The sequence below is a fragment of the Mesoplodon mirus genome, assembly GCF_964341445.2.
Source record: "Mesoplodon mirus genome assembly, chromosome: 2".
Classification (NCBI taxonomy): Eukaryota; Metazoa; Chordata; class Mammalia; order Artiodactyla; family Ziphiidae; genus Mesoplodon; species Mesoplodon mirus.
This window is the reverse complement of record NC_138977.1, coordinates 66,894,204-67,006,838: the sequence shown is the minus strand read 5'-3', so window position 1 is coordinate 67,006,838 and position 112,635 is coordinate 66,894,204. Positions and strand designations below refer to the sequence as shown.

Genomic DNA, 112,635 nt, shown 5'->3' with positions numbered 1-112,635 from the left:
GCACAACAACGTGAATATACTTAACACCACTGAACTGTATACTTGAAAATGGTTAAGATGGTAAATTTTAGGTTATGCATTTTTTTAACCACAAAACAACAACAAAGCAAAGTTTCTTCAGGATCACCTGGTTTGTCCTACTGTTTTACAAATGGCACAAAGATTTGCCCAAGGTCATCATCCACATTCAAGGTGACCTGACTCATGGCTGGATGCTTTCCATGCTCCAACAGCCTGCCTCTCCAGCAGCTCTAGCGAGTTTCCCCTCCTCCTTCATTAAGGAAGGGAGGAGCCCAAGGCCCCCCATGGTGGTCCCAAGCGAGCCAGGGCAGTGGGGGAGGCCCTGCGAGACACTAAATTCTCATCAGTTCCACTCTCTTCTCCTCATCAGCCTCCTGGGTAGCTCATTTTTACTGGGCCCAAATATGTATAACCATGGAAACAAGTCACGTGGTCCTTTGGGTCTAAAGATGACAGAAGCCCAGACTGTTGTCCAAGAGTGTCAGAGTGAGCACACCCAGCACCTGGGGAGACTTCTCCTGTGCCCTGGATCTGGAGTCACACTCCCAGCAGACACCACCTTATCTCAAATCAGAGTTTTTCTGCTCCCCAGGTTTGGTTGTGTGTTGGCTCGGGTCTGCATGTACCTTTCTGCTCAGGCTTAAGGAGATTCCACCACAACCTTGGATATTTCCAAAATGTTCTCACTCCAGAGTTTGAGCTTCCCTGAATGCAATATTCTTTGCTAGGTATTCAAGGCCCTCTCTGACCCAACCCTAAGGTACTTTTCCAATCATATTGGAAGGTAAGATTGCACAGTGACTTAAGCTTAGTCTTAGGATCAGGGCTGAATTCCAGTTTAACAGGCTTTATCTCTGTAGCCTTAGATAGTCACTTATCTCACTCAGGATTTTGTAAAGAAAAACAGAGATAACAGTATGTAGTGTGTGAGGACTTGATGAGATAAGGCATGCCGGACCTGAGCCTAGAACCCGGTACAATGTAAGCACTCTCTGAAGCACTTAGAAACTGGACTTATTGTCAACAGTACAGGTGTCCTCTGGTCCAGCAGAGTAGGATAATTTACCAGATGTACACTGTATGCATGGTCTGTGCATTCCAGCCTCTGCCTCTGTCTTACTTCTCTCTTCTCTCTTTCTAGAGCATCTTCCCCAAATCCCCCCAAGGCCCAGGTCAAACTCACCTCATTCTTGAAGACTTCATTGACCCTCCCAGCAGGAAAGTATCTGTGCTAGAGGTCCATTTGTGTAGCTCTGGGCTATAAAGACACTGTGTCACAGAGGGGGTTTGCTGAATGTGTCCTCAGGTGGTCATGAATGCAGGAGGCTCTAGGACCTGAGACAGGGGCTTAGTCTTTCTCTGGCACTTTGGAAATTTCTGTGAGCAGACCCACAGTTCCTCTCTTCACAAGGTGTCTGTGAGACCTTAAGGGGGCACCTATATGACCCAATTTGTCAGCTACAACAAGCCTTGGAGAAGAAGGAAGCTTTCCTGAGGATATTACATGGGCACTCCTAGTAGGCTGCCGCCTGCGTTCTGTTTTTCCCAGTAAAAGCATCCCTGGGTGGTGGAGTTAGCTCCCTCTGCACCATCTTGGGTCCATGCATCTGACCTTTGCCCCCTCCATCCCCTACTTGTGTTTAGATCAAAGGTCTAGGCTAATTCTCCTTTCCTACTTTCACAGCAACTCTCCTGCCTTGGATTCTCTTACAACTTGTGGTTCCTCTCTTGGCACATGATTCCAGTCAGTCTGTATGATCATTATTTGGTGTATAATTTGCTCCTCTATTGAATTAGAAGCTCTTTCAGTGCAAGGATTATGTTGGATTGATTTCTCTGCTCTGTGCAGAGCCAAGCACGGTACCTGGCTCATGCTTGGTACCTAGTGGTTTTGGGTTAACTTAATTGTTATAATAGTGAAGCTAATAACTACCAATTACCATGTGTTCATGATCTGTCTGGCCCAGTGCTAAGTGGTCTATATCCGTTATCTCAGGTAATCCTCACCTCAGTTCTGTAAAGAAAGCCTTGCTATCCTCCACTTAAAGATGAGCACTGAAGGCCTAGAGAGGATAAGTGACTTGGCCAAGGTCATGGAGCAAGGAAAAGGTAGAGCTGGGGTTTTAATTCATCTCCACATGACTGGCTAGATGCACACATGACCAAAGGAAACACACATACAGACACATCATCGCATTTGCAAAATTTTCACCTCACATCTGAAACAAGTCACGCAAGCCTGAGGATATCTGGCTCCCCCTAGACAACGTGACCCAGCATCATGACTTGGGCTGCCTGTTTGGGGGCTGCTATCGGTCCAGACCCAGGTTGGGGCTGGCCAAATTTGTAAGATCCTGAACTATACAAGGTATCTGCACCGTGGCTTCTGTCCTTCCTCTAGCTTCGTCTTCATCATTGGCTCAGCTTACTCTGTAAGCTCCAGGAGGGCAGGGACTTTGTCTCTCCTAGGACAGTGCCTGCATCTGGCAGGTGTTCAATAAATTACCATTATTATTTTCAAGTTGCTCCTGGTGTGCTTCTATCTTCTCAGCATAATTAACAAGAAATATGGAGGCTAAAGCAGGGGTACTTTACACAAAATTCAGTGCTAAATACATCTCCATGAACACAAACATAAAAAGGAAATGTTTCTGCAATCCACGGAAAGATCTGTCTGATGAGGCTTGGCTCTTTGTATACGCAGAGGCATGATCCTGATGCTGCTGAAATGAAAAACCAGCCACTTCAGATGAACGTTTGTGAAGTGCTGGTGACACCACATGGCTGTGAGAGGAAACACAGGCTGGAACTTTGGTAAAGGGAGAAAGAAAAATCGTGGAAGTGGCGGGGAGCTGGGGGAAAGCCCCCGCAGTAACACAACTGCAGGTTTAGAATTACGTGGTTCTAGCCCACCAACAACAGTAGTGATGACAGCCGCATCCGCGGCTGATGTTACTGAGGATTTTCTATGTTCCAGGCACACCACGCTAGGAGCTTTATGTGAATTAACTCATTTAAGTGTCACAGGGGGCACTGGGAATTGGAGGTGGATGTTCATGGGTGGAATAACCAGAGGCTGACTTTTCAAAAAATTTATTTTATTGAAGTATAGTTGACTTACAATGTTGTGTTAGTTTCTGGTGTACAGCAAAGTAATTCAGTTATATATATATATACATATATATATTCTTTTCCACATTCTTTTCCAGTATGGTTTATCACAGGATATGGAATATAGTTCCCTGTGCTCTACAGTAGGACCTTGTTGTTTTTCCATCCTATATATACTAGGGTGCATCTGCTAACCCCAAATCCCAATACATCCCTCCCCCACTGCTCCTCCCTCTTGCAACCACAAGTCTGTTCTCTGTCTGTGAGTCTGTTTCTGTTTCATAGGTAAGTTCGTTTGTGGCATATTTTAGGTTCCACATATAAGTGATATCCTATGGTATTTGTCTTTCTCTGTCTGACTTACTTCACTTAGTTTGATAATCTTTAGGTCTATCCACGTTTCTGCAAATGGCATTATTTCATTTTTTATGGCTGAGTAGTATTCCATTGTATTTATGTACCACATCTTCTTTATCCATTCATCTGTGGATGGACATTTAGGTTGCTTCCATGTCTTGGCTATTGTAGATAGTGCTGCTATGAACATTGGGGTGGGTGTATCTTTTCCAATTAGAGTTTTCTCTGGATATATGCCCAGGAGTAGGATTTCTGGATCATATGGCAACTCTATATTTAGTTTTCTGGGGAACCTCCATACTGTTTTCCATAGCGACTGCAGCAATTTACATTCCCACTAACAGTGTAGGAGGGTTCCTTTTTCTCCACACCCTCTGCAGCATTTGTTATTTGTAGACATATTAATGAAGGCAATTTTGACCAGTGTGAGGTGATACCTCATTATAGTTTTGATTTGCATTTCTCTAATAATTAGTAATGTTGAGCATCTTTTCATGTGCCTATTGGCCATCTATATGTCTTCTTTGGAGAAATGTCTAGTTAGCAGAGACTGACTTCTTGAGCATGAGACCCCTGAAGGACTATGCCTGGTAGGAAGGAGTTAGAAGCATTTAGCTAATGATGGTTGTATTAGTGATCATTATACTAGTCATGAGCAATGGATAGTGGCAACTTCAAAGGCCATTATAATAATAATAATCTGAAGGGCGGTGTTATGACAAGAGAGCAGTTTCAATGGGTTCTCCTTGCATTTCAGTGGAACGATAGTTTATTTAAGGTTGTGTTCAGAGAGATAGGTAAGCTGCTAAATGAAGAATGTGGTAGTGTCTCCCATCTCCCACCACAAGCCTGACTTTCCCACCAAATTGTAGGTGGAGAAGCTGAAACCAAGTGCGTGAAGACCTGCTGAGACTCTGACAAGTACTGACAGGTTCAAGGGACCAGGGAGAAAAAGAAATCCCAAACAGTGTGACATTTAATACATTCCCTCTGCCCAGCAGAGAAACGTGACCCCAAGACTAGCAGGCACCAAACGATCTCAACAACCAGAGAGGTCAATTTTCCTCCTAGAGGGAGGATTTGTGGAGCAAGTAACCAGAAGAGTTCACTCCATTACTGTCCCATCTGGAGGTTGGTCTAGAAGAATTCTGTGGAAACACAAAGACTGGGAATTAAGCATCCATTTAGCAGTCACAGTGAAAGCTCAAGTTTAAATGTACATTTTACACTTAAAAAAAATTTGGGCTTCTCAGGTTCATATTGATAAATTTTACTTTTAAAAAATAAACTTTGTTTCCCCAATGGAGAAAATAGTTTTATTACTTTTTTTCTTTTTAATTTTTTTTTTTTTTCTTTTGCGGTACGCGGGCCTTTCACTGCTGTGGCCTCTCCCGTTGCGGAGCACAGTCTTGGGATGCGCAGGCTCAGCGGCCATGGCTCACGGGCCCGGCCGCTCCGCGGCATGTGGGATCCTCCCGGACTGGGGCACGAACCCGTGTCCCCTGCATCGGCAGGCGGACTCTCAACCACTGTGCCACCAGGGAAGCCCTCTTTTTAATTTTATAAAAGATTTATGATCATTATAAAGAAGTTTGTGATGCAGAAAAGTATAACAAAATATAAATTCAGCAGTATTCCTATCACTTAAATGACCATCATTCTATATATTTCTCTATGCATAGACACACATGCACACTCTAAGATAATACAATTGCTATGCCAACACATATCTTTCTACATTATTGCTTTTAATGGCTGCATAATAGTCATAGTGGAATGGTTCCATGATGAATTCCAGTAATGCCTTTTGTGCTGACTATCTATCTTTTATCTATCTATCTATCTATCTCTGAAATATACAATAAATTAAATACCAAATCAAAGTACTCTTTTTGTAATCAGCTCTCAAAATTGTTGTCAGTCTACGTTTGTGTGTTTTTGTTCTTGTTCTGTGAAGTTGTTTGGGAAATGTTCAAATATTTAAGAAAAGTTTAGATGCTAAGCAGATTGGAACCAGGGATAGAATAACACAAGATTCTGGAGTTCATTTGGCCACTTATGTAAAACGAAACCCTTAGATGGAAAGGTGGGCAGGCAGGGCCTGAAAAAGTTCAGAAACGTGGAGCTCCTCGCAGGCCCCCTGCCCTTGTCTCTCTGATGCTGCCCCCTGGTGGTGGGTTATCAAGGTTGGGCCCTGGAACCTCCAGTCACGTCTGTCTTTTAACCTCTTCCCCTTTCCTTGGGTTCTTGAAGGGCACTACTTAGGCAGGAGGAAGAAATACTAAAAAGGAGAGAAGCTTTCTTTTTAGTCATGTAGATTCTGAGTCTAATAACATAGTTTTCGAATAAGGAGAAGAAATCCACCCTTTTTTACAGCATCCTTTCAAACCCCTCTTATTTCTCCCACCTGTCTCTCTCTCTCTCTCTCTCTCTCTCTCACACACACACACACACACACACACATTCGCACATACATACCAAAATCATATGATCATTTAGCTGTACCACATTCTCCCTATTGGTGGACATTCTGATTGCTCCGGGTTTTTCATTTTTATAAACTTATTTTAATGAACAACTCTGTACATACATCCTTAACAGCTTGATAAATTAAAAAGCTCTTTCTCATGTCTTACTTACTTTGTGAGAGCAAAGGGGCTGCCATCAGAAGCTGCAAGAGCTATTTCCAAAGAGAATTCTTCCAGCCGGGGGGCAGCAATGACCAGGTGAAAACGGGTGGCACCAAGAGGCAAGAGACCCACTTCTGCCAGAAGGCCCCACAGCCCAGGGCTCTGCCTCTGGGGACCCGGTGCTGTGTTAGCCCTTGGAGGGTGAGCAGTGTGGCAGCAGCCGTCATGAGGTGGAAGGGCGCAGCAACTGCTTGGTGGCAGAAACCTTCAAACCACTCCTCAGAGAGTAGAGGCCTGGGGAGCAAGCTCACTTTGTGGGAGAGGCATTACATGGCATCGTGCGTGAGCTCACCTGGCATATCATTAGGGATGACAAAAATAAGCTAGAGAAGAGTCTGAACTAATAGGTGGAATAAGACACTCAAATAAAATATGTATAATCACTTTTTTTTTTTTTTGCGGTATGCGAGCCTCTCACTGTCGTGGTCTCTCAGGTTGCGGAGCACAGGCTCTGGACGCACAGGCTCAGCGGCCATGGCTCACGGGCCCAGCTGCTCCGCGGCATGTGGGATCTTCCCGGACCGGGGCACGAACCCGCGTCCCCTGCATCGGCAGGCGGACTCTCAACCACTGCGCCACCAGGGAAGCCCTGCATAATCACTTTTAATGCAATGGTTTTCAGAGGCCAGTTTAAGCTGCAGAAACATGGCCAATACCTATTGTGTATTGTATATATTGCCTCATGGAAACCCCAAGACAATTTTACGTGGTGAAGCTTATTAGAATTCTAATTTTAGGAAGGGCAGGCATATGGGGCACAGAGTGCTTAAGTAACTTGTTCATGGCCATACAGCTAGTAAGTGTCAGGGCGTGGATTTGCACCCAGGTCTTGTGGAGGCCAAAATTCTTGCTCTTGATCTTTAGGCTATGCTGCTTGCTTTCCAAATAAATAACAATTTACTTGAGATGAAAATCAAGTAGAAATTGGCCAATCTTATCATCAGTTCTTTATTTTTGTCTTGTCTCCATTATTCACTGAGAGAAGGAGCTACACTCCTCCCATTTATCTGTTAGGTACTTCATCCTGACTGACCTCATTCTCTGATGCTGCGACTTTCATTTCTGTTTGCTGTTATCTATCAGCTTTGTTAACCTTAGTCTGGAGTTACCTCTCGTGAAAACTTCTGAAAAGATTTTTTTTGAATCACTAAAGGCAAGTAAATTAAACTTGAAGTGGAGAAAATCTTTATGCCTTCATGGCTTTCCAGAAATGGGTCATAGAATACAAAAGGAAGACCTAAAGCTTTAGCTTGGGTGACACTGACTACAGGGTTTGCGCTACAGGATGGCATCAGTGGAACTACTTGGCCTGGATTTACTTTACCTTGGCTATCTGTTTTTCCTGAAAAGAAATGAATTGAGATAACGGAGTTTACCTCAGGAGGGTCATTTCTGCCGCAGAGTATGTGCGGAGCACTTCTTTCTGATGGGCTACAAACATATGGCATCATGAGCTCGTGTCAGCTCAGCCTTGCTCCAAACTATTCCCAATTCCTAAGACGTTTTGTCTTGGTTACCTTTTTCTAAAGATTTTCTTCCTTTGAATAGTGTTTGCCAGGGAACTTCACTGAGCTGGATCCTCTCCATAGATTTTCTGACAGCATTTGCTGGGGAGAATTTCCTGGCTCAAAGTATGCATTACTTGTTCCTCTCCTAAAGAATTGCCTGCAAGATTTTTATCCTGACTAATCATATGCTTTTTTTATCTCCAGATGGCATTATTTGACTAGACTTACCTACTATTATTTGTGATGACATTTGCTGAGAAATTTGTTCTTTATTTAAGGTTCTTTATTTGGTTTGGTAGCTTTACCCATGACAATGATAATTCTTTTGATATTTTGTGTTGAAGGGATCTAGTGATGAATACTAATGTACCCCAAGGCATGTTCTCAGGAATATCACCCTGCAGAGCCCCTTCAGTAAACCTGACTACCGACTGTTCTGAGGAATAACCCTAACAATCTCTGCCCTGGGGCTTGCCCTTAAACAATTGTTAAATTTCTCCAGATTTCAAGGTTTTCTTTCTCTCTCTCTCTTTTTTTTTAAATTAATTAATTTAGTTTTGGCTGCGTTGGGTCTTTGTTGCTGCGCAGGCTTTCTCTAGTTGCGGCGAGCAGGGGCTACTCTTCGTTGCAGTGCATGGGTTTCTTATTGTGGTGGCTTCTCTTGTTCCAGAGCATGGGCTCTAGGAGTGCGGGCTTCAGTAGTTGTGGAGTGTCACCTCAGTAGTTTTGGCTCGCGGGCTTAGTTGCTCTGCAGCACGTGGGATCTTCCCGGACCAGGCTCAAACCCATGTCCCCTACATTGGCAGGCAAATTCTTAACCACTGCGCCACCAGGTAAGTCCCTCAAAATTAGTTTTATCATTTCTCATTGAGTCAACAAACCATTCTTCAGATCCTGCCTCTTTTGAGGGTTTTATTCTAAACATCTTGACCTTTGGGCATTATTTTTCTATATGACTTTTCTGAACATCTATTCTGGCCAATCCTCTTGATGGAAACTTCTCTTTCTAAGGCCAGCAAATGATTTTTTTTTTTTTTTTTTTTTTTTTTTTTGCGGTATGCGGGCCTCTCACTGTTGTGGCCTCTCCCTTTGCGGAGCACAGGCTCCGGATGCGCAGGCCCAGCGGCCATGGCTCACAGGCCCAGCTGCTCCGCGGCATGTGGGATCCTCCCGGACCGGGGCACGAACTCGTGTCCCCTGCATCGGCAGGCAGACTCTCAACCACTGCGCCACCAGGGAAGCCCTAGCAACTGATTTTTGAGGCATCTCATAAAACACTGGTTTTACACACTGATTGTGACAGTGATGAATATTGAGGAATTTTTCCCCTGGCTAACTTTTCTCATGAAATTGCTTTCTATTGGCCATTATTCATGAGGATTTTCCTTAGCCAGGCTCATCTGCAGAATTTATCTCCCCTAGTGATAATTCTTGCAAAGTCTCTCCTCAGCTAGTTGTGTCCATGTAGTTCGTTTTTCAGACAAATGATCTAGAGGTAATTCATTCTGGCCTATTATGGTCTTGGAATATGTCCCTAGTAGTGACTTTTTTTGGGCTCTAGGGAATTATTGCAGTCTGGCTTAAAATAGACTTGTGTTTCATCATTAGGGGCAATGATTTCTGACCAGTTTCTCCCTTCTTGGCATTATGTATGTGGACTTTCCTTTTCTGGTGCCTCTCATAGAGCAATTTTTGCCCCAATAACCGGTATCTGTGAACTGTATTTCTCCTGAAATTTTTGATAATTCCATTTCACTTTAGTTAAACTTATCTACGAGTGTAATATTTTTAGACAATATCTTTGGATGCTATCTTTTTAGTCCTGGAGGTCATCCTTTTTGACAATGGCAACCAACTTTTTTTTTCTTTTCTAATAATTTCTTTGAGGTGGGATGACCCAAGAAATCCCTGACACTAGGGTGTCAGGATGACTTTTTTTTTTTTTGGTGGTACGCGGGCCTCTCACTGTTGTGGCCTCTCCCGTTGCAGAGCACAGGCTCCAGACGCGCAAGCTCAGCGGCCATGGCTCACGGGCCCAGCCACTCCGCGGCATGTGGGATCTTCCCGGACCGGAGCACAAACCCATGTCCCCTGCATCGGCAGGCGGACTCTCAACCACTGCGCCACCAGGGAAGCCCCAGGATGACTTCTGACCATGGCTTCCAAAAGTCTGCTTTCTGGGAACACTTAATGGGACTTTCTGCCATCTGTGACGTTTGGACTTGCCTTTTGTTGAAAGGCATCAGAAGAAGTTTCTTCTTGACAAATAGAACTCAAACATGAACACAGAAAGACCCAGAGAACTTTCCCTTTAGTAATATGAGACATGCAACAGGGTTCAGAGCTGTTCCTTGAGAAACTGTTGGCGTAAGCATTGAACTCTCTTCATACACATCATAAGTTTTAATCCTGTCCAGAAAATCACTCACCAGTTTTTCTTTGCTGACAAGCATCTTCTTAGAACCACATTTTTAGTTGATTTAAGCCATTTCATTCTCAAATTCTGAAAATATCTGGTTGTGACATCACAGGTTTTGCATTCGTTCCCCCAAAGTCATTCTTCGTGTTCTCTTTCCAAAGATAAAAAAGTGAGATTTATTCCACCCCACAGGATATTATTCAACCTTTTGAAAAATATTTACAATCTACATAAAAATATAACAATGATATTACTAGCTACTAGTTATTCAAAAGAATATTTTCACTGGATGGTATTACTCTGTCACTGGGAAGAGCTTTAGTGATGGACTTCATCACTTATATGGTTATCACAGTGTCCCTAAAGGGTCTAACATGAATTTTTGATGTATCCTGTTTGGGATTTTAAATGCTTAGAGTGTTGGTTAATTCTGGCTGATAATCAAGACAATAAAATATGAATGAGTGAGCTTAAACGCTTCTGGATGACAATGATCATTTGAAAGCTCTTTGAAGTTTTGATTTCATCTGAGAGGTAAGAAAAAGACTGTAATTGGGCTTCCCTGGTGGCGCAGTGGTTGAGAGTCGCCTGCTGATGCAGGGGATACAGGTTCGTGCCCCGGTCCGGGAAGATCCCACATGCCGCGGAGCGGCTGGGCCCGTGAGCCATGGCCGCTGAGCCTGCGCGTCCGGAGCCTGTGCTCCGCAATGGGAGAAGCCGCAACAGTGAGAGGCCCGCGTACCGCAAAAAAAAAAGGCTGTCATTGACTTGAAGCAAAATATCCACGGACAGAGGAATTAAAATTCCTTCATTAGAAAGCATGAGGCAGCACCGCCTGGCAGTCAGGTGTGTGGGCTCCTGACAGACAGACCCGAGTGCCACTGCCTTGCTGTCTGACCTTGGGCCAGCCATCAGCTTCTGAACTTAAATTGTTTCCTCATCCATAACATGGAGATTATTCAAGTATCCAACTTGTGGAGTATTGTGAGATGTAAATGAGGTAATGTAATTAAGCACTTAGCATAGTGCCTGGCTCATATTCAACATCCAACATAAGTCATATATTATTACTGACAATGAAGATCATGCTTTTAAACTATGTCCCTTTCTTTCTTTAAACATGTGTGGAGGAATGAACTTGAGTGAAGAGTGGGAATTTCCATATTCCCTTTTGAAGGGTATGGAAAGTCTGATGAGCACATACCCTTTGGGGGAAGATGTGCTCCATCCTAGACCCTAGCTCTTTGGAAGACGTCCTGATTTTAAAGTCCCTTCAAAAGCAGACATTATTTTGGGGTGAATTTACTCAGCCCCTTAATTTCCCCCTAAACAAATAAAAGCTGGAAGCCGTTTTGGACTTCTCTCCCACTCACTGTAGATTCCTCTCAGATCCAGCCCGTTCTCTGCACCCTGAGCCTCTCTGGCAGTTCCTCACACACACCCTGCTTATGCTTCTGAGAGTCTTCACTCCTGTCTTCGTGCCTTTGCACGTGCCCTTCTCCTGCTCTGAAATGCTCTTTGTGGTGTCCTTCACCTGCCTTTGTTTATGCCGTCATCTCTCCCTGCACTGGCCCGTTATTGTGGTCATTGAACGTTGCCCATGCACTCAACACTGAATCCCTTACTGCTTCTGTCCATCACAGCTGCTCTTGATCGATAGATAGGATAAGTGAAGAAAGCTGCCAACCACAAGAACTAGAGGGTGAGGAAAATAAGAGTGTCTTTCTTCAGTTGCTTGTCAGTTGCTCAGCAAGAGCAAAGCAAGCCTGGTCAGAGGTGAGACACATAATATAAGCTTAGAGGGAGAGGCGAGAAAGACTATAACCTGAGTGAAGGCATTCAGCTCCCTTTAGAAAGAATGTGTGCATCAGAAGGGGGCAGCACAAGCACTGGCAGTGACCTCCAAGCACTGCCCTGCGTCGGAGGGGAGAGGGCTTGGTCATTTCACTTTGCCATTTTCAACCCCTGGGCCAGGCTAGCCCCGGGAAAGCCTGTGAGAGTCTGATAACCAGTCATGACTTGGTCTGTCCTGGACTGCAGGGTAGAGCCATCTCAGCTGGGAGAGGATGAGGCTTCTGAGCCAAGTGCCCTTAACCCTTTGTTTCTGAGCCTGCTCTTCTGAGGACGGTGCTGGTGAGTGAGTTCAAGCCCTCCCTTTGGAACCAAAATGTTGGGATTTGAACACTGGCTCTCCCCCTCCTAGCCACACCGGCTCAGACAGGCTAATGTCTTTGTGCCTCGGTTTCTTCACTGGTAAAATGGGGATAATAACAGTATGTATTTGCAAAACATATATTTGATAAGGGTTTAGTATTCAGAATATACATAAAGAACTTTACTATTTTTCATGTATGATTGGCAGAAAATAAAAGTAAAATAACTAGCTCAGCCTGAAGCCACAACTAAGGAGCCCGCCTGCCGCAACTAAGGAGCCCACCTGCTGTAACTAAGACCCAGCACAACCAAAAAAAAAAAAAAAAAACTAGCTCAGTGTAGCAAGAGTATAAAGAAATGGCCATTTCCTGGGCTTCCCTGGTGGCGCAGTGGTTGAGAATCTGCCTGCCAATGCAGGGGACACGGGTTCGAGCCCTGGTTTGGGAAGATCCCACATGCCGCGGAGCAACTGGGCCCGTGAGCCACAACTACTGAGCCTGCGTGTCTGGAGCCTGTGCTCCGCAACAAGAGAGGCCGCAACAGTGAGAGGCCCACGCACCGCGATGAAGAGTGGCCCCCGCTTGCCACAACTAGAGAAAGCCCTTGCACAGAAACGAAGACCCAACACAGCCAAAAATAAATAAATAAATTTATTTAAAAAAAAAAAAAAAAAAAAAAAAGAAATGGCCATTTCCATGTAGGAGTGTAAATTAGTCTAGACTTTCTGGATGACAACTTGGTGAAATTGATTGCAATTAAAAATAAAAGTTTATTTTTAAAATAAATAATAAATAAATAAAAGTTAAAATACACTATGGGGATAATTGAGGATGTTTGAAAATGGACTGTACATAAGGTAAGAATTTTACAACTTTTAAAATTTTAAACTTTTAATTTTGAGATAATTATAGATTTACATGCAGTTGTATGAAATAATATAGAGAGATCTCATGTACAAATGGTAACATCTTGCAAAATTACAGAACTACTATGATACTGACATTGGTACAATTTAGCAGTCTGGTTCAGATTTCCCCTGTTTACTTGTACTTATTTGTATATGTGTGTGTTTAATTCTGAGCATTTTTTTTCAGATATGTAGCTTTGTGTATCCATCACCACAATCAAAATATGAAACAGTTTTATCATCACAAGAATTCCTCTTGTTGCTCTTTTATAACCACATCCATCTCCCTCCTTCCCCAACCCCTGTCCCTAAGCCTTGGCAATCACTAATCTAGTCTGCATCTCTGTAATTTTGTCATTTCAAGAGTGTTATATAAGTGGATTCCTATAGCATGTAAAAACACTTAGCATAATTTCCTTCAGATTCATCCAAGTTGTTCATGTATCACTATTTCGTTCCTTTTTACTGCTGAGTAATATTCCATGATATGAATGTACCACAGTTGGTTTAACTATACACCCACTGAAGAATACTTGGGTTATTTCCAGTTTTTGCCTATTATGAATAAAGCTTTTATAAACACTCACATAAGGTTTATATCTAAACATAAGTTTTAATTTTTCTGGGATATGTGCCTAAGAGTACAACTGCTGGGTTGTATGGCAATTAATTATATGCTTAGTTTCATAAGAAACTGCTAAACTATTTTCCAGAGTAACTGTATCACTTTACATTCCCACCAGCAAAGTATGAGTGATCTGGTTTCTCCTCATCCTTGCCGTTGACATTTTGTATTGTCATTATCTTTTAACTTTAGCCATTATGACATATGTGTAGTCATATCATTGTGATTTTAATTTGCATTTCCCTAATGGCTACTGATGTTGAACATATGTTCATGTGCTTATTTGTCATGTGTCCATCCTCTTTGATGAAATGTCTATTCATTCCTGTCTTTTGCCCCCCAAATGCAAATTTTATTTTTTTTTTATTTTTTGTGGTCGGACCCGCAGGCCCAGCAGCCATGGCTCACGGGCCCAGCCACTCCGCGACATGTGGGATCCTCCCGGACCAGGGCATGAACCCGTGTCCCCTGCATCGGCAGGCGGACTCTCAACCGCTGCGCCACCGGGGAAGCCCTGCAAATTTTTTTGATTTAGCAATCCATAGATATATCAGTGGAGATTTACTCAGATACGTGTACAAGAAAGTTCACTGTAACAAGTTTTTAGTAATAAAACAACAACAAAAAAGTCAATGTAAAGAACATTGGTAGTGATTGATTCAATTATCACCACCCAGTGATATAATCCAAAATTGGGGCCAAATAATGTAACAAAGGCAAAAAAGCATGGAATCCTTTAAAGCAGGCAAAGGTTACACTTCCCTCACACAGATTGTGATGTTCAGGAGACAGCAGCTCCCAGATGGAGGACAAGCTACCTGGACTTCACCTTCCCACTGAGGTGCTGCAGATCCATCAAGGAGTCCACTGGGTCTTCTACAAAGCTGTTTGCTCTGTGTGGGGTTTTGGGATCCCTTGACCTTTTTCAGCTACTCTGGAAAGTCTAGCTGCATGCCTTCCCACCAGGTGCAAAGTAGATGCAATGACCTCAGCACATGCCTGGAGTGCTTTACTAAAGATGGAGCGGGTCAAGGTCACTCAAAGTTTCCCAGGGTTGCCCTCTGTAGTGGAGTCTGGCTCCATTTTTTTTTTTTTTTTTTTTAGTAAATTTATTTATTTATTTATTTATTTATTGCCTGCATTGGGTCTTCGTTGCTGCTCGTGGGCTTTCTCTGGTCGCAGCGAGCAGGGGGATACTCTTCGTTGAGGTGTGCCGGCTTCTCACTGCGGTGCCTTCTCTTGTTGTGGAGCACAGGCTCTAGGCTCGTGGGCTTTAGTAGTTGTGGCTCGCGGGCTCTAGAGCGCAGGCTCAGTAGTTGTGGCGCGTGGGTTTAGTTGCTCCGCGCCATGTGGGATCTTCCCGGACCAGGGCTCGAACCCGTGTTCCCTGCATTGGCAGGCGGATTCTTGACCACTGTGCCACCAGGGAAACCCCTGGCTCCATTTTCTGATGTTTGACTTCTGACAGCTTTTGGCTTCAACTCTTTCTCTTCCCCTTGTGCCTGGCATCATCTGGGCCTGCTGATAAGCTCAGGTGCTCCCAGCTTTGGCACAGCAGGAGTTTCAAACCATACAAGCCCCTCCCCATGTATGGTAGCTCCTACCTGGGCCCCTCCCCTAAACACAATACAAACCCCAAGCCAGTCTCCTTTCCTAGCTGTCTTAAGCCATTTTCAAACCTGTTTTGGGAAGCCCGGAAGCCTCATTATGTGAGTAATAAACCTCTTCATACCTTCTTGCTGTGTGGCCACAACATCCTGAGGGTGTTAAGTCCATGTCTGAGGCCCTTTTCCTATAACCCATAACGGAGATCTAGTCCTATAACCCATCCCTGACCTAGGATTTAATACTTTTTCACTAGGAACCAGTAGGTCTAATCATTTTTACATTTATTTATTTACTTTTATTATTTTTTTTAGAAGGAGGCAATTCTTTTTTTAAAAAAATAAATTTATTTATTTATTTTTGGCTGCCTTGGGTCTTAGCTGCTGCATGCGGGCTTTCTCTAGTTGCGGTAAGTGGGGGCTACTCTTCATTGTGGTGCATGGGCTTCTCATTGCAGTGGCTTCTCTTGTTGCAGAACACGGCTCTAGGCGCATGGGCTTCAGTAGTTGTGGCACACGGGCTCAGTAGTTGTGGTGCACAGGCTTAGTTGTTCTGTGGCATGTGGGATCTTCCCGGACCAGGGCTCGAACCCATGTCCCCTGCATTGGCAGGTGGATTCTTAACCGCTGTGCCACCAGGGAAGCTCCTGGGTCATATTTGAGATTCCATATATATATAAGTGATATCATCTGATATTTGTCTTTCTCTATCTGACTTAACTTCACTTAATCTCTAGGTCCATCCGTGTTGCTGCAAATGGCATTATTTCATTCTATTTTATGGCTAATATTCCATTGTGTGTGTGTGTGTGTGTGTGTATATATATATATATATATATATATACAGTCCTGTCCCAACTCCAACTTTGGCTGAGGTTTAATTCCACAAGAGAATCTGTAGAAATCCAGGGGTGTGGGGAGATGGGAGCTTTCCAAGTGGAGAGAAGAGAAAGCAAAAGTTCTGAGATTGAACCATGCCTGGCATGTTTGAAGAACAGGAAGTTGGCATAGCTGGCATGGAGAGAACAATACGGAGAGTAAAGAGGTGATGGGGAATCACTCTTATAGTCTGGTAGGTCTTGGTAGGGGCCTTAAATGTTTCTGTGACTGAGATGGGAAGCTGCTCATTAGACATGATCTGACTTAATCTTTTACCAAGATCATTCTGACTTTAATGTTGAGGATAGACTAGAAAGGTCAAGGGCAGAAGAAGGGAGTTCAGTTAACAGGTTATTGTAATAATTTAGGCAAAAGATGATTGTGGCTTATGCATTCAAGTGGTTGAATTCTGTCTTTATTTTAAATGGAAAGCCAACAGACCAGATTTAGGGCTAGCAAAAAGTGAGTAGAGCCAAGGACGGCACCACGAGTTTTGACTGAGCAAATTTTAAAAAATGGTAGAAACCGATTCAGGGAGGATATAAGGGATTCCATTTGGATTGCAGTTGATCCTTGAACATGGGTTCAAGCTGCACAGGTCCACCTATATGCAGATATTTTTCAATAGTAAATACTCCAGTACTATATAGTCAGTGGTTGGTTGAATCTGAGGATATGGAGGAACCTCAGGTATGGATGACCAACTATAAGTTATATGTGGATTAAGCCCTGTGTTGTTCAAGTGTCAACTGTAGTTAGGTTTGAGATGTCCATTGGTTATCCAAGGAGAAATGTCAAACAGGCAGTCAAGTTCAAGGAAATTTTGATTAAAGATATAAATCTCAAGTCATCAGCATATAGATGATATTTGAATGAATACAGATAGAAAATAATTGAAAAAAAAGTCAAACTTCTAACTTTTACTGTCACTGGAGCTGTTTCAAAAATAAGGACATGTGTAAACACTCCAAGAAGCCTGACTGCAAAATTCAGCTAAAGTTAAAATATGAACACATGAGATGGATATGTCTTCACTGTCTAGTCTCCAAATAAAATGATAAAGCAAAAGGAAAAAGTCTCATCAGTTTGGTTACATTTTTTTTTTATAAATGTATTTTATTTATTTATTTAGGCTGTGTTGGGTCTTCATTGCTGCGCGCGGGCTTTCTCTAGTTGTGGCGAATGGGAGCTACTCTTCGTTGTGGTGCGTGCGCTTCTCACTGTCGTGGCTTCTCTTGTTGCAGAGCACGGGCTCTTGGCACACGGGCTTCAGTAGCTGTGGCACGTGGGCTCAGTAGTTGTGGCACACGGGCCCTAGAGCACAGGCTCAGTAGTTGTGACGCACAGGCTTAGTTGCTCCATGGCATGTGGGATCTTCCTGGACCAGGGCTCGAACCCGTGTCCCCCACATTGGCAGGTGGATTCTTAACCACTGCGCCACCAGGGAGGCCCTGGTTACTTATTTTAAATCCTTGTTATGAGTTATTTTATCCTATAAGTAGTTCAAATCTTCACATGATTAAGGGGTTTTCATGGCTGTCAGGACAGGACTTGGGCTGGAGAGTCCCTGCAGACACCTCCTTCCACAGCCTCTCATATCTTGGTTTAATCCACATAGTTAATCATCTTCAAGTAAGAGCTCTTCTAGCTGGCCATTTTCTCAGCTTGCAGCTTTGAGAGAAGCATCACTAGAATCATCCACCTTCTATAACCTAGGGAGGAGATTTGGAGCCAGGATGCATTTCAGGAGCAATTTCATGCTGAAAAGCCTGGTAATTTATGTCTTGTGGAGTTTCAATGTTCCAGTCAAGCTGGACAGATGGCTCTGAAGAAGGAATCTGTTGAGGCATTCCTGGAATCATACTGGAAGTTCCTGGCAGGGATTCCTGCTTCAAGGCTTCCTTCTCAAGGGGTTTTGTGTTCTCCTGCATGAACATGGTCTTCTTTGTGGAACTCGCTACAGATATCAGCGGCTAAGTAGAAAACAGAAGAGAAAAAAGTCATTAGCAGAGACTAAACATACTGGGTATGGCAAGAATACAATATTGCCATTTTCATGCCCAAGACTGAACAAAACTGAAAAAGACCTAATCCAGCAAAGCATGAAACAAATCTAATTGGATCAAGAGAATTCACCAATAATTTAACTGCCTGACAGAACAAAATTCAACACCTTTTAAAGGAAAACTACACAATCTAGATGCCCTATAAAGTATCATCTACAATGTTTAACATACAGGTAGTAATTACTAGACATGTGAAGAAGTAGGAAAATGTGAACCATAATCTAGAGAAAAAGTATTTAATAGAAAGAGACCTCAAAATGACAAAGATGATGAGACTGGCAGACAAGAACTTAAAACAGTGATTATAAATATTTTTTAAAATTGAAAGGAGAAAAATGGCCATGATGAGTGAAAAGATAGGGTATATCAGCAGAGAAAATGGAAATCATAGAAAGGAACCAGATAGAAGTTCTAGAATTGAGAAAATATCTGAAATGAAAAAAATTCATTGAATTCCTAAATAGGATTGGACACTGCAGGAGAATGGATCAGTTAACTTGAAGACAGATCAATGGAAATTATCCAAACTGAAGCACAGAAGAAAAAAGATGGAAAAAATGAATGCAGTCTCAGTGACCTATGAGATGATATCAAGCATCCATGTAATTGCAGTCCCTGGTGAGGTAGGAAGCTTGGAGCTTGAGCTCTACTGGCCATCTCTACCCCCATCTTTGTCCATTGTCCACTCAACAGTGGACCCTATGGGGCACTGCAGCGAGGTCTGTGGAGTACTTGCCCACATGATCTCTAAGACCTTCTAACTCCAAAGTGCTATGAATCTATGCAGCAAATCTATGTATTGTTTCCATAAAAACTTATTTCTAAAACATCTGTATGGCTCAGATCTTTATATCAAAGGGACTGCTTTCAGACTTAGAAACAGAATAATGGTTTACTTACTCAAAGCTGCCTCTGCTTAATGAAGAGAAATCAATACAAGGGCAACTTTTGCCAGCTTTCTTCTAGGTCTGACTTAAATGTTATCTCCTCTGTGAGTCCCTTCTTGATTCCCATAATTAGGTATGATCTCTACCACACATAGTGCTGTTTCTACTCCCCTTTTGACCCATCCACCAGACCAGCAGTATTCAATCTGGGGTACTAAAAGCAATGATGGTTTTAAGATATTAAGGAAAATCTTGCAAAGCTTTTAGTATAGGCGTAAAAGCCCATCAGCTAAATCAGCAGGCCTGCTGAAATCCTATGCAACCTATCCTGGGGCTATTTCAGATAAGTTTTAAAGCTCTGGTGATGAAATCTAAAGATGACAGTAGCAAGGAATAATTTGCTAGTCACCTTGAGCGACAAGAAACCAGAACTTAGAATCTCATCTTATTTGATGTACCTCCACCCCTCTGCCCTTTATCTAGCTCTTTCAATTTATACTAGGAGAGCAACTTGCTCTTGGATGATGTGGCTCTCCCTTGCCACGTAAGCAATAAGCTTTGTTTTACATCACTGTCGGGTTCTCTTTATTTCCTTCTAACAAAGGGAATCGATTTCCATAACCACAATTTGCACATGAACTCTTTCCTAAAGCTGAGAACTTGCACATAGAGCAGGCATCAGGCTGGCTCTCATTTCTCATCTTCCCTTACAATTGCTGATTGTCTCACACTTGGCAAAAGAACAGCAAACCTTTTACTCATCTGAATCTTGCTAAGAAATACTGCTTCAGGGTGCAAAACCTCCTGAGGGTAACACCAAGGGACAATTCAAAACGCTGATGTGAGCGAACTGTTCTTTAATAAAGGCATCATAAAACCAGGGTAGAGTTTTGGGAGTCTTTCCCTGCCTTATATATTTATATTTCTATTAACAGCGAAGCATGGTGTTAGAAAAGGATTAGAGTGGGTAGCAAGGTGACAATGACAACTTTTGCTTAATGATCTCAATTCTATCATCTCCCAACAGCTGTTCCAAGAATGAACTGTTCCTGAGGGAGAGTTCATTCAACTACTATTTTCAGACTGTAGTAGGAAACTATCTTTCTTTTAACTTAAAAATATAAATCTATTAATTATGAGGAAATCTGAGAATATTGATATAAATGTACATAAGCTTAATATTTTCATGTCTTCATCAAAGTTGGCTTTGAAACTAGCAAAAGCTAGTAAATTGTATAGGACTACATTAAAGATTTTCATGCACAGGACAGAGTGATAGTTAAAAAGATGCCAGATATCAAGTTCAATAAGTGAATTCACTCTCCAGGTGTCATGCACTTTGCAGAAAGCACAAAATGACACAAGGTGTTTTTCAGAAGACTGTGGCAAAAATTGTGCGGGATAAAAGATATGCTTGTCAGACAAATGAATACACAGTTGTTTCCAACGATTCTAAGTTAATAATTCATGACCGCTATTACAGCAACACAGAGGAGACATCTGTGGCTTGATACATAAATAAATAGCATATATTAAATTAAATACTTAAGTAAATAGTATATAATAAATTAAATAATATACCTGAAGTATATACTAGAAACCATATTTGGTCTCTGAAAAATAGAGTAATTTTTGAAAAGGATTCAAAGGATCTTGTATGGAAATACATGTTCCAAGTGACACATTAGATTTTTCTTAAAATCTGATTTTTTAAACCAGTAACGTGTCATTTATTCCCTGACATCGAAAGTGGAATTGCCTTTAAGCATTTTCTTTGTTCATTACAAGGATTTTATTGACAAGGATTGTCAATAAGATTGATTTACATACAAACATATGAATATGGAGGGAAAAGTAGGCTTTGGGAGCCTCAGTGCACTTTGCACTGTGGTTGAGCTGTCTTGCAGATTTCCTGGTACCCACCACGGGATGACACTTTTCACACTTCTGTTGAATCTCACACTCTTCTTGCATCAGCATTTCTGTCACTCTGGTTTCTTTGAGGCTATTTTCATATTCTTCTTGCAGCTGGATCTTCTCTTGCCTATCCTGGGGCGATATGACAGAGTAGAATAAGGTCGGAAGCAGGGACCCTCCCAGGACAGGTCCCGGGCCCTTCAAGCCTCCTGACTTTGCTCCTGTAACTAACTAGCTTCAACCTGCTAGTATCTCCAAACCCACCAACCCCACAACTCCTCTGAGTTGGATTCTCTCTTCAGCCCCCAGACTCCCTATACTTCAGGGATATCTGGGCCTAAGCCATCCTCAAAAGTGGAATAAACCATGACACTTTCCAGGCCAACTCCAGAGTGGTGCCTTGGATTTCAAATTCCTCTGGGAAAGCTGAAAGCCCTCCCCAAGTCGACCCTGTGCGCACACACACCTTTTCTTTTGCCATCGCTGTTTTCTTGTAATGATAAAGCCAGTGAGCCAGGTACTCTATGGGGTCACTGGGCTGAACCTTTGCCACCTCTGCTAGCGCCTGGGCCAGGCAATTTCCAAAGCACCTCTTCAGGTATTCGGTTTCCATCCTGGTGGGTTTGGAAAACGTCAAACAGGGTCACACTATTTCACAAATCTAATTGGACATAAAAAATAGACATTCCAACCAATGCAGATTCATTTCAGGACAAATATGAGATGTTTCTGGAGCCCATCTTTCCCCAAAGAACCAATAAATACATAGGTACTTGCCAATAGCTCTTACATTCAAATGGACTTTTTTCTAAAGCTCTCCAGCTCTCCTAGGTCAGTCAATAGGTCCTGGGGCTCATCAGGCCTGAGAGGAGCTTGGTGGATTGGTGCTTAAAAGTGGCTAAGGCCTCCACTACACGACTCTCTACCCTTGAGTAGGGAGGAAATAACTGAGCAGGCAAGAGGGCCCAGGAGGGGCTGTGAGCACCCAGCAAGCTGCACTATTGTGAGGTTGGGAGCTATAGTCATCTGTGACATAGATAAGACAGGCTTATCTATTTCACAACAGACCACTGAGAAGCCCTGAGGAGGAGAGGGAGGGAGAATGCAAAGCACTGTAGCTAGAAAATATTCCATTTTCTATTGCTTAAGCAAGAAACTACTTTAGGTTGAGTTGAACCCCTGGATTTACTCTTAATCAGATGTCAAGAATTGGAGGGAATGAAGCCTGAGTTAAACCATAAGTTAGGAGTGGAGGTGTAGTGTAGCAGTAGGAATGTAGAATTTGAGATCAGACAGACCAAGTTCCAGTCCTGGCTCTGCTTTTTATTAGCTGTGTGATCTTCAGCAACTTACTAAGGCTCTCTGAGCCTCAGTTTCCTGATCTGTGGAACAGAATAACAAAAACATGTATCTCATAACTGTGAGGATTAAAAGAGATAATAAATACATGTGAATCACATAGCCTGGCATGTAGTACATGTTTAATAAATATTAGCTGTTACAGTGGAACACTGCGACATGAAATGGCCTAGCACCCAGCCTATTCCTGAACATCTCTATGTTCCTGAAGCTGACATATTTTAACTACCAAAGAGCTAATAATAAAGTGAATAATAAAGGCTTAGATCAATTCCTAACATTTTCTGGAGGCATTTTTCAGTTTAAGAAGGGAAAGATAAGTAGATAGATAGATAGATATGAATACAGAAAAAGAAATTCCCAGCTCTTTCCACTGAAAACGCCTAGAAGCAAAAACACCTCAGTAGCAATGAACACACAGAATTTGCTTTCTTAAAAAAATTGAGGCATAGTTGATTTACAATGTTGTGTTAATTTCTGATGTATGGAAAAGTGATTCAGATATACATATATATGTATTCTTCTTTATGTTCTTTTCCATTATGGTTTATCACAGGATACTGAATATAGTTCCCTGTGCTATACAGTAGAACCTTGTTGTTTATCCATTCTATATATAACAGTTTGCATCTGCTAACCCCAAACTCCCAATCCATCCCTTCCCCACAGAATTTCCTTTTATTTATTTATTTATTTATTTATAACATCTTTATTGGAGTATAATTGCTTTACAATGGTGTGTTAGTTTCTGCTTTATAACAAAGTGAATCAGCTATACATATACATATATCCCCATATCTCTTCCCTCTTGCGTCTCCCTCCCACCCTCCCTATCCCCCCTTCCAGGTGCTCATAAAGCACCGAGCTGATCTCCCTGTGCTATGCAGCTGCTTCCCACTAGCTATCTATTTTACATTTGGTAGTGTATATATGTCCATGCCACTCTCTCACTTCGTCCCAGCTTACCCTTCCCCCTCCCCATGTCCTCAAGTCCATTCTCTATGTCTGTATCTTTATTCCTGTCCTGCCCCTAGGTTCTTCAGAACCTTTTTTTTTTTAGATTCCATATATGTGTGTTAGCATACGGTATTTGTTTTTCTCTTTCTGACTTACTTCACTCTGTATGACAGTCTCTAGGTCCATCCACCTCACTGCAAATAACTCAATTTCGCTCTTTTTATGGCTGAGTAATATTCCATTAGAATTTGCTTTTAAATAGGCTTTACCACTTAAAAAGAATCAAGGTTCCTTGGAGAAATGACTAATTCCAAGATCAGGGCAGGAAATGTCTAATAACCCTGGAATGTTTTGTTGTCCCAGAAAGGAAATGCTAAAAAATAAAATGGTTGGGGACACAGGAGCCAGCTTGAAGGGGCTGCTACTGGCCAAACCTGGGGCAATTTGGCCACCAAAATTAATAATGACTGTAATGGATTATAACCAATTGAATAAAATAAGAATCCATGAGTCCATGTAGGAATAAACAAGTGAATGGGAGAGCAGGTAAGTTCTTTCTTAAAGTAGAATGCCAACTAATAAATGTGGAAAGAATAATCCAGTTAAAGAAACATTTTGAAACCATCACAGTATAACTGAAGCAGCTATCAATGAGCACTAAAACTTGGTGAATATTTGACAAGGAATAGGATATTTATATATATTCTCAAAGTTTCTCCCCACAAATTATGGATTAATTCCAAAGTAAACATGCAAACTTTACAGTAGTGAAACCTGGCTGACACAATGTTAACCAACTGATCAAAGTAAACATCACCAGTAAAGGGACAAAATAACATCATGTGTCTCCTGATGCGATGCACTTCTTAGTAGGACATAATACATTTCTGTAGATTCCTGCTCCAAATGCAAAACTAGAATCTGATTGAGGAAACATCAAATAAGCCAAATTAAAAGACAGTCTACAACTGGCCTGTACTCTTAAAAATGTCAAGATCATGAAAGACAAAAAAAGATGAGGCCAGGAGTTCCCTGGTGGCCTAGTGGTTAGTATTCGGTGCTGTGCTGTCCCTGCTGTGGCCTGGGTTTGATCGCTGGTCGGGGAACTGAGATCTGCAAGCTGCGCGGTACGGCCAAAATATTAAAAAAAAAAAAAGATGAGGCCCCAGTCCAGATCAAAGGAGCCTAAACAGCCTTCACAACTACATGCAACACATGATCCTGGGTTGGATCTGGACCAGAAAATAGAATTCTGTAAAGGACGTTGTTGGAAAAACTGAATGTGAATTGTAGATTACATAATAGAATTGTATCAGGGTTAAAATTCCTGTTTTGGTAATTGAAATATGAGTAAGTAAGAAAATGTCCTTGTCCTTAGAAAATACACAGTGTGGTAGGGCTGAATAACGACTCTCCAAAGTGTCCACATCCTAATACCTGGAACCTATGAAATATGTTACGTTATATGGCAAAGGGGACTCTGCAGATGTGATTAAATTAAGCATTTTGCTTGGGGGAAATTTTACTGGATTATCCAGGTAGGCACAATGTAATCCCAAGGGTCTTTATAAGAGGGACACAGTAAAGTCAGGGTAGAAGGAGATGTGGTGATAGAAGCAGGGGGAGAAAAGGTGATGTGATTCAGGGCCATAAGCCAAGGAGTGTAGTTAGCCTCTAGAAGCTGGAAAAGGCAAGGAAACAGATTCTCCCCTAAAGCCTCCAGAAGGAGCCAGCCCTGCTGATACTTTGGTTTTAGCTCTGTAAGATTCATCTTCGATTTCAAACTTCAAAAACTGTAAGATCATAAATGAATGTTTAAAGTCACTACGTTTGGGGTAATGGTGGAGGGTGGGGATGGGATGTGTGGTGGCTCCTTCTGCCAATCTGTGGCCCACCTCAACCAATGCACCTGAATAAACTGTCTTCCATACCCCTTCTACTCAAAGTGTGGTCCCCTGTCAGAAGCACTGCTTCACCTGGAGGTTGTTGAAGTGCAGATTCCCAGGTCCCACCTCAGACTTACAGATTGAGAGTCTGCATTTTAACAAAATCCCCAGGTGACACAGTTACAGATGTCCTCTGCCTTTATCACAGTAGAACTGCTCTTCCCAGAGGGCAGAATCACCAACTCTGCATTCCCAGGAAGCCTCTTCACTGCCTGGTCCTTGGTGGCTGCCACACTGCAGTAGGTGTGGCAAACCCTTTCTGGAGAAAGCATCTGCACATTTTCAACAATGGTCTCAACAAAATACACTGACCTGACCGTCACTAAGACTTGATGTGAAAACAGCAGAGCCAGAAAAAAAGAGCCACCATGTGAAGCCTGGAGAGGGAGGAACCAAAGGGGTGCATTTTATAGCCCACTCCCCACCAAATCAAGCCACACTCACCAGCGAGGAGGGGGCTATTTTTCAGTTTCCCAGGGCTCCTCTGAGGATCTGCTTATACTGGACCTCCTTGCTCATGGCCCTGCATTCAGTAAGCGGGGTGCTAAGTATAGGGATTGTCTTTGTTCACACCACATCCTTAGTGCTGGGCACTCAGTACTTGCTCAGCAAATATTTCTTGACTTAAGCAGTGAGGGCTCTGATGTTTGTGGGCCCAGGCAAGAGCTCATGCTCCCTTCCATTTGTCACTGCCCACGCTGGCACTTACTAATTACAACTAATGGTTAATGAGGCATCTCCTGCCCAGCACTGCCCCACATAAATTGAAACAGACCATGGGAAATGCTAGCTGAGGACTGGGCACAAACCACTAACCCAGGGAAGACTGCAAATGGCAAAGGCTAGAAGGCTTCCTGGAGGTGGGGGTACCTGTGCTTGTTCTGAAAGGAATGCCAACTAAAGAACGTCCCCAGCCAGCTGGCTATACTAGGCTTGAGTCATTAGCCCCTGCAGTTGTTGAGTCACTAACACACCCTGGAAGGAGTTCAGGGTGGAGATCAGGAATGTGGAACTCTGCTCTCTGGGAAAATTGACAGAACGGACCTTCAAATAGAAATTTTCAGGAGAAAATTTTATAAACCCAATTTCTTGCATCTTCCCATACTTAGAAAAGCACTAAAATAATTAATTTATCTGTGCCTGGTGGCTAGCAGTGACCTTTTTCCTAGATATGTGTTTGATTGCAGGTATCCCTTCTCCAAAAATCACGTATATTCTGACCTCCCCCCTTACCTCTTCCAAGCAGAAGCAGTTTCTCAGAGTTGTCAGAGCAGCTGTCTCCAGGGCTAGAGTCCCCAGTTAAGTCCCCAAATAAAACTGAACTCACAGCTCTCAGATGTGCGATTTTTTTCAGTGGACAGGAACCAAGCAGAAGTCATCAGCAAATGCAAAGGTGCTAAGTTGGGAAAATACCAGGCTGCTCAGGTAGCTAGTCTTCTCTGGCGTAAGGCTGTGGGGCTTCACCTACAGGTAGTCTTTGCGGCTACTCCCCCCCCCCCACCTCGCCCCGCAGGCCAGCCCTCTGACCTTTCTCTCTCCCAGTGTGCGCCCCTGCCGGCCCCGCTCGCTCGATTCCCCTTTTCGGCTGCCCCTCCTCACAGCCTCTAGCTTGCACGTCTCTGTTCACCTACCTGGGTGCTCCCTGCTCTCCACCCGGCACCTTGCACACCTCGCGCGCCCCATGCTATCAACTGCTCGTCCTACCCCGCCCCGCTCCGCCCGCCTCTGCTCTCTGCAGCACATCCTCCTCCGGGCCCCGCCTCCGATCAACCCCCGCCCGCGCGCCCCCTCCCCCGATCCCCACCGCGGGCAGTCCGCTCAGCTCTCCGCCGGCGCCCCTTCTTTGCCCCCGGCAGTCTCCCGCACCTGGAGCGCGCACGCTCGTTGCCTAGCGACGGTACGCGACTAGCGGGTAGGTAGGCGCATGCGTCAGCCGCCTGCGTTTAGAACGCAGGCGCCGTCTTGGAAGAAAGGCTCCTGGTGCTGGGCTGGGTTCCGGCGGACCGAGGCGGTTTTGACCGTTGGAACTTGCGAGTGGTGTAGGGCTCAGGCGACGTCTAGGCTCCAGAGGCGAGAGAGGGTTAGCTCAGCGCCGGACTCCGTGGGCACCTCAGCGGCTGGGTCCTCCTCCTCGGTGGTGAGCGGCGACGCGCCATTTGGAGGGGCAGGGGAGGCGGGCACCCTTCCGCGGACCCGGGATGGAAAACCAGCCGAAGCGCTCGGAATCCAGGGTTGCCAGATAAAATTCGGCGTACCCAGTTAAATCTGAATTTCACAGATTTTGCGCTTTTTAGCACAAATATGGTATAATACAAAATTACTCCTTGTTTATCTGATATTTAAATTTAACTGGGCATCCTGTATTTTTCTTTGCAAAACTGGCAACCCTACCTGATCCCTTCCTTTCCTACTCGGCCGGCTTTCTCCCAGGCATGAGCGAGGAGCCGCCTTCTATTTCTTCTGACAGCTTCTCCAGGCTTGAGGCAGCTGTTTCTGTGGGAAGGGGCTTTCTTATGTATGAGCCAAGATGCCTGTTGCTGTGTATGAAAAATAATATTCCTTACAACAGGCTTTTGAGATGGGTATTGTCGCTGTTTCATGGGCAGGAAACAAACCAAGCGAGGTAACGAGTTTCACCTGGGTTTCGCTGTTAACGAGATGCAGCTTGCGTAGGTTTGAGACCAATCCTACTTGGGAGGTTTCTCCTTACGGACCACGGTACCCTTCCCATGTGTTTGTTATCTTTCTGGAGTAGCAGCAGGAATCTGTTCCCTTTTAAATTGTTACTCTGTTTCAAATGACATTGAGATTTGTCTTTAGAGTATTATCCCATTGAAGAAGTACGATGAGGATACTGTGTTCCATACTCAGTTGTAATAATTCTTTTCTCTGTGTGGTTAAGACACGCAGCTTGATAGGGAATTAGGTTCGTTTGTGCCGGTTTTTAGTTTGTTTTTATGACTACATTTATGTATACACACATACACATTCCTTTCCCCACTGATGTTGCTAATACAAAAGACGGCATACTATACGCAAGTTCTTCATCTTGCTTTTTTTCACTTCACATTGTGTTCTAGAGATCACTCCCAATTTTGGAGATCTTCCTCATTTTCTTTTTATCTGCACAATAATTCATTGTGTAGCTGTATCTCATTAATCCTTTAATGATGAATATCTGGATGGGTTCCCAATTTGGCTATCCTTAGTAATAGTGCAAAACAACCCTGTGCATATATCACTGCATATTTTTGCAAGATAGGATCCCAGAAGTGAGATTGATCAGTCAAAGGGTAAATACATACGTAATTTTCTAGATATTTACAAATTTTTCTCCATGGGGTTATTGTACTCTACCATTTTGTACTCTACCACCATCATATGAGAGAGAGTAGTATTGGGGTCTATGGATGAAACTCAGGAGGTCACTGTTTCTGAAACTTCGTGCAGAATGTTAGGGGGATTTGTCCAGGGACAGGTCTAGACACTGGCAGTCTGCCCCCTATAATTGCTCATGCCTGACATGTAATAGGTACTCAATATATATTTGTTGAATAATGAGTACATTTCATCAGATTCTCAGAGGAGTCTAGATTCCATAAGGGTAATTCAAAGGTTATCAGTTTTTTCAAAGCACCTTAAATAGAGTAGTTACTGCATTTTCTTTCTTTCTTTCTTTTTTCTTTCTTCTTTCTTTCTTTCTTTCTCTCTCCCCCTCCCTCCCTCCCTTCCTCCCTCCCTCCCTCCCTCCCTCCCCATCTCTCTCTCTCTGTTTGATCTCAGATGATTCCTGTCCATATTTGTAAATAAACTGGGACATTACTGAGAGAGTGGAGAAACTCATTCACTTGCCATCATGGAGAGCCAGCTGTGTCCACGCTGTGATTGAAACACACTTTTTGAGGAGCTTGAGAAGTTTGTCCTCTAGCAGGAGGACAGACATGTGCATACACAGATAATGCTCAGATAGTGTGACAAGTACTGTGTGAGCTGCTTGGGGAAGGAGGAACGTCTTTGTGTTGCCTGGGAGACGGTTGTATAGCCACAGCAGTGAGGAATTGGAGATGATTGATACCTTGCAGATGAGATATTTTCCAAGCTGAGAGTGAGGGGGCCATCAGGTGCAAAAGTCATGGAGATGGAAACATGCAAGGTGTGAGCAGCAGAATGGCAGGATGTTCTGTGTAGCTAGAGCCCAGAATATGTTAGAGGCAGAAACTGTATCAAGAGGTGAGCCTGGAAACAGAATTGGGGCCAAAGCATGAGGAGCTTCATAGGCTGTTCTTTGAAGGATGACATTTTTTTATTCTTTGGCCTTGAGATACTTGGATTTTTAAAAAATTTGAGGTGGTCTATTGTGATATTTTCTAGAAACGACTCTCATGGCTCGGGAGGAGCATCTTAGTAAGTCACTTAGGGTAATGACTCTGGAATCAAGGGTTGTGTATGAATCCCTCTTCATCATACGCCACCTGTGTGATCCTGGGCTGTTCACTTACGCTCTTTGGGCCTGGGCGACCTCATCTGCACAGTGGGGCTAATGATACCATGTTCAGGTATGTTGTAAGGATTTAGTAAGACATGCATCGCTTGCCATATAGTCGTCTCACCATCAATAATGACAGTAACCCTTTTCTGACACTTGGACTCCAGGGTCCTTCAGGTTTTTGAAACTATTTTAGTTGTAGTGACTTCTGTGGAGGCTTTTTGGAAACTGCTAGAAGTGTCCTGGAGCCAGCTTGCTTGTGCCATCCCTGATGGCAGGTGCCCATGACTGGTGACAGGATGTAATGCTTTGTTGGCCTCACTGAGCTCTACTGTGATTGTGCCTTCATTGAAAATTTCCTGCTCTAATGCAAAACGTTTATCTTTTAGAGGTTTTTATTTAGCAGTTAGAAATGGAGTCGGCATATCTTCAAAAGAATCTTGGGAAGTGTCTAACTCAAGGTCTTGCAGAAGTGGCAAGGATGCGCCCAGTGGATCCAATAGAATACTTAGCATTGTGGATTTACAAGTATAAGAACAATGTGACCGTGGAGCAACAAGTAAGTATGGATCTTCTTTTTTTTTTTAATTTATTTTTTATTGAAGTATAGTTGATTTACAATGTTATGTTAGTTTCAGGTCTACAGCAAAGTGACTCAGTTATGCATATATATGTGTGTCTGTGTGTGTATATATACACACACACACATATTTTTTTTTCAGATTCTTTTTCCATATAGGTTATTACAAAATATTCAGTATAGTTCCCTGCACTGTACAGTAGGCCCTTGTTGTTTATCTATTTTATATATAGTAGTGTGTATATGTTACTCCCAAATTCCTGATTTATCTCTCCCCTCCCAGCCTTTCCCTTTTGGTAACCGTAAGTTTGTTTTCTAAGTGTGTGAGTCTGTTTCTGTTTTGTTAATAAGTTCATTTGTATCATTTTTTAGATTCCACATATAACTGATATCATATAATATTTGTCTTTCTCTGTCTGACTTACTTCACTTAATATGATAATCTCTAGGTCCATCCATGTTGCTACAAATGGCATTATTTCATTCATTTTCATGGCTGAGTAGTATTCCATTATATATATGTACCACATCTTCTTTATCCATTCATCTGTCGATGGACATTTAGGTGGCTTCCATGTCTTGGCTATTGTAAGTAGTGCTACAGTGAACCTTGGGGTGCATGTAGCTTTTCAAATTATAGTTTTCCCTGGATATATGCCCAGGAGTGGGATTGAAGGATCATATGCACTCTATTTTTAGTTTTTTAAGGAACCTCCACACTGTTCTCCATAGTGACTGTACCAATTTATATTCCCACCAACAGTGTAGGAGGGTTCCCTTTCCTCCACACCTTCTCCAGCATTTATTATTTGTAGACTTTTTTTTTTCTTTTTTTTTTTGCGCTACACAGGCCTCTCACTGTTGTGGCCTCTCCCATTGCGGAACACAGGCTCTGGACGCGCAGGCTCGGCAGCCATGGCTCACGGGCCCAGCCGCTCCTCGGCATGTGGGATCTTCCCAGACCGGGACACGAACCCATGTCCCCTGCATTGGCAGGCGGACTCTCAACCACTGTGCCACCAGGGAAGCCCTATTTGTAGACTTTTTGATGATGGCCATTCTGACTGGTGTGAGGTGATCCCTCATTGTAGTTTTGATTTGCATTTCTCTAGTAATTACTGATGCTGAGCATCTTTTCATGTGCCTTTGGCCATCTGTATGTCTTCTTTGGAGAAATGCCTATTTAAATCTTCTGCCCATTTTTTGATTGGGTTGTTTGTTTTTCTGATATTGAGCTATGTGAGCTGTTCGTATAGTTTGGAGATTAATCCCTGTTGGTTGCATCATTTGCAAATATTTTCTCCCATTCCATAGGTTGTCTTTTTGTTTATGGCTTCCTTTGCTGTGCAAAAGTTTTTAAGTTTGATCAGGTCCCATTTGTTTATTTTTGTTTTTATTTCCATTACTCTAGGAGATGGATCCAAAAAAGATATTGCTGTGATTTAGGTCAAAGAGTGTCCTGCCTATGTTTTGCTCTAGAAGTTTTATAGTATCCAGTCTTACATTTAGCGCTTTAATCCATTTTGAGTTTATTTTTGTGTATAGTGCTAGAGAATGTTCTAATTTCATTCTTTTACAGGTGGCTGTCCAGTTTTCCCAGCACCACTTATTGAAGAGACCGTCTTTTCTCCATTAATTGACCATAGATGCTTGGGTTTATTTCTGGGCTTTCTATTCTGTTCCATTGTGGATCTTCTTTTATAAAATTAGAGGAGTGAAATAATTGGTCCAGCTTCTTTGCTTTTTAAAAAAAGTTCAATATTATCATTTCTTTCTATTATAAAAATAGTATGTGCGCTTCCCTGGTGGCACAGTGGTTGGGAGTCCGCCTGCCGATGCGGGGGACGTGGGTTCGTGCCCCGGTCCGGGAGGGTCCCACATGACGCGGAGCAGCTGGGCCCGTGAGCCGTGGCCGCTGGGCCTGCGCGTCCGGAGCCTGTGCTCCGCAGCGGGAGAGGCCACAGCAGTGAGAGGCCTGCGTACCGCAAAAAAAAAAAAAAAAAAAAAAAAAATAGTATGTTTATTATTACAAAACTTGGATAACATGAAAAAGTAGAAAGAAGAAAGTAAAGAAGACCTCTATTTAGATTCTTAGGTATTTTTAGGTATTCTAGTCTTTTTTCTACACATTTGCCTGGAGTTTTTTTTTTTTACACAATTGTGACTGTATTTGCTGTATAATTTTAATTTTGTGCTCTTTGTTGAAATAAAACAGACATTTCCCCCAATTATTATACAGTTTCCACATGTGACTATAATTTGCTTAATCCTTTCCCTACTGTTGGAGATTAAGATGCTGTTAAGATTGTTTTATCTGTAATTAGTCACATGATGATTTTTTTTTTTTAAACCATGTTAGAGACAAGAGGAAAGGGCCCAGTTGGAGCATGAAAGAGAATTAGCTGTGATGGAGCAGGAAATGATGGAGAGACTTAAAGCAGAGGAGCTCCTGTTTCAGCAGGTGAGACAAGAGAGTTCAGTGGTGATTGGAACTCGTGGAGTCACCCTTGGTGTGGTGCAACCCAAGTGTTGAAAAACTCATCTCTTGTTGCTTAGATGTGGCTTTCTTATATCTTCATCTTTATGTCTGTATGTGGCTTCTTTACTGGAGAAGAAGCAGTGGTGAGGTAGGAGGAAAGCCCAGAGAGTCTGCTGTCACAGAAGCCAAGGGGACAGCGTCTCAATGAGACCTGAGTGGTCAACCATGTCTGTGGCTGGTTGAGTGGGAACAGAACTGCCAAGTCTCATTTAAGGCCACTGGTGACCTTGGTGGGAGCAGCGAATGTGGGGTGGGGTAAAGCAGGGGAGATGGAGATGGTGAGTACAGGTAATGCTTTCAAGGAGATTTTCAGGGAAGGAGTTTTCTTTTGTTTATTTGTTTGGTTTTTTTAAGGAACAGAATGGAGGGGAGTGGTTGATGTAAAGAAACAAAGGGGATGATTACTAGAGTCAACTTTTCGTGGAGACCAGAGGAAATTGGCTCTGGAACACAGGTAAGGCAGGTGGAGGGGCCCTTCTTTGATTCTTTGATTCAAGGAAAGAGGAGAGGACGGCGTTAGGTGCATGTGGTGTGTAGGTTTTGTGGCAAAAGTTGAAAGCAGTTTCTGTGTGACTATTTCTTTTTTATGAAGTAGGGGCCATGATCATCTGCCCAGAATGAGGTGGTAAGGTAGGAGGTGTGGGGAGAGTGGTGAAGGTTTGAAACAGTGGCTTTGGAGAGGTAGAGTTGACCAAGGAAACTTAGCATCCCTCAGTAGCACTGAATTCCCTGAGACCAAGCAGTCATAATGGGGCCTTTTGGTTTGGTTTTGTGATGATGTGATTTTCTCCACCTAGGCCTGGATATTTGAGTGAGGATATGGGGGAGACAGACCCTTTGACTGAAGTCAGTTTGGGTTAGCAGGATTGGGGAGCTAAAGATTTTGGTTTGAAAATGGTTGAAGAGGTGGGTCATGGAGTATAAACCAGAGAAGGGAAAGTTCTAGAGTGGCTTCTGGACTAACTTAATTTATGGAGCTCTTCTAAACCAAGTTGGAGTCACCCTATACTTCTATCATATGGTACTTAACTCTAGAGTCTCAACTCCAGTTTACATATTATAAAAAGGGAAATAAGCCTATTATTTGAGTGTGTGGATAAAAAAGGAAAATGTAGACATGGAAACTAGCTTCTCTGTCTTGTCTCCCATCCTTGATACTGGGATGGATCATTCTAGGCACCTTAGATGGATACGGCTATTCTAGGCACCTTTACTGCTTCTGAGTCTTCTTCATTTTTCAGTCATTTGGCTTATTTTTGTGGGGAGGTTGCACAGTGTTGAGTTGGATGTCAAATGACCGTCCAAATGGGCAAGTGTCTGCTGCAGTCACCCCAACTTTGAGTGAGGATCTGTCATGCCTCTTCCAGCTCCTAGAGCTGGCATCTGTCCCCTTTCTATCAGAATAAGAACTTTTCAGCAGTTCTCCTTCCCTAAGATAGTTAGATCAAAGATATGGAGATATTTAATTTGCTTTGACTCATCTTCTTTACCTTACTTAAATAAAATTTGGCAATACTGGAACCCAAACATTTTTCTAGCTGTATCAGTATGAAGCCATCCCCTGTGCATCAAACCCTAAGCATTGTATTGGGGGTGGAAGACATAGTGATATCCTGCAGAAGATGTGGTGACCCATTAAAGAAGTGGATTGGTGGGCAGAGATAGATGAGAGGAGGAGAAGGGACGGGTGGACCAACAGATGAAGAGAAAGAGGCTTCTCCGTGTCCCCCGAGTCAAGTGAGCTGGAAGGTCAGGACTCTGGTCACCTGCCTGTTGGTTGCAAGAGCAGGTGTCCTCATAATCAATACCACTGACTTGAAATTCCTTGAAATTTTAGGCATTCTCCAGCAAGCCTGGGTCCTTGTCAGCAGGGAAATATTTTTTTTTTTTTGCTGTTTTCTGCTTAAGAGTTCATTTTGGAAGTACTAGCTTTTGTATTTGTTTGAATGTTTTTCTAATGGTTTTACACACGTGTGAAGAAAGCGATTGGGTTTCGAACATTTCCTGAAAATGTTAAGAAACCGGTTATGTTGACCAGTGTGGTTGGTATTTAGCCACTGCACTTTGTGTTGGTATTTAGCAACTGCACTTTGTGTTATTGTTGAGAGGTTAATTTCGCTTCCTCTACAAATATCTGAAAGTTGATTGAATGATAACGTTCCTGCATTTCGGCTACCTAGCCCATTACTTTTATCTTAGTGGGGATGATATAGGAATATGAAGAAATTATCTTAAACAGCCCTTTGTGAATAAATATTAATCACTGTTTATTATCTCTTTGTAAAAATGTATTATTTTTTAAATGCGTTTAAAAATATAGTTTTAAAGTGCTCTTAATGGAATGAGCTTATATTAGGTTGTTTATGGGGTGGCACTGGACTGATGGTGAGAAATTATTTTCTAGCTGAGGTTGACAAACTCCTTCTGTAAAGGTGGATATTTTATGATTTTCAGGCCAAGAAGCAAAATTGAGGATATTATGTAGGGATTATGGTATACTATGTAGCTATAACAAGAGAGAAAATAAATTTCTACAAATGTTTTATTGATGAAGTAAAAATTTTAAAAAATCAAATACAATTTTTTCTGCAGTGTAGGCTTATTATTGAGAAGAATTACATTCCCTTTTTAAAGATAACATTTCACTTAGTTGGAGTTCAGAGATAATGTTCCCTATCATGAAAATGTATTGAAAATATGTATCTGTTAATGCTGATCTATAATGAGAGTTTATGTATGTCATCTTTGAAAAATGTCTTTTCCCTCATAGGTCCTGCCAAATATTGATATCAGTCCACGTGCCTATAATTTTGAGTGTATTCATCTCTTGGAAGGCACTCGTAGAATTCTATTAGATTTTCCTCTGGATATTTGTCTTTTAGCCACTACCTGGTAGATTAATCCCTTCCAGTTGAAGGCTGGTGAAAACTTCTCAGTTACACAGTTAAATGGATTTTGAAATGTGGGAATTTCCTTTGCACTTACATCAAGGCCTAAAAACACTCTGGAACTATAGTTTGAGCTTGGAAAATGTATTTGTCACAAATTTGTGTGGGAATGGAAATCCCGTTTCTGACAGCACTGAGAGTGTATAAAGCAGCTTGACATTGTGATTCAGAAAATTAGTTGTTGCTGAAATGACTTTCCTGCAGTGTAAGTTTTACATATGAGTGCTGTTTTGCCTTATAGGCAACTTTTAGGTTAAATTGATTAAAAATCGTTATTAAGTCTGCAGCGGAAGCTAATTTCCAAAGCTATTTAATGTTTGATAATTGTGGTTGAAAATGGTCTTCTCATTAAGAAAAACGTCAGTCTTGTCCCTGAGCTCAAAAATTCACAATAAAACATTACCACTGTTGAGCCATGGAACTGTGGGGTGGTAGCGCAAGTCAAGATATAGTCAGCTTCTATTTCTGACAGAAATTCACAGAAATGATGCTTAAGTTCATAAGGGTAAATGAAGGTCACTGTTGACACCGTTACTGAACCAAACTCGGGTCTGCTCGCCCAACGCACAGCAAAGCCAAATCTATTGACAGTGGGTTCTAGTGAAGGAAAGTACAGAGTTTACTGCAGGGCGCCAAGCAAGGAAGTGGGAGACAAGCCTCGGATCCACTCCAACTGAGTCTGAGTGAGGGGTTTTCTTAAAGAGGAAGAGCAGAGAGGCTCGGATTAATCTTGTGATGTTTCTGTGACATTTCTTTTCTTTTTTTTAAATTGAAGTATAGTTGGTTTACAATATTGTGTTAGTTTCAGGTGTACAGCACAGTGGTCATATATATGTATATATCTGTGTTCTTTTTTATTCTATTTTGTTATAGTTTATTACAAGATATTAAATATAGTTCCCTGTACTGTACAGTAAATCCCTGCTGTTTATTTTATATATGGTAGTGTGCATCTATTAATCCCCTACTCCCAGTTTAATCCCCCCCTTTTGGTAATCATAGTTTATTTTCTATGTGAGTCTGTTTCTGTTTTTTAAATAAGTTCATTTGTACTGTTTTTCAGTTTCCACATATAAGTGATATCATATGATACTTGTCTTTCTCTGTCTGACTTACTTCACTTAGTATGATAATCTCTAGGTCCATCCATGTTGCTTCAGCACTTCTGTTATATTTCTTAGTCATTGATCTTTTTCAGTCAGTGATCGATTTTTTCAGTCATTTTGAACTCAACATTGACTCCTTTGGAAGTCAGGATGTCTCCAGTTTACAGTTCTCCGGCCAGATGGTCCATGGCTTGCGGGGGGTCTGTTAGCTCATCTTGTCCTAGAGAAACAACCTGAGTTTGTACATTAATGATGATATCTATAATAGCAATTTTAGTACATTAACAATGCTATTGACAACAGCAATTTTAGTGATCTGACTCTGGTTGATTAGTGTTCAGTTAGCACAGGATTGAGGTCAGGGGACAAGAAAAGGAATAAAGTTTTGGATAGAGAGATTAATCAGAAACTCAGTAAGGGAACTCAGCTTTAGGGGGGACTTGGTTTCAACACTGCTGGCTCAATAACACATGAGAGAGTCAAATATTTTCTGCAGAGTAGCTGCTGTTGAATCATAAAATGAGAACTCATAGGTTTTAAACACTATGTTTTCACCAACTTTGTAAATTTTGTCCAGTTAAGCCTTTTTCTGTTCCATACACATTTTTATCACTGTTGGTGGTAACACATCTGAGCAGATGTCACATCTGGTTGTACTGAATTAATGTTCCTCAACGTCTTTGAAGATGTTGTTGCCTGTAGTACTGTTCATGAAGACTGTTCATAGTGGCTGATTTTTCAGTCACTGCAAACTCAGCATTGACTCCTTTGATAAACAACAGCTAAGCAGTGTTGGGAGCATTTGTCTACTCATCAAGAGCCAAGGAAAACCACTCAAAACCATTTGCCTTGGGCCTCCCTGGTGGCGCAGTGGTTGAGAGTCCGCCTGCCGATGCAGGGGATACGGGTTCGTGCCCCGGTCTGGGAGGATCCCATATGCCGCGGAGCGGCTGGGCCCGTGAGCCACGGCCGCTGGGCCGGCGCGTCCGGAGCCTGTGCTCCGCAACGGGAGAGGCCACAACAGTGAGAGGCCCGCATACCGCAAAAAGAAAAAAAAAAAAAAAAAAAACAAAACAAAACCATTTGCCTTGCCTTTAATTGACCACTGATTTTACTCCCCATGTAATCAACTCTTTGAGCAGCTGTTCTCACCAAAAGGATAATAATCTTAAGTTTATGTTTTTTCTGGACATTGAATTCTAACTTGTTTTAATTGAATCACCATTGATAAATGTATTTCTTTGCTTGGCTAACAAAAGAGCCACTTGGGATCTTACTTTTGTTACAGCCTCCTTTTCATTTTTAATTTTTGTGAAGAAATTCTGCTCTCATGAAATAATTCTGTTTTAAGTTTCTTAATATTTCTGACCTTTGCATTCATGTGAGTTGAGAAGATTGTGATGAGTACTTACTCTGGTAATGCTGATATTTACTATATTCTTTTAGTACAGTGTCATTGCATGAGAAACACTGTCCTTTGCTGTTTAATCTGATAATAAAGTAACCCACACTCCACTGTGTCTTAAAAGGACAACATTCAAAATCCACTTTTTTTCTTGTTTTGTTTTGATGGGTAATGCACTGATTAAAAAAAAAAAAAGGCCTGGTATAGTGGTACCGTGGCACTCCAAATGCTGTGAGTCATAATGGTGTCACTGAACTTGTAGTGTGCTGAGCAGCAGTGCAAGGTAGTGAGAGTACCACCTGTGGTCTCTGTTGCATATACTCAGCTGTGCTGTCATGGGGCAGAAGCAGTCACAGTAAATGAGTGAGTGTGAGCATGGCAGTGTTTTAATAGAGCTTTATTTATAGACACTGACACTTGAATTTCATATAATTTTCATGTGCAATGAAATATTATTATTCTTTTGATATTATTCAACCATGAAAAATGTATAAAAACCATTCTTCACTCGTGGGCTGTACAAAAACAGGAGTTGGGTCAGGCTTGGCCCAAGGAATTTAGTCTACTGACCCCTATTCTCGCGTGGCTAGGATATATGTTGAGTTGGGACCAAATATGTTGTTGATTATCTCTGGTTTCGGATAATATACTTAAAATGTTCTTATCTACTGTTTTACAACCAAGGTTTGGCTGTTTGAAGAGCCATCTGTGCTTAAAGAGATTTTATCCAAAAAAGAAAAAATCACTGCAGTCTCATTTGTAGCTTCAGGAAGAACAGAGAAAACGACTTGATTTTGTACAAATAGTGCTTTTCTAAAATGAGCAATTAAGGAAGCTTCCTTTTTAATTTTATACTTCAGGAAATATTTGTAAAAGCTAAAGTATTGGGTGGCTGTGACCATTTTTTTTGTAAGTTTCTGAAATTTAGGTGGGCATAAACTTAATTATCCTGGGACACTTTAGAGTAATAGAGTGAATTCCTTGCAATTGATCTGACTCTAATATGACTTACTTATTTCTGAATATTCAGCAACAGCTGGCATTCCAGCTGGAGTTGGAAATGCAAGAAAAAGAGAGACAGAGAATAGAAGAACTGCAGAGAGCTCAAGAGCAATTTGAGAAGGTAATTCGAAGTTTTATAAATGTCTGTTTTATTCAAAACCTCTGAGAATCCTCTAACTGTTTCTTCCAGCTGTTATAGCAGGGGATTCATAGTCTAGAGACCTGCCAGGAAGGTCTAATGTTGCCAGGAAGCCCTGGTCAACATTTTAGTCAAGAGATAGTTGTTCCTAATTATGGTAGCTGATACTGAAGGTGAAGTTCTTGGTAGTATTGGGGGTATTCTGATCTCTGAGACAATAGTTTGTTTCTTTTCTTCATGTTAGATGTATTATCAACAATGCTTTACATTTAAAACTATGTTTGGGGGACTTTCCTGGTGGCATAGTGGTTAAGAATCCGCCTGCCAATGCAGGGGACATGGGTTCAATCCCTGGTCCAGGAAGATACCATATGCCATGGAGCAACTAAGCCTGTGGGCCACAACTACTGAGCCTGCGCTCTAGAGCCCGTGAGCCACACTGCTGAGCCCACACGCCGCAGCTACTGAAGCCCACGTGCCTAGAGCCTGTGCTCCACAACAAGAGAAGCCACCACAATGAGAAGCCTGCGCACTGCAACGAAGAGTAACCCCTGCTTGCCACAACTAGAGAAAGCCCGTGTGCAGCAACGAAGACCCAACACAGCTGAAATAATATATATATATGTATTTATTTGGATTTTTCATGTCTTTCTTTAAATAAACTATTCAGTAACTCATGTCAAAAAAAGTCCATCTCCATTGACTGTGTCTTTTTTTTTTAATAAGTTTATTTTATTATTTTATTCTTTTGGCTGCATTGGGTCTTCATTGCTGTGCGTGGGCTTTTCTCTGGTTGCGGTGTGTGGGCTTCTCATTGCAGTGGCTTCTCTTGTTGGTGGAGCACGGGCTTCAGTAGTTGTGGCACGTGGGCTCAGTAGTTGTGGTGCACAGGCTTAGTTGTTCCGCAGCATGTGGGATCTTGGACTAGGGCTCAAACCTGTGTCCCCTGCATTGGCAGGCGGATTCTTAACCACTGCGCCACCAGGGAAGCCCCCAGATTGTGTCTGTCTTATGTCAAGCCTCCTGCTTGGCCAATGTTTCCTTGTATCCGAAAAGTATGTGTCGTATAGACCAAACTTCTGCATGACTGAGTTATACTTTTCAACTGGATATTTCATATTGTATGCTTATAGCTAGTATCTGTTACTCAAATGTTACTCCTCTATTTATTCCGAAATTAAAATTTTAAAAAGAAGCAGGTTTTGTAGAAGATGTTTATTAATGGCTTAGATGAAAGCATCATTATTTAAAGTAATTTTAAAAAGTAGGAAGTGTAAATTAAATTTTTTTAAAAGATGAGATTTAATTAATTAGTTAATTTTTTAACTCTTGAGATAAATTCAATTCTTCTCATCAGTGTACTATGCTCATCATTCTATAATAAGAGATTAATCTACTAAGAATTGTTCTTTACAAAGTGAAATCATTTAGTCCTGTTGTAGCCCAAGTGTCGGAAAACTACTTTTGTGAGTCAAAAAGATGAGATTTTAAAAGGATAAATTCAAATCTCTGTACATAGTTTTAAAAAACACCGATGCTGATCTATCTTTGTCTGAATATGGTAGGACACATGGATACCAATGCATGCACACACACGTAAATGCATACCCCCTTCCTCTTCAGTTAAGATTCTGTGATCTCAAAAGAAAGAAGAACCAGAATACATCAAGAAGATGGTGATCAAAATAATAAGAGAGTTGAAAGTATTTTTTATTGAGATGCCTGATAGCTATATCTGAGTGCTGGGAAGTCTGTGATTTATAGAAGGGATTGGCTCCAGAGGGTCCCATTCATGTTACTCTATGGCCATTACCAGACTATGTGACCAGAGCCACAGTAGCTTTAATAAGTCATATTCCTACTGGCTTATCATCCCTCTCTTCCCTGCAACATACTGCTGCTTGACCCCTTGCTCAGAGACAAATTCATCCACGTCTTTTTGTCCTCGCCTTTTTATGGCTTCAGAGACATAACTTAAACTATCAGTTGCAAAAGGAAATTTATTGGAAGGATCCTGGGTTGAAGAAAGGGTTTTACAACTAAACTGTGAAGGGCTCTGGTTGAGTTGGGTCTTCCAGACCTTTGGGAGCAAGAGAATCAATGCTGCCAGGGCTCTTACCTCTGCTGTTGTCTCTCACTGTGGCCTGGTTTGCTGCACATGGGTGAGGATCACGGTCCTTAATAGTTCCTGGGTCTTGTAATGTGGCTCCTACTGTCTGAGAGGAATAGATTCCTTTCTTTTGGGTTTCAGTTAAGAAAAGAATCTCGGGGAACGATTCTGACTGGCTTAGTTTGTGTCAAGTATCCATCCCTTGGCTGGTCAATGGAGTCCTGTGAGAATATGTGTTTCCCCACCAGAGCCATGTGGTTGTGGGATAAGACATGCCCAGGAGAAGGGAATGATCTTGAGAAAGCCATATATGTACGATATATGTCCCCAATAATCAGGGTGACTGTATATATGGTCACAAGATCGCTAATCTTTTTTTTTTTTTTCTTGCGGTACGTGGGCCTCTCACTGTTGTGGCCTCTCCCGTTGAGGAGTACAGGCTCCGGACGCGCAGGCTCAGTGGCCATGGCTCATGGGCCCAGCCACTCCGCGGCATGTGGGATCTTCCCGGACTGGGGCACAAACCCGTGTCCCCTGCATCGGCAGGCAGACTCTCAACCACTGCACCACCAGGGAAGCCCGATCACTAATCTTTGAACAGCTGAAATGAATCAGCTCAGGAGCAGTTAGGTCAGCCTCCTGCCTTAGAATGAAAAGATAGAGGCCACAGCAAGGTTTGGCTTGGTTAGCACATTCTACGTTTTCACATTCAGAAAGCAGTCTCCCATGTGTTCAGAGCATTATAGAGGGCATTGTCCAGGTACTGTGGAGAGGTGTCATGTATTGGATAGTGCCTTGGGCCAGATTAATTCCCTCAGAAATATTTGCTTCTTTTTTACTATGTATAAAATTCTACATAACTGTCAGTTCTTTCAAAATCTCGTATTCTAAGAGTTTATTAAAATTATTATTTTGTCACTTTTCAAATTTGCTAGTAATTTGGCTTCAGGGTTAGTGAAATAGTCAGCCTTTTTCATTTATTAAAAAGTTCCATTTAATTATAGACAAAACATTGTAGTCACCTCTTAATAGAGTATTAAATGAGACTGTATCTGCAGTTTTGTATTCACATTGGTCATTTAAGAGGGACAGCATTTTTGCTGTTAAATTGATCATAATGTAAAAATAAAATGCTTGAAAATTAAACATGGAATCAAAATGAAAAGTATATTCAAAGTATTTTTCTTCGTTTTTATGTATTATAGGAGTTGAGAATGAATATGGAAAATATAGCTAAGGGTGAAGATATTTCACATGGAGAGGTGAGAAGAAAACGTTACTCTATATTATGGGAAATGAATAAGTATCCTGGAATGTAAAGCTTAATTTTGATGCATTAATAGCTAAATTTTTAATAAGGAGATTATCAAAACTGATAGTCCAAATACATAGTATAGTAATAACAAGTCACAAATGTGATGTGCTTTAAAGCAAAATCTCAAAGTGGGTAGAACTGGGAGATTCGGTTTGTTTTTGTATTTTTAAAAAACAGAATATTGTGAGGTTATTGACCACATGATTACATGCAATGATATGTTTTAAATTTCCGATGTATTTTTTTAAACACGTTTTTGCGTTTATTCCTGGAATTCTCTTGTCATTAACAGGTATTGGTTCGTTCTATTAACTGACAATGTTGAATTTTGATGTTGTAATACAGAAGTGTCTTAGCAAAACTGAAAGCAAATTAATGTATTAATCTCCAAATCATTTGAAAGTGAAAATGAGCTCTATGATTGTAGGATGGAGCCGACTCAGGCAGAACACTAGCTGAAATTAGTGATCGATACGGAGCGCCGAACTTGAGCAGAGTGGAAGAACTTGATGAACCGATGCTATCTGATGTGAGTATCCTTAGGAAAGTGTTTTGTGAAAAGCAGATTTTTTTTTTTTTTTAACTTTGGGAGAGCCTAGTGTATCTCAGGCCAAGGTTGGATGGCAAAATGGGCCTTTTGTTTCATAGAAAGAAAATCAGTGTTCTGGGTGCTGACTTATCCCTAATTGGCCTTCTGCCCTTCTGTGCACTGTGCTACTGGCCTTGAGGGTGAGAGTGGGCACTTGTCTGGCTCCACACAAATGTGTGGGCACTGATGGGGAGGTCACTGGGCATTAATGTGGAGGGAGCAGTGTGCCCTCCTGTGTAGAGGATGATATGTATATTTGGAAATGAGCCTTTGAAAATTTCAAAATCTCTTCAAAATATGTATTTAGAATCGTGGTGAAATACATAATCTTTAAATTAAATTTTGGGGGCCAGCATTTTGGTTCTCAGTAGCAAACCGTGGAGCCAAGTAAATATGCTAATGAGAGTGCATGCTTTTAAAGTATATAAGTCCATTTGCTTATTTAATAAACATACAGTGTTTCCTATGCACCGCATAAATTGTGCCCGATGCTTTTATGACTGAAAACAGGTCCTTCTTGACCTTGTCCAGGGAAGAAACAGACAACTGGACAAGCAATTGATAGTCATTGTTAGAGTGAGCAGGTGATGTCTGGTCCAGAGCGTTATGCTTGGAGAGCAAGAGGAGGGGCTGTTGATGACAGGCCCATCAGCAGCTGTAACCCGGGACTGCCCTGGCAGAGGGCTGCACTGAGTCACCTGCATCAGTGGGCACTGACAAAGCGGGACAGCCACCCAGTTGAGGACCCTTAGTCAGGGAAGGCTTCCTGGAGGAAGTCAGCTTTGTCACTCAGTGGTGGGATGGGAGGCTGGGAAGGGGAGAAGAGAGAGTGGGAGACAGGGAGAGATCAGAGCTGAGGCAGTGGAGAGCAGGGGCCAGACCATGAAAGGACTTGTAATCTGTGCTCAGACGTTTGTATTTTATCCTAAAGGCAGTGGAGGCCAACATCAGAACTGTGTTTCAGGAAGGCCATCTGGCTATAGCGTGTAGAAGAGAATGGAGTGATCGATTTGAGGAGACCCACCGGGAGGCTATTTGTAATCTACAGAGAGATGGCACAAATGGCCTGAAGTAGTGAGTGGTGTTTTTAAGAGCTGTTCAGAAAGTGGAGCCACGAGGATTTGGTGCTAATCAATCAGTGGATACATTTTTATTTAATGGCTGCTGTGTTTTGGTACCATGCAGGGAGCTAGAAAATACCAGTGAACAAAACAGATAGGGTTTCTGCCCTTTGGGGACCATGGGCCGGTGGGGAAGGTGGTCTGAGAGGACAGAGCAGGGAAACCTGACCTAGCCTGGGTGAGTCTTCTCCAGTTTAAGGAATTAGCCTGAGATGAGCCCAGTGGATGGAGAGAGCAAGATGCTTTCAAGGAATGCAAATAGTCTGGTATTTTGGCTGAGTTGTATGGAGCTAGGAGAATGGTGTGATTTGAAGCTGGAGAAGTGGATAAAGGCCAGATCACACTGGGCTCTGTGTGTCCTCTTAAGGATTTTGGATTTATGTGCAATGGGAGTCATTGAAAGGGTTTATGTAAGGATTAGATATGTGTTTTTAGAAGGTGGAGAGAGGATCTGAGTGGACAGGAGTGGAAACAGGAGACCACTTAGGAGGTTATCACAGTCATCCAGATGCAAGATGACCAGGGCTAGGACCAGACAGCAGAGATGGGGACAGCTGAGTGGATTTGATATCAGCTGGGAAGATAAGGGAGAGAAAGAAATCAAGGATGAAGCCCAGATTTCTGCCTTGGGCAACTGGACTCTTCACCATTTTTTGAGTTTTAACATTTGTTAAATTGAGGAACATATGAAGAGAAAGTAGGTTTTGTGAAAATGATGTCTTCAGTTGTGGACATGTTGATTTCAGGTCACTCTGAGGTATGCAGGTGAAAATGGCCAAAGACCCCTTGAAGTATGTTATGGGTCTGGAGGAAGGAGAGAGGACCAGGAAGGAGAGATGAATTCAGCAGTCATCAGCATATATGCTAAGTGAAGCTAGGAGAGTGAGTCAGGTTACCTGGCTCACATGAGAAATTTCAACATTTAAGGGGTGCATACAGGACCCCTGCAAGAAGGATACAGATAACAGTAAGAGAGAATAGGAAGAGAAGTAGAAGAAAGGATGGGTTGGTAAATACATTGAGAACACAGTTAAATTATTATTATATTGACTTTGGATTTTATTTGAAATAATCTGAAACTATCAAAAAGCTTCATTTACATAGTCACATAGAAGTTACCTAAACTTAAATTTTCTATGGCTTGTACATTTCACAGTTCTAGTTGTATTAAAGCATATTTACTTTTTGTTTTTAGGTTGCATTAAACATTGATCAAGATTTGTAGGATCAACCAACCAAAGAACAATAAAATTTTCTTCTCCTTTCAAGTTTCAAAATAGGTGGTCCCCAATTGTTTTTTTTCCCTCCAAACTTGAGCTCTGCTTTTCCTCCCTCTAAAGACAGCTTTATTAATGGGCTTCAAGAGTGGCCTTAAAATATTGTTTTGATTACTTGTATGACACCATTTTGATTACTTGTATGATGCCAGTGAGAGAACAGGAGAGAGTCTTTCCCAAAGCAACCAAAAGGGGCAAATGGGAGACGAGCTGAAATGAATGTGTGCATCTATGTGAGAACAAGATTGCCCGAGTTGAAAGTTACTGGTTCTATGAGAAGTGAAAGAGGCTGTCACTGTGTAGAGCTCAGAACTGTCAACATGCTTTAGAGATGGTGGTTCCTCCTGGGAGTGCACTGCAAAGATTCCCCCAGTTTGCTGGGAAGTGATGCTTTGTAGTACCACTTAATCCATGCTTATTGATGGGGCTGGGATGGGGAGGGAAGCAAAGGTCCCAGGGACAGGGTAGCATTGTTTTTTCTGGAACAGTCACTGGGCAGAGGGCCTGTGCTGCTGTTGAAAGGAAGATCTTAGTGGACACAGGCCATGCACGGTGCTTCCTTCAGTGGATGCTGGGTGGTCTGTGGACCTTGACTGCACTCTTGGCCTCCTGGAGGTTTCAGGTCTAACTTTGAGCTTTAGGGAGAACTTTGCTTCTTTTATAAAATTCTTCCAAAGCTAAGTCTATGTTATGAGTCCTTTCTGTTCCTTAAGGAATGGTGGAAGCATAAATGCCAGGAAGAGGCTTCTTTAAAAAAAAAAAATTCTGTTTTTGGTTATAACATACCTTTCCCGAGGCAGTGAGAACAGAACAGCCTAGTTGCTTAAATGGGAAAAGAAAAAGGGAAAAAATAATGGGAAAAATAACTATTTAATTAAAAGAAATGTTATATCAGTTCTGTACATTTTTTAACAAGGTTTTTTTTTTAAATTTTATAAATTTATTTATTTTTGGCTGCGTTGGGTCTTCATTGCTGCACGCGGGCTTTACTCTAGCGTAGCGAGCAGGGGCTGCTCTTCGTTGTGGTGGGTAGACTTCTCATTGCGGTGGCTTCTCTTGCTGCGGAGCACGGGCTCTAGGTGCGTGGGCTCAGTAGGTGTGGCTCACAGGCTCTAGAGCACAGGCTCAGTAGTTGTGGCACACGGGCTTAGTTGCTCCGCGGCATGTGGGATCTTCCCAGACCAGGGCTCGAACCCGTGTCCCCTGCATTGGCAGGTGCATTCTTAACCGCTGTGCCACCAGGGAAACCCAGTTCTGTACATTTTTTAAATACCTCTTTATTGGAGTATAATTGCTTCACAATACCATGTTAGTTTCTGTTGCACAACAAAGTGAATCAGCCATATGCATACATATGTCCCCATATCCCCTCCCTCTTAAGCCTCCCTCCCATCCTCCCTATCCCACCCCTCTAGGTCACCGCAAAGCACCGAGCTAATCTCCCTGTACCATGCTGCTGCTTCCCACCAGCCAACTATTTTACGTTCAGTAGTGTATATATGTCGATGCTACTCTCACTTCGCCCCAGCTACGACCTCACACCCCATGTCCTCAAGTCCATTCTCTATGTCTACATCTTTATTCCTGCCCTGCAACTAGGTTCATCAGTACCTTTTTTTTTATATTCCATATATATGTGTTAGCGTACGGTATTTGTTTTTCTCTTTCTGACTTCCCTCTGTATGACAGACTCTGTCCATCCACTTCACTACAAATAACTCAATTTTGTTTCTTTTTATTGCTGAGTAATATTCCACTGTATATATGTGCCACATCTTCTTTATCCATTCATCTGTCAGTGGACACTTAGGTTGCTCCCATGTCCTGGCTTTTGTAAATAGTGCTGCAATGAACATTGTGGTGCATGTCCCTTTTTGAGTTATGGTTTTCTCAGGGTATATGCCCAGTAGTTGGATTGCTGGGTCATATGGTAGTTCTATTTTTAGTTTTTTAAGGAACCTCCATACAGTTTTCCATAGTGGTTGTATCAGTTTACATCCCCACCAACAGTGTAGGAGGTTTCCCTTTTCACCACACACTTTCCAGCATTTATTGTTTCTAGCTTTTTTGATAATGGCCATTCTGGCCAGTGTGAAGTGATGCCTCATTGTAGTTTTGATTTGCATTTCTCTAATAGTGACGTTGAGCATCTTTTCATGTGCCTCTTGGCCATCTGTATGTCTCCTTGGTGAAATGTCTCTTTAGGTCTTCCGCCCATTTTTTAACTGGATTGTGTGTTTTTTTTGATATTGAGCTCCATGAGCTGTTTGTATATTTTAGAGATTAATCCTTTGTTGTTTCATTTGCAAATATTTTCTCCCATTCTGAGGGTTGTCTTTTTGTCTTGTTTGCTGTGCAAAAGCTTTTAAGTTTAATTAAGTCCCATTTGTTTATTTTTGTTTTTATTTGTTACTCTAGGAGGTGGGTCAAAAAAGATCTTGCTGTGGTTTAATTCAAAGAGTGATTTTTCCTTTGTTTTCCACCAAGAGTTATAGTGTCTGGTCTTACATTTAGGTCTCGAATCCATTTTGAGTTTATTTTTGTGTATGGTGTTAGGTAGTGTCCTAATTTCATTCTTTTACATGTAGATGTCCAGTTTTCCCAACACTGCTTATTGAAGAGGTTGTCTTTTCTCCATTGTATGTTCTTGCTCCTTTGTCATAAATTAGGTGCCCATATGTGCGTGGGTTTATCTCTGGGCATTCTATCCTGTACTGTTGATCTATATATCTGTTTTTGTACCGGTACCATACTGTCTTGATTACTGTAGCTTTGTGGTATAGTTTGAAGTCAGGGAGCCTGATTCCTCCAACTCCGTTTTTCTTTCTCAAGATTGCTTTGACTATTCGGTGTCTTTCGTGTTCCCATACGAATTGTAAGTTTTTTTGTTTTAGTTCTGTGAAGAATGCCATTGGTAGTTTGATAGGGATTGCATTGAATCTGTAGATTGCTTTCGGCAGTTTAGTCATTTTCACAATATTGATTCTTCCAATCCAAGAACATGGTATATCTCTTTATCTGCTTATGTCATCTTTGATTTCTTTCATCAGTGTTTTATACTTTTCTGAGTACAAGTCTTTCGCCTCCTTAGGCTGGTTTATTCCTAGGTATTTTATTCTTTTTGTTGCAATCTACTGTAAATGGGAGTGTTTCCTTAATTTCTCTTTCTGATTTTCTGTTGGTGTATAGGAATGCAAGAGATTTCTGTGCATTAATTTTGTATCCTGCAACCTTACCAAATTCATTGATTAGTTCTAGTAGTTTTCTGGTGGCATCTTTAAGATTTTCTATGTATAGTATCATGTCATCAGGAAATAGTGACGGTTTTACTTCTTCTTTTCCGGTTTGTATTCCGTTTTATTTCTTTTATTTCTTTTTCCTTTTATTCCTTTTATTTCTTCTCTGATTGCCGTGGCTAGGACTTCCAAAACTGTGTTGAATAAGAGTGGCAAGAGTGGACATCCTTGTCTTGTTCCTGATCCTAGTGGAAATGCTTTCAGTTTTTCACCATTGAGTATGATGTTTGCTGTGGGTTTGTCATATATGGCCTTTATTATGTTGAGGTAGGTTCCCTCTGTGCCCATTTTCTGGAGAGTTTTTATCATAAATGGGTGTTGAATTTTGTCAAAAGCTTTTTTCTGCATCTATTGAGATGATCATATGGTTTTTATTCCTTAATTTGTTAATATGGTTTATCACATTGATTGATTGGCATATATTGAAGAATCTTTGCATCCCTGGGATAAATCCCACTTGATCATGGTGTATGATCCTTTCAGTGTGCTGTTGGATTCTGTTTGCTAGTATTTTGTTCAGGATTTTTGCATCTATGTTCATCAGTGAAATTGGTCTATAATTTTCTTTTTTTTGTTATATCTTTTTCTGGTTTTGGTATCAGGGTGATAGTGGCTTCATAGAATGAATTTGGGAGGGTTTCTCCCTCTGCAATTTTTTGGAAGAGTTTGAGAAGGATTTGTGTTAACTCTTCTCTAAATGTTTGATAGAATTCGCCTGTGAAGCCATCTGGTCCTGGACTTTTGTTTGTTGGGAGATCTTTAATTATGGTTTTAATTTCATTACTTGTGATATGTCTGTTTATATTTTCTAATTCTTCCTGGTTCAGTCTTGGAAAATTGTACCTTTCCCAGAATGTGTCCATTTCTTCATGGTTGTCCATTTTATTGGCATATAGTTGTTTGTAGGACTCTCTTATAATCCTTTGTATTTCTGCAGTGTCAATTGTGATTTCTCCTTTTTCATTTGTGTCCTCTCCCATTTTTTCTTGATGAGTCTGGCTAAGGGTTTATCAGTTTTGTTTATCTTCTCAAAGAACCAGCTTTTAGTTTTATTGATCTTGGCTATTGTTTTCTTCGTTTCTATTTCATTTATTTCTGCTCTGATATTTATGATTTCTTTCCTTCTACTGACTTTGGGTTTTTTTTGTTCTTCTTTCTTTCGTTGTTTTAAGTGTAGGGTTAGATTGTTTATTTGAGATTTTTCTTGTTTCTTGAGGTGAGATTGAATTGCTCTAAACTTCTCTCTTAGAACTGCTTTTGTTGCATCCCATAGGTTTTGGGTTGTCATGTTTTCATTGTCATTTGTTTCTATGTATTTTTAAATTTCTTCTTTGATTTCTTCAGTGATGTCTTGGTTATTTAGTAGCACACTATTTAGCCTCCACATATTTGTGTTTTTTACAGGTTTTTTTTTCCTGTAATTGATTTCCAATCTCATAGCGTTGTGGTCAGAAAGGATGCTTGATACGATTTCAGTTTTCTTAAATTTTCTGAGGCTTGATTTGTGACCCAAGATGTGATCTCTCCTGGAGAATGTTCCATGTGCACTTGAGAAGACAGTGTATTCTGCCACTTTTGGGTGGAATATTCTATAAATATCAATTAAATCTATCTGGTCTACTGTGTCATTTAAAGCTTCTGTTTCCTTATTTATTTTCTGTTTGGATAATCTGTCCATTGGTGTAAGTGGGATGTTAAAGTCCCCTACTATTATTGTGTTACTGTTGATTTCTCCTTTCATGGTTGTTAACATTTGCCTTATGTATTGAGGTGCTCCTATGTTGGGTGCATAAACATTTGTAATTGTTATATCTTCTTCTTGGATTGATCCTTTGATCATTGTGTAGTGTCCCTCCTTATCTCTTGTAACTGTCTTTATTTTAAAGTCTATTTTATCTGATATGAGTATTGCTACTCCAGCTTTCTTTTGATTTCCATTTGCATGGAATATCTTTTTCCATCCCTTCACTTTCAGTCTGTATGTGTCCCCAGGTCTGAAGTGGGTCTCTTGTAGACAACATATATATGGGTCTTGTTTTTGTATCCATTCAACCAGTCTGTGTCTTTTGGTTGGGGCATTTAATCCATTTACATTGAAGGTTATTAGCAATATGTATGTTTCTTTTACCATTTTCTTAATTTTTTGGGGTTTTTTTTGTGAGTCTTTTTCTTCTCTTGTGTTTCCTGCTTAGAGAAGTTTCTTTAGCATTTGTTGTAAAGCTGGTTTGGTGGTGCTGAATTCTCTTAACTTTTGTTTGAAAAGCTTTTGACCTCTCCATCGAATCTGAATGAGATCCTTGCTCGGTAGAGTAATCTTGGTTGTAGGTTTTTCTCTTTCATCACTTTAAGTATATCCTGCCACTCCCTTCTGGCCTGCAGAGTTTCCACTGAAAAATCAGCTGATAACCTTATGGGGATTCCTTTGTATGTTATTTTTTGTTTTTCCCTTGCTGCTTTTAATGTTATTTCTTTGAATTTAATTTTTATTAGTTTGATTAATATGTGTCTTGGTGTGTTTTTCCTAGGGTTTATCCTGTATGGGACTCTGTGCTTCCTGGACTTGGGTGACTATTTCCTTTCCCATATTAGGGACGTTTTTGACTATAATCTTTTCAAATATTTTCTCACACCCTTTCTTTTTCTCTTCTTCTTCTGGGACCTCGTAATTCAAATGTTGGTGTGTTTAGTGTTGTCCCAGAGGTCTCTGAGATTGTCTTCAATTCTTTGCATTCTTTTTTCTTTTTTCTGCTCCTTGGCAGTTATTTCCACCATTTTGTCTTCCAGCTCATTTATTTGTTCTTCTACCTCCGTTATTCTGTTATTGATTCCTTCTAGTTTATTTTTCATTTCAGTTATTGTATTGTTCATTTCTGTTTGTTTGTTCTTTAGTTCTTCTAGATCTTTGTTAGGATTTCTTGTATTTATTGTCTAGATTTCTTGTATTTTCTCAATCCGTGCTTCCATTCTATTTCCGAGATTCTGGATCATCTTTACTGTCATTACTCTGAATTCTTTTTCAGGTAGATTGTCTATTTCCTCTTCATTTATTTAGTCTTGTAGGTTTTTAACCTTGCTCCTTCATCTGTGACATTTTGTTTTGCCATCTCATTTTTTTTTTTTTTTTTATGAGTGGGGTTGTGTTCCTGTCTTACTGATTGTTTGGCCTGAGGCTTCCAACACTGGAGTTTGTAGGCTGTTGGGTAGAGCTGGGTCTTGGTGCTGAGGTGACGAACTCTGTGAGACCTCAGTCCTATGAATATTCCCTGGGGTCTGAGGTTCTCCGTTAGTCCAGTGGTTTAGACTTGGAGCTCCCGCTTCAGGAGCTTCCGCCTGACCATGGGCTCGGGAATCAAGATCCCGCAAGCCGTGTGGGGCAGCCAAAAAAAAAAAAAGAGAACAATGACAAAGTAAAAAATAAAATTAGACCAGGAAACTAACAGATATGTTAGAAAGAATGTAAAAATAAAAATATAGATGAATCAACAACCAGAAGGTACATCAGTACCACAACAGTAAAAAAGAGGAGGAAGGAAATGAAAAAAAAAAAAAAAAACCAAGGGCAGGGGGGTGGGGGAAGGCCTTGGCTGTGGAGGGCGGGGCCTAAGCAACAGCAAGGTTTGTGCAGGGGGTGGGGCCAGTGCTCAGGACCCACAGGGCTGGAAAAGGCCCTGGGGGCTGTGGGGGGTGGGGCTTAGGTTCAAGAGACAGAAGGGACACAGGCGTGCCCCCCACCCATGGTCTCGAGGGCAGGGGACCTCACCTGGGAGCCCAGCAGGCTTCCTGGGCTCGAGTGCGTGGGGCAAATGCCCTCCCCTCCTCTCCTCTCCTGCTCCTCTGGTCTGGGGTCTGGGAGGGCCCCTCCCGCCTTCCTCTCCTGATTTCTACCCCCCCACCCCCCGTCCTTCCCTCCTATGCCCCCAAGACCAGTGCGGCCGGGGTGCGGGGGCGGGAGGGAGGCCTTGGAGGGCAGGGGACTGGCCTGGGATCTCCGCAGGCTCCCCGTGCCTGAGTGGGTGGGGCAATCGCTCTCAGCTCCTCTCCTGCTCCTCCCAGATGGCCACTCCCACCTGCCTCTTCTGGTCTCCCCGCCTCCGGACCCATGTGGCCTGGAGGGGTGTTTGAAGGGCGGGGGATTGGCCTGGGAGCTCAGCAGGCTCCCTGGGCCCAAGTGGGCAGGGCAGTCACCCTCTGCTCCTCTCCCACTCCTCCTGAGGGCCCCTCCTGCCTGCCTCTCCTGATCTCCCTGGCCACCCTCCTATGCCCCCAGGACCCATGCGGCCTGGAGGGGGCTTTGGAGGTGGGGGAAGCAGCCTGGGAGCTCAGCAGACTCCCCGGCCTGAGTGGGCCAGGCAATTGCCCTCTGCTCCTTTCCTGCTCTTCCCGGAGAGTCCCTCCCACCTGCCTCTCCTGATCTCCCCAGCCTCAGGGGTGCTGATCTTGTCTGACGTCCACTTCTCCTCCCCCCTGGGTCCCCCTACGTCCTACCGGTCCACTCTGGGCTTCCTCCTGTCTCCTTGGGATTCAGAGTTCCCCACCAGCAGCCGGCAGGCACCCTAGTTGTGGGGAGATGCTAACTCCTTGTCTTCCCATACCGCCATCTTGACTCCTCTCCAGTTCTGTACATTTTTGAGAAAAAAATCTCAGGTGCCCTGGAGAGATGACTTATGTGTCAGTCAGTCTACCAGGCACTGTGCCCCCCACATGGATGCCCTGCATTCACTTCACCCAGGTAGGAGCGTCAAAGGCAGTAAGAGAGTGTCCTTCAAGGCCTCAACCTCAGCCTATGTGGTACCATTGTGGAGGGCTAGGTGTGGAAGGGAAGGCTCAGAGGGCATCTTGGGCTCAGCACAGCCCATGCTGGTCTGTGAAGGGTGCAGTCTGGCTCTGGGATTTGACAGCAAGAGTCTCTGAGTGTTTGCCAACACTCAGAGTGTTAGTCACTCTTGAAGCATTGTGGTTCTGGGCAGAGGGTAGTCTTGTGTGAAGAGCTCCCAGCCAGAACTGGGCATAAGAGTGAGGAGGTGGAATGGGGTAAGAAAGGAGATGAAATGTGTTCAACCTCTGTCTGGAGAGAGAGCGCTCATGAGGATTTAGCTGGTGATCAGGGTGCCTGGGAAGAGGCTCCTATGCCCCCAAGGAGATGACTCACAGATAGAGCAGATGCCCACTGCCTGCTGGGACTGGGGCAAGCCTGTTGTTTTTGGGCAGACACCTATGCTAAGTCTGGATCTAGGCCTTAGCGTTTTTTGCCAGTGGCAGCAAGACGTATTTTAGACCCACCCAAATGACGGGGTGGGATGGCTCCTGTTCTGGCGGGCTTTTCTGTAGCTGGGTGACATCCTGGTCTTGGTTGAGGTATTCTGGATTTCCCTGTGGATCTAGTTCTTGTGGAAGTTAAGGATAACAGAAGGGGAGGAGGAAATGGATAAAATAATGGAGAGACCTAAAGGATCTAAACATAGGTAGTTAAACTACATTTCTCACTGCAAAAGGTGAGACAGAACAAACCATCAAAATACAGGTGCACCGAATAGACATTTTTAAATGTATTTTTTGTTATTGAATGAAAGATTCTTTAAATTCTGTAGTGCTTTACAATTTTCAAAAGTTTCACACAAATTATTTTGTATAATCCCATAATAACCCTTTTAAAAAAAATCCCCTACCCCTATATTGCCTCTCCCCACTGGTAGAACTAGTTTGTTCTCTGTATCTGTGAGTCTGCTTCTTTGTTGTTTTATTCACTAGTTTGTTGTATTTTTTTAGATTCCACATGTAAGTGATAACATACAGTTAAGTAGATGTTTTGGCTGAATCTTGAATGACGGAATTTTTTTTTTTTTTTGCCTGCCAATGCAGGGGACACATTAATTAATTAATTAATTAATTTTTGCTGTGTTGGGTCTTCGTTTCTGTGCAAGGGCTTTCTCTAGTTGTGGCAAGCGGGGGTCACTCTTCATCGTGGTACACGGGCCTCTCACTATTGCGGCCTCTCTTGTTGCGGAGCACAGGCTCCAGACGCGCAGGCTCAGTAGTTGTGGCTCACGGGCCTAGTTGCTCCGCGGCATGTGGGATCCTCCCAGACCGGGGCTCGAACCCGTGTCCCCTGCATTAGCAGGCAGATTCTCACCCACTGCGCCACTAGGGAAGCCTGAATGATGGAGTATTAATCTCACTGTTCAGCCAAAGTCAAGGCTGAAGTTACATGTTAACTTCTGAGATACAACAATTTAAAAACTACACTTTTATTAAAATTTTGGTAGTTTAATATTATGGTGCTGGAGCAGTAATTTCTCAACATTTTTAACTGCTATGGAACTTTTGTGGTCACTGTACCACACATTTGTGATACTATGTAAATGTTTATTCTCAGCTAAAATACTTTTCAGTACTTTTTTTCTCTAGTATGTTTTTTTCTTTAGACTCTCTGTTCTTTGTGTTTGATGCTTTTGGGTACCTAATTCTTCTCCAATCCCATTTTCTTCTCTGCAGATGCTATATTTTTAATTTTGTTTGGATTGAAGATACTTTATCCTGGATATAGCTGTATATAATTTTTTGGGGGTGGTAACAGCTTTATTGAGATAAAGTTCACACACACACAACCACCCATTTAAAGTTTACTATTCATTGGTTTTTAGTACATTCACAGATTTGTGCAACCATCACCACATCAGTTTTAGAACATTTTTGTCACCCCAAGAAGAAACTCCATAGTCTTTAGTGGTCACCATCCCCCATCCTTCCCTCTAAATTCTAGGCAACCACTAATCTAGTTTTTCTGTATTATTGGACATCAGAAGACACAGTATCTGACCCACTATCAGTAAAGCTAAGATTAACCACTGGGTTAGGGTGATGACAGTCTGTGCTTTCCAAGCTTTTGTGGCTCCCCTTGCAACTCCAGAGTAATTTGTGTGGTGTTACAATATGACCGTCCAATTCTAATCATTTTAATACCAGTTGCTAATTTTTGCTCACATCAAAATTGGCATCGGAATTTGTGAAATGCATTTTGTTAATTCTGTATTCATTTTACTTTTATGTCTAGCATTCTTCTGAAAAGCTTTTCTTAATCGTTGGGAATTACTGGGTTACTCTAAAATGTAATTCCTCCTGAAAAACAAATGTTTCTTTTCCCTTAATTACTAATGTTAAAAGTAAGGAGTTTTTGAAGTAGTTATGAATAGTGACAGTTTTTCTTTTCTCGCTTTCTTTTAATTGATTGTCATTATGGACTCATGGTATTTCCCTTAATTACTAATGTTAAAAGTAAGGAGTTTTTGAAGTACTTATGAATAGTGACAGTTTTTCTTTTCTCGCTTTCTTTTAATTGATTGTCATTATGGACTCATGGTATTTCATTCATTTAGTGTTTTTCATTCCATTACAAATATTTTTTTTATTAGTTTCTGCTTTATAACAGAGTGAATCAGTCATACATATACATCTGTTCCCACATCCCTTCCCTCTTGCGTCTCCCTCCCTCCCACCCTCCCTATCCCACCCTTCCAGGCGGTCACAAAGCACCGAGCTGATCTCCCTGTGCTATGCGGCTGCTTCCCACTATCTATCTACCTTACGTTTGGTACTGTATATATGTCCATGCCTCTCTTTCGCTTTGTCACAGCTTACCCTTCCCCCCGCCCATATCCTCAAGTCCATTCTCAAGTAGGTCTGTGTCTTTATTCCTGTTTTACCCCTAGGTTCTTCATGACATTTTTTTTCTTAAATTCCATATATATGTGTCAGCATACAGTATTTGTCTTTCTCTTTCTGACTTACTTCACTCTGTATGACAGACTCTAGGTCTATCCACCTCATTAAAAATAGCTCAATTTCATTTCTTTTTATGGTTGAGTAATATTCCATTGTATATATGTGCCACATCTTCTTTATCCATTCATCCGATGATGGACACTTAGGTTGTTTCCATCTCCGGGCTATTGTAAATAGGGCTGCTATGAACATTTTGGTACATGTCTCTTTTTGAATTATGGTTTTCTCAGGGTATATGCCCAGTAGTGGGATTGCTGGGTCATATGGTAGTTCTATTTGTAGTTTTTTAAGGAACCTCCATACCGTTCTCCATAGTGGCTGTATCAATTTACATTCCCACCAGCAGTGCAAGAGTGTTCCCTTTTCTCCACACCCTCTCCAGCATTTATCGTTTCTAGATTTTTTGATGATGGCCATTCTGACTGGTGTGAGATGATATCTCATTGTAGTTTTGATTTGCATTTCTCTAATGAGTAAAGATGTTGAGCATCCTTTCATGTGTTTGTTGGCAGTCTGTATAGCTTCTGTGGAGAAATGTCTATTTAGGTCTTCTGCCCATTTTTGGATTGGGTTGTTTGTTTTTTTGTTATTGAGCTGCATGAGCTGCTTATAAATTTTGGAGATTAATCCTTTGTCAGTTGCTTCATTTGCAAATATTTTCTCCCATTCTGAGGGTTGTCTTTTGGTCTTGTTTACGGTTTCCTTTGCTGTGCAAAAGCTTTGAAGTTTCATTAGGTCCCATGTGTTTATTTTTGTCTTTATTTCCATTTCTCTAGGAGGTGGGTCCAAAAGGATCTTGCTGTGATTTATGTCATAGAGTGTTCTGCCTATGTTTTCCTCTAAGGGTTTGATAGTGTCTGGCCTTACATTTAGGTCTTTAATCCATTTTGAGCTTATTTTTGTGTATGGTGTTAGGGAGTGATCTAATTTCATACTTTTACATGTCCCTATCCAGTTTTCCCAGCACCACTTATTGAAGAGACTGTCCTTTCTCCACTGTACATTCCTGCCTCCTTTATCAAAGATAAGGTGACCATATGTGCGTGGGTTTATCTCTGGGCTTTCTATCCTGTTCCATTGATCTATCTTTCTGTTTTTGTGCCAGTACCATACTGTCTTGATGACTGTAGCTTTGTAGTATAGTCTGAAGTCAGGGAGCCTGATTCCTCTAGCTCCATTTTTCGTTCTCAAGATTGCTTTGGCTATTCGGGGTCTTTTGTGTTTCCATACAAATTGTGAAATTTTTTGTTCTGGTTCTGTGAAAAATGCCACTGGTAGTTTGATAGGGATTGCATTGAATCTGTAGATTGCTTTGAGTAGTAGAGTCATTTTCACAATGTTGATACTTTCAATCCAAGAACATGGTATATTTCTCTATCTATTTGTATCATCTTTAATTTCTTTCATCAGTGTCTTATAATTTTCTGCATACAGGTCTTTTGTCTCCTTAGGTAGGTTTATTCCTAGATATTTTATTCTTTTTGTTGCAATGGTAAATGGGAGTGTTTTCTTGATTTCACTTTCAGATTTTTCATCATTAGTATATAGGAATGCCAGTGGTTTCTGTGCATTAACTTTGTATCCTGCTACTTTGCCATATTCATTGATTAGCTCTAGTAGTTTTCTGGTAGCATCTTTAGGATTCTCTATGTATAGTATCATGTCATTTGCAAACAGTGACAGCTTTACTTCTTCTTTTCCAATTTGGATTCCTTTTATTTCCTTTTCTTCTCTGATTGCTGTGGCTAAAACTTCCAAAACTATGTTGAATAAGAGTGGTGAGAGTGGGCAACCTTGTCTTGTTCCTGATCTTAGTGGAAATGGTTTCAGTTTTTCACCATTGAGGACGATGTTGGCTGTGGATTTGTCATATATGGCCTTTATTATGTTGAGGAAAGTTCCCTCTATGTCTACTTTCTGCAGGGTTTTTATCATAAATGGGTGTTGAATTTTGTCGAAAGCTTTCTCTGCATCTATTGAGATGATCATATGGTTTTTCTCCTTCAGTTTGTTAATATGGTGTATCATGTTGATTGATTTGCGTATATTGAAGAATCCTTGCATTCCTGGAATAAACCCCACTTGATCATGGTGTATGATCCTTTTAATGTGCTGTTGGATTCTGTTTGCTAGTATTTTGTTGAGGATTTTTGCATCTATGTTCATCAGTGATATTGGTCTGTAGTTTTCTTTGTGACATCCTTGTCTGGTTTTGGTATCGAGGTGATGGTGGCCTCATAGAATGAGTTTGGGAGTGTTCCTCCCTCTGCTATATTTTGGAAGAGTTTGAGAAGGATAGGTGTTAGCTCTTCTCTAAATGTTTGATAGAATTCGCCTGTGAAGCCATCTGGTCCTGGACTTTTGTTTGTTGGAAGATTTTTTATCACAGTTTCAATTTCAGTGCTTGTGATTGGTCTGTTCATATTTTCTACTTCTTCCTGATTCAGTCTTGGCAGGTTGTGCATTTCTAAGAATTTGTCCATTTCTTCCAGGTTGCCCATTTTATTGGCATAGAGCTGCTTATAGTAATCTCTCATGATCTTTTGTATTTGTGCAGTGTCAGTTGTTACTTGTCCTTTTTTATTTCTAATTCTGTTGATGTGAGTCTTCTCCCTTTTTTTCTTGATGAGTCTGGCTAATGGTTTATCAATTTTGTTTATCTTCTCAAAGAACCAGGTTTTAGTTTTATTGATCTTTGCTATCGTTTCCTTCATTTCTTTTTCATTTATTTCTGATCTGATTTTGATTTCTTTCCTTCTGCTAACTTTGGGGTGTTTTTGTTCTTTTTTTCTCTAATTGCTTTAGGTGCAAGGTTAGGTTGTTTATTCGAGATGTTTCCTGTTTCTTAAGGTGGGATTGTATTGCTATAAACTTCCCTCTTAGAACTGCTTTTGCTGCATCCCATAGGTTTTGGGTCATCGTGTTTCCATTGTCATTTGTTTCTAGGTATTTTTTAATTTCCTCTTTGATTTCTTCAGTGATCACTTCGTTATTAAGTAGTGTATTGTTTAGCCTCCATGTGTTTGTATTTTTTACAGATCTTTTCCTGTAATTGATATCTAGTCTCATAGCATTGTGGTCGGAAAAGATACTTGATACAATTTCAATTTTCTTAAATTTACCAAGGCTTGATTTGTGACCCAAGATATGATCTATCCTGGAGAATGTTCCAAGAGCACTTGAGAAAAATGTGTATTCTGTTGTTTTTGGATGGAATGTCCTATAAATATCAATTAAGTCCATCTTGTTTAATGTATCATTTAAAGCTTGTGTTTCCTTATTTATTTTCATTTTGGATGATCTGTCCATTGGTGAAAGTGGGGTGTTAAAGTCCCCTACTATGAATGTGTTACTGTCTATTTCCCCTTTTATGGCTGTTAGTATTTGCCTTATGTATTGAGGTGCTCCATTGTTGGGTGCATAAATATTTACAATTGTTATATCTTCTTCTTGGATCGATCCCTTGATCATTATGTAGTGTCCTTCTTTGTCTCTTCTAGTAGTGTTTATTTTTAAAGTCTATTTTGTCTGATATAAGAATTGCTACTCCAGCTTTCTTTTGGTTTCCATTTGCATGGAATATCTTTTTCCATCCCCTTACTTTCAATCTGTATGTGTCTCTAGGTCTGAAGTGGGTCTCTTGTAGACAGCATATATATGGGTCTTGTTTTTGTATCCATTCAGCCAATCTGTGCCTTTTGGTGGGAGCATTTAGTCCATTTACATTTAAGGTAATTGTCGATATGTATCTATTCCCATTTTCTTAATTGTTTTGGGTTCGTTATTGTAGGTCTTTTCCTTCTGTTGTGTTTCTTGCCTAGAGAAGTTCCTTTAGCATTTGTTGTAAAGCTGGTTTGGTGGTGCTGAACTCTCTCAGCTTTTGCTTGTCTATAAACGTTTTAATTTCTCCATCAAATCTGAATGAGATCCTTGCTGAGTAGAGTAATCTTGGTTGCAGGTTTTTCTCCTTCATCACTTTAAATATGTCCTGCCAGTCCCTTCTGGCTTGCAGAGTTTCTGCTGAAAGATCAGCTGTTAACCTGATGGGGATTCCCTTGTGTGTTATTTGTTGTTTTTCCCTTGCTGCTTTTAATATGTTTTCTTTGTGTTTAATTTTTGACAGTTTGATTAATATGTGTCTTGGCGTATTTCTCCTTGGATTTATCCTGTATGGGACTCTCTGTGCCTCCTGGACTTGATTAACTATTTCCTTTCCCATATTAGGGAAGTTTTCAACTATAATCTCTTCAAATATTTTCTCAGTCCCTTTCTTTTTCTCTTCTTCTTCTGGAACCCCTATAATTCGAATGTTGGTGCGTTTAATGTTGTCCCAGAGGTCTCTGAGACTGTCCTCTGTTCTTTTCATTCTTTTTTCTTTCTTCTGCTCTGCAGTAGTTATTTCCACTATTTTATCTTCCACGTCACTTATCCGTTCTTCTGCCTCAGTTATTCTGCTATTGATCCCATCTAGAGTATTTTTCATTTCATTTACTGTGTTTGGAATCGTTGCTTGATTCATCTTTAGTTCTTTTAGGTCCTTGTTAACTGTTCCTTGCATTTTGTCTATTCTATTTCCAAGATTCTGGATCATCTTTACTATCATTCTGAATTCTTTTTCAGGTAGACTGCCTATTTCCTCTTCATTTGTTAGGTCTGGTGTCCTTGCTCCTGTTAGGTCTATCTTGCTCGTTCTCCTGCTGTGTGTTTTTCTGTTTTCTCATTTTGTTTATCTTACTGTGTTTGGGGTCTCCTTTTTGCAGTCTGCAGGTTCGTAGTTCCCGTGTTTTTGGTGTCTGTCCCCAGTGGCTAAGGTTGGTTCAGTGGGTTGTGTAGGCTTCCTGGTGGAGGGGACTAGTGCCTGCATTCTGGTGAATGAGGCTGGATCTTGTCTTTCTGGTGAGCAGGTCCATGTCTGGTGGTGTGTTTTGGGGTGTCTGTGGACTTTTTATGTTTTTAGGCAGGCTCTCTGCTAATGGGTGGCGTTGTGTTCCTGTCTTGCTAGTTGTTTGGCATAGGGTGTCCAGCACTGTAGCTTGCTGGTCGTTGAGTGAAGCTGGGTGCTGGTGTTGAGATGGAGATCTCTGGAAGATTTTCGCCGTTTGATATTATGTGGAGCTGGGAGGTCTCTTGTGGACCAGTGTCCTGAAGTTGGCTCTCCCACTTCAGAGGCACAGCACTGACTCCTGGCTCCTCAATTTGGGATGATTTGTTGTCTATTCATGTATTCCACAGATGCAGGGTACATCAGGTTGATTGTGGAGCTTTAATCCGCTGCTTCTGAGGCTGCTGGGAGAGATTTCCCTTTCTCTTCTTTGTTCTCACAGCTCCTGGGTCTCAGCTTTGGATTTGGCCCCGCCTCTGCGTGTAGGTCTCCGGAGGGCGTCTGTTCTTCGCTCAGACAGGACAGGGTTAAAGGCGCAGCTGCTTCGGGGACTCTGGCTCACTCAGGCCCGGGGGGTGGGAGGGGCACGGAGTGCGGGGCGAGCCTGCAGCGGCAGAGGTCGGCGTGACGTTGCACCAGCCCGAGTCGCGCCGTGCGTTCTCCCAGGGAAGCCGTCCCTGGATCCCGGGACCCCGGCAGTGATGGGCTGCACAGGCTCCCTGGAAGGGGGGCGTGGATAGTGACCTGCGCTCGTACACAGGCCTCGTGGTGGCGGCTGCAGCCCCAGCGTCCCATGCCCGTCTCTGGGGTCCGCGCTTTTAGCCGCGGTTAGCGCCCGTCTCTGGAGCTCCTTTAAGCAGCGCTCTTAATCCCCTCTCCTCACGCACCAGGAAACAAAGGGGGAAGAAAAAGTCTCTTGCCTCTTTGGCAGCTCCAGACTTTTTCCCGGACTCCCTCCCGGCTAGCTGTGGCGCATTAGCCCCTTCAGGCTGAGTTCTCGCCGCCAGCCCCAGTCCTCTCCCTGCGCTGCAACTGAAGCCCGAGCCTCAGTTCCCAGCAGACAAGCCTCTCGGGCTGGTGAGCGCCGCCTGGCACCGACCCTCCGCGCGGGAATCTCTCCGCTCCGCCCTACCCAGGTATGTGGGGGAGTTTCTTGCCTTTTGGGAGGTCTGGGGTCTTCTGCCAGCGTTCAGTAGGTGTTCTGTAGGAGTTGTTCCACGTGTAGCTGTATTTCTGGTGTATCTGTGGGGAGGAAGGTGATCTCCGCCTGTTGTTGAGTTTTAAGGTTTTGGGTTTTTTTAAATATATATTCTAGATTCTAGACCCTTACCGTTTATATGATTTGCAATATTTTCTCCCATTCTGTGACTTGTCATTTCCCTCTCTTGATAGTGCCCTTGGATGCCCAAATGATTTTCATTTTCACGAAGTCCAGTTCATCTATGTGTTTCTTTTGTTACTTGTGCTTTTGGTGTCATGTGTAAGAAGTCATTGCCAAATCCAAGGCCATAAAGATTTACATCTATAGTTTCCTTTAATTTTAGCTTTTATTTGGGTCTTTGATCTGTTTTGAGTTAATTTTTATATATGATATGAGGTAAGGGTCTGACTTTCTTCTTTTGCATTTGCCTATTCAGTTATCCCAGCATCTTTTGTTGAAGAGACTGTTCTTTCTCCATTGAATGGTCTTGGCACTCTGTTGAAATCAGTTGACCATAATGTATGGGTTTACCTCTGGAATGTCCGTTCTATTCAATTGATCTATATTACTGTTTTTATGCCAGTACTACCCTCTTTTGACTGCTGTAGCTTTGTAATTTTTGTAAGTTTTGAAATTGGGAAGTGTGCTTCCTCCAACTTTATTCTTTTTCAACATTGTTTTGGCTTGCAATTACATATGAATTTTAGGATTGGCTTTTTCATTTCTGCAAGAGAGGACATTGGGATTTTGATGGGGATTTCACTGACTTCTTAGATAGGTTTGGGGTGTATTGCCATCTTAACAATGTTAAGTCTTCTAATTCATGAATGTGAAATGTTTTTCTATTTATTTAAGTTTTCTTCATTTCTGTCAACAATGTTTTGTAGTTTTCAGTGTACAAGTCTTGCCCCTCCTTAGTTAAATTTATTCCTAATTATTTTTTAATGCTATTATAAATGGAATTATTTTCTTAATTTCCCTTTTACATTGTTCATTGTTTGTGTATTGAAATATAACTGGTTTTGTTCGTTGGTCTATTGTTGAATTCATTTATTAGCTTTAGTAGTTTTTTCTTTTTGTGATTCCTTAGATTTTTCTATACACAAGATCATGTGATTTGCAAAGAGAGATAATTTTACTTCTTCCAATTTGGGAACCTTTTTACTCTTCTTTATCCCCTCTAATTGCCCTGGCCAGAACTTTCAGTATAATGTTGAATAGAAGTGTTGAAAGCAGGAATCCTTGTCTTGTTCCTGATCTTAGGGAAAAAGCTTTCCATCTTTCACCATTAAGTATGATGTTACTGGGGTATTTCATACATTTTTTTTTAATCCAGTTGAGAAAGTTCCTCTGTATTCATGATTTGTTAAGTGTTCTTATCATGGTATGATCTTTTTTATGTGGTTCTAGAGTCAATTCACTAGTAATTTGTTGAGGATATTTGCATCCATATTCAAAACAGATTCTGGTCTGTAGTTTTTTTGTAATGTCATTGTCTGGCTTTGGTATCAGGTTAATACTAGTTTCATAGAATAGGTTGGGAAGTGTTCCTGTCTCTTTTGTTTTTGAAAGAGTTCATGAAGGATTGATATTTATTATTCTTTAAGTGGTAGAATTTTTAAAAATTGGTATAATTCACTCATGAAGCCATCTAGGCCTGTACTTTTCTTTTTTGGAAGCTATTTATTACTAATTCATTCTCTTTACTTCCAGGATTTCTGTTTCTTCTTGAGACAGTTTTTATAGTTTGTCTTTCTAGGAGTCTGTCCATTTCATCCAGGTTATCTAATTTGGCATACAGTTAATATACAATTATTTATAATATTCCCTTATAATCCTTTATGGGGTGTATATATCTTTTTGAGTTATGTTTTCATTTTCTTTGAAAAATACCCAAAAGTGGATCATATAGTTTTATTTTATTTTTTGAGGAACCTCATACTGTTTTCCATAGCGGCTGGACCAATTTACATTCTCAAAAATAGTGCACTGAGGACTGCTTTTCTCCACATCCTTACCAATACTTGTTATTTCTTGTGTTTTTGATAAAAGCCATTCTAATGGGTGTGAAGTGATATCTCATTGTGGTTTTTATTTGCATTCCCTGATGATCAGTCATGTTGAGCACCTTTTCATGTTGGCCATCTGTATATCTTCTTTGAAAAAATGTCTATTTGGAGCCCCTGCCCATTTTTTAATTACTGTTTTTTTTGCCATTGAGTTGTATGAGTTCTTATCAGATATATGATTTTCAAATATTTTCTCCCATTGGTAGGTTGCTTTTTCATTTTGTTGATGGTTTCTTTTGCTGTGCAGAAGCTTTTTAGTTTGATGTAGTCCCACTTGTTTATTTTTGCTCTTGTTGCCTTTGCTTTGGTGTCAGATTATAAAAATAATCACCAAGACAGATGTCAAGGAGCTTACCACCTTGTTCTAGGAGTTTTATGGCTTCAGGTCTTATGTTCTTTAATCAATTTTGAGTTAATTTTTGTGAGTGGTGTAAGATAGTGGTCCAGTTTCATTCTTTTGCATGTGGCTATCCAGTTTTCCCAGCACCATTTATTGAAGAGACTGTTCTTTCCAAGAAATATGTATATAATATAACACTCTGCTTTAAAATAATACCTACTTAATATTATTTATTTACAAAAACTTTGCTGCTACTTAGCTCTGTTCCCTCCTCTTTTGTGTGATTATTGTCATAGAAATAACATCTTTTAATTTGTATGCCCATTAACACAGATTTATAATTGTTGCTTTTAAATAATATAGGAGAAAAAATGTTACAAACAAAAATACATTTATACTGTACATACATTGTATGTACATACAATGTAAATACATTTACATTTATATTGTCTTTTATATTTACCTACATAATTATGTTTATCAGTGCTCTTTATTTCTTCATGGAATTCAAATAACTGTCTAGTATCCTTTCATTTCTGCCTAAAGAATTCTCTTTAGCATTTCTTGCAGAGCAAGTCTGCTAGCAATGAATTCTGTCAGCTTTGTTTACCTGGGAATGTCTTAATTTCTCATTCATTTCTTTTTTTTTTTTTTTTTGGTCTGCCTAACATTTATTTATTTATCTATTTATTAACATCTTTATTGGAGTATAATTGCTTTACAGTGGTGTGTTAGTTTCTGCTTTATAACAAAGTGAATCAACTATACATACACATATATCCCCATATCTCCTTCTTCCTGTGTCTCCCTCCCACCCTCCCTATCCCACCCCTCTAGGTGGTCACAAAGCCCCGAGCTGATCTCCCTGTGCTATGCGGCTGCTTCCCACTAGCTATCTATTTTACATTTGGTAGTGTATATATGTCCATGCCACTCTCTCACTTCGTCCGAGCTTACCCTTCCCTCTCATTCATCTCTGAAGGATGGTTTTGCTGGACATAGAATTATTGATTATCAGCATTTTCTTTCAGCACTTTGAATATGTCTTCCCCACTGCCTTCTAGCCTCCAAGGTTTCTGATGAGGAATTAGCTGTTAATCTCATTGAGGATCCCTTGTATGTGATGAGTTGCTTCTCTATTGCTGCTCCCAGGATTCACTCTTGGTCTTTGGATAGATTGACTATGATTTCTCTCAGTGTGCATCTCTTTGAATTTATCTTACCTGGAGTTCATTGAACTTCTTGGATATGTAGATTAATGTTTTCCATAAAATTTGGGAAGTTTGGGGCCATTATTTCCTCAAATACTTTTTTAGCTTCTGTCTCTCCTTCTGCAACTCCATTATGCACATGTTGGTATACTTGATGGTGTCCTATTTGCCTCTTAGGTTTTGTTATTTTATCTATATTTTTTCTTTCTGTGTCTTAGAGTGAATAATGTCAATTGACCTATCTTCATAATCATTGATGTATTCTTCTGCCAGCTCAAATCTGCTGTTGAGTTCCTCTCATGAATTTTTCATTCTAGTCATTGTATTTTTCAACTCCAGAATTTCTATTTGTTTTCTTTAGTTTTATGAATGGTTTATTTTAACTCTTTGAACATATTTAAAATAATTGATTTAAGGTCTTTGTCTAATAAACCCCATGCTTGGCCTTCCTCAGGAACAATTTCTTCCTTTTTTTTAAAAAATTAATTTTGATTGGAGTATGGTTGCTTTACAATGTTGTGTTAGCCTCCACTGCACAACATAATGAATCAGCCATACACATACAGATATCCCCTCCCTTTTGGACTTCCCTCCCATTTAGGTTACCACAGTGCACTAGATGAGTTCCTTGTGCTATACAGCATGTTCCCATCAGTTGTCCATTTTATACATAGTATCAATAATGTGTATGTGTCAATCCCAGTCTCCCAATTCCTCCTACCCCACCCCTTTCCCTCTTGGTATCCATACATTTGTTCTCTACATTGGTGTCTCTGTTTCTCCTTTGCAACTAAGATCACCTATACCATTTTTCTAGATTCCACATATATGTGTTATTATACAATATTTGCTTTTCTCTTTCTGGCTTACTTCATTCTGTATGACACTCTCTAGGTCCATCCATGTCTCTACAAAATCACCCAATTTCATTCCTTTTTATGGCTGAGTAATATTCCATTCTATGTATATACCACATCTTCTTTATCCACTCCTCTGTTGATGGACATTTAGGTTGCTTCCATATCCTGGCTATTGTAAATAGCGTTGCTGTGAACATTGGGATGCATGTGTTTTCTTTGAATTATTGTTTTCTCTGGGTATTTGCCCAGTAGTGGGATTGCTGGGTCATATGGTAGTTCTATTTCAGTTTTTTAAGGAAGCTCCATACTGTTTTCCATAGTGGCTGTGTCAATTTACATTACCTCAGGGACAATTTCTAATAGTCCTTTCTTTTCCTGAATATGGGCCATACTTTCTTGTATCTTTGCATGCCTTGTAAGTTTTTGAAAACTGGATATTTTAAAGTATATATATTGGCAATCCTGGAAAACAGATTGTGTCCCCCTTCCCAGGATTTCTTATTATTGCTATTTGTTTTTCTTGTTGCTATTTGTTTGTTTAGTAACTTTTCTGAACTTTGTAATGTCTGCATGTTTTATCATATGTGGTCATTGAAGTCTGCTTGGATTGCTTAGTGGTCAGCCAGTGATTTGACAGAGATTTCCTTAGATGTCTGGAACCAATAAATCTTCCATACTTTGTTGGTGGCATACATTCAATGCTTAGGCATGTATTGGGTTGACCAAAAAGTTCATTTGGGTTTTCCATAAGATGTTACAGAGAAACGCAGATGAACTTTTTGGCCAACCCAACAGTTTACAACTCTGCTTTAACCTTCACTTTCTGATTGTGTTGAGGCCTTCAGTTCAGCCAGAGATGAGAGCCTAGGGTCTTCTTGGGTCTTTCTCAACTGTGCACATAGCCTTAGGCATGTGTTCCACCCTGCAAATATGTGTGGCCTTCTCAATTCCTAGCAATATGCCAGAGATTTTGAAATCCCCTTATGGAATCTTATTCTCAAGCTTTTCCACTTAAGTTTTTGGTCATCTTGTTCTTTGTCCCAGCTGTTATCACTGTATCAGGCAGACATGATGTTAAAAAGTTGATGCTGATTTTTGTTGACAACACCCTGGGAAAAAGGCTGGTTGCAATGGGTGAACTCTGAGTCATGTCAAATATAGTTTTTCAAGTGGACTTTTCCATGGAACTTCCAGACAAGTCAAATAATGACTGTTTTCTGGTAATTGGGCTTTAGAAGAGTTCCATCCTGATTCTGACTTTTTTATTGGCTAGCAGGTCACTGATTTTCGTCATGGTTTCAACATGAAAGCCCTGTTGGTTTTCAAGGCTACCATAGACATGAGAGTAGGAGAATGGGAATAGAGAAACGTAAATAGCCTCAAAGCTAATGCTGTTCTTGAGATTCAGCTGTTTTTCTTGAATAAATATTCCCTGGATTGTTGCAAGCCTTTGGTTAATTTTAAGAGTTCTGAAAAAGTTGCTATTGACAGTTTGCACCATTACTATCATTACTTTTATGGAGGAGAGGATTTATTCTACCATTTATGCTGACATTATTTTACCTTCATTTTTTAATTATTTATTTTTATTCTTCTGCATCCTAGTGAGATAAGGCCAAATGGTACATTTCTTGCTAACATTAAATGAAATCTGTAATCATCTATCATGTAATGATATAAGACACAAGTCTTTGAATTTTGTGTAGTTATTGAATTTTGTATATGAATATATTTTCTGGATTTTTACCTTTGTTTTTGAAGGAGTTTTCCACTGCTTATAGAATTGTAGGTTGACAGTTTTTTCTCTTTCAGTATTTTAAAGATGATTCCTTGCTGTCTTCTCATTTGCATTGTTTTTGATAAGAAATATCATCCTTAACTGTTCCTATGTAATATGTCTGTTTTCTCTGATTTTAATATCTTTATCACTGGTTTTGAACAATTTGATTATAGTGTGCCTTGGTGTAGTTTCCTTCATGTTTTATATGCCTTAGGTTTGTTGAGTTCCCTGGCTTATAGGTTTTTATCAAATTTGAAAAAAAATTTAATCATTATTTCTTCAAGTATTTTTTCACTATCTTCCCTCCATTGGGTGAACTGAGCTCTCACAGATGCTTTAATTTCTTTCTTTTTATTTTATTTTTTCTCTGTGTTTCAGTTTTGAAAGTTTCTGTTGCTGTATCTTCAGGTAAACTTAACTTTTTTTTTTCTGCAATGTCAAATCTGCTGTTAATCTTGTCTGGTATATTTAGCATTTATATTTATTATTTTTTAAAAATGTCATCCATCCTCTACTTAATATGTTCATTCTTTCCTCTAGCTTCTAAAACGTAGAAGACAATTAGAATGACTGCTTTAATGTCTTTGGTTACTAATTCTGTCAATGTATTATTTCTGAGGCAGAGTTTTTTTCTCATTATAGGTCATTTGTTTTTCTCTACTTCTTGCTATGCCTGGTAATTTTTTATTAGATACGAATTTTATCTTCTTAGATGTTGGGTATTTTTATTCCTATTATAAATATTTTCGAGTTTTGTTCCTAGGTGCAATTAAGTTACTTGGAAATAGCTTGATTTCTTTTCTGATCTTAGTTTTAAGAAGCTTTGTTAGGTGGGACTAAGGGAGCATTCAGTCTAGGGCTAATTTTGCCCTACAATTAAGGCAACCATCTCTGGGTGTATGCTACCCAATGCTGAGTGAATTTCCACTTTGGCTGTGGGAAGATAAATTATTTTATTGTATTTTTATTTTTTTAATAAATTTATTTATTTATTTTTGGTTGAGTTGGATCTTTGTTGCTGCGCACAGGCTTTCTCTAGTTGCGATGAGCGGGGGCCACTCTTCCTTGCGGTGCGCGGGCTTCTTGTTGCGGTAGCTTCTCTTATTGCGGAGCACGGGTTCTAGGCACACAGGCTTCAGTAGTTGTGGCACGTGAGCTTCAGTAGTTGTGGCTCGCGGGCTCTAGAGTGCAGGCTCAGTAGTTGTGGCCCACGGGGTTAGTTGCTCTGTGACATGCGGGATCTTCCCGGACCAGGGCTTGAACCCATGTCCCCTGCATTGGCAGGCAGATTCTTAACCACTGCGCCACCAGGGAAGCCCTATTTTATTGTATTTTTAAAACCACTTTATTTTTCCAATGGAAATCTATTCTTTTTAAAAAATTATTTATTTTATTTATTTAATTTTATAGGAGTAGAGTTGACTTATAATGTGTTAGTTTCAGGTATACAGCAAAATGATTCAGTTTTACATATACATATATTCATTCTTTTTCAGATTCTTTTCTCATATAGTAAAACCACTTTATTGATGTGTGATTGACAGGAAGAGACATTTTTCCTGGCTCTCTTTGAGCCATGGTAATGCCCTCTAATCACTTCAGGGGTTCTTTCCTTAGCTTTGTGTCATTTCCTCATACACATGCATTTATCACTCAGCTGAAGACTCGAGGAGGACCCTCTGTAGGTACCTCTGTGCTCCCAGCTCCTTCTCCTTAAGTCGGGGAGACCACCAGGTTTCGTATACATTCCGCCTCCCTGCACTGTAGCTGGGCAGCACTTTCCAGGAAGTACATTGGGGCAATTGTAGGGAACACTTGAATTGTTTCTCATTTCCCAGGGGTTATTGTCCCTTGTTGCCTTGTGTTCACTGTCTTGGCAAGTATTGTTTCATGAATTTTGTCCCGGTTTTAATTGTTTCATGTGTAAGTCCTATCCCTTTTAGACCATCCTGGCTTAAAGCCAAAGATCAAACCCTATAGACTTTTTCTCATGGAAAACTATTCCTTTGCTATATTCAACTTTCCTAATTTCATGAAGTTTAATGTGATTATTTTCTGAGAAGAACTTCGGGGGTCCTGGAGGTGCCTAATGACTTATATCTCTTATCCTGTTTGGAACCAGGCATAAAGGGCCAAATGCGAGTCAAGAATCAACTTTACAAATGTTAAAACTTCCACAGAGAGTGCACTTTGGACACTGGGCTCAAACTGAGTATTTTATTGCTACTGGCTGGTCTCAGGAAAAGCACTTGGGGAGCTGCAGTTCTCTCTGTGTCAGGTGGAGAGCCTGGTCTGCTCTGCTTCCCAGAGGGGAGATAGAAGCATGGAGGGTCTGTGGTCAGTTCTGCTTGCTGAGACATTCAGGGGCAAGAGCTCAAAGGCCTGGTGGAGCCCGGAACCTTTACCCCAGACCAACTCATCCTTCTCTTGGGAGAAGCAAGAGAGGAGGGTGCAGAGATAGCCTGGCCTCCTCGTCTGCCACACCATTCTCTTCTGGGAAATTATACTGTATTAGTCTTATTTTGGCTGAAATAACTAAAAAACCCAGACTCAACTGGCTTTATAGATCAAATGACTTAATGTCTCCTACGAGAAGTGCAGAGAATGGGCAGGCCATAAACATGACAGATCAGGGCTCTAGCTGACCCCTCTTGGCTCCGTCTTTCTCTTCTATTGGTTTCATCCTCGGGTTGCTCCTTGCCTGGCTGCAGTAAATAAATCCAGGTGTTATATTCAGACACAACAGCATCTTGTGTAAGAAGTAGGGAGAGTCTTCCTGGGTGGTAGTATTTATATTCCTAGAGACTCCTCAGCAGACTTTTCCTGTCTCGCTGCTTGTGATTGCACTATATGCCTATCATCTCCAATCTCATTCCCAACAAAGATGAGTAGCCATCACCCAAAGTACTTACGCTATCATCTTATTGATTCATTGGTTTAGATTCATTTATTCTCAACCTGCGTCAAAGAGACGTCACTAGTTACAGGGCTGGGCCAGGATGAGGCAAATGCGGTAAAAGTTTAAGTGCTGACTCTGTAATTACAGGAACCTGAGTGACTGCCTCTTAAATTTTGCCCCGTAGGCACTCTGTTTGCCTTGTCCCAGTCCTATCCCTGCTAGTTACTGTGGGAAATAAGAATAAGGCATGACTTTTGCCCTTACAGTGCTTTTGTGTGGTTGAAAAGCATAACTTGTGTGCACATATAATTTGAGGCAGTGTGTATGAAGAACTATTAATTGTCACAAATAGGAGCTAAGAATTTAGAGGAGAGTATGATTTGAGCAAGCTTTATGAAAGGGAGAACCTTGAAAAAAAACCGTAAAGGAGAGGTAAGTTTTGAACACGTGAAAGCCATGGGGATGTGAGGGAAACTAGACAAAGAGAGGGCTAGAGGGATGGTTAGGGGCCAGATCATGGAGGCCTGGGCGCCAGCCTCAAAGGTCTGGGCTTGCGACGCGGCAGTGATGTGTAGGAAGACTCGTGATGGCTTTTGAGGACTTTTTACCATTTTCATTAAGGTTGTGGAGGTGAAATTCAGATTATGTGGTTAAGGCGTGAATTTTGGTAAAGAAGGGAAAGATTGTAAAACTATTCTTTGGAGAAATTTGGTGATGAAGAGGAAGTGGCTTGAGAATTTTGCAAGGTTGAGAAGGAGTTCTTTTTGTGGGGAGAAATGAGGTTTTGTTTGTGTTTTGGGCAATAGGAATGTTGGGGAGTTGAGAGAGAGAGGCTAAAACTGTGGTTCAGGAGGGTTAGAGCAGGGTTCCAGAAGAACTGGGTGTGGAACAAAGTCACAGAGGGAGGAAAGCACTTTGGGAATTACTCTTTTCTCTCATCCAGGGGTGGGAAATATACAGAGAGAGATATTTTGAGGGAAGGGGATGAAATTTGGGACAGTGGTGCATTGCAGAATTTGCAACATATACCTCTGATCCTCTTGGTAAAGAAGGAGAGAAGGGCAGAGGTTGGTCAGGTACTTGAGTGAGAATGAATTTTAAAACATCTGCTGGGGGGCTTCCCTGGTGGCGCAGTGGTTGAGAGTCCGCCTGCCGATGCAGGGGACACGGGTTCATGCCTCGGTCCGGGAAGATCCCACATGCCGCGGAGCGGCTGGGCCCGTGAGCCATGGCTGCTGAGCCTGCGCGTCCGGAGCCTGTGCTCCGCAACGGGAGAGGCCGCGACAGGGAGAGGCCCGCGTACTGCAAAAAGAAAAAAAAAAAAAAACATCTGCTGGGGGAATAGATGAATAAAATAATTGTTGGACAGCTCTGTGGGCCCTAAACTTAAATGAATTAAATGACTTAATTCATGTAAAGCTTTTGTAGCAGTGCCTGGCATTTAGTAGGCGCTCAAGTAGTGAAGTAGTTACTGCTACCCCGTTATTACATGCTGGGTACTGGGCTAGGTAAGTAGAGACCTCATCAGAGCTCTTAAATCATGTTCTCCAGTAGCCCGTAACAAACTCAGAGGTAGAGCAGTCAGTGGCTGATGGCGATGCCCTAGAGCTGAGGGTTGGTAGACTGTCACGAGACCGTGTGGTCTGGAGTCCAGCAAGAGCAGCAGTGGAGTGTGCGGCTCCCAGACCCACTGTCAGCTGGATGACCGCACTGTGGCTCTAGGGCAAGAGGTAAGTGGCCTTGTTCAAAGCAAATTCCCGGCCAGGAACAGAGCAATAGTGGGAGGGAGATGGGGGCAGGGGGGCAAGGTAGGAGAGGAGAGGACAAACAGCACAGCTCATGGTAGAGGATTTTGCAAAGATTTGGCCCAGCCAAGGAGTCAGTGTTTACCAAGGAGCTTGACTATAAATCAGGAGCAGGACCAATGCCCATTGTCCAGCCTAAACACACACTATCAGGATTGGGACAAGATAGAAGTGGGCTTGTGAGTGGGTGGAAAGGGGTCAGGTGTGAAGTTGGTGAAGGAGAGAGAAGGGGGCTAACACTGAGCCCTTCTTAATGCTGAAGGCTCTACTGAGGGTTCATGGGATTGTTGATAGGAGCCTGTATTTGAATGTATTAGAGAAAGGAAGTTTCAGAAAGTCACTGTTCCGAGCTGTCCAGCTAATGTGCTGGAGCTGGCCTCATTGCCCAGTTCTGTGTGACATATTTAAACTACTGAATGTATTTGTGTGTGCTAAGAATGTTACAAAAACAACTGTGTCTGAAACATAGTTGACTTTATTTTCCTAGACACTCTCTCCCCTCCTCACCTCTGCAGTATCACAGGTGGCTTCATTGCTGTCCAGGTGCCCAGTTTATAAGGTGGGAGTCTTCCTCAACCCTCTTGTGGTTATCATACTTCTTGTCCAATACAAGGAGCCTGATACTCGCTCCTCTTTTCTCTCATGTTCCGAAGCCACCGGTCATAGGTTTTTTAGCTCGTCACCTTAGTGTCACTGTCGTCAGTCCCTCATCACATTATAAAAGACCAGCTTGTTTAACACATTATTCAGAATCATGTGCCGGATTCCTCCAGATTAAAGATGATAAGGGCTTATCCTAATTGCAATCAATAGCCTCCCCCCCACTTTACCTGACTTACCTCATTTCAACAAGTCTCTCTAGGCTGGCTCCCCTCTGAGGACTTAGCTGGTCTCTCTGAGTGCACAGACTGGTGTGAGAGGTGCTCAGTGCCGCTGCAAAGCTCTCCCCCGTACGGTGAGCAAGGGCACGGGCAAGAAGGTAAATCATGATGGAAGCGGCAAAGGACCAGTTGGTAGTTAGTGCTATGAACTTTTTACATGGACAGAAGTCACTTAGAGCTTCATGGAAGTGAGAGATCAAAACATACAAAACATAAAAAACAAAGAAAAAAGGTTCAGAATTGATTGTGGGTGGGTAGGAGGAGAAATGTGAGCAGAGAAATGAAGGCAGGAATGCCTGCAGTTTGCCTGAGGAATAGCAGATCCGTGCAGGGATGAAGTAGGAGGGAAGTTCAGAAAAGTTGGTCTGGATCAGATTATGAAGCATATTAAAGTCCAAGCTAAGAAGTCTAGGCTAAGAGTGAGAACGGAAATGAGAAGTGTACGTTGAAAAACTTTATTAGGAACAGGGCATGAGAAAATGGTGTTATTTTGCAAAGAGATGTCTTAAGATGCTTAATTGGTGGTGTTTAGGATGGTTTTGGCTTAGGATGCTGTTGTCTTAGTCTAGGCTTCAGGTAATGAAGGTCGGGACCTGGGTTGTGGTAGTGGAAATGCATCAGTAACATGTATTGTGTACCTACTATGTGCTAAGAACTGTTCTAGGTTCTCATGGGGAACATCGGTGCTAGACGTGGTTCCTACTCTCAAGTCACTCACAGTTTAGTGGGGAATGTAAAGCAAACAAGTGTAGACATGGCACATTCTGTAAGCCACCTTGGAAGCTGATTGTGTGGATATGAAGGATGTAAGAAGAGCCTGGGGCCTGGAGTAATGGTGGGGCAATTGAGGGCTTAGAGGGATCATGCAGGAGGTGTAGGTCAGGGGCAGGAAAGGACGCCTGGCAGCTGGGTATGTAGCAGGGTGTAAGAGAGAAGCTCAGAGCTTCTGCTGCTGCTGTCACTGACCCAGAGAATGGGATGGCAGGGACGTCCTTGTTTGGGGGACACTAGAACTGATGTAGTTGATACATTTTTCAGGAGACCAGCGGCTGAGCCATATAATTAATGAATATGAGATGATAACCTTATTCTAAAGTGTCATACCCATTAAAAATATTCAAGTACAGACCACTGAAAACAAAAATAGAAACAAAAAGAACAAGTTTTAAATTTTTTGTGAAATTTAATTAAACCAAGAAATCAGGTGTTAATACATTGAATCAAGTTTGTTTCTAATTGTGTATTAAATTGTAACTATTACTACTACCACTAGGTGTCACAAAGATTCAGTTTTTAAAGGCCCTACACCTCTTGAGGCTGTGGCTTTGAAACATTTCTTTTTGTACAGAAATACGGTTTTCTAGTATTAACAAGTATAATGAAATGCTACTTTAAATTTTTAAAATTATTATGAAATACCCCAAATATGCACGAGAATACACAGAATAATACAAGCAGTATCTTTTACCCCAACCCAGATCTAACAAATATTAACTTTTTTTTTTTTTTTTTTTTTTTTTTGCGGTACGCGGGCCTCTCACCGTTGTGGCCTCTCCCGTTGCGGAGCACAGGCTCCAGACACGCAGGCTCAGTGGCCATGGCTCACTGGCCCAGCCGCTCTGCGGCATGTGGGATCTTCCCGGACCGGGGCACGAACCCGCGTCCCCTGCCTCGGCAGGCGGACTCTCAACCACTGCGCCACCAGGGAAGCCACAAATATTAACTTTTTATCATATACTTGACAGTTAAAAAAAGACAAAAATCTTACAGTTGATGTTCTTTTTGTCCTCCTCCATCCCATTCCTCTCATTTCTTGCCCACGGATAACCATTACCTTGAGATCAGTAGATGTACTTCCCAGATACATCCCTGATGTTTTCACACAAATGCTAATTTATTTATTCAAAAATAGCATCAATATTTTGGGTTGAGATTTTAACAGTGTTAAATGGTATCATACTATAGGTGTCATTCTGCAGCTTGCTTTTTTTCATTCATGTTATATTTTCAAGATTTATCCCTGCTGATTCATGAATATCTACTTCATCTATTTTAACTGATGTATAGTGTACTGTTGTACCTGTTCTTCTACAGGCAGCTGTTTAGACTATTTTAAATGCTTTATTTGTATACATACGTCTTTGTATGTACCTCTTTGTGCAGATGTGTGCCTTTGAGGAAATCTAACTGCACACTGTTCTTTGACTCTCAGTGAGATGCTGTCCTGGCAAACCAAGGTCTGTCTGTCAGACCACCTTCCCAGGGAATATCAAGGACCACGTCCCTGGTATTCTGACACAATGTCCTGCCGAAACAGGTAAGGACGAAATGTGTGAGAGCTTCTCTGGGGCAGTGGTTCTGAAACTCGAGCATGCATCAGAACCTTCTGGAGGGCTTTTTAGAATGCACCCCCAGTAAGGCAGTAAGTTTGGGCTGGGGCTGGAGAATTTGCATTTCTAACAGGATCCCGGGTGGTGCTGCTCCAGCTCAGCGATCACACTTTGGAAAACGCTGCTCTAGGGGAGATGAGGCCCCCCTGTGTGGTGCCGGTGCCCATTCTTGAGCTTCTGGACGAGGGTGAAATTGCTTCCCAAAGTGGTCATGTGAGTTTACTAGACAATCCTACCAGCAGGATATGGGGTTCCTTTTGTGCCGTTTCCTTTCCAGTACTTCGTAATGTCACACTTCAACATTTTTGCCCATAACAGGAGTGTAATGTGGTAGCTTCTTTGTTAATTTGCATTTTCCCTGATGATTAATGAGGTTACAGATCTTTTCATGTTTATTGCACAATGGGTTTGCTCTTCTGGGAGTTGCTTGTTCATATTGTTTGCTTATATTTGTTATTGATTTGTTTGTCTTTTTCTTATTGATTTTCTTTGTTGGTTGTATGTATTGGGAAATCTCTCAGTTGATGGGTTGCCTTTTAACTTGGTTTATGGTGTTTATTGTTAGGCAGAAATGTTGTTTTATTTTAGTTAACTGTACCTTTTTTTCCATTCATGTTTTGTGCTTTTTTTGGTCTTTTGTTTAACAAATTAATGAAGCATTATTAATTCTGAAAAACTTATAAGATGCCCAGTCTGATTTAAGGATTATCTTTAAAAATTATTTTCATGTATTTTAACTTAGATTTTTTCAAATTAATTTCCTTCAAGTATAATCAGTAATCAAACCAACAATTTGAAAATCAGGCTAGGGACTTCCCTGGAGGTCCAGTGGTTAAGACTCTGTGCTTCCAATGCAGGGACATGGATTTGATCCCTGGTTGGGGAACTGGGATCCCACATGCTGCACGGTGTGGCCAAAAAAAAAATCAGGTTAAAGCATGATTTTACCAGTTATACTGAATAATAAAAACAATTCTAGGGCTTCTCTGGTGGTGCAGTGGTTGAGAGTCCCCCTGCCGATGCAGGGGACACGGGTTCGTGCCCCGGTCCGGGAAGATCCCACATGCCGCAGAGCGGCTAGGCCCGTGAGCTATGGCCGCTGAGCCTGCGCGTCCGGAGCCTGTGCTCCACAACGAGAGAGGCCACAGCAGTGAGAGGCCCGCATACCGCAAAAAACAAACAAACAAACAAACAAACAAAACAATTCTAGTTTGTAACTTGTCCGTTGATGATGTTGCGGAAATGATATTTTAAGTGCTAAAAATGAGCTTATTGCCGTTTAAACTTATTACCTCCACCACTGCTAATACTTTTGGCTGTTTTATTTGATGATTAAACAGTTTTTCCAAGGAGAAAGGGAGAAGAGCTTTTGAATCAGAGGACTCCAAAGTATAAGTTAGTGTAGGAGAAGTTACCAGGTAGGAGAGGTGTGGTGTGTGACTTCCAGGCTGGTGGCGGTTGGCTGATGCGATTTTCCATGTCACAAGAAATGCTTGCCTACTCCAGAATGTCCCCTGTGTGGCTACACTGGCCGGAGCAGCACCAACTAGATATTTATTTGCATCAACATGATTTTGAAATTCAGTTTTCTCTGATGTTACTGGCTCATTCATTCAACAGGAAGAGAGCACTTACTATGTGCCAGGCATGGTATGCAAGATGCTTTGCAGTATGTCTACTCCCTTCGTAAGGCAGGGATTATCCTTATTTTACAGAGGCAGAAATGGAAGTTCAGAGAGTTTTTAAAGCTTCTGAGACTCTCACAGCTAATCATTGAGAGAGCTGAGATGCAAACCCAGATTTCTCTGACTTTAGAACTTTCTTGCTACCACTGTGTTCTCTCAGTAACATTCTATCAGAGCCCACTGTTTGTAGGCATTATTAGCTATTCATACTTTAGTGTGACTACTTTGCTAAATGTTAAGCAGGTTATTTTGCGGAACCGTGAAACCTAGCTGAATTGGATATACTGTGGGAATAGATGAGCAGGTGGGCTGTCGCTGGAGGGTTTGAACTTGGCCATAACACCTTCTTAGAGCCTGAAATACTGGTACCCAAGGGCAGCATGGGGTGACATCCTGACAGGAGGAGGTTCACTTGCTTTGTCCTTTTCCTAGGGTAGTGCCTCTCAAATTTTAATTTCTTACAAATTAATGGGGGAGAGGGAATTCTGTTAAAGTGTTGATTCTAATTTCCGAGTCTAGGGTGGAGCCCCACATTCTGCCTTTCTAACAAGTGGGCAGGTGATGCTGAGGCTGTTCATTAGGGAACCACACTGAAGAACAGAGGCTAAAGTTATACTCAGAAGGTGTGTGTGGAGGAGAACGGACTGGAGAAGAAAGAAAATGTGTTTGGTAGGCACATGGGTCACTGGAGGAGTTTGAGGGCCGAGCAGCAGTGCAGCAGTTTTAAGGAAGGTGATGGAGGCTGCTGCCTGGGTGGGGGTGATGGGGGAGGTGGGTGGTGGGCACTGTGCCTGCAGTGCCTTTAGTTCATGCTGTAGGTTCAGAGCCCAGGCTGAGCACAGTGTCACTTGCTCCATTATGGTGTCTGGTGATTCACTAGACATGGTGCTGCAGTACAGGTGATCCTTATGGCTCAGAAGCCAGCAAAAGCAGATCACATTGAGCGGTGGAAGTAGAGATGTGTTTGCTTCATTGTCCAAGGACCCTTTGGTGTAATTCTGGAATATTCAAAAGCAAGCTTTCTGCATTTGAGGCTGAGAAAGGCTTTTTTCCTGAGCTCTGGTAGCAGAAAGTATTAGAGTAGCTGGCAGCAGCTAAATAAGTAACCACACTTTGTGGGTAATTACTTTTTTATTATCTTGAATTAGGAAAAAAATGAAGCACTTTTAACTGGCAGCACAGTGTGGGAAAAGGAGAGAATATTTGGAGTTGGAAGGACTGAGTTTGAGTATGGTGTCACTTACCAGTTGTGTAACCCAAAATAAATCACCGAATCTCTCTGGGCCTGGGCTTCCTCCTCTGTTAAATGGGGACAGTACCCTGCTGAGTCATTGTGAGAGGTGACTGAGCTGACACTTGCAGGGGTGCTTTGTAAACTGTAAGACTTTCTATGTGTATTTATTAATATGGAAAATTGACATCAGAGACATCAGAGACAGAGTAGGAATGGGAGGCCGCTTCCACATAGGTTTGTGGGGTTTTTTTCACATAGGTTTTTAAAAAAATTTTTTTTATCGAAGTATAGTTGATTTACAATGTTGTGCCAGTCTCTACTGTATAGCAGAGTGACTCAGTTATGCACATCTTTACATTCTTTTTTATATTCTTTTCCATTATGGTTTATCCCGGGAGATTGGATGTAGTTCCCTGTGCTATACAGTAGGACCTTGTTGTTTATCCATTCTAAATGTAATAGTTTGCATTCACAAAGGTTTTTAAAATCTGTTTTCAACCCCCGAAATGAGACAATTTTATAGACATTTCAAAACATGAAATACTTCTGACCAAATTTTATTTATTTTTATATTGGAGTGTCAGTTTGGCCTAAATTACCTAAATAATTATTTTAGTTTCTTATGTCATTTAAAATATTTAGACCTCAACAACACTATTCATTTATATAAAAACATTTTCTAGAGTAAACAAGAGAAAGGCAAAATATCAAGAGAAGACTAAAGCCAGATGACTTCATGACTGTAATTTTCTTTCTCTACAAGTTTTGCCTCTAAAATGTTCACCCTCCCTGTTTAGGTGTTTGAGATGGGGATTTGTTTAGTGAAGAAACTGTATTCTGGGAAAAAGGTGACGACTTCTGTCTCTGCCATACCCTTTGGCTGTATTGTGAAACCGTAGGTCAACGATTTAACTCCATTAAGTAAATTGTGGACTGAGGTCATATAGTTCACTGTCAATCCATACACTTCCCAGATTTCCCACCAGTGTTGATGAGTTTATGGTGAGTTGACTTAGAGGGAAGGACGTGATATTTTAAATTTCTATAAATGTAATAAGGTCAGTTGGGATAACCTTCAATTTTAATTTATTTTTAAAATTTTTTATCAGGGTGTATTTGCTTTACAATGTTGTGTTAGCTTCTACTGTACAGCAGAGTGAATCAGCTATACGTATACATATATCCCTTCTTTTCTGGATTTCCTTCCCATTTAGGTCACCACAGAGCACTGAGTAGAATTCCTTGTTCTATACAGTAGGTTCTCATTAGTTATTTATTTTCTATATAGTATCAATAGTGTATATATATAACCTTCAGTTTTTAAAATAAAACTGATTTATAATGACTGGCTACGGCCATGATGATTCTATTTCAAAATGGAAGTTATGTGCATATGTATAGTCTTTAGGGGTAAGCTGACAGATGTCTAGATACATCCTAGCTATCTTCTAAGTTTAGAGTTGAGAGGTGATGGCTAATTGAAACCATGTGTAGTATATTTAACATTCATATTGATTGCTGTGAATTGACTCATAGATTTGACTCAGTGTTTTTCTACTTTAAAAATACTAAGTCATTCTACAGCAAAGCTCTTTTTAGCCCAGCAGAGGACTCCATAGAAGCACTCTGAATTAGTGATTCCCTAACAATTGGGCTCGTGTAGTCCACCCCTTCCTTCCCTCCACCAAGTTTACGCTGAGTTGGAAGACCAGCTGGCCAATCATATGCTGCTCTTCCATCCCACCCAACTTTCTGCTTTTTCCTCCAAAATTACTGGCTAATTTAAACACACCCATGTTGCCTCCATTTTTACTTCAGTTGGATATTTACCTTGGCGAGTGTGTTTGCTTACATAAAAAAGAGTAGTGTTTACTTCGTGATAACAAGAACCTTCAGAATACTGCTTTTTAAAAAAATATAGAATCACATATTTATAGAAATCCTTACAGAAATGGCTTTTTCAGGGTGTGGGGTTATTTTCAAATTTTATATCTGTAAGAACTGCTTAAACTTTCTGGAGGCTCATTTAATACATCCTGACCTGTTGAGTAAGACCTGGGGAATGACGTAAAGGCAAATACACTAGCATTTGCAGGATAGGAGACTGACACAGGTCCCTGAGAGCACCCAGTCCTCCCCAGAGCACCAGCACTCACTCACCTCCTGGCGGGGTCTGACTCATCCTGGGAGCACACAGTGTTTGTGTTTATTGTCATTATTACTCTACTCTGGCATCCCATGAATTCACCCAGGTCAGACACTTGGAAGTCATCCTTGAATCCTCCCACCTTTTTGCTTCCTACATCCCGTGAGGTATCAAATCCCACTTCTGCTTTCCTCCTATGCCGTGTAATCTCTCTGCCTCCGGGGCAGCCCTCTCTAGTCTGGTCACCATAGAACAATAGCAGCAGCTGGCAAAATGGTTTCTGTAAAAGTCTGCATCTGATCATATGCCCCATCCATGCACATCTTTTGCTTGAAACCCTTCACCGGCTTCCCTTTGTCATCAAGAAAAAGTCTAAACTCCTTATAGGACCCACAGAGCCCTTCATGATCTGGCCTCTGCCACCACCTCTAGTCTTCTCTCTGACAGTGCCCCAGCCCACGCCCCAGCCTCACTGAACCACTTGAAAAATCATGAAGGCTTCACGCTCTCTCTAGCTTGTGGGTCTCGGTAAATGTTCTTCCCGTTGCCTGGAACATTTTCTCCCAGTGTCTCCTGGAATATCTATGTTTGTCCTTACTGTGGAGGGCCTACCCTATTCCTGGTATACAGTAGGTGTTTAGTTCATGTTCAGAGAAAGAATGTGTGGCGTGTGAGCATGGGAGGAGGGTGGATGCGTGGATCCCTGTGTAGCTGAGATGGAGCCTGTCCTGGTCATGCTGCCCAGCTGCCTTCCTGCCACTGCTGAGACTGCACCCCAGTAGGGCATGTTGCTTCCTATCCATGTCTTGTCCCCAGCACAGTCTGGCTTGCAGAGAGCCAACAGCTAGCCTGGCCTTCTGGTGTAAGCCTAGACTCAAAGTAATTGTTCCTGCTAAGGCCAGGGGCTGGGCCGCCTGCTAGGGATTTGCCTTATTTGGCTCCAGAACTGCCTATGACTCCTGTTTGGAAATCCTGCTCGTTGATTGCCAGTTGACAGATTGTATGGTCTTCAGCCTGGGCTTTTAACTTCTCATAGATTTTTCTTCTACAATGAAAACTCAAGAAGATAATTTTTAATTTTGAAAGTGGTGACTTTTTTTCTATGGCTTGGCAACCACTTATTATTATTATTTTTTTTTCATTTTCTGCTGCAAACTCCTTGATGTCAAGAATCATGCTGGGTTTTGTTTTGCTGTTTGTATCTCCAGAGAATAGACTAGTACCTGGGACATGACATAGTAGGTGCTCAGTAAATAATTCAGTGAGTAACATGAATGAACATAAGAGTGAAGGAGCCAAGGTAAATATTTAATTAAAAAAAAATTTTAGAACCCTTTTTAAAAAAATAAATTTGTTTATTTTATTTTTAGCTGTGTTGGGTCTTCTTTGCTGCACATGGGCTTTGTCTAGTTGTGGCGAGCGGGGGCTACTCTCTGTTGCCATGCACAGGCTTCTCATTGCGGTGGCTTCTCTTATTGTGGAGCACGGGGTTTAAGCGCATGGCGTTCAGTAGTTGTGGCTCACGGGCTCTAGAGTGCAGGCTCAGTAGTTGTGGCACGCAGGCTTAGTTGCTCTGTGGCATGTGGGATCTTCCCGGACCAGGGATTGAACCCGTGTCCCCTGCATTGGCAAGCGGACTCTTAACTACTGCGCCACCAGGGAAGCCCCTAGAACACTTCTGGATTTATGGACTTATTGCACAGTTAGTACAGAGTTTCTGTGTATTCGGAACCCAGTTTCCCCTGTTATTAGCATTTTACAGTGTGATTGGATCTCCTTCTGAGCTCTTCCCTCGGTGATCTTTCCAGTGTTTTCCCCACTCTGGGCCTCCCCTTTTTGGTGTTTTGTCCAGAAAGCTGGGTTTCAGTTACCCCATTCTGCTGTATACTTTGTATGGCTAAGCCTGTATCTGAAGCCAAGTGGCAGAAGATACACAGAGAAAAAACAACAGGGATCGGTTCCACTTTCTTGGGATCATAGCTTCTCCATTCAGAGAGAAAGTTTCCCCTCCCTCAGAATTTTAGGTGCCCACGGGCCTCCACTGCCAATTTTGTCACCATGGAATTGCCTGGGGGCTGGGGCTCAAGAGAATGGAAAAAAGAAAAAGAAACCCAAAGGATTTCCCTCCACTCTTGCAAATTTAGGAATCCCCTTTCTTGCTCTTGATCAAGTCAATAAAAGGGCCTCTCCCAGAGCTTTCTCTGTGTGGGCCCTGGCACCCACTTCTGAGTTTTGCACTGCCTTGGGTCCAGGATACAGGAGGTGGAAAAAAAGGGAACCTCACTGCCTTTTTGATCTCTTCCCCTATTTGCCTACTACTGTTTACTTTTCAGAATCCTCAAACAGCTACTCCATGCATTCTGTCCAGATGTTATAGCTGCATTCAGTGGGAGAGACAGGGTGGAGTGTGCTTATCGTGCTTATTCCATCTTGTCTGTAACTAGAACTCGACAGGTTTAATTAACTCTCAATTTTTTATCTAAGTAACACATACAGGGGGACTATACCTATATAGATATATGGATATATTTCCTTCAAGAGAAAATATACCGATGTATGAACTATGCTCATCAACCTATGAGTGGAAGGACGTACTATATTATTTTTCTTTTCTGTATTTTCTAAAAATTTCCCACAGTTGCCATAAATTACACCAGAATAAAACTCAACTTTTTTTTTAAAGAAGCCTAATACAATTGAACCTTGTAATTAGAACCTCACAGCACCATTTAATATGAAACATTTTGCTTTTATTTCAGTATGAGAAACCAGCCTAAGAAAACCCAGAGGTTTGGGAATGTTGTATTGCTTTCTAGTTTTGGAAACATTTTGCTTATGCCAGTACCAGATACCATTTTGATTGCTGTAGCTTTGTAGTAAGTTTTGAAATTTGGGAAATGTGAGTCCTCCGACCTCATTTTTCTTTTTCAAGATTGTTTTGGCTATTTGAGATCCTTTTCAATTCCATATTAATTTTAAGATAAGCTTTTACATTTCTGCAAAAGAGGCCTCTGGGATTTTGATAGAGATTGAATAGAATCTGTAGATTGCTTTGGGTAGCATTGCCATCGTAACAGTTTGTTTTCCAACCCATGGATATGAGATATCTTTCCATTTACTTAGGATTTTTAAAATTTATTTCAGCAATTTTTAGTTTTCCAGTGTAAAAATCTTGAACCTCCTTAAATTTTTCTAATTATTTTATTCTTTCTGATGCTATTATTAATGGAATTGTTTTCTTTTTTTTTAAATTAATTTATTTATTTTTGGCTGTCTTGGGTCTTCGTTGCGGTGCGTGGGCTTCTCATTGGGGTGGCTTCTCTTTTTTTTTTAACATCTTTATTGGAGTATAATTGCTTTACAATGGTGTGTTAGTTTCTGCTGTATAAAAAAGTGAGTCAGCTATACTATACGTATACATATATCCCCATATCCCCTCCCTCTTGCGTCTCCCTCCCACCCTCCCTATCCCACCTCTCTGTGGGGTGGCTTCTCTTGTTGCAGAGCATGGTCTCTAGGCTCATGGGCTTCATAGTTGTGGCACACGGGCTTCAGTAGTTTTGGCTTGTGGGCTCTAGAGCACAGGCTCAATAGTTGTGGTGCACAGGCTTAGTTGCTCCATGGCATGTGGGATCTTCCTGGACCATGGCTGGAACCCATGTCCCCTACATTGGCAGGTAGATTCTCAACCACTGCACCACCAGGGAAGCCCTGGAATTGTTTTCTTAATTTCCTTTCCACATTGTTCATTGATCATGTATAGAAATACAACTGATTTTTGTGTGTTGATCATGTACCCCAAAGCTTTGCTGAATTAGTTTATAAGCTCTAATAGTTTACTTTTGTGTGGATTCCTTAGGATTTTCTATATGCAAGATTATGTTATCTGCAAATAGAGATAGTTTTAGTTCTTTCTCTCCAATTTCAGTGCCTTTTATTTCTTTTTCTTGCCCATTTGCTCTGGCTGGAACTTCCAGTACAGTGTTGAGTAGAAGTGGTGAAATGGGCATCCTTCTCCCATTCCTGATCTTGAGGGGTTGGGGGAAGCTTTCAGTTATTCACCTTTGAGTATAATGTGAACTGTAGGTTTTCCATAAATGCCGTTTATCATGTTGAGGAAGTTCCTTCTAGTCCAAGTTTGTTGAGTGTTTTTATCATGTAAGTCAGTTGGATTTTCCAGATGCTTTTCTTGTATCAAATGACATGATCATGTGTTTTTCCCCCTTCATTCTATCACTATAGTGTATTACACTGATTTTCATATTTTAGTCACCCTTGCATTCCTGGGATAAATCATCTTTGGTCATGATGTGTAATTCTCTTAATATGTTGCTGAAACTTGTTTCCTATTATTTTGTTGAGGACTCTTTCATCTGTATTCATAAGGAAATACAGTATTGGTCTATAGTTCTTTTCTGATGTCTTTGTCTGGCTTTGGTTTCAGTGTAATGCTGGCCAAATAGAATGAGTTAGGAAGTGTTGCCTCCTTTTATTTTTTGAAAGAGTTTGAGAAGGATTGGTATTAATTATTCTTTAATTAAGGACTTGGGGGACTTTACCAGTGAAATCATCTGGATCTGGGCTTTTCATTATTGGAAGGTTTTTGATTGGTGATCCAATCTCTTGACTTGTTATAGTTCTTTTCAGATTTTCTATTTCTTTTTGAGTCCGTTTTTGTAGTTTGTATATTTCTAGAAATTTGTTCATTTCTTCTAGGTTATCTAATTGGCTTACAATTGTTCACGTATACTCTTATAGTCCCTTTTATTTTCTTAAGGTCTGTACTAATGTCACCAACTTTATTTCTGCTTTGAATAACTTCAGTCTTCTCTTTGATGTCTTTCGGTCCATTGAGCTCAATGTTTATCAATTTTGTTGATTTTTCAAAGAAGTAACTTTTCATTTTGTTGATTCTATTTTTTCCTAGTCTCTATTTCATTTATCTCTGTTCTAATTTCTATTATGTTATCCCTCTGCTAGCTTTGGGTTTAACATGTTCTTTTTTTCCTAGGTTTTTAAGGTGTAAAATTAAGTTATTGGTTTGGGATCTTTTAAAAAATATGTAAGCATTTACAGCTATAAATTTCACTCTGAGCACTGCTTTTTCTACATAACATAAATTTTGTAATGTTTATTTTCCTTCATATCAATGTATTTTCTAATTTCATTTATAATTTCTTTTTGATTCATTTTTGAATCAAGATTATGCAGGTTAATTTTCATGTTTTTGTGAATTTTCTAGTTTTCCTCCTGTTACTGATGTCTATCTTCATTCCATTGTGGTCAAAGAAGATACTTGGTATGATTTCAGTCTTTTCAAATTTATTGAGAGTTTTGTCACCTAATATATGGTCTATTCTGGAGAATGTTCCATGTGCAGTTGAGAAGAATCTATATTCTGTTTTCGGGGGGACTTTTCTATATGCATCAGTTAGGTCTAGTTGGTCTATAGTGTTGTTCAGCTCCTCTGTTTCCTTATTGATCTTCTGTATAATTATTCTGACCATTATTGAAAATGGAATATTGAAATCTCCAACTATTTCTACCTTCAATTCTGTCAGTTTTTGCTCTATGTATTTTGGTGCTCTGTTGTTAGGTGTGTATATGTTTATATTGGTTATATTTTCTCAATGGATTTATCCTTTTATCAATATATAAAGTAATTATTTTGTAACAATTTTTGACTTAAATTCTATTTTCTCTGATATTAGGTTAGCCATCCTAGCTCTCTTCTGGTTATTATTTGTGTAGAATATCTGTTTCCATCCTTTCACTTTCAATGTATTTGTGTATTTGGATCTAAAGTGAAGCTCTTATAACAGTATATAGTTGGATCATGTTTTGTTTTTAATACATTCTGCCTTTTAATTGGAGAGTTTAATTCATTTATATTTAAAATAATTGTGGATGAGAAAGGACTTCGGCCATTTTGCTGTTTCTTTTTCTGTATATACTTTAGGGGTTTTTTTTCCTTAGTGCTTACCTTACTGGATTTTTTCCTTAGTGGATTACAGTTAACATCTTAAATTCATAGCAATCAAGTTTGAATTAATACCAACACAGTTTCAATAGTATACAGAGTCACTGCTCAGTCAGTCTCCTCTGTCATGTTTATTGTCCCTAATTGCAACTTTATACATACTGTGTCCATTAACAAAGATTTATAATGGTTTTATACATTTGTCTTTTAAATACAAAAAGAGTTATGAAAGAAAAGTCCAATAATACTACCTTTTATGTTTACCTATGTACCTGTGTATGTACCATTGTTCTTTCTTTCTTCGTGTGGCTTTGAGTTACTGTATGCTGTCCTTTAATTTCAGCCCCAGAGCCTCCCTTTAGCATTCCATATAGGGCATGTCTACTGTGACAAACTCCCTCAGTTTTTATTTATCTGAATGTCTTAATTTCCTCTTCATTTTTGAAGGATAATTTTGTTGGATGTAGAATTCTTGGTTGACAGGTTTTCTTTTTTTCCTTTCAATACTTTAAATATGTTATCTCATTGCCTTCTGGCTTCCACAGTTTCTGAAGAGAACTTGTTAATACTATAGAAGATTCCTTGTATGTCATGAGATGCCTCTCTTGCTGCTTTCAAGAATCTCTCTCTGTCTGTCCTTCAGAAGTTTGACTATAATGTGTGTCAGTGTGGATCTCTTTGATTTTATCCTGCTTAGATTTTGTTGAGAATCTTGAATCTGTAAATTTGTGTCTTTCACCAAATTTGGGAAGTTTTTAGGCATTACTTCTTCAAGTATTCTTTCTGCCCCTTTCTCTCTCTCCTATCCCTGTGAGATTCCCATATGCACATGTTGTTAAACTTTATGGTATCCTATGTGCTTCTCTGACTCTGTTCATTTTTCTTTATTCTTTCCTATTTCTGCTTCTCAAACTGAACAATCTCAGTTGGCCTATCTTCATACTCACTGACTCTTTTGTCTGCCTGAATCTGCTGTTGAACCCGTTTAATGAATTCTTGATTTCTATTATTATACTTTTCAACTTCAGAATTCCTAGTTGGTTCATTTTTATCATTTTTATCACTTTATTGATATTCTCTGTTTGGTGAGACACCATGCTGGCTTCTTTTAATTTTTTTGTCTGTGGTTCCTTTATACCTTTGAGATTATATGACAGTTGATTTTAAATCTTTGTCTAGTAAGTGCAATACATGGGCTTCCTCAGGGACAGTTTCTATTAGTTTCTTTTTTTTTTCCTCCTTGCATATGGGCTATACTTTTTTGTTTCTTTGCATGCCTGGTAATTTTTTGTTGAAAAATGGACATTTTGAATATTATAATGTGGCAACTCTGGAATAAGATTCTCTTCTCCCTGGCATGTGCTGTTGCCATTTGTTGTGTGTCACTGTTGTTTAATAGTTTTCTGAACTATTTTGTATTCTTTTGTTGTGTGTGGCCAATGAAGTCTGTGTTCCATTAGCTTAGTGGTTAGCTAGTGTTTTGACAAAGTTTCCTTATATACCTGGATCCTAGAAAAGAAGAAAATACTCTCCCAGTCTTTGCAGAGTGCCTCCATGTTAGGGAATTCTTCAATGCTTAGCTAGGCCAGCTACAACTCTGCCTTACCCTTGACTTCCTGTTTTGGGGACCCTGAAGTTCAGCCACAGGTGAGAACTTAGGGTCTTCTCAGGCCTATTCTGAGGATCTGTCTGGCTCTGGTCATGTTCTTGGCCTTCTTGATTCCCTGGTATACATGGTAGCTTTAAAAATCTCTTATTCCCCATATATCTCTTTCCCCAACCTCTTCCTTTCCAGGCTTTTGGTCTATTCTTGCTAGTCCCAAGTGTCACCCTTTGCCTCAGTCTGCTGTGGCCAACACTTTTGCCTTGAAATGCCTTCTGCAAATGCCATCTGGGAAGCTGCCTGTTCCTGTCAGATGGAACCTCCCATTTTCTTGCGTCTCTGCAGGGCTACTTACTGCTCTGAATCCCAGCTCCTGACCTCCCTGACTTCCCAGCCCTCTACCTCCCTGCCCAGTTATCCCCACTCCTCAGGTGGAGTCAGAGCAGTATACAAACTCTAATTAATGCTGTGGCTTCTTGGCTGTGAAGTCTCCCCACCTGCCCCCCAAGAGCCTCCCTTTCTCTCTGCTGCCTTTTAAAATCCTGTAATTCCTTTGGGGTCTAGCTCAGGTTCTGCTTCTTCCACGAAGTCTTTCCACATTTCTTTCTTCCTTTTCAGAATAGCTGTTATATATGGTTTGCTTATTTGGACTTTTTACTGGATGAAGTTCACATAGTGCTGAAATTGCCTAAAAATTTTTAAATGTACAGTCTGAGTCAGTTTTTTTTTTAATTGAAGTATAGCTTATTTACAATGTTATTAGTTTTAGCTGTACAACATAGTGATTCAATATTTTTATAGATTATGCTCCATTTAAAATTACTATAAAATATTGGCTGTATTCCCTGTGTTATACATTACATCCTTGTACCTTATTTATTTTATACCTAGTAGTTTGTACCTCTTAATCTCCTTCTTCTATCTTGCCCCTCCCCACCTTCTCCCCACTGATAGTGACTAGTTTGTTCTCTGTATCTATGAGTCTGTTTCTGTTTTGTTATATTCATTTGTTTTATGTTTTAGATTCCACATATATGTGAAAACATACAGTGTTTGTCTTTCTCTGTCTGACTTACTTCACTAAGCATGATACCTACCCTCCAGATCCATCCATGTTGTTGAAAGTGGCAATTTCATTCTTCTTTATGGCTGAATAATATTGCATTGTGCATGTGTATGTATATATATGTATGTGTGTGTGTGTATAATATATATACACACACACACCCCACATCTTATTATCTTTTTTAAAATTAATTAATTTATTTATTTATTTTTGGCTGCTTTGGGTCTTTGTTGCTGCGCACAGGCTTTCTCTAGTTGTGGAGAGTGGGGGCTACTCTTCATTGTGGTGTGCAGGCTTCTCCTTGTGGTGGCTTCTCTTGTTGTGGAGCATGGGCTCTAGGCATGTGGGCTTCAGTAGTTGTGGCTCGTCGGCTCAACAGTTGTGGCTTGCGGGCTCTAGAGCACAGGCTCGGTAGTTGTAGCACGCGGCCTTAGTTGCTCCGGGATCTTCCCAGACCAGCACTCAAACCCGTGTCCCCTGCATTGGCAGGTGGATTCTTAACTACTGCGCCACCAGGGAAGTCCCCACATCTTTTCTATTCATCTGTTGATGGACCCGTAGGTTGCTTCCACATCTTGGCTATTGTAAATAATGCATTAGTGTTTTTGTTTTCTTTGGATATATACCCAAGAGTAGAATTGCTGGATCATATGGTAGCTCTGTTTTCTTTTTTTTTCTTCCTTTCTTTCTTTTTTTTGAGGAACCTCCATACTGTTTTCCCTAGTGGCTGTACCAATTTACATTCCCACCAACAGTGTAGGAGGGCTCCCTTTTCTCCACACCCTCTCCAGCATTTGTTATTTGTAGACTTTTTAATGATGACCTTTCTGACTGGTGTGAGGTGGTACCTCATTGTAGTTTTGATTTGCACTTTTCTAATAATCAGCAATGTTAAGCATCTTTTCAAGTGCCTGTTGGACATCTGTATGTCTTCTTTGGAAAAATGTCTATTCAGGTCTTCTGCCCATTTTTAAATCAGGTTGTTTGTTTTTTGGATATTGAGTTATAAGAGCTCTTTATATATTTTGGATATTAACCCCTTATCAAACATATCATTTGCAAATATCTTCTCCCATTCAGTAGCTTGTCCTTTCGTTTTGTTGATGGCTTCCTTTGATGTGAAAAAACTTTTGAATTTAATTAGGTTCCATTTGTTTATTTTTGCTTTTGTTTCCCTTGCCTGAGGAGACAGATCCAAAAAAAATACTGTTAAGACTTATGTCAGAGAGTGTACTGCCTGTGTTTTCTTCTAGGATTTTTATGGTTTTCAGTCTTACATTTAGGTCTTTAGTTCATTTTGAGTTTATTTTTGTATATGATGTGAGAAAATGTTCTAATTTCATTCTTTTACATGTAGCTGTGTTATGCAGTCCCTATCAAAATACCTATGATGTTTTTCACAGAACTAGAACAAATAATCCTAAAATTTGTATGGAACCACAGAAGACCCCAAATAACAAACGCAATCTTGAGAAAAAAGAACAAAGCTAGAGGTGTCATGCTCCCTGACTTCAGACTATACTACAAAGCTATAGTAATCAAAATAGTATGGTTATGGCACAAAAATAGACACATAGATCAGTGGAACAGAATAGAGAGCTCAGAAATAAACCCACACACATATAGTCAATCTATGACAAAGGAGGCAAAAATATACAATGTGGAAAAGACAGCCTCTTCAATAAGTGGTGTTGAGTCAGTTTTACCTTTTTTCATGAATAAGTTATTTGTGTTCCAGGATGACATATGTGATAAAAGTTTGTGTTTAATGAGAGCAAAAGAAGCAAATATTCCACGTGGTTATTATGCCATTTAAGTTAGGGGAGTTTCTCACCAAAGTTTAGAAATGTTTGCACTTAAACAGCATTTAAGAGGTGGATGCACACTTCACTTCTGCATCAGAGTTTTAGGTCATCAAACTGCCCTTTCTTCTGCCTGTGGCATAGCCATCATACATGGCGGTACAGGGGCAGGCAAAGGGCACCATTGGCCAGCTGCTTTCCACTAGTTCTGATGCCTCATGGTGTTACATGGGATAAGGTGCCCTTAAGCTTATTCCTGAAACTGGTCAGTATGGCTTACATATACTGTTCATTGGAAACATGGTTTTCCACTTGATATTTTACATTTAGAGATTCCTCAGGGATAAATCTAACTGAAAGTGATATTTTCAAAGGCAAGTTTCTTCAGAGATTAGTCAGCAGAGGTTTAGAGTTGAAGGTTGCTACATGGAAGTGAGATCAACTCTGGGCCTTTGACACGTATTGGACTTAGGTAATCAGTGGGGCTGGGTCGGGGGACATTAGGACAATTCATGCGTAAGGGAGAACGGGACAGTCTTTGCGTAAGGGAGGCTTTATTTTGAGTTTATGATAGCAGATTAGGGCTATGTAGTTCTTGTAGATTCAGCTCTCTAAGTAGTTACGTCATTGCCAAGGTCTGCCAGTTATATCTGAAGGAGGCAGATTGATGCTGCTGTTTTTTTTTAACTCTTTGTTGAAGTGCTATTTCTTTTCTCTAACTGGGTAAAATTTATTACAAAAGGGAAATCTTTGGTCTAGTTCAGCATTGCCAGGCCCTTGCATTTTGTCTTTTTATAAAAGGATGCCAGTGATTAGTATCTTCTCTGCAGCATTATGGTAACACTAAATAATTAGAGAAGTTGAAAATATCCAGCCATTGGAGAATGAGTGGTTAAATAATTTATGGTATATCCTCATTGTGGGATACTAGTCAAGTGCTAAAAATGAGGTCTGCCTATATGTTGAGATGTAAAAAGAGGACCATAGTATATTGTGAAAAGCAAGATGCAAATAACATGTATATGGTGAGCTATTTTTTTTCAGAAGAAAATCATGTATATGTACATAGAAGGTGCTTAGGTAATATTTTATTAAACCCTTATTGTGTGCTAACACTATGCTCAATACTCAGCATACCCATGTGATCTCTTGTAGTTCTGACAGCAATGCTCTGAGGTAGGTAATTATTTAACCTGCTTTAAAGATGAGGAAACAGCAGCCTAGAGAGTGTAGGAAGCCTACCCCAGGGTGCATAGTGGGTTAGAGGCAAAACAGGACTCCAGCCCTGAAGCCTGCACTCCCAACCACCGTGTTTTGTGCACTTCTTGTTAACAATTATCTGCTGAAAGAGCGTACGGTGGCCTAGTAGTTAGTAGGGATGTCATATGAGACTCATATAAGATGGATATTCAACTAGGTGCCTTCCAGATCCTTCCCTCACTCTGCATTTATGTCCAGGCTGCAGAAGCCTCCTGCATGCGTTTCTGAAAGTGCCGCTTCTCTGGACAGCACATTGTCCCCTCCATCCCACCCACTCCCCCACCCCCACCCCATGCCTCTTCGCCCAATGATGCTGTTATTCATTTTGGAATTCAGAGGACAGTTAGGCTGCTTTGTTTTCTGGCTTCTTGCAAGCTCTAGGAATCTGCATGAGTACTTGAAACTTCATCTTGCTCTTAAAGCACATTTAGAACATAATGGCTGTCGTTGTAAATGCTACGGTAACCTAGGTCTACAGTTCACATTAAACATTAGCTCACGTTGCCTCCAGGTTTGAAACCAGTGTACCCAGAAGAAATTTACAAAAGGACAGTGATGTTGAAATATTTTAAGTGCAAACAGCAGGATTCCTGTGTGTTGACAGGGACAAGGCTATGTTGTCTAAAGTCCCTGTTTGATTCCTCATTTTCCATCCCTTCCCGGTGGTCTTTTCCTCTTTGGACCTTCTGCAGTCTTGTGACTGAGCATTCTAGCTCCCTCTTTGTAAAATGCCTCTGATTAAATATGTATATGTAAAATTTCTTACTTTATCCTAGAAGACATCGCTTTAATATGGTTTTAATTCCTTGGAGGGATAGTACTGCCACTGTTGACCAGTTGGAAAACTCAAGACTTGGAAAAAAAAATTTTTAATGCTCATAAGTACAGAGGGGATTTGGTTGCCAGAACTGTTTGTTGGGGCAATTGTGTCCTGCCTTTTGCTTCCCACAGTCCAGTGCTTGGTGCACAAGGTTTTGGTTGATTACTTTGTATTGCATTCTAGTGGGAACCAGTTTCTCCACCCATTCTCACCCTCCGTGATCTCAATTCCCTGTTGTTCCTTGGGCCTGAGGATGCAGCTAGATCTGAGAATGGGAGGGAGTGAAGTGAAAGATGCTGTCATTTAGTGTAGGAATTGGTTCAGGATATAATCCTGTCCCCTTCTTTTCTTGGTCAAAGCAAAAATAATGCAGGAGTCACATGAGCAGGATGTTTATCAAGTGTATAGGGCCAATTTATCATAAGAAGCTTTGGGAAACTGGACTCTGATGATTTCCCCATAATGAATCTGCCTCTCAAGAATCCTTTTCCAAAAATCACCGTTCTCTGTAGCCCGTCTGGATACTTTTTTAACATCTTGCTTGTTGATGTGATTGCCAGCGTCTTAGAGAAGTTGACAGTTTCTGTGATTTCTATTAGCAGAAAAATGTGGGCTCAAAAGCTTTTCCTCTAAATGAATCTGTTGTGTAACATCCAAGCTGACTCAGAATATAGGTGCATACTCTTGCTCTGAGAAGGTAGAAGAAGGGGAAGAGCCCAGTTCAGACAAGGTGTGGGCGAGGAGGCAGGGCACCCAAGAGCAAAGGCACCCTATGCTGTAATCTCAGCCTAAACCATATCTCTGGGAAGGAGTTTTTTGCTTCCTATTTATTTGTATCCCTGAGTAACCACAGACCCCCACCTCCAACGTGGGATGTTAACCTTGGCGCACTGAGGAGATGAGCTGCAGAGCTAAAGCAGAGTCCCAGAGGAGCTTCAGTTATGCAGAACCTATACAACTTTCTTTGCCATACATTGGCCACACACTTAGGGCTTGGCTTGGGAGATGAGAGCTAAGGGCTGAAATTCCTCAAGGTGAGAAGACACCCCTCCCCCCCAGAAGTGGACTCCTCCAGTTTTCTCACATGATTATTCAGGCACTTTCACTTTTCCATATATAGGAGTCACTCAGGAGCAAGCTCTGGCCAGTTGGAGGGAGTGACACATCCTTCTCCAGTCCCTCCCTTCTCATCCCTCCGCACCTTTACTCTCACGTGCGCTTGCAGGCACTTAGGCAGAAGTGAGCCCTGTGGCTCTGCGGAGACGAGCCTGTTGGGTTTAAAGAAGGAAACAAACAAACAAACAGAACCCTCAGGCCAAGTCCCAGCATTAAAATTGTTACCTTGAAGAAGCTGAGTGGAGCAGTGTGAAGAGATGAATGGACCGGTGGATGGCTTGTGTGACCATTCTCTAAACGAGGAAGGAGCCTTCATGTTCACCTCGGAATCTGTAGGAGAGGGGCACCCAGGTAAGTAGGTGGTCCTGGTTGGATGGTGACCTGTACCGGGGGGTCACCATTACTGAAGGCCTGGAAAACGATGTGTGTCAGTAACTGTAAGGGATCTTGGCAAGAACAATATGCAGTATTTTTTTATTCTGTTAATTTGCAGTTTTGTAAAACAGTCACTTGTTATGCAAACAATAGATTGTAAATTAACGAAGCCGGGGATCTGTGCCGCAGCCCACCACCAGCATCTCCTCACAGTGGGACTGTGACAGAGAACACACGGTTGGTTGGATAAACATATCATATGTGTAAAATGTATCATCAGGTATTAACTCTATATAGAGAGATTTTTTTTGTGAGTAAAGCTTTATTATCAATGAGCAGCTTAAGTCAACAGAGAATGTTCCCGCAAGCAAGACCATGGGTCACTAAGTTTTGCATGTAAAGCATGTGCAGTTGAGAAATGAACGGCAGTGCGTCCTAAACAGGGGCTGAGGCAGATCTCTGGAAGAAAATTCCAGCATTTTATTGGGTCTCTGAAAGGTAGGAGGACTGTGATGTGGGGAAACGAGAGAGGCTTCCGTGAAGACCACAGTGGGAGCCTCAACTTTCTGGGACAGTGGTTCCCAGGCTTCAGGGTGCATCACCGTCACCCCACGGGCTTGTTAGAACACAACGTGCTGGGCTCCACCCCCGGAGTTTCTGATTTAGTAGATCTTGGGTGAGGCTCAAGAATTTGCATTCTTAAGAAGTTCCCAGGCGATGCTGATGCTTCTGATGAGGGAGCCACACTTTCAGAACCACTGGTCTAGGAGAACCTGGGGGACCAGACACACTGATTTATGTATTTAAGCACCTCTTCAAAATTCACTGGAGTGTTTGAAGTTCTTGATAACTAATCATCACCAAGTCTAACTTTTTTTCATCTTCCTCATCCTTGTTCTTTCTCAAAGAGCTTTAACTTTCATACCTTGTAACCCAGCTTTAGATATCTCAGTGCACTGCTCCTTCCATATGCTTCAGCCACTGGTTCTCAGTTGGGGAGGGTGTGCCCTTTTCCCGCAAGGGCATTTTGTAGTGTCTGGAACCTTTTGGCTGTCACAGCTGTCGGGGGCCGGGGCAGGCGTGGGGTGAAACTGGCATTTAGTGGATAGAGGCCAGGTGTGCTTCTCAACACCCTGAATGCACAAGACCATCCCCCACAAAGAAGAAATTTTCCAGCCCCAAAGGTCAGTATTGCCGTTGAGAAATCTTGGCTTAAACTGAGTTTTGTATGTAACTTAGCTCAATTCAATGTAAATAGCATCTTTAATTCTGCACGACTTTATGAAGTTTCTAGGTTTACTGTACTCATAATCTCAGATCCATTGCTATGTCTAACATATTCTGGACAGCTCCATGATGTATGAAGGCCATATACAGGTTAGGAGATGGCCATAGATAGGATTTGCTCCATGTGGAGGAAGTAGGTGCTTTGTCACGCAGTGGCCAGTGGTCCCATTGTACACACAACAATGTGCTCAATGGACAGAGAATGAAAATTCCAGCCAATCAGTTGGCTGTTCTGTCTACTTAATGGCAGCCCTTCAATTTGTCTGATTCTCCTTGCGCTTGCCACTATAAATTAGCCGTTCACGTTAAGACAGTTTCCTTGGTGGCTTTCTGCTTGTCCTTCCAGTGCTGAATTCCTCTCCATCAGAAAGATAAAATTAATGCTTCTTTTTCAACTTCTAAGAAAACCAACTATTGGCTACCTTAAGACTAGTGCGTGATATTGATAGAAATTTCGAAAGCCTCAAGAAACAGTTCAGAAAGGACCTCCTAAAGCATTATCTTAGTCTGTGAAGCTGTCTTAATACCCTTGCTCAACTCCAGCTTTATCCCTAATATCCCTTCTCCTATTTCCCTGTGTGCATTGGAAACATGTGACCTGTGTCGTCTAAACGAGCAGAGTCATCCATGGTCATTGTGTGAGTGGCTCCTAGGAGGCCGGATGGCTGGTCTAAAGTGGATATTTGGACAGCAGGAGGCCATGATTGGTAGGGGGTTGCAGAGGCATGGACTCAGGCAAACCTAGATTTATAACCAGGATCTGCAGGAAGATAGAAAAACTCAAATATATGTTTAGTAGCAGTTTCTGAAGGAAAGATTAGAGAATTCACCTTCAGATTAACTAACATTTTAACTACAGAACTTAATAGGCACTTTCAAAAGCAGAAATGCGTGATTCTGGACCTGCATTCTTAATTTAAAAACTTAAAAAACGACAGGAGGGACACAAGGAAATTTTGGAGGTGATGGATGTTTATTAAACCTTGATGGTGGTGATGGTAATACAAGTATGTACATATGACCAAACTTACCAAATTACATACATTAATTATATGCAGATTTTTATATACCAATTATACCCAAATAAAGCTGAAAAAAAACTTACTAATTTACTAAGAGCAGACTCTATGGGTATTTTTGAACACTGAATGAGATGTAATATGTGTAAATAGATGTCACTTTTTTTTCTGAATTTGTGAATATAACGCCAAAGCAAGAGTGGATTTTTCCACAGTGTCTACATACTCGACCATGGGGAGTCTTTTTAAAAAAATTTATTGATTTATTTGTTTTTATTTTTGGCTGCGTTGGGTGTTTGTTGCTGCGTGCAGGCTTTCTCTAGTTGCGGCGAGCGGGGGCTACTCTTCATTGCGGTGCATGGGCTTCTCATTGTTGTGGCTTCTCTTGTTGCAGAGCACGGGCTCTAGGCGCATGGTCTTCAGTAGTTGTGGCTCGCAGGCTCTAGAGTGCAGGCTCAGTAGTTGTGACTACTGAGTTGTGCAGGCTTAGTTGCTCCACGGCATGTGGGATCTTCCCGGGCCAGGGCTCGAACCCATGTCCCCTGCATTGGCAGGCAGATTCTTAACCACTGCGCCACCAGGGAAGCCCTAGACCATAGGGAGTCTTTAAGGCAAATCGTAGAATAAGATGAAATGCCAGCTCATGTTGAACTCTTTGTCAGTCCCACCTTGATTGAGGAGGTCAAACCCAGCTGTTAGGATATCTGGCTTTCAGGAGGCTGAGTGACGGTGGGAAGGATCTGAGAGCTGCTTGTGGAAGTATTCTGCAAAACAGCAGTGGCAGTAATGTGCAGAGGTTCTCTTATGGGATTCTTACAGGTGTAGTCCCAGAACCGGGCATGGTATTTTCTACACAGCGCACTGCATCTTGTGGGACCAGCGGTACCATGTGTCTGTCCCATCCTAGTCTGCCTCTTGGCACCTAATCTTACTGATGTCATCAGTTAGTGTTTTAACTTCTGTTTCTAGGATTTTTCTAGATGTTAGAATTAAAGGGAATATGCTGAGGAATGAGATACTTTTTAGTTAGAAGAATATGCGTGTGTGTGTGTGTGAATTGCTTTAGGCTCTTGTAACTGGTTTTGGAATATATTTCTTTTTTTAGGGAATTCTATGACTTTATATAATATACACATCCAGTATTAAGGCAGAAGTGGGAAGAAATAAAAATTCCAAAAAATTTATAATTTCTTATATTTAAAAAGTGTCCTCTTAGGTAGATTCGATATGTAAACTGACGCAATATCGAATTATTTTAACATTTCAGTTTGCTAGGCTTAATATTCCTGTGATTCTTACATATGTTCATTCTTGTCCAGATAAGATCTGTGACCAGATCAGTGATGCAGTGCTGGATGCGCATCTCAAGCAGGACCCCAGTGCCAAGGTGGCCTGCGGTAAGAAACGCCTGATCCCTCCTGCTGGAGACCTGGGTGGGCTGAGCGTGAAACCTTTCCCTGTGTTGAAGCCTTCAGCACAGCAGAGAGCTGGGGACTTCAGAGCCTGGAGGGCTCCAGGGGTGATAGGTCTAGCCCCCTCACTTTACTGAGGAGATCTTGGGTGCAGCTTAATCAGGGCCTTAGCCAAGGTCATGGGTAGGGGTCCCGGCATGGAGATCAGAGCCCCGATCTCCTCACGGTCAGCACCCTGTCCTTTTTGCTGTACAGACCCACCCTTCCCTCTCCAGGGCCACCCTAGCCCCCAGAATGAGCACTGTAGGGACCTGTGCCCCTCTGAGGGTGGACTTCACCCTGACATCTTTACAAATAACCTGCCTTGATTCTCTGCTCAGGACCCCATGCCTAAAGCCTGCAGTGGAGTTTTAGCAATAAGGGGGCAGGAGAGGCCTCACGTATGTTGGCTGCATTCTGCATTCTTTATGACTGCATACAGCCAGTGTCTCATTCTAATCCACAAAGCAGTCTTATGATTATCTTCATCCAACAGCTGAGGCTGAGTAAGTAGTTCAGGGTCAGGCAAGTATGCAACAGTAAGTGCGAGAGGTCTGAAGACTCAGGTGTGACCAGTTCTTTCCGAGCCGCAGTTCTCTGGGTGGCATGTGAAGATGGTCAGCACTTGTGCCGGGATTTACTCTCCTTATTAGCATCATGATTTTTCCTTCTGGAGTCCATTCCTTGTGCGGTTCCTTGCGTGTCTCTTTCTCAGCACTGAGAGAGGTCCAGGTGTGGAGCCCCCTTCGCCAGCACGTGGCCACTAACGTGTCTCCTTCCCCTCAGAGACGGTGTGTAAGACGGGCATGGTGCTGCTGTGCGGGGAGATCACCTCCGTGGCCATGGTGGACTACCAGCGGGTGGTGCGGGACACCATCAAGCACATCGGCTACGACGACTCGGCCAAGGGTGAGGCCAGGGCCCCAGGGCTGAGTCCCACCTGAGGCTCTCCGTCTCCTGGAAGAGCAGATACCTCCCAGGGGAAGAATGCTCCTAGGCCCGCCTGCCACAGTCCAGGGCTCACAGCCTCTGGCACAACAGTGTGGCAGCCCAGGCGGATCAGCCCCTGTCCAGCCATGGCTGACTCTGGTCTTGTTTATGGTCCTACCATCTTGGAAGAGGAAGAAGCTCCCAGTACAAGGAGCTGCCCTCTGTTGGGGACATGTTCCCTGCCAGGCTCTGGGGCTGGTCTCTGTGTGCATCTTCCTACCTAACTGTTCGAGGAACTCTGCTCGGCTCCTTATGCAGATGAGGAAGTTGAAGCTTCCATATGTCAGTAACTTGTGTAAGGTGACACGATCAGTAAGTGGCTGCCCCCCCGGTTGGGACTTCTGCACTTTCTACTAAGTTATGCTGCTTCCCCACATAGACAAAGAAGAAGGTGGCTGAGTCCAGAACGGGTGCTGAAAGTAGGCACAGGAGACAGGCTGGCCCAGGGTAGCTCCAGTGCCAGACAGTGTGGGAACCTACAACCCAGTGAAGGGGCCCAGGCCCTGGCGAGAGTTGAGGAGGAGCCCTGTGATGGGGTGGGGGTGAGAGCTGGAGAGAACTGAGGGCCCTGAAGCAGACTCCCACACCTGGGACCGGGCAGACTGGGAAGGGGCCCAGCCTGGAGGGCGTGAAAGGACAGGGTGTGAGGACCAGATGCTAGGGCCAGTGTACACTACGTTCTACTTATGGGTTGTATGGACTGACATGTGGCATCTTTGTGGGTCGGGGCAGGCTGGGGTGATGTGCACGCATCTCCATAAGTGAGAGAGGCTCTCTCTGCGTGAGGGCGTGGACACACAGAAGCTCAGTGCAGCCACCTTCTGGCTCGCCCAAAGGACTCGCTTGAGCACACGGAAGTTTTGGGGGTATATCAAGAATCGCTGGGAGGAAACCAGTGGGGTACAGGTCGGTTCTCCCAGCCAGCATGCGGGGTGTCCACGGAGGAGACGCGTTGTCCCAGAGCAGCAGCCTCCTGACACATTACCACGCAGAGCCTTCGCCCTGTTCTACCAGGAAGAGCCGACTTGTTTATGTACATTTAGACCTTATTCAAGAGCAAACCTTGCTCGGTGTTAGGCAGCAGGAACGTTTCCCGGAGGTATAATGTCCCCCAGAAAGGGAGGAGCGGGAATGAGCCCACCTGTGCCTGTCAGTGCGCCTGCACCAAGCGGCCAGCAGGCTGCGGGCTGGCCTGAAGCCACAAGACCCTAGGCTAGTGACTCCCACTGCCCTTTCCCAGCCCTCCTCCTCTCCCCTTAGTCCCCTGAACTCTGTTCTCCTGAATCATTTGGAGCCTTTAATTTTCAGCGCTAAGAAGATTTATTATTTAGACCCGGAGTGAGGAGGTGAGTCCTTGGCAGCTAAAGATTGTTCCCTAAAGGTTGTTCCTTGGTTTGTGCATTCAGAAACCTGCACTGCGAACAGGGGCTGCAGAGGACAGAGGTGGCCTGATGGCTCCTGAGTGGGGGCACTGCCTGGCATTAGTGATACAGTACAATGTGCCCGGCGGCCAGTCGGAGGCAGAGTGTGCAGTGAAGAGCTGCGGGGGGGACCATCCAAGGACTTTTTCAGAGAGCTAGATGGACTTGTGGAGGGGGATGGGAGGCAGAGGAGGAGCATTCTAGGCAGAGAGCCCTAGTGAAGGTGGCAAAGGAGGTCGTGTTTAAGGCTAAGCCTGAGTTTCCGTTGGCTGAGAGCTCTCAGCCGGGAAGGCCTGGCTGGAGCTGAGTGGTTTCCGGTTTACCTCCTTTGGTGGCAGGTCCCCACTGGAAGCATGAGCATAAACGATAGATCGAACCTAGGCCTTTTTTGTGGTTTTGTTTGTTTTAATAAGCCCATTCTGGCACATGGGTAGGAGGACAAGACTGGAAAGAGGGTGACAGTCATCCTGTCACTGGTACGTGTCCCTGTGGTGCGGCCTCTGTGCGTTTTAGCCTCTCATTTGTGTCCGTCCTGTAGCTGAGCCCAGTGAGGACCAGTGTCAGGGAGATTGTGCTGTGTGCCCGGCAGCTCCCTCTCAGGGCTCCTTGGCCTGGGCTGCTGCTACCCAAGACTCCATGTCCCAGGTCCCAGCCCGCTGTTCCCACCTCGGGGGGACTGGCCTCCCTCCCTGTGCTTGAGCTTCCGGGATGGCCTGAAGGGGCCTCGGCCTCCAGAGGTGTGATTTTTCCATTTTGTTCCAGGCCTCGGGCACATCTTGGGCTCAGGGGACTCTGGCTCTGGGAGTGTCTCTGGATAGTTCACGTGCACCGTATTGTTCAGTATATTTGATGCTTGGGTTTGGCGTATGCCTGGGCTTCTGAACGGCAGTGTTGAAAGGGCCCTTGATGTTCATTCAGTGCAGTGATTTTCCACCTGGGTCCTGGGAGGTGCTTCTGGGAGAGACAAAGGGGGCAGGGCCGTGAGTCACCCACCTGCCCTTCAGCCAGGGCAGCTGTAGCTGTTATTTGGTCTTCATACTGCCGCTCTGTGTAGGATATATATATATATATATATATATTTTTTTTTTTTTTTTTTCTTTTTTTTTTTTTTTTTTTTTTGCTGTACACGGGTCTCTCACTGTTGTGGCCTCTCCCGTTGCGGAGCACAGGCTCCGGACGCGCAGGCTCAGCAGCCATGGCTCACGGGCCCAGCTGCTCCGCGGCATGTGGGATCTTCCCGGACTGGGGCACAAACTCGTGTCCCCTGCATCGGTAGGCGGACTCTCAACCACTGCGCCACCAGGGAATCCCAGGATATATATTTTTAATCAAGGTGTAATTTAATACACTGTGGAGGATTTTTTTTTGACTAAAGAGTTGCACGTGATAGGATGGGAAGGATACTGATGTTCCCCATCCTGGGCCTCAGCTCTGGGCCCAAACGGATGGTAGAGAGACCACCCATGCCGCTAAATGCCCTGTCGTGTGCCGAGCAGTCCCCCAGGAGCTCCAGCCTCCCTCTGCTCAGGCCTGCTCTCCTTGTGCCTAGGCTTTGACTTCAAGACCTGCAACGTGCTGGTGGCTTTGGAGCAGCAGTCCCCGGATATTGCCCAGTGTGTCCATCTGGACAGAAACGAAGAGGATGTCGGTGCCGGAGATCAGGTCACTAAACGCTGAGCGTTGGCCCTGTGTCAGGACGGCAGTGCGGTGTGCTCTGTCTGAGGGGCTAGCCGGGGAAGTTCATGTGTAATGGACTGAATGCACTGTGGGGTAGACCCCCCCGCCCCCATGCCTGGAGTGAGTCACCCCTTCTTCAGGGTAGTGACTTGAGGGCAGGGAAGGTTGGGGACACCCGGTGTGGGCTTGTCTCCCCTTCTAGAGTGTTGAGTTCGGGGACCACGTCTTCCCCTCCACAAGTGCCCAGTGCAAAAGTTACATACCAGCGAGGATGGAGGGCCAGTGGGGCTTTAGATTTGAGGAGGGTTGTTGCCTGTGGTCTGAAGCAGGTGTCCGCTGCAGGGCCTGATGTTCGGCTACGCCACAGATGAGACGGAGGAGTGCATGCCCCTCACCATCATCCTGGCGCACAGACTCAACGCCCGCATGGCGGAACTGCGGCGCTCGGGGCAGCTCCCCTGGCTGCGGCCCGACTCCAAGACGCAGGTGAGCCCCTGCCCTCCGCCCCCCGTGGGGCTCCAGACACGTGCTTCAAACACCACCCCCCTTCCTCTTGATTCTGATCGTTGTTAAGATCCAAATGTTCCGTCTGGGCATTCAAAGAATTGTTGATTCTGAAAAGAACTATTTGTTTCAAAAATCTTCAGCTCCAGATCTTTTCTCCCCTGCCCCCAACATTTTATTATGAAAAATTTCAAGACACAGAAAAATGAAAAGAGCAGTTCTGGGTTTTTAGTGGGGGGGCTTTCTTAGCATAAGTTGACTCTAGTAATATGATTCCCCAATTCCTGCCACAAACCTCCTCTGTAACAGGTTTCAGACTTTCGGTCGCTGCCTATCAGGTCTCCACATCTTGAGCAAACCTTGAACACACTGAACAAGTACTGTCTGCAGCTCGCTGTGGCCCTTTCGCTTTGTTTCTCATAAAAAGGCTTTGCCGATTCTGACTGTCTGTGGCAAGCCGCCCTGACCCCTGTGCTCCCTGCAGTGATGAAATCCGCACCGAAGTCTGTACTATTTGATGGCCGGTGGTGATGCAGGTGTTGGCACACGCAGAAGCCTCCTGTCCGCCTTCTCTCCCCGCATCCTGACGGCCCTGATGTCCCCTTTCCTCAAGGCTTCCTTCCCCAGCTCTTCCTCCACACTCCAGCGGGATCTTGGCACTTCCTCTTCCACGCTCTTTCCTCCTGCCCACGCTTGTGAATCCAGCTTTCACCTCTGCACACTCCGCTTCCAAATCTTCCACCTGCAGGTCTAACTGAATCACCAGCCCCATTACTCATTCACCCCGCAAACACCCGGGCCCCGGGAGCTCTCCTCAGCTGAAGGAGTGCGATGGAGCCCACCTTTCCCTGGTCCTGTCTGTCTCCACTCTACCTGGGCTCCCGTTTTCCCTCTAGCGCATCCCTTCCGCTCCAGCCCCATTTCCCAGGCCAGGCCCAGGAACAGTGCTGCGTCCTCCCAGAGGTTCTCCCTGCCTGGAAACTTCAGTTAATTCCCTTTGGGCTTCACTTTTAATTTCCGTGTATCTGCTCAGAATTGTCTACAACTTTCTGCTTCCTTCCTACTTGTTATTCTGCTGTTTAACGCCGTGTATGGTCTTCCAGCTTTGCCTTCTTCTGTCCCCACCCCCAGTCTTTGCTTAAACCATATCCTTTCACTCACGCTCCCCTTTTCTCTCCGTGCTTTGCACCTGCACTCCCACACTTTGCCTTCCTTGGAAGCTTTCTCTGGCCCCCACCTGTCAGTGGCCAGCGTGGTTCCCACCTCCTCATGGTCTTCTCTGGCCGCCCTCAGGTGGGACCTCCTCTTGACCCCGCACTTGGAATTTGGCTCACGTGGTTTTATAGCTCAGCGCGGTGCACGCGACTCTGTCCCGTTACTCCAGCTTCACTGAGGTGCATCCTTCTCACCCCAAGTGCAAGGCCACACAAGGCAGAAGTTGCATATCAGCTGTACCTGGGGCAAGGGAGTACCTCTGTGGCCTAAAAGAAACCCTTCCTTGGGACTTCTGGTGTTATCTACATGACCCCCGAGGTGAGAAATAGAATCATGAGCAGCCCTCAGGTGTTCTTTGAGGTTGTGGGCAGGAGAGCTAAAACGTGTGGATTGTGATGGTACCAAAAGAAAAGAGCCCTCCCCGCCCTGTGCCAGAGCTGTGCTGTGGTGGGAAGCAGGCTGGAGATTCACAGAAAAGGAAATCCTAGAACAGGGATGGGAGGAAGTAAGTGGGGTGACTCGGGTTTCCTTCTCCCTGCCTGAGGGTAAGGACTGGAGGGTCCACCTACTGGACCCACTGAAATAGGAAAGGCCTCCTGTATTTGCTTAGTAATAGAAGGTTTCTGAGTCTAGAAGGCAGTGAGGGAGGGTGGGGAGAATGGGCTCTTCCAGGCTTTCCCTTCTTGCAAGGAGACACTGAATTCTCTTACAAATGCTACTTTGGATACCAAAGTCGGCCTTACTCCCCTGCCGCAGGCAGGCCCTGAGCCAGCGGGCATCAGAGAGGATGTGGGGGTCTGCTGACGGGGCCTCTCCCTGAGGCCCTCGGCCGGCCTCCACGCGGCTGCTGCACTGGGCCGGGCACCCTGCCAGGAACAATGTCTGGGCCTTCTCCTCTATACCTTACTGGTAAAGGATTTTCATCATCTACCCAGAGTGTTGACTGTGAACAGGATGAATCTTTCCACCTGAACAAATTCTTGCTGCTGATACTGAGAATTGAGTGGCAATACGGATGGCTATTTTTGTACCTGGCCAGAGTTGTGTTTTCCACGGTGTACTTTTCCCCACATCTTGCTGACGTGATGAGATAAGAGTGATGCTTGGGGCCCTTTGCTCTGGCACAGCTCTGCTTGGGGTTTGTGGCAGAGCGGGGGAGGCCGGTAGCAGTGGAGATGGGCCTCAGCAGCTGCGCAGGATAGGAGCCTTCTCCTGAGGCCAGACGCAGCAGGTCTGGTCCCAGAGCTGCCACAGGGCCTCCCCTCTGGAGCCCGCCAAGCCCCCAACTCCAGCTCCCTCTCACAGGGCCCTGGGTGCACGCAGCCCAGCATTAGAGGGCTGCTCTCAGAGCACAGGCGGTGTGCATCTGCCCATCTCACTAGGATCAGGCATCGTGGGGTCAGGGCTCTTTCTCTTCCTTCTTCTGGATCCCACCCTATGGCTCTTTGGACCAGGCAGGACATAGAGTAGAGTTTGATACACGTCCCGTGTTTGATGGATATCTGAGGGGCCTTTGGGCAGGCCGGGACCTCGCCTCAGGCATAGCCCCAGGAGCCACTGTTTGCTGCCCTGTGGTCCTGTCAAGGCCCTTGGGGTGGGGAGCAGTCATGTGCCTGCCGGCCAGTGTCCCTGCCAGACCATGCAGCATAGCTGCACTCCTGCAGGCGCACAGCCCCTCTGGGCACTGCCCTTGTGGGTCCATGCTGCCTCGGGTAGCGACGGGGCCTGTGGCTCCAGCATTGAGGGTCTTGGGTGACGACCTTGTGCTGGGCAGAGACGCAGGCACCAGGCCACACAGCGCAAGGTCACAGCCCACCTTTGCTGGCTGTGTGATCTTGACCAGAGTATTTATGTTCTGGAACCTCAGCTTTCTTGTCTTTAAAGTGGGGCTGGTAACAGCTTCTCACAGCTTTTGGCATGGCTTGTCGCGTACAGTACACACTCAGTCAATTGCTGGCTTCTTTTTTCTTTTCCCAGCCTCATGTGCCTTCCTCACCATCCCTTTCCCTCTCGCTCTGTAAGCCAGGGTGCCCAGGCTGCTCTCCTTTGTCACCGGACAGATCGGGCTGTGATGTCGGGCCCTCGCGCTCCCTGATGTGTCGGTAGAGGACAGGGTGCAAAAGCATTTTCTCTGTGCTGCTCTGGGCGTGACACAAGCTTTGGGGGCAGGCAGAGCAGTGTTTGGCTCTTGGGCATTTCACTGACTGGCGTGTGACTTCAGGGAAGTTGTTTCACTTCTCAGAGGCTGGTCTTCCTCATTTGTAAAGTGGAGACAGTAATGCCGATCTTGCTGGGATGGTTTAAATATTCATCGATAATGCATAGAGTGGACACAGAACTGGAGGGAGTGAACCCCAGCTCTGTCCCTATGGCCTGCCCTGCGAGGGAGCTGCAGGCAGGATCCTTCCCTCCACGCACTCTCTGCTTTTCCTTGCTTTTGTCCAAACACACAGAGGCTGGTGACCCAGAGCTTGCTGCTCCCTCCAGTTCAGTCTCCCTGGCTCGAGTCCCTCTCACCCTGTCCCTCCAGCAGGCAAGGCCTCTGGCCCCATATGCTTCCAGAGTTCCTCCACTGAGGGGGCCGGGGCAGTGGGCATGTGGCCTTTGGACTCCTGTGTTCCTTGGTGGGATCCGGGGTGTCTTGGTCCTGGGCCACGGAGGGTCAAGACAGGGCTTTGGCAGAGGGACATTTGCTGGCACCCAGAATCCTCTGAGGTAGGAGGAGTGGAGTCTAGTGGGTCACAGAGCAGAAACTCTGTGACACCCGAGTCTCCAAGTGGCACTGATTGTGGTCACAGGTGGGAATAGCTTGTGCCTCATGCCCAGTCATCTCACAGCACCAGGCAGTTACTCAGTTTAAGAATGTGTCAGATGAACTTTACTGAAGTCCCTTTGAGGACAGGAGATCCCTCTGGCTCCTGGGAGCCCTGCCTGCCTTCTGGGCACCCACGCCTGGCAGTGATGTGTCCTCAGCTCAGGGCAGGGCCTCACGACGTTTCCTCCCTCCCTGCCTCCCGCCAGGTGACAGTGCAGTACACGCAGGACAGCGGCGCGGTCATCCCCGTGCGCATCCACACCATCGTCATCTCTGTGCAGCACAACGAAGACATAACGCTGGAGGACATGCGCAGGGCCCTGAAGGAGCAGGTGATCAGGGCCGTGGTGCCGGCCCAGTACCTGGACGAGGACACCATCTACCACCTGCAGCCCAGCGGGCGGTTTGTCATCGGAGGCCCCCAGGTGCGTCCTCGGCTCTGAATGAGGCCCTGACTTTGCTTACCTCCCTGAGTGCAAAGGCCACAGGAGGGTGGTGGCTTTGTGTGGCTCGGCCAGGTAGGTCTGGCCCTGGACGAAATGTGAAGTCAGCTCATTCTGTGAAGCCTGCTGTGCGCCCTTGAGTACAGGAGGAATTGGGGACATGTCCCCAGGAGGCTCCCCCTTAGTGCTGCCTGGCCCTCCCACTCGAGACGTCTCATACGTGTCCAGCTGCCGCCTGACCCTGCCCGGGGCTAACTCACCATCATGGGCACTGAGCTTGCCCGGGTGGCACTTCCTGGGTCTTGGACACACGTGACCTGCAGCTCTTGTGGGCACCAAGGTGGGGCTGTGTTTTAGATGGGGACATGGGGCTGCCCCTTTCTCCTGTGCAGCCGGCGTGAGCAGTCAGAGCCCTAGCCCCTCCGAGAGGCTGCTGACCACTGCCTGGGCACCTCTCTGTGGACGTGTTGCCACAAAGCGGAGCCCCCAGGTTGGGTCCTGTAGCCAAAGTAACACAGAAACCCAGGGTGAAAGGAAGGCACAGCTCACTGTGTTTTCCTGCAGGACTTCTCAGGGCCTCGGCATGCTGCTGTGAACTGTGGATCTCTAAGCGGGGTAGGGGGGCATGGTATAGTATGCAGACTTTCCCCGCATCATTTAACAGAAACATAGAGACCCCCCCCCACCAAACGTCTTTGTCGACAGAGATGCACAGAGCAGACACTTGAGGAAATGGGCAACTTAACGTTTGCCGGGTGGCACCAGCCGGGGCACAGCCCGGGGTGTATTTGTCACAGTGCGGTTTCCTCCTGCACTTGGATTTCTCCTTTATGATTGACTCCTACAAACAAAGGCTTTACGAGCAGGCTGTGACCCCAGCTGGCTCACCTTTTGCCCTTTCTGATGAGGTTCTGACAGGTGACCTGACTTCTGTGACTAGTCAGTGATTGAACTGGGATTAGAGCCCAGGGTTTCTGGCTGACTCCCAGCCAAGGGGTCTTTGGAACGTGTGCCCCCAGAAGCTTTGGGGACCGCCTCCAAGTTGTGGTCCAGCAGCCACTGCAGTGCTTTGGCCGCCTCCTCCTCCCACATCCTCCCTCTGTGTCTTCCTTTCCCTCTGCAGGGGGATGCGGGCGTCACTGGCCGTAAGATCATTGTGGACACCTACGGCGGCTGGGGGGCGCACGGCGGGGGCGCCTTCTCCGGGAAGGACTACACCAAGGTGGACCGCTCGGCCGCGTACGCTGCCCGCTGGGTGGCCAAGTCCCTGGTGAAGGCAGGGCTCTGCCGGAGGGTGCTCGTGCAGGTGGGTCGGACCCCCAGGTCTACCCTGAGTAAGGGCCCCCTGGCCTAGGGGGAGGCCCACACTTTGCCGGAGGATGCGACTCTGTGTGTGTCATGTTGGGCTCTGTGGCCGGTGCCCTGAAAACCTGGGAGCGGGAAAACCAGTCTTCAGGCAGCGGGGCACGTACAGAAACTGCCCACCGTGAAGATGGCAGGGATTTCTAGGCAGATGGGGGGCTGGGGGAACGTGTTGGGCAGGGCGTGTGTGGTTTCAGCGTCACCTCCCTGAGGATGGCAGGGTCTCTGCAAGGGGCCCGTCCTTGACCCCGGACTCTTCTGGAAGGTGTCCTATGCCATTGGTGTGGCCGAGCCACTGTCCATTTCCATCTTCACCTACGGAACCTCCCAGAAGACAGAGAGAGAGCTGCTGGCTGTGGTCAACAAGAACTTCGACCTTCGGCCTGGCGTCATCGTCAGGTAAAAGGACCGCCCCTTCTGTTGAGCAGGACCCTCTTCCCTCACCCAGTGCTCAGCTCATTGGAAAGGGAAGCAGAAGGAAGCATGTCCAGCCTCCCAGAAGCAGGAGGGACTTCAGGCTCTTGGTCCAGCACAGTGCAAACCCCAAATGCAGGATGTCTGGTTTGCAGGTTGAAGGCGGCTGGGTTGGGTCCCTGCTGGCCCAGCAGACCCTGACCCCAGAGGGGCCATCTTTGAGCCAGGTGGGGGATCTTAGGAAAATAATCACAAGGCCCATCGGCTGGGAATTTAGTCGGCAAGTCCAGCCCCACCTGCTCTCGTTTCTGATGCCACCCCTGCTGCCTGGAGCTTGGCGGTGTTGATGTCGGCCTGGGCCAGGTGAGTGGAGTGGAGAGTAGGCCAGAGTTCACATCCCTGGTTCCTGCTGCGTTTGTGAGATCAGTCGGGCTGTCCCTGAACTCTGAGCCTGTTTCCTAAGCACCAGTGGCAGTCACCTCGTAAGACGTGGCATGGCGGAGACATAACACTTACGGGGAGTGAGTTGTTCTCGGGTGGGTAACACCACCCACACAGACTGTCGTAGTCTCTTAATTGCTCCTGTGCCCAAATTCAGAGGAAGAAACTCTGCTACTTTTCCATTAGAAATGACCTTTTTTTCTGCTGAACATGTAGGGACTTGGATTTGAAGAAGCCCATCTACCAGAAGACGGCATGCTACGGCCATTTCGGAAGAAGCGAGTTCCCCTGGGAAGTTCCGAAAAAGCTTGTGTTTTAGTGCTGGTGGGACCGGGCCTGGCTGCACCGTGGAGGCATCTGAGTGGAACAGAGCCATGTTCCTCTTCTCTAGGACCCCAACCCTCAGATCTCCCGGACCCAGGGTTGGGCCTTGCCCACCCACTGCCACCTCCCTGGCAAAGCCAGGCCCCTCTTCTGATTTAGCAGGAGGAGGAGGCCTCCTGGTGCCGGGCTCAGATCTCCTTGTGAGGACAGTCATGAGGTTCCCTTGCCTCTCCCTCAGGCCAAGGCGATGTGAATTTAGTGGAAATCTCACCCGTGTCGGCAGTCAGTCCCCTCGCTCACCTTCCGCCACGGCCTGGACGCTGATCAGCCCCTGCCTCCCTGGCGTGTGCCGAGGGCAGCACACGGCACAGATCTCAGGGCTCCGTGTGGGCCTGGGTGTGCCGGGGCTGCCCCTCACGTCTGCGGCCGTGCGGTCAGTGTCCTGAGCCCAGGCCTTCCAGAGGCCCTCCCAGGCTGGGCTTGTGGCGGGGGTGAGAGCATCTAGTGTGTAAGGGACCGAGCTACTCACTGATCTCATTTCTTCTTCACTGCAACACAGTGAGGTGACACCCTGTGTTACCTGCATGTATAGATGGGGAAGCCGAAGTAGCTTTCACAAGGCCCCACAGCTGCGTGGGTCAGGGCCTAGATGTGAGAGCAGGAGCCCATACACTGTGTCTCCCCCCGCCAGCCCCCCCATCTCATGCCAGAGACAGGTCTGAGCGATGACCAAGTGGATTGAGATGAGGCTGTGACCTCTGTCCTGAA

At 42.9% G+C, this 112,635-nt stretch overlaps 3 protein-coding genes across 13 annotated transcripts; 2 read left to right on the top strand and 1 right to left on the bottom strand.

The window, feature by feature from the left end:
• Window positions 1–17,355: 17,355 nt before the first annotated feature.
• On the bottom strand, window positions 17,356–27,310 carry DYDC2 (DPY30 domain containing 2). 8 transcript variants are annotated; one of them, XM_082611469.1, is made up of 5 exons: window positions 27,274–27,310; window positions 26,641–26,803; window positions 21,612–21,759; window positions 21,152–21,277; window positions 17,356–18,248 (listed from the first exon to the last, which is right to left on the bottom strand). In XM_082611469.1, the coding sequence occupies exons 3-5, from the start codon at window positions 21,756–21,758 to the stop codon at window positions 17,988–17,990; spliced, it is 534 nt and encodes a 177-aa protein (XP_082467595.1). In that variant the 5' UTR covers window position 21,759; window positions 26,641–26,803; window positions 27,274–27,310; the 3' UTR covers window positions 17,356–17,987. The 8 variants fall into 8 exon arrangements, with proteins under 8 accessions (XP_082467595.1, XP_082467596.1, XP_082467597.1 ...); XM_082611470.1 differs by lacking the exon at window positions 27,274–27,310 and adding an exon at window positions 27,212–27,268; XM_082611471.1 differs by lacking the exon at window positions 27,274–27,310 and adding an exon at window positions 25,852–25,930 and having other exon boundaries at window positions 26,641–26,891.
• Window positions 27,311–27,371: 61 nt separating this feature from the next.
• Window positions 27,372–96,462, top strand: DYDC1 (DPY30 domain containing 1). 3 transcript variants are annotated; one of them, XM_082611467.1, is made up of 7 exons: window positions 27,373–27,544; window positions 30,283–30,452; window positions 32,833–32,934; window positions 39,502–39,594; window positions 42,928–42,984; window positions 43,465–43,566; window positions 45,943–48,081. In XM_082611467.1, exons 2-7 carry the CDS (start codon window positions 30,306–30,308, stop codon window positions 45,970–45,972), a joined length of 531 nt encoding a protein of 176 aa, XP_082467593.1. In that variant the 5' UTR covers window positions 27,373–27,544; window positions 30,283–30,305; the 3' UTR covers window positions 45,973–48,081. The 3 variants fall into 3 exon arrangements, with proteins under 3 accessions (XP_082467592.1, XP_082467593.1, XP_082467591.1); XM_082611465.1 differs by lacking the exon at window positions 45,943–48,081 and adding an exon at window positions 96,134–96,462 and having other exon boundaries at window positions 27,377–27,544; XM_082611466.1 differs by lacking the exon at window positions 45,943–48,081 and having other exon boundaries at window positions 27,372–27,544; window positions 43,465–45,932.
• MAT1A (methionine adenosyltransferase 1A) lies at window positions 96,387–112,364 on the top strand (the record flags this gene model as incomplete). Of its 2 annotated transcripts, none has more annotated exons than XM_082611461.1 (9): window positions 96,387–96,480; window positions 100,130–100,207; window positions 101,048–101,170; window positions 104,222–104,334; window positions 104,692–104,835; window positions 109,090–109,308; window positions 110,450–110,632; window positions 110,954–111,087; window positions 111,760–112,364. In XM_082611461.1, the coding sequence occupies 9 exons, from the start codon at window positions 96,387–96,389 to the stop codon at window positions 111,860–111,862; spliced, it is 1,191 nt and encodes a 396-aa protein (XP_082467587.1). In that variant the 3' UTR covers window positions 111,863–112,364. The 2 variants fall into 2 exon arrangements, with proteins under 2 accessions (XP_082467587.1, XP_082467588.1); XM_082611462.1 differs by lacking the exon at window positions 111,760–112,364 and adding an exon at window positions 111,258–111,747.
• Between the last annotated feature and the right edge of the window lie 271 nt (window positions 112,365–112,635).

Coding starts and splice junctions, on each gene's coding strand:
- DYDC2 (XM_082611469.1), bottom strand. CDS start 21,758: ATGGAAACCGAATACCTGAAGAGGTGCTTTGGAAATTGCCTGGCCCAG. Junction 21,278..21,611: donor CAGCGATGGCAAAAGAAAAG/GTGTGTGTGCGC, acceptor ATATCGCCCCAG/GATAGGCAAGAGAAGATCCA. Junction 18,249..21,151: donor GTGAAAAGTGTCATCCCGTG/GTGGGTACCAGG, acceptor TTTTCTACTTAG/CCGCTGATATCTGTAGCGAG.
- DYDC1 (XM_082611465.1), top strand. CDS start 30,306: ATGGAGTCGGCATATCTTCAAAAGAATCTTGGGAAGTGTCTAACTCAA. Junction 32,935..39,501: donor AGGAGCTCCTGTTTCAGCAG/GTGAGACAAGAG, acceptor CTGAATATTCAG/CAACAGCTGGCATTCCAGCT. Junction 43,567..96,133: donor ATGAACCGATGCTATCTGAT/GTGAGTATCCTT, acceptor TTCCATATATAG/GAGTCACTCAGGAGCAAGCT.